General features: G+C 42.1%; 1 protein-coding gene and 1 long non-coding RNA gene across 2 annotated transcripts; one reads left to right on the top strand and one right to left on the bottom strand.

Annotated features, from left to right (window-relative positions):
• Positions 1-47,768: 47,768 nt before the first annotated feature.
• On the bottom strand, positions 47,769-136,291 carry LOC141748718 (uncharacterized). Its single transcript, XR_012589081.1, has 7 exons — positions 136,013-136,291; positions 110,649-110,786; positions 85,454-85,530; positions 83,631-83,716; positions 56,781-56,844; positions 54,224-54,307; positions 47,769-48,879 (listed from the first exon to the last, which is right to left on the bottom strand). It is a non-coding gene; the product is annotated as an uncharacterized LOC141748718 (long non-coding RNA).
• Positions 136,292-136,531: 240 nt separating this feature from the next.
• On the top strand, positions 136,532-140,902 carry POU3F4 (POU class 3 homeobox 4). Its single transcript, XM_074601206.1, has one exon. It carries the CDS (start codon positions 137,312-137,314, stop codon positions 138,419-138,421), a length of 1,110 nt encoding a protein of 369 aa, XP_074457307.1. The 5' UTR covers positions 136,532-137,311; the 3' UTR covers positions 138,422-140,902.
• The last annotated feature ends 3,277 nt before the right edge of the window (positions 140,903-144,179 follow it).

Raw genomic sequence — 144,179 nt, 5'->3', positions numbered from 1 at the left:
AGTATGGCATAATAGCCTTGAAATTAAACATTTTTCTAATAAGTAATCTCAAATGAAATGCTATTAGAAGACAGTGATACCAACTATTTTCAGGCTCTGACACAAGGTCTAAGTAATTAGCTTATGGTAGTGAACTGCCCCATGTGAAAAGGAACTAAAGTTTTAGTTGTTTAAAATACTAACAAATCCCGGGGAGGAACTGTTAGCCTGTTTCCACATTGTTATTATTTTTTCTCAAACTCTCCGCGTTGCATGGTCCCAAGTAAGAAAGACAGGAAAGAGTAACCTGGTGGAATTACAGAACAGGGGAAAACCCCATTGCCTCCAGTTCTTCACCTCCCTCAGATGCCCTACTGGTCAGAAGCCCATATCAAGTTTTTCTGCACTCTCATGTCAAGATGAGGTTGCTACAAATCCTGTTGACTTTTTACTTCTCTGATGACAGGGGGTGCACAGGTCTGTAGAAAAGTCTGAATTTCAGAGCCAACACATGCTTTTCCTACACACATTTGTAGTTCATGAGATAAAAACAAGCCATTGAAGAGAGGTTCCTTCTCAAGCCATACAACTCTGTATAGGGGACCTGGGGAGTTAGAACCCACAACCGGACTTACTTGTAAGACTTCCTTATATATGATTCTCCCCACAAGGTTTGGAGAGAAGGACTGACAAACTTTTGACAAAAAATTAATCACTTCTTTAGATTCCTGTTTTTGTAACTTTTAATCTATTTTTTTAAAATTACTGTTTAATAAGTAACAGAAAACATTCCAGGTGAGCAAAACTGTACCTTCAACCCATCATTTTTAAATGAATCATCCTCTTTCTACATTCCATCTACATGGAATATGAAAAGATTCTCAAGTGTTTGTGGCTGCGGATGAGCTTATTTTTAAGCCGCTCACAAAATGAGAGAACTTCACTAGCCTGTACAATAACTATAACAAGGTGGATTATGCCTAAACAAGATTTCAAAGGTTAGCTTTTACTCTTCACAAGAGTACTTTAAACCTGAAGCTGTTCCTCAGCTACAGCACTGCCCCACATCGGTACTAGCCTAAATAAGAACAAACGTTTCTGGTAGTTTCCCACCCGATATATTTTACCTTTAAAGAAATGGAAATTAAATTCCTAATGACAAATGGGGAGAATATGAGCTTGATAATGATATCCTTCCAAAGAGCAGAGATGAGGGAGAACTTTAAAAGCACCTTACTTCTAGTGGTGGTAGCCTTTAAAGTCTCTCATAAAGATCTGCAATTTAAGAATTACCAGCTACCAACTAGGTTACTCCTCACCAGAAACCTGACGTCATCAGAATTCAGCTGATATTGGGACAAAGACAACTCTCCAACAATTTACTGTACAGCAATAAAATAGTCAACAATGCTGCACTAATCAAACTGCGAAGCAGCTCTCATTAGATGACTATCTCTGCATGAATAATGCACTATCACATGTTTAGGTTTAATTAAATGTAATACATAAAATTTTCTTGTAATGAATATAGGTATCCATATGCCTCTATTATACTTGACTTCAATAATTCATCCATTTTTCTCACATCCACTCATTTGGACAATTTATCATATTGCCAGACTAGTAATGTAAGTCGTTTATGGGAAAAGTTTAGATGGTAATTTCCAGGCGGACTAGGATTATAACGCTGCCACCACAGATATTCAACACTTTTGCAAACTTGTATCAAACGTAGCAATTCTGAATGGATAACTACATTTAGAAGGAAAAACAAATGGCATCCTGACATGATGAAAGGATTTTAGGAGGATTTAGCCTTGGATTCTCTGATTCTCAAATCATTAAGATCGCCCTGCATGACGACAGCTCTACCTCTTTTCTTTCCCCCCTTCCAAAATGGTGGGGTTTTCCTTTTGTTTTTTAATTATTTTTTTTTTCAGTGCATAGACCATGCTGATGGATTTTACACATTTTCAGGCTCTGTGTATTGGGAGATCTGGCTACTCTCAGACTCCTGAATCTGGAAACCTGAGTTTGAACTCTCCAAAAGGGCTCTTTTCCCCTTTAGCCGGAGTCATCTATTACTGCAGAAAAGTTCCGCATTTACTCTTCCAGTCCTTGCAAGAGAATACTATGGAGAGAAACCGGTATAATTCCAAAGAAGAGAAGAGTGTCCTTTACCCACGGCCCTGAACTCATCGCGTTCTGCGAACCGCCCGCCCGCTTTGTGTCAGGAGCCCAGCTGCAGACGTGGGTCTGACCTGCCTCCGCTCCCACCCCTGCCTGATCCCTGCAAAGCAAGGAGAACTGCACTTCTGCACTTCTCCTCCACATGCCAGCATCTGCAGATCTGATTTCGCTCTGTAAATAGATTATATCCAATATTTATAAAAAGATTAAGCTAATCTGACATTTAATTAATGGAAACGGCAATGTTTGACTTTTTATTTTAATAAGCAACACCCTTTGTTCCCACAGAAATCATTACTAGCAGTATGTTAAAAAAAAAAAAAAGCCAGAAAGATTTAACAAAAGGTTCCATTAAATTAGAGAGCAATAAACAAACACAGCCAATTTATGCATCAGAGTCATTAAATGTGTATCCTCTCCAACACTTTCTTCACAGATAGTACTTAGGTCTGCTACAATTGATCCGCAGGGAGCAGTTACCTTAATTATAAAATGAAACACCTCTGCTAATGCAGTTTTGGAGCCTTGTTAGTTTACACCCCAGACATGTGGCTCCGAATGGGCTCCAAATGCTAATGCCAGTGAAGGCAGACATCGTCAGTCTCTGATGTGCCGTGCTTGGCAGTCCGTGACCGCGCTGCCTACCAGGCACCCCTGGTTTTTTTTCTCCCTCTTGCCCTTGGGGTGGAGATAAAATGCAAGAACTCTTTGGTCCAGCCCAGCATGTACTTTTGAATAGTTCATTCATGGGCAGCCATTTGTACGAGAAGGCTTTTTATCTGATTATCCGCGCTCATTGTTAGGGCTTGTGCCTAGATGTGATGAGCCTTGCAGGAAAAATTAAAGAAGATGTAAACAGTAAATGCAGACATTTTGCAACATAGCTAAAAATAAATTGCACTACAGGCAATTATGCAAGTTTTACTGGATACATTAAAAAGACATTAAATGCACAGCTGTTTTAAGTGTCTTTTAAGCTGATAAATTAACTGTCTAATAAATTGTAAGATTTGTCAGCTAATAATGCTATTTTATCTGCTTTAACATATGCCTTCCTAGTTCATGAAGCATTATTGTAAGTGCCAAAAGGAGATAATGTGCATTTTACAGTGTTATGTCTTAAGTGGAATGGATCATTGGCCATGAAGAAGTGTGTTAATAAATCTCCTAGGCTTTGTTAATTGCACTCAATGAAGTGTCACTGTTAAAACACAAAAGATGTGATAGAGAAAGCTGAACATAATGTCTTTCAGTTTTACAATTAACAGTTCACTAGGCAAATCGACCAAAAAGACCATAATTTGTTGAAGCCTTATTAACTTACATTTTCCTAGTCAAGGTCATAATTGTGAATGGCTTAAAGCTATCTTTTAATGCTCATCAAGAAGAGTAACCTTGCTAGAGAGAATGAACTTTTCCGACTCTCAGTAGCACTTATCGCTTGCTTTGCAGGTAGAAGACAAATAAAGCCGAACTTGGTTATACGGCCATCTCTTCTAGTCACTCGCCACCAATAAATGCCACTCTAAAGGTGGGAAACATGACTGTAAACGTCTTTTCTCTACAGCAAATAAAGTGCAAAAAATGGAAATAGGATTTTTGAAGGACTGTATAAGCCTATCAGAGCTAATGTAGTGCAGAGAAGAACTATTCATCAAGATTTGAGGTTTAGGGGTTTTTCACTCTGCCCTGGAAACTGAATTCAGAGCAGTAGAGAAAACAAATAATCCAACACACTTAGCAAACAATTATCAAAATCAAATACAATCATTAAATACCCTTCATGAAGAAGAGCTGTTTCCATAATTCTTATTAAATATTGATTATTGAACGTATTAACACTCCACAACATCTCATCAGATTAGCACTACTGGGCTTTGTTGCAAAATCTTCCCACTTAAGACCATTTTGTGATAATGTAAAGTATTTTCTCCAGCAGGGTAATCAGGGTAAATACCGATAATGTTGAATTGGCACACATGAATACAGATATATGATCGTCATCTCACTAATCCTCATAAAGTAATGAGAACACGTGATAGAAGAATAATGACCAAGTGTTAATTTAAGTCTGTAATTTCTTCCTAAAAACCTCAAATGCAGAATACAATGATTTCATGGAAATCATCATATATTTAAATCTCAGACTACAAATGCTATCCCTTGCCATTAATGCAGCCATTACATTGTGCTGTACTACTTTAAACGCGGTCAGCGCTGGCTGTTTGATTTGCCTGATAACAGTTGTAATACTCTTCCGTGATGCACACAAGATGTTAGAATATATATAAAATACATATTAATAAATCATTCTGCAAGCATTAAAAATAACGAAAGGCACCCAGCTTTGCTGTTACTAGGTTACAGGATGCCACCCCGAACCGCACAGTTGATCAGAGCGCGCTGCTTCAGGTCTGACAGAGCACATTGATTGCCGGCGGCTGGACAAAGAGAGGATGCTCCCAGCACCAGAAGCGGCTATCCTTGGTGCAGGATAGCCCTTGTAGATAGGTGGAGGAAGAAAAAAGAAGCTGGGGGCACAGGATGGTTGATAGCAGCGCCCAGAGCACCAGGATGAGGATGGGCGCCTGGTGGGTCCATGTCCCAGCTCCACCAGCACCTGCAGAGCAGGAGATGCCACAAACCCACTCGCACGGGTGCAGTAGGGAGAGAACGCATCAGTGGTTCAGCGCTGGTTTTCCAGCTCGGGGGGTATGCCACACCTCAGCTTTACACAGTGCTGGACACAGCACCTACTTGTGCTGTGATTCTACTTGCCCATTTCAAAATTAAGTCTGATAATTTTCACTTTTTATGCTGAGACACAATGAGGTAGAATTGGTATCTGCCAGGGACTGCGATTCCTGGGTACCAAGTACTATACAAAACACAAAGCATTACTGCTAATAAACAGCAGCCTTAAATAACACCTCCCAACAACTCAGGAGTATTTATTCTCATTTTTAACAAGTTGCTTCGATTGGCTTAAACTCTTAAATCTTTTTTATGAATGCAGAAGGGTCACAGTTCACAAATCTTGGCCCTGGGCATCGTAGGCAAGTATGTCCAAAAAATGGCAGTTTGGGATTACCCTGAAAGACTGCACATGCACAAATCTTACAGGATAAATTAACCATCAGACAATGAAGACAACTCCTTCCTTTTTGTAAAGCTGCCTTTAGTGACAGGATTGTTTAAACAACCAGCAGTGTATGTGTGTATTGGAGAATACCTACAAAAAAGTTAATATTTTTAAAGAGTACCTGTGAACATATGCCCTAGGAGCCTCTCCAGAGAAATAAATTCAATTGACCACAAAAGGGAAAACGAACACATCATTTGTGTCCCAGCAAAGCAACCTGCGCTTCGAACTCCATAGCAAGAAATGAGGCCAAAAATTATCTGTAAATCTGTGCCATGGATAATTTTGCATAGTGTAGAGTTTTCTAGTAATTTATAAAATCGGTGCAAGAATTGGACTAAAACTTAATTGAAAACGGTATCTGGTATAAATATATATGTGCACGTATGCATGTGTAGAGCAAAATATAAAGATACGCACAAAAATAGATATGTATTTCTGACTCACGGTTACTCCACAGCTGACAAAAGCAATTTCAAGAGATCGTATTGAAACCACTGACACCAAGATAACATGAAATAGCTGAAACGCTGTGTTTTATAAATAAAGAGATTTATGTTTGTACTAGAATAGCTCAGCTACATAAGGAGTAATAGCTGAAGAAAGCTGTCCTGGAAAGCTGGGAAACCTTCAAAAGTTTAAACATCACACCATTACAGTTGGCTCACTTGCTTCTTCATGGGCATATCAGCTAAAGGGCAGGGATAGGACTATATGCAAGAATTCAAACTCTTTCTGCTCCCCCATGGGGATGCACTGCTCTGCTCCCACCAGGATGCATTCCTTCACACGAGACTTGACACTAAGGCGCAATCTTGCCACAAACAGTGCTTGTGCTCAGGCACAATCTTCTATTTGATCCGTTAGGGCCAATCAGCAAAATGGTGTCCCACCAGCTAGGTTCGGATAACTCCCACACCTCTTACAAGTTGCTTTCTCATGATTTTAAAAATCAGAGTTACAAAGCCTGTTATTTGTCTTTGTGTGCTATTTCTAGAAACATGATTAGCAAAAATGCCCTAAAGGTTTACAATCTGATTTCATGTGTAAATCATTCAGGCATACACCTACCATAAAAAGAAAAGTAAACTTTGCTCAGTCTGAGGTTTCATACCCCGTTTTAAGCAATCTAATTGGGTTGTACAGTAAGATTCAGATATCTTTAGAGTGAAATTGAGTCTAGTTTTGAGACAATGAATTTATAGTTTATGATGATTCAATTCGATGAAGAAGAATCTATCACTATTCATAGATTGTTAGTATGAAACCAGATGAAGACAGCTGGTTTTGCCTTGGTAAAATGAGATCGCTTTAAATCTCATATACAAATCGATGCTTTGAGAATCACAATGGGAAGGTCTCAGCCCTCCTGTATTGATCCAAGCCCCCTAAACAGGCTTTCAAAAAACATATGGCACGAGTTTTGCAGAACTCAGCTAACCAATCTCCTGGAAAACGTGTAATAAGTCAGTCCCTTGGCCCCAAAACATTTATCTTGAGTAGTATGATTTCCTGAGATGATAATAAATTACTATTATTTAGGTTAAAAGAGGATTGCATGACTAGACAAATTTCCTGGGCCGATACTACAGCACACTAGAAAAGACCCTGGAAACTACACTTGAGTGGAAAGGTCCCTGTGACCACCTGGGAACAAAGAAACAAAGCTGCCCCCCCGTCTTCAGAGATGCCTCTGCAAGAGCAAACAAGGTGAACTTCAAGGTGTTCTGTTCTGCTTTTTGATTTTTCTTTAAATTGGCTTCAACAGTTCTTAAAGAGTTCTTAAATCACCTTGAATTTAATTTCTCTAAGCCACATTTAAAGAGAAGAATTACCATCTGTCACAGCTGGTTAATCAGGATCAGTCTACTACAACTCATTCACTTTTTATTAAAAAATAGCCCTTCAGTTACTAAATTTTCTGGGATCTTTTCCATGAAGACACAGGCCGTGCGTATCCCATAGGAGCTACTGACACCACCCACAAAAGTTAACTAACCTATAAACAAGTGCATGGATGCTGGCTTATATAATGTTGCCACATCAATTTTATTACCGTATGCCTATACCAGTGGTTTATTTTTTTATTTATTTAGTCTCTTGTGAAGCTCAGAAAACATTAACAGATGATTCAGATAAATGGCCACCCCATAAAGACAGGGGACTTTTAGAAAGTGGAGTTGCCGTAACAATATTAAGATTGTAAAAAGAAATGCTCTGGTGGTGTCATTTTGGGGAACAAAACGCTTGAGAAAAAGGAGTAAAAAGAAAAAAAATCCCTGCACGCTACCAGATTATCGCATGCGAATCCAGAGAAACCTGAGCGTTGACTTAACCAAGCATGGCTAAAGCTGGAACAGTAGCAAGAAAAGAGATTGCAATTTTCTCAAAACTGCGAACAAAGGACCTGAATGCCGGCAAAAAGCAATGAATCCTCTTCATTCACCGAAACCAACTAAGTGGTAACAAATTGTGAGTTTCCAGTTGGAGACAATTGGCCAGGAATAATTATGCGAGATGCTAAAGGCTGATTTAACTCTTTCTTCCACCCGTTTCTGCGAGGCATCAGAAGGGAGAGCTGTAATAAGCGTTGCATGCTGGGACCCACGCCACGTTACAACCAATTTACTTTCTCACAGAGAAGTTCATCCTGCTGAGAGAGCAGGTTTCCATAGATAAAAGATGGGATCTCAAAACAAATTAAGGCGACGTGAAGCATGCCTGCATTTTACTGTAGTAAATTCTGCAGAGCTTGCCTGTTGGCGGGGGTAAGCTGTTACGACTTAAGCAGATACCAATCTGAGATATATTAAATAAATGAAAAAGCTGAAGTTACTTAACCAAGCTTGGTACATTGGAAGGAACAATAGTGGATGTAGCCTTTTCTTCCTTTAACATTTCAATCCTTCATTATTTAATTTAATAACAACTTTGTGGGCAATTTAGTTGGTAGGCAGAAGAATTGATTAAACAAAAAAGAGTAAATACTAGTTTACTTGGAAATGACAAAGGATGTTTTTAAAATCTTTTGTTACATATCACTATACTAGAGCATTTGGGGGTATTCTGTAAGTGTTTTGAGATACTGTTGGATTTCACATTTGAAATGTTACATTATCGGTTTCTAATAAACATTTAACAAGGAGTACAGATAACAAGAAATTTTTAAAGAACTGTATTTTCTGAGTCATTTTGTTTACTGATTGTTTTGCATGCATCTGTTTGAAAGCACATTTTGTTTTGATCCATCCTTCTCAGCCTTGCAGATAGGAAGAAATGCTGAAATTATTTGCAAATGAGCATCATCGTCTGTGGATTCAGAGACTGTAGAGCAGGCAAAACAGAAATTGCTAATCCTAAGAGAAATTGCTCAGCATAGGCATGTAATTAAATTTCCCACTGAAAGAAAAAAAAAAAAACCTTACTATTTGAAACATGAGATACCTGAGCTTAAAATTTTGGCTAAAAGCTACATAAAGTCAGACCTGTAAGTATTTTCTATATCGTGGCATTGGCATGGATTTAGAGCAGCAGTGTTTCTGAAGATCTTGCTTTAGTTCTTTTACTTATTTATTTCTCTTCTGTAAGGGTGGTGACTGCCCTCCAACATAACTCAGGCAACCGCTTCTCTCTCAAACTCCAGTAGACTCATTTGCTCTTTGATTTAGAGGCTATTTTTCAATCCATCATTGGTGCATTATGACACTGGGTATAATAATATAATAACTGCCAGTTAATTATAACACAGTAATAATATTATAACAACAATTATAATATATTTAGACTATATAATTGTGTAATAACATTATAATTGCAAGTTAAAGTGCCTGGACAGAAAAAACCTTGTTACAGCATCACCCTGCCTGCGCAACTAAAAACCCAGTTCTTCCAAACCCCATTTTTCTGGCAGTATTACTTTCTTATCATCCTGTAGTACATAAGCAGGTGTTATTCACACCTTCAGTTCATATAGGTGATTTATTACGAGATATACCGAAATGTACTTGCCAAGGGAGGATGGTGAATTTACTTTTTCCTGATTATGGCCCATTCTTTAACAGCTCAGTAAATATTTTCCTCATCCCTTTAATACACATTTGAAGGATAAACAACCCAAAGGAGGGAAATAAGTCAGATGAAAAAAAGGCCATGCAGGTTTCCATCAGATTAAGTGTGTATTTCGGTAGCAAATAAAACAGAGTGCAAGAATCACCAAAAGAAGAATGCACAAATTCGGAGGAGATTCGGCTATTAGTCTGCTCACAGCACAGGGCAAGCAATCTCTAAGCAGCCTCTTCACTCGACTCCAGGATATATATGTGCACATTCTATATGTGCAGGGTTATAAATAAAAGAAAAGAAGGGATTTGCCATCATTTTAGATAAGATAAAGTGGAATCCACCTTTGGTATATATATGGTCTCATAGTATTTTATCACTTAACATCTTTTCTCAGAGCACCAGTAGGAGCACTGACTGCTCTCGCAGGCACGTGTGCTGGGAAGCGAAGCCCAGCCCAGCTGGCCTGCAGGGACGTGTCCACGAGCATGGATTGGAAAGAGAGAGCTCGAACACCCCACTGAAGGGCCCATAGACCAGCGAAAAACATTTTCTTGCCACATCTTGGGAAACAGCCTCTTGTACCTGTCCTCCTGCTCTTTTTCTCAAGCTGTAGATCTGGCGTTTGCACACACACACATAAAAATTGTAAAAATCACACTTTCTACCCACTACTCATCCTCTTCTCTGTTGTTATCTAACATCTTCTGAAGCCAACAGCATTTTGGCCTAAGACGTAAAATAGATGCAGATATTGGCACCCTCTTTCTTTTTATGCCAATTAAAAATAATAACCAAGTGCTACCTTCCTGTGGACTGTTTAAAAAAATGTGTTGGGGGTTTCATGGAGGATTTTTTGATTCCTTATTCATTTCATCAAAGCCAGATGTTGTCTGCTGCAACATCAGGAGCAACAAGCCACACCAAATCACTTGCTTGGTTGCAACCCCTGTTGGAAGTTTATTTTCTCAGAGCGTAAGAGCATTTTATAACATCACAAAACCTTATATACGGACACTATTAAACATAATCCTGGAAAACTCACATCAAACCTTCTGGCAGCCTCCACAAGTAGTAACGGCATGCTTAAAAGAAGAGCTCAGGTGTAAACAACAGTTCTTGACCCTTGGGTCCAAGCAGATGAGCAACATCAACGTATCAATCACTCAGAAATGTTGTCATCTTCTACTCATATCTTGCCATAAATCCCCACGGAGTTCAATGCGGCCGCGCTGCTAGAAATGTGAATCTGGAGTAACTGCAGTCCCAAACCTGACTCACTCTTCAGCTGCCAGCCTGCTCGCTCAGTCCTTTTGCCCCACTTGCCCACGATAATCTCATTTAAATAGCCCATTGCAGAGAGTTAACATAGCTCTTGTTACCTTCTGTGGGAATTTCAGCCCCAAAGTGTTTATAAGCTTAAAAAACAGAAGGCAAACAAGCCAAACATTCAAAATGGACCTTGTAGCAGACAGCGGGATTTACCATGGGTATTAAGAAGATTGCGATGTGCATATGCTAACACCGTGGCATGCAGCGAGCATGCAGCCCCTCTATTCCCATGGCGGCTCCATCTAACCCTGCAGCATCACAGAGTTGGAAACTGCATCTCCCTTTGGTTTGTTTTGTGTTTTTTTTTTTTAAGTGGCTATCGTGCAAGAATTGCAAGTTACTAAAATATACATACATACATCTCTTCTTTTTCTATATTAGGTTGACATCTTGGTGTCAGAGATAAACCTTCCGCTCCCCAGATGCTACACCCTCTCCCACAGCACACACTGCGGAGGGGGAAGGCGGCAGAGAGCCAGCTGGATCTCTCCTCCTGACAACATATTTTTGCAGATTATGCAAAACCAGCAACATTTAGCTTTAGAGGAACATCACAGCTGTTCCCCTTACCCTGTCAATCCCAGTCTCAAAGTTGCAACAGGTTTCATTTAGGAAGGGCCTAAAGTGCTCCAAAAGTGCTGCTTTCTACACCCACAGCCACGTACAAGCAATGTGAGAAGTTTAACAGCAACCGTTCAAGGACAGCACCAACTCTACCAGCCAACAGAGATATCACAGGCTGCCAGTGAAGCGACCAGCACAGAAAACTGATTTTTGTCATCACATTAGGTGCTTGTGCCAGATTTGCCTCTTGATGAATTACACAAAAAAAATCCAAACAGTATCAGGAAAGCTTCCTTCATTCATACTTGTGCAAAGGGGTTGCTCAAAACCCAGAAGGCTCCTGCTTTGACCCAGAGGCTGAAGTCAAGGGGTCCTTTGACCACAGAGGCACCTCCCTGGCTCTGGCCAAGCCGAGCAAGGCTCCCAAAGAGCATGGGAACTCTCTGGGGAGAGAAACCAGGCTGAAGAGCCTATTAACAGAGGCAGGGAGACTCAATGATGCACGTTTAAGAGGATATTTTAATTTTAAAACAGGGGGGAGCATTGCACCTGATAGTGCCCCAAGTACTATAACGCTCCAGTTATCCATAACCTGTACATTCTCTGGTTCGTGGCTCATTTTGGACCAAGTGCCCTCATGTGGTGCTGAAAACGGATTTTTGCCCATCAGCAGGACGCTAATCTGCTTATTAATGCATTACTCCTAACAGCAGTACATAATGATTTTTCTAACATATTTCTAAAGGCCCATATGGGAAAAATTACTTGTGAAAAAACGAATATTAAGCCCATAAATAAAATTAAACATGACATCTTATTGCACGATAAACCAAATGGAGGTGATGCTGAATGTGTAGGTGTGTTTGAAGGAAACGAGGATGCAGTATAACAAGCAGCACTGGAAGTCTCAACGTATATCCAAACATCCTTGAAAATAAGAAGGGGAAAAAGTTTCTGACCCAGCTGAACCCAGTTCCTACAGAAACTTTCACCCCGTATGAGAGCCTGAAGACCTTCCCAGACAGAAAGAACAGTGATATTCCCTACGCAATAAAAAAAAAAAACCACCAACATGTAAAGAATTGTAGATAAAAGTTAGGTCACAGCCTCAGTTTTCTTAAGTGTAAGCCTGTCATCTTACCTCAGTGTAGCGGCAAGCCATGATTTTATTTACACAAATCTGTGCAGAGAAAAGTGGGGCCAGGTCCTGCTGCGGTCCCTACGCTCAGCTCAGGGTCTCCAGCTGTTCTTGCTGACATGGCTGAGCCTCCGTGCCTCTCATTGGTTATTTTTTTTTATTGTCCATTAACGTCATTTCTAGATTTCTGAAACAAGCTATGATGGGGTCCCAGGTTTATGGCATATTACAACACGCAGTGCTTAGCTTTCATGAGGGACAAGAACATTGGAAGAGAGAGGAGGGTATAGCTAAAACTATTAAACGGCAGCAAACCTTCATTGATCTTTTCTCCTTTTTTCATTATGTTCTACCAAGAGACTGGTGAAAAAATAAGAGATATTGAAAGACTGGAAAAGGCTGAAGGACTTGCAGCTTTGTGGCAGAACCTCTTTCATTGAACTCCAGAACAAGAAGCACAATCACAGCCTCTTGTGCAAGTCTAGAAAAACCTATGGTAACTCCAAGGTATTTGAATCTTTATATCTCTAAGAGGTTTATTCTATGGTTGATTGTAAGTAGCAGCCGGTAGGTAATGGTTGCTCTAGAGTAACTGCTGATAAATCAGAGTAACATCAGAAGAAAGAAGCAGGTGACCATGGATGAGCTCTGCTCACCTGATAACCATGATGCAGGGCAAGTTTGTGCTTACGGGAAACCCCACATCATTCTGTAGGTACCTTTTAATTACTGTTTAGGTTTGATCGTATTACTAATGACATGCCTAGGATTGTTTGGCAGTAAAAGAGACAGAGCTGTATTTGTTCATGCGTTTCAGCTAAACTTTGTTGTTCAACAAAATACATCAAACCCCATTCAGTGGAAGCTGGGTTAGCTTCAAACACCAGAAATGTAATAGTTAAGTAAAACTCCGGCAGTTCTTCAAAGGTATTCGAAAAGAGCAGACGCAGTGGCTGCGAAATGAAGCAATACACGGGGAGGAAGGAGGAGTCTGCACAAAGGGTTGGTTTCACTTGCAAATTTGCAGGATTATTGATGTCCTCGGCTCCTGTGTACTCGAGGCAGAGGGTTGCCAGCAGCGGCGTTTGATGGGCAAGGGGAGTAATGAATTTCTTATCACGGGGAGAACGTTATTTCTCGGATCTAATCTTCACTGATATTGGCAAAGAATTTTCATAGCCTCTTCATCTACTCATATTGAAGTCATAGTTTTAAAATAATACAGAAAGATTTATTTTTATTAGAAGCTGTGAGGCAGGTTGTCTGCTCCAGTTTGCCCAGCAATGGACACCCAGGAAAGATGGAGTTCAGAGCCAAACCTCAGCAAAGGCATCCCATGCCGATGATGTCAAATACCTCCTACAAGGCACAGAAAGGCACGGGGCTAGAAATCTTGTGCTAAATAAACATGTCACCTCAACAACAGCGAGCATGAAACACCAGCCTGACTACTGCACACTTCTAATATATGTCAAGGTGTGTAGGAGGTCTCAGTGCAATAATTTTCAAAGTGCTGTGTAGAGATATCAAGTGAATTTTTCAGGAAAAGAGATCTCTCCCCTTTATTTGTCAAAACACAGCCAAGACTGAAACACCCTGCAACGGGATTTGAAGGGTTAAATACTTGTTTCTGCTCAAATGTGTTGCAAAAGCATTTGAAGCGACTGTTGCATAGGAATGGAGGTGGTCTTTTTTTTTTTTTTTTTTTTTATTGAGAGTTGTTAAAACTAAAAATTCCCATATACTCTCACTTCCCTTTAGAGGTCTACTGGGGTTGGCTTATTCCTCTGCTTTGATATGCAAATGGGCAGCTTGCTTTCCTGCAGGGGACACTGGACGGCGTCCAAGGAACACAGAGGAGATGTCCTGTCAGGAGAGCAGCCCGGCCACCTCGAACGGTCCTTGGGCAGCACCGAAAGCCAAGCTTGTGTTTTGGCTTAAAAATAAAATACCTTTGTTAATAGGTTTTCCTTCCAATATAAATGTTTATACATTTACCCTGCTAGTCATCTCTGCTGGCCAATAGCAAGAAAACAACAGTTTCGCTGTTCCTTTTTGGTCAGCATATTACTAAACTTGTATTCCTCTTTTGAGAATACTATTTATGCTGCCCTTCACTTATGTCATAGAATATAGGTTATTAAAGTAGCATTTAAAGCATTCAGCTGTAATGAACAGCTATATTTTTAGAAAGGTGATAAATTTATTTCTACTGGGCAGTTTTCTCATCACTTTTCTATCTGGCCCAGTTGGTGGGGAAGATGCAAGGGAAAGTACGTTTTATTCTCCATTTCCCGGTCCCTTTAAGTTCCACTCTTTCTCACTTTCTTGTTTTTCTGCCTTTTCTTTTCACTGACATAATGGAGTACCTATAAAAAAAGATTAAATGGGACCATAAAGTTTTATTAATGCCTTACATCATTGATATCTTCTCTGTATTGATAGTTCCACTTCCATTATTGCTACTTAGGCATTTAATTAGTGATTCATACAGTATGTTGTAAACTACAGTATTAGCGTTAACCATCTATATAAAAGCTCCCATTATGTAAAAACTCTTCCCAATATCATAATTGGAGTATAGTTATCCACTTTAACTGACTTGAATTAGATTATTATAGATTAATTTATAAAAAGTTACTTGTAAAGGACATTGAAGATCATGGAATATTAAGAGTGGAACTTCATTACAATAAAATGGACTTCAAGAACAATGGCACTGTCTGAGTTTTATATAAATCCATTACAATCTTCTTGTAATAGGAACAATAACTGTTTTATCTGGCAACTCAGTGATACTTAAGGATGGAAAGACAGACTGTTAAGAAGAAAGAAATGTGCAGAATTAAAGGGAGGATGTGCACTTAAATCCTGGATAAAGCAGTGGAGACAAAATTTGCTCTTTGCAGAGGGAACTTGGGTAAGATCATAACATACAACATAGATGTCTAACGTGGAAAAATTGAGTGGAAAGCCATATTATCCAGAGGATGAAAGATAAATACTACAATCAATTAAAATTAACATGAACTCTGAGAAAACCACTGATCTAAAGGGAGTTTACTTCATATTTATATCACAGTAACCAGAAACAGAGTTTGGGCCATTTCCTCAAAAAAGCTGTTCACATTTTCATCTGCCCTCTCTCTCCTACCAGTATCCACATTATTCTACCCGACTCATGAAATTACAAGGTCTGGAGCCCAATTTTGCTGACCCGGCAAATTTGCATCAAGCAAAAGTGGTACTGAGCTGAGGCCACAACTTGGCCCCAGTGTAAGGGCAGAAGTCGAAGTTCCTGTGAATGGGGTCTTCCCATGCGTGACCTCCACATGCCATTGTGCCACTTCTCATAAGCAGGAGGATGCAGAAGCTCTTTTTATGCCCCAGCTCTGTACTTTGTCCTTTACATCCAAGACACCCACTCTTTGCCAAAGCCAAGAGATCAGGAGGTGAACAGACACTAGTCTGCTCTTTGCTTCTGAGGGATCCCCCTTACGAAGGGGTTTCTCCGAATATCAGTTCTCCTGGCTTTACAGAGGCTTGGCACCATTAGGCCGAATTGAAGGATTTCAACGAGCCATTCTTTTTTTGTGGCTGCATTTAACTGTAATCCATCCAGGCTTCATGACGCGCAGAGTCATTTTTCCTCTATGGTTTTGTCCTTTTCAGAACAATATCACTTTTTTTCTGACAGATAACACATACGATAACATTCACATTTCCCACGTTAATTTTTATGCAGTTGATTTGACTGATTGTTCAACACACCCTAAGTATTTGCTTGCCTTCCAAAGAGAGAAGATCCTCCCCACTTTTAGATTAATAGACAGAACGCACCCGGGGTTAGCAATACCATGCTTGCTACCCATATATCTGCAGGGTCCCTGAATAGCCATGCTGCATTTCATCTGGGAGGCAGGAGCTCCAGAAATCATTTCACAGAGTTAATCAAACAGCCTATCTAGCCTTACTACCACCTGTCGGGTACTATTTCACAGGCAGCGTCACTGGGAATAGTACAATAACAGCGAGGCTAATGATGTTTAGAAATGGCACGGAGCTGGAAAATACCAGAGCTACAGGGTGATGAACCGCTCACCCCAAGGGCAAGCTCAGGAGAACATCCCTTGTCAGCACAGGCAGCACCGACCTACACATCTATATGCAAGGTCTCCAACTCATCTTTGACAGGCGCAATTCCTGTTGTTCATCTGTTGGACATCTCACATCTTTCTAGGACTTTTTTCCACACATACAGATTCTGGTTCCTTCAGGGTTTTTGAACTCAACCACAATTTGCTTCAGACCTTTTAAATTCCCTCTAAAGAGTCCAACTCATCTGACTGTTTGAATTAAATCCTCTGTGTTTTCTACTCTTTACGATTGTCACCCCTCTACTCACCCAGGTTGAAGCTCTTGGTCAGTAGGAAATTTGATTCAGTATGTAACTTGGCCCAAATGGGCCAAGAGAAACCTACCAAGCTTGCCTCAAGTCTCTGCATTGATTTCCCATATAATACACAGTCCGGTCAAGGCCTTGGACTATAGCTCTTATCTGGTTTTGGACCATCACGCACCAAAAAAGGTTTATATGTAAAGGATACCCAATGATGCCTCCTTTCCCTGGCACAATGAGACTTTCTAGGTCTATCTCTTTGGACATAAAACTTCCTTGGGAACGGCTACAGGGTAGTAGGTCACGGATGAAAGCTACAAAAAAGAAAATAAAATACAGAACTCGCCACTTTACGGTCAAAGTACCAGATACATACTTTCTTCAACATCAACCTGTATCACCACGCACAAGGAGAAAAGCCCACCGGGTCAGACCTCTCTCGCCATAGGAGCCACATTAGGAAACAAAGCCTACAGTATGCCGGGTGTTAGTTACAGAGGTTAACGCACAGCTGGAACAGGACCAAACACAGTGCTAACAAGGACAGCAATGAAAAGGGACCGGGATGGAGGAGCAGTAGTCATTTCAAGCTACTCCAGAGTTATAATTAACAATGTAAGGTGTTCTAATTACAATTTCCCTGCCCAACAGCCTCCTCTCTCCTCCTGCCTTTTGTCTGGGGTAACTAAAGGCACTTCCATTGCATCTCACTGTTAAGATCACATTTCTTAAGCCGTTTTAAGCCACATTTTTTTCCATCTCTGAAACATCTCAGAAAACAAAGTTTTGTTTTTAAGAAACTGATCTGAAATTCTTCCCCACTCCCAGGTCCCTCTTTGCTCTGTATTTCCCTTTCCCTTCCTTCAACTATTTTGAAATCATATATTTTAAAAAGTATGAGTGTAGTACAGAGAATACAATCTAGCTCTGACTGCCCATACTGTTTCTGCAGTCTCTCTCTAGCCATAAATTTTGTAGGAGAGAAATAGAATACAAAACACATTAGCAGTAACGCGCCGAAATCCCTGTGCTACAGGGTAAATAGGAAATGCAACAGCACATTTACAATTTTGGCCAGCGAAGTACCAGCACTATTCATTGATCTCATTAAAGACCAATCTACATTCAGGGAAGAATAAGATTGATGAGCTGTTAGACTCTTTAAACACAAAAAAAAGTTACCAAGTACATGCATGTGTAAACAGCCCAGAGAGAGAGGCACGAGGGTCTCTGCTCCCTTAGCCTCCTGGTGATAATCACTCTGTGATGCGAATGCAGCCTCCTGTCATCCCAAAACCTGGATGTGAATCTGCTCTGCCACTTCAGGATAACCAGTGCACAGATACTAGCTACCTATTGAAATTTAATTTACTCTGAAAGTGTAATTCTTCGTGTAATTCTTACTTTACCAGAAAATGAAGAGCAGAGAAAAATACTTTTGTTTAGATTCTCTTTCTCTTCTTTCACCGAGCGTAAGCAGGTCTAAACTGCAGCATCTTCACCCACACAGATTTCAACTCAAACATTATGGATGCCTCTTCCTAGGGACCTGAATCTTTATCCCGCGTCTGCCACAGCCTCCACCCGCTTTGGAAAATGCTTTTTGTCTCTCTGTTCTCAAGTTTCCCCAACTGAAAAATGGGAATGAGAATACTTGCACAGCTTTGGAGACCAGAAATGTAAAGCACTCCATTGGTGCAAGGTATTACTGTGTTGATGATGATGAAATAAGCTTTCATACATTGCTAAATTATTCAAGAACATCTACTACGGTTTCACCCCTGGCAATCCCAGAATGCATCTCAGTGCCATTACTCTGCAGGGAACAGCAGTGTTGAGTAAATGGCTATGAAACTCATATATTAACCTCACTTGGTGGCTGGAATATTCATTTCTTTTTGAGTCATTTTGAGCAAGAAAAGAAAATCTTCACTCTTAGAAATCATCTTTAGCTGACACATTAAGGAGCAGAGCTGAACAAATAATTTCCAATGAATAATGTGATGAATTTATTTTCCTTTTCTCTGTCCCCAAGCAGACTGGGATTTCCTCAAATGTATTTGTTATTCAAATGTATTCAACAACTATCCTTTGCAGTGTTTTTCTTCTGCGTTTATGGTGCCTGAATGTGCATAATATCTTCCTTTCCTTCCATTTTCAGCTGTGGGGTTTGGTTTGGGGTTTTTTGGGGGTAGGTGGTGGGAGGTTGCTTTCGTTAATCATCCAGGTGTATTTAAGGGATGAGAAAACATCAGATTTACAATGTCTTTATAACAGATACGGTTATGATGCCTATGGCAAACGCCCTCCTGCCCAGACCTAGCTAGTGTGTTAACCAGGGTGTTTTTCATGATTTTGCAGTGCCCTCGGTGGCTGGCATATAAAGGAGCAGGTGAGACACGATGTATGTTAAACATGCTGGCCGCGAGCTGTTACTCACATACAATCTAACATGCGGCATTTTGGCGGAGCCCTACAACTTCAACCACCAAAGCACAGACTCTGTGACAGAAGGAGAGGAACTGCTGAGGATTTTTTTCACAGTTTGGACAGCCTCTTAATGTGTTAAGAGAGACGTCTTGTCAAGGATATTTTCAGTTTTGTCGTTTTCTTTATTCCAAGCTACGGGGTTGGCACATTTCGGAGCCATCCTAATGTATTAGCAAAAACGTGGCCTTGGCTGTTATCCTTAACTCTGCTGTAAACCTGGCACAGAACGCTTCCTTTTTCCTGCTGTAAGTTTTCCTCTATAAATGGTGGATTATATCACTTTTTGAGAGATCTTTCAAGAGCCACCCCCCCCCACCCACCCCAACCCAGGTATTACAGTCATTTACAGGTACAGAGTTAGCTAAAGGAAAGAGACTTCCCGGCAATGAGTGCCCAGAGATGTATTTCTCAAGATCAGTGAGTAAATCAAAGCTGTATCTTGTACACTCCTGCTTAAAACAAAGTCTGAGCACATACTGCGCATATTAGCTGACTTTAGTACCCTCTGACATTTCCCATGGCAGTTCCTCTCTGTACCAAGAGATGTCTGAAGTACAGCTTTACGTATATTTTACCATGGCTTAGCTACTGAAAAGACTGGCTATGGAAAGGGAAATAAAATAGGTAGTCAATAAACCAGGATTGTGATATATTAATAGGCAGCCTCAATCATTAGCAGAGAATTACCCATTATCGGATTAATAAGCAAAGAACAACTGGAAAAAATATGTTGCTGTCATTTGTAAGGTGGTTCTTCTTTTCCTACAGCTTCATCCAAAATAAGGCAGCCAAATTTCAACATAAACTTAGAGGTCATTTCTTACAGAAAGCTGCTTCTGCCTTTAATTAAGACAGCAGAGTCTCAATAGCCACCGCTACCAGAACACCTCAGTGGCCAAAATTGTCTCTTTGGCAACTGAAATTGAAATAATTAAATTATTTTACTGAAATAATGGTATTTCAGGTAGTTGCTGGCCCGTGCTCAACGCAGTCTCCCTTCTCCAAATGCTGCAAGACAGGCCAGATACAAAGACTTGCAGCGACTGTGGCGGGTGCCAGAAACAGGCAATTCCTAAATACATGCCAACGTTATATTTCTCTTTCTGCCCCACCTTGCCTTTCCTTCCCTTCCCTTTCTTTAACGTTATGTGCCATCAGTCAAGTTTACCCACATGGGTTCGGCTTTCATCAATGCACTTATAACGGAGAAGCCACCCAGGCATGCTGGGGGAGCTTGGAGCGGGTGCTGTTGCCATGTGCCCCTGAGCATCGGTGCACGTCCTTAACGAGCACCCCATGCCCACGTGAGCAGCCTTATGAAATACAGTTTTTACATCAGTTTTTCAAAAACGTTTTCCTTATCGAAATAAACAGAAGCTTAAAAGTGAATCCTTTCTGCTTTTCCTCCTAGACTCCACACCTCTGAAAGCCCGGGGAGTGGGAAGGAAACGTTTCTTTCAGTGAGATACTTGTGTTTCCCCTCGCCTTTGAATTCTTAAAAGAAGAATACTGTTTCATACTCTTCCAAATCTGCTCCCCTTTCCCCGACTCTCACCTTACCTTCTCTTCCTCTCTTTTCTTGATGACTATTTTCTTTCTTCCTCACTGTTTTTCTTTCTTCTCGTCTTCTCCTAGCTCTGCTCCTCTTGTTTCACCCATCTGGTTCTGTTCTCCTTATCGGTCTCCTTCCCTCTGCCGCAACCCTCATTTTCCCCCACTTACACCTTCCCCGTCTTTGTTTCTCCTCGCATTTCCACTCGCTCCTTTCCTGTCCTATTTCCCCCAAGGTTTTCAAAGTGAAATACAGCTCGGGCCAGTTTTCCCTTCCTGCCTGCTACTAATTGAGCATTTCATGAATTCTCACTTCTGGTGGCTTTGCAACTTTCTACTTCGCTGTTAAACGAGACGGGGACGGCACCGAGACAAACGCTCAACTAAAAGCCAACCAGCCTCAGCCAGAAAATTATCCTAGAGGATGAAAGGCGCAGTTCCCACTGGGGTTTTTTTGTTGTTGTTGTATTTTAGCGCTTGCTTTTTTAAATTTCTTTACCTTTTTCTATACTTCTTGAAAGTGCCAGTGGACTTTAATATACAGTTAAAAAAAAAAAAAAATCTTATCATGAACCTTTGTACATATTCAATGCTGAAGCAACAAGTAACTAAATTGGTAGCCTTTTTGTTTTCTTATCGTGCGAATCTTTTCCTGAATGCTAACAAGCAGGTCTTTATATACTTCGTCCACTTGATAATAGACTAATAATCTTATCATGATGTTTTCTTGAACTTGAACTAGGTGTACAAAGTTAAGGCTGGAAATATGGGAAATTACTAAATTATATAACATTGCAGAGGTATTACAAGGAATTTCTTATATTTCGCAGCGAAATATTGCCAATTATTGTAGCTGTCAATTTAACAATAGGCTTATTCACTATGGTGTTTGATTAATGTGAAATTATTCAGTTGGCTACCTTGTAGTTGGCCTATTTTTGTGTCCAATTAGTATGCTAATAATGGTAATTATGTTCTATACTGCATGTCTCATCACCTAGAGGGTTTTTAAAATGATAAAATAATGAGAATAAACAAGCTGATGCTGACATTCACTGGGCCATTCTAATTACTTACTGAGAGCACACTAGGGAATCAACACTCAACCAAAGAAAATGATTCTTGCTTACTTTGTTAAAACTACTCTTTTCAAAGAGCATTAATAGTTTGCTGCTGTTTTCTTTATTACAAGGGACTGCACTATTTTCCCTTTTATTTGCCCTGCTAATATACAGTACCAGGAAGAGAAAAAGAGAAAAAGATAATCAAATTATGTTTGACTGAAGCGATAACTGTTTGCAGGGGGTGTCAGAAAAAACAAATAACTGTAATTGCTGAATTATACACCTTTGTAATGGCTACCATTTATTTCTTCGCTGCGTGACAAACATACCATCACCTTTCTCACCAAGAGAGCGGGGCATTTTTTCAGCGTGCTGGCACTGCCATGTGATGGAAAACTGCCAGCCCTGTACCCCAGGGTGGGCCTTCCCTCACGGGGACGCGCCGACAGCTTCCCAACCCGCAGCCAGTCTGCGGCGCCGGGTCTGCGTCTCCCCCCTGCCAGCCTCTTCCCTGCTCTTACAGACCCCTCGGGGTTTGGGTTGTGGAGTTTTTTTGGGCGTTGGATGTTTGTAAAGATTACGCCCTACAAAACCTGTTTTCTGATGAAAGCTTCCGTGGTGCGTAAGGGGCATTAGCACAATCAATAAATAATAGCGCATCCACTTGTTTATACTAGCAGCCAGTTTTAAAACAATGCCTGGCATCTGTGTGTAAACAGGCAGACAGCAGAAATAAACACACGGGGTTTGAAGAAACATGTATTCCTTGGTCCTCCCTTATTCAGCAGTAACAGCATGTCTACTCCCTGGCTGCTTCAGAGAGGTTTGCCGAGGACGGGACTCACCAGAGACATCTGTTGCACTAACACCAGAATAAAGAGTTGGGATTTTCCAGTTTCAGCACAAAGAAAAACAGAGTTGGGTACAGAGGGTAAAACTGAGCAGAGCATGTGGGAATTCTGAATCCTTTATATATCAATAAAGGGTTTATGCATAGCTTCAATTTTAATTTTTACTTAAAGAATGAAAAGTTGGGTGATAAATGTTATAATAAAGAAAAAAAAAAGTGTTATTTGAGAAGTTACTATCCCGGGGAAGCTGTATGAAAACTTCGGGTAGTTGGAAGAACGCAAAGAAGTTGCAGACCTGAGGCAGACAGAGACACACCAGTTTGTCAGGTATGCCCTAGCCCTCAAATTAATTGATTGTGCGGAAGACAGATGCTGAAATACCTCCAAGGTTCGAAATCCAGGCTGCCCAGGGAAGCCTATTTAAAACTATGAGCTGTGATTAAAAAGACTGTTTGAATGTAAATCCCCACGAAGACAATATAAAGGAAAAACTAATACAAACAATATTGCGTGGTTATATTGATGCTAATATTTTGCTCCACGTACTTGTAAGCTTTAAGACAATCCATCATAGAGCTGAGCTGGGGTGAGGGTTGTAAGCGCTGTTTGCTGACACGGAGCAGGGGCTGTTTTTAATAAAGGATGTAATACGTGACATGTTAACAGGGAGTCATTTGTGCACCATATATTGGTTACTCCTTTCCTGTCATTTTGAATTACGTCTCAATATATCGTACTTGTTAAAGTAACTAACTACTGGCAAACAGAAAAGTTACTATAATCCGGGAAAAATAACAAAAAGTGATGGAGAGATAAGGTATTCCAAAATGCATTTTTTTTGCGAGATACCAGATACTTGTTCAAGTTAGAAATACAGTTGCAGTGCTAGACAGAAAATCTTTGGATGTGCCTGCTCTCCCTCCCCACCTCCTCCCACCCCTCGCAGGAGAAAAACGTACCCTCGTCTCATTCAATATGAGCTTAATTTTTTTTTGTGTGTGAATAATCTCAAGTGTTTATTTTCCACCCCACCGTCCCGGTGTTTCTGCAGACAGGCTGCATGCAGCCAGAAGTGTGTTTGAAGAGTCACAGGAACATTTTGAATTGCTGTTTGAGTTCTGCAGCGCTCTTACAGATAACGGAAAATCTTCCTGACAGTTGCTAATTATCTTGGACATGATTTTTTATTTCAGAACAGCAAGCTAATGAAGAAAAGGGAAACTCTGCAAATTCATTTGCAATCAGTGGTTATTTGTGCCTTTTGTCCATTAGGGAGATAACCGGCAGTATTTATGCCACAACTGCTAAAGAATTATCACTTTAATCAATTTTTGAGAGACAAATTCAGAGCGACAGCTTCACTCTGAGGTATGTTGAAAGCGTTTAGCGTAGAGCTTAAGAAAGTCACCGATGCCTAAGAAAAACGGGGCTGCCTCTGCAGCAAATATATTCCATAACCTTAAACTGTTTTTAAAAGCAGGAGTGAATGAGCAAGAAGGTAATTTTCAAGTGCAAGCTGGTAGCCCAGGAGCTAATAATTAACTGCTGTACAAAGGTGATCTGGATCAACTCATCTGTAAATCCTGTAACTTTTAGTAAAAGAAGAGTTTTACAAATGACAAATTGTGCCAAGCTGCATATACCTTCTACTTGACGATAACCTCGGCAATTAACATCTCACAGTAAATTCTAGGATGATATCTTTGATTTAGCGTGCAATTTAATGCAATATACATCATTAGCTTTGTGAGCTTTTGCCAAATTAATTAGCGATTAGGAAGTACAAATAAGTACATTCAAGTAATAATAAATATAAATATGTGCATTTGTATATAATGCTTATAGATATAAATTATTTATACAAACGTTCTTACAGTATGTAAATCTTTGAGGAATGGGGGGGTAGGGGGGATCACAAAAAAGGCAAATCCTGCTCCTAACGTTTTAAAATCTCCAGATTTTTACTGAAAAGGTGAACTATTATTGATTCGTAGGTATACTGAATTATATTGTTCAGTATGTCATCCAGAGCCACAACATTAGACAGCTGGTTGCTTTTATAGATACAGCTAGGTTGGAATCAGATAAAAGACTGCAGAAAATGCGAACTTAGTTCTAATACTTCAGATCTCGGCACCTTCAAACCCAAAGATTGATTTGGAAAATCCAGATTGCTATCTTGGCACTGGCTACTGCTGCAAATTAGGGGATTTCTAATACTTGATAGCAAAAGTAGTTGGTATTTCTCACAGCTGCATTACTGATCACTATTTGTTGAATTTTCGTAGAGGGAAAACTACTTGGTTTTTCTTGTACCATGAGAGGCTTAGGAAAAAAAAAAAATTTGTTTTTCTCTTGCTGTTTTCTGAGCACTGCCTGATGAATTATCTAGGAGGCATATTTTCCTTTTGTTACCCAAGGGTGAGCTTTTGGGGTTTTTTTTATTACTTGTTTAAACTTGCAGTGCTATTATCGGTTGAACTTCTGAGTCATTTTACAATTAAGATAAGCACCTGCTAGTTTGCTCCCCATGAACAATTTCCCCAAAGTAAACAACTTAACAGGTTCCAGAAGAAAAAGAAATAAAAGGGGAAAAAAAAGTTCAGAAAACTACAAAAATCCAGGTAGACTTTTCTAGCAAGTCAGTCAACCTCCAGGCTCTTTGTCGCTGATCCAGTGCACACAGCAAAGATTGGGAGAGGCGAGCTCACCTACAGACCAACATTGCTTCCCGACACTGCCCAGCCCTTGCCAAAGCCAATGACTGTATTAAACGATGACATGATTTAACTAATTCTTTCCAGAATAAGGTATCCACAGGTAACCTGAGGGTTAGAGAAACCTGACTTATGCAAACAACCACCTGAGCAATATTGGGCCGTTCCGTCACTTCCTTGGCAAAATCCCACTGTCATGCATCTGGAAGTCAATTTTCTTTAGGAGGGATATTTTGGGTGGAATTAGCCTTTCTTGCTGGTAGTGAACGTCTCTGTAGGAGACATGGGAAAATACCTGGATTTAATACCCTTTCACCTTCCCTAAATTGAACAAAGGTGTTACAACAGAGAAATGAGTTCTACACAGCCAGGAAACAATATTTCCTCTAGGTCTTCTGCTCACTGTCTGCACTTATAGACTATAAATTAAAAGCAGAGAAAAGTCTTTTGTCTTTTTTTTTGTCTTTTGTTGTTTTTTTTTTTTTTAAAAACAGAATTTGGATAGAGCAGGACAATGAAGTACAGAAGAAGTGATGTGACCCTCATCCCCTGCAACCACTATCGCAAAGCGCAAGCAGTCAGTCACCCAGCCATTTATATTCTGTGCCATTTTAAGTCTGGCCTCTCATGTATTTTTGCACTCTAACATCTGATTTCCCAGCACATGACATCAGCAAGAAGTGGAATAGATAAGTATCTTCCACCAAAACATAGTTCAGTGACCTAAATTACATATTCAGCAATGGGAACTTTGTGAATCCTAAATCTCACAGCCATCTCTCTGGGATCAAAGGCTCCTTCTGCTACAGCAGCACTTTTGGGATGAGGAGCGATTTCTTCCTAAACTCAGACTCTCTCCTCTGCTTCCCAAGATCAGCCATAACAGCATAATCAAAAAGGCAGCGCAGAAACAAATAAATTACACAGAAGCTGTTAATTAATGTAAGTTGCAAGCCAACTTTGGATGTTCCCTTGTACAAGAGTAATGCAAATATCAGGGCATTATGCTTCTTCTCTGGGTTGCTGCTTTTAGAACTGTAAATCATAAAATATACTTTTGTATATGTATTAATGTATAAATTCATTCCCAATTTGTCTGCACCTATACCGCTCACTTCAAAATGTGCAGCATATTATTACAGTTAATCACTTCTTTATTAGCTAGCACTGGGTCTTTCTCCTTTCAAGTCTGAAGAGGTAATGCATTAAAAGTAATGTTTTCAATGACGTGAAAGACTTAAGCTCCCAGCCTCCACTGACATCTCTTTGTTATTAAGCGATTGAATTTAACCAACAGGATTTATTTTAAATGGCTTGGACACGATTCTTAGCCACTTTTGCAATGACCCAGGGATCAGGAAGGTTTGGACACATTTTGGGCTGCCACCGACCGAGTCAGCGGGTTTCTCACTGCTGCGCCACACCAGTGGTATAGAAGCAGGCTGAAAGTTATGTTGCTCAATTCCCCCTTCCCTGGTGGTGGGGTTGGTGGAAGCCTCAGGAGACAAGGATTCCAGGCTGCCCAAGTGGCCGTTTTCAAACCCAAATCTATAGTCTCTTTGGGCCACCAGGTCAGTAAAAGAGACCAAGGGACACAGGTCCCTCCGAACCGTAGGTTATAGACTGGTACCCTGTACGCGATGCAGTACCCTGTGTTAAAGTACTAGACACAGCACACACTTTTTTTTCCTTTGGCATAGGCATGACACATACAGTTGCAGACCCATTTCATCCCACCCCAGACAACCTCCCTGCCCTTTGCTTGACCAAACATCTCATGCATAAAGTCACTCCAAAACTGGTATAAGCAGTGATAGAAAGCAGTAGAAAAGCGGAGTCAACACTGCTGAATACTGGGAGATTGCCCACCTAGCAACCAACGCTCTACGCACATGCTCGGGGCAAAAGCCTCAACAAGGAAGCTAGACAGAGGGAAATTTAGATTTTATTTTTGTCTTCTTGAAGATTTGTTTTTGAGATCCTTTTGTTTCCTCGCATGTTTCATTTTGGTTTTATCTTGCGGTGAAATGTTTGCTCGATTAGGAGGTCTCCTGTACTTCTGCTCAGCCGTGAAACTCAAATACATGCCCCGCCCCCCCCACCGCCTTCCCCCAAATCTGCAGTAATTAATTACATAGTTAAAACACAACTGCCATTCCTTTGCTGGAGACAATCAGCTATTTCTACTACCCAGTGCTACTCATATGCATTACTTCAATGCCAAAAGCTCAAACCTATTCTTGGCTGGGAATCGGCTTGCCGGGGGAAGCGCGGGTCCCTGCAGCATACCGTGCCTCCTGCCAAAGTAATTGGGGCCAGGCAGGGACTACCCAGGCTCTCGGAAGCCTGGGTCTGCACATGCCACTGGAAATAGAAAATAAAGTGTTGCAGCCATTAGTGAGTTGTCATTAATTGTTCTCCTGGTGAAAGAATGACTGGATATCTTTGAGGGAAGAATTCCCATCTTCTCCCGGTAATAATTATTTCTGCCTGCCTGACAAGACATCTCGAACCGGGAAATTCACACAGAAGGAAACAAATCCCTGTTTTATTTTGAGTCTTGTTTAGGCTTGTATGGCACTTGAAGTATGTGCCATGGAAGTGGGTTAAATGAGAACTGCCAGCAGTTTTATTCCCCGGCAATTATTTCTAGTGCACAGGCCTTCCAGCACATGATAAGCACTTGGATAAAGCCTTTTCTCCATAACAAGAAAAACATTCACAGCAGTGACAGCCCTCAGACCCCTACAAACACTCCCTGTCCAATCTAAAGCAATCTTAAACTGAAGAAGAGATCATATAGCAACATTTAAAAAAAATCCCATACGTGGCAGTTTAACCATAACAATTTGAATAAACAACCACAATTTCCTTCCATTTTATATGGAAGGTATTTGCAACCCTCAACTTAGAGGCAAGATAAAGACCTTTTTTGCTTTGGGAGAACCCTTCTCCCAGCGATTTGGCATTATTTAATTGTAGTTTATTAAATGGGAAAGTTCAGACTTCTGGTAACTTCCTTGGAAGATGATAATTAACACAACGATACCTGTTGCCCCAGCTGACCTTGCACACTGGTTATCTGTGGGCTGTCTCTAGTAGCAGAGCAAAGAGACCTACACGTAGCACCCTAGCTGGCTTTTTACACCGACAAACAGAAAACACCCACTGCTAATAAATACCAGTAATGTAAAAGCTCCATGAACTGTTGGGGAAAGACCCTCTTCCTCTCCTAAATATTTCACCCTGAAAAAATCAAATAGGAGGCGGAACTTTATGGCTCAGAAATGCCAGGTCTCACCTGTGACCAGCTGCTTTAATAAACCCTGGGCTGGGGCAACCAGGAAGGTGTTGTTATTACTATTGCTGGGCTGCTATAAGCTGGTATTTCGGTGAGTTGCTGGCCAGGCTGCGAGCAACAAAGGACGCCTAGCATATGTCTGAAGGACATATGTTTACAGCTATATTGAATATTGATCTATGCATACTCCACTGACAATAAACTCCATAATACGTAGTTGAAAATTCCAACTCATACATCCTTTCTGTGAAGGCTCAAGGACAGGCGGAGGCCAGATCGCCTCTGTATACATGAAATTTCTTCATGTGCATCTTGAAGAGTTAAACAGAGCGCGATATACAATCTACCCAGAGGACGGGAAAGAAAAAACAATTCTGCAGGTTGTTAAAAGCTATAATAGGAACTATTGTGCATCGTGCTAGGTATCCCCAAAATTTGAAGTAGACGTGCATATACAAATATTTTTAAATAAAACATTTTCAGAGTGATTAAAAAACTACTTAAAGAAAAAGAATTTTGGAAAATGAGAAGCTAATATAAGAAACTACTAAAAGAAAGAAATAGCAAGTGTTTTGACTTACATGTTTATGAAGAGACCACCGCAGTTGTGTATTGATGTACAGGAAGCCTAAAGGAAATCAGAGAGTCTTTTATACCAGTTATGCCACTATAGTTCAGAAGTTACTGTGTAACTAACTCTTCCTAGCTGTCATTTCTTTGCCCTGTGAATCAGTACTAATAAATGACAAGAACAGGATTGACCAACTTCCATCTCTTATCAAGGGGTAATGGATGTGGTGCCTCAGGTGTCACTTTGATGCTATTTTTCATCAAAAATAGTAAATTATGTAAAATCCTGTAAACGTGCTTCTTACTGCAGGGGGTTTTATACCTGAAAAGGTTGAAGATCCTGAAGTCTTGAGAGCCCTTGCAAGTAAATTAAGACATTTATCTCCATACTGACAAACTCCAATCATATTTTACATACTTTTCCAGTAAAAAGAAGAAAAAATAAATCCTTATTTTCTTTCCAGTCCTCACTGCAGCATCCCTTGTACCTTGATAGCAATTGCATATCCACAAAGCAGGACCCCAGGGATGAGACTAGCTAGAAAAAAAAAAAAAATCTTGATATGTCTTGAATTGCTTCTTTTTCTCTGTGGGTCTTGCAGGAAGCAACATAGAACAACATCAAAAATACGCACACAGAAAAGGTACTCCTACTGTCTAGCATTTCAAATTCGTACACTACCGATGTATCCCCATCACCACTGAATTATCATTCAGTTGCCACCAAATCAGTTGAAATTACAATTTCCCAAAACCCCTACCATCCGGCCCCTTTTAGTCAGTATAAGAGACTACACGTCCCTTCCTCACAAAAAAGTTCATATTCCCCCTCAATGATAACTTACACATACGACTATACTGTTCTCTAACTTAAGTCATGCCCAAATACTTCTGTTGTTATACATGAACTCCATTAGCTTTACAATTAATAGCAAAACCACTCAAATCAGACGTGGCTCTCAGAATCCCCTTTTGCTTCCAGCTCCCTGAAGAATCACCATCCACCTGTTCCTTCCCTGTAACTCCACCACAAAGCATCTCCACCCAGGCCAAGGCCCACCATCAGCAGTCCCTTCCCTGGCTCTTGCCATTCAACAGCAGAGGGGGCAAGACCAGCAGAAGAACTTGGACCTTTGCCTCATCTTGCAGCCCTTGCACAGACAGCAACAAGAGATGCAACAGCTTTTCTTGTCTTGACTTGAGTAGATCTGCCTTTTCTCAGCCTTGGAGTACGAGGCTGGCGAGCCAAGGAACTCCTTTTGTGGCTGTACACAAATGGAAACTTTACACAATGTCCACTTTCTCACACCAGTGGAGACTAGCTGGCCACTCCCAAGAAACCACACTTCTGGTCAGAGAGGATTTCCCCAGGAGACCACAAACAGGTGTGGAAAAAACCCAGTGGTCCACGCAGAAAGCTCACAGATGCAGCAAACTTGCCTGGAGAAGACAGCACTGATCCTTCCATCACCTACATATCTTCTAACTGTTCTGTCCCAACTTCAGAGACGACACTGTTTTTCTTTGCTCTCCTCTCCAACAGTGCCGTGTCCCTGTTCTCTTCCAATCCCCTGCTCAGCTCTTACTCCCCTGTGCTACGCCCATTTGCTCTCCCCCAAGTCTAACCGCATAACAACGTCACAGAATCAAGAGCTGAAAGACATTCCCAAGCCAGACAGATTTAGCCCATCAGTGCAAGATGCACAACATCCAAGTCATATTTCCAATATTTCAGGTGAAACACTGACTTTTGAGCAAGAAAGGAAAAGAGGCAGAAGCCAAGATGAATTCTGATACATTCAACCCAGAGTGCAAGTGAAACCTGAAGACTAATTAAATATTTCCTCCAACACCTCCACTAAATGCGGTAGCTAAAACACTGCTGGGAGATTGCTTCATCTTTCTTAATCACCTCCCAGAGCGTTTCCCCTTGACAGGAGTTGGAAACAGGCCCTGCAGCCCCACTGCTCTGAGGAGCGGGACCTAGATGCTCCCAGGATCGCTCGGTGGCTGCAGGATGGGTGCAGCGGGGATGCAGCACGTGGGGTCTGCCTGAGCCCACCCGCACTTTGGCCTGTGGGAGCTGAACAACTAGCACTTAACACAGGATAACATCCCAAATCTACGTGAATGAGTCAAACGTGGACAAAGACAATTAATACTGTGGCAAACTTATTTTAACAATACTGTAGGTTTTATTTTTCCTTCCTAAATTAGACTCCCTAGAGCTGGTCTTGCAAACTGACATGCACTGTCTGGACATGACAGCTGTGCCCCGAGAGTTTATTTACTCTGTTTAAACCTAGGAGCACAGTTCTCCAGAACTGAAAACAAGCAAATGATTACTCTACAAAAATAAAGTTACAGAATTACCACAATAAGTATATAAAATGAAGGGGAAAAAAGCATACCAAAATCAAAACATAACGCTAATACTTAAATAACTTTATAAAATTGACATGGGCAAAATATGCAAAGTCCAATAACCAGCTTTTAATCTCACCGCGTATCTGGAAAATAGAAACAAAATTGCTTCCGTAAGACTTAACATTGCTCTGAAATTATCACCCTAAAATATTCCATCACCATCACTCTGCTTTCCAACACACGACGAACAGACATATTGAAAATACGTATTATGTACATGAACTTAAACATATGAGGAGAAAGAAAGAAAGGAGCAGAAAAAAACCCAAATAAGACAGAAGAGACTCAAACACTTTGATGTTTCGCATTCAGCTGCAGTGAGCGATGGGTGATGGAGCAGGGAACCAGACACCCAGTTCTGTTACATTAATGTTAAAACTTGTTCTACTAGGAAAGACACACAACATGAAAACCCTTCATTTTAATTAGCTTTTATGGCATTACAAAAGGTTTAAACTCCAACACCACCTTGGTTCTTCATTGTTTGTGGTCCGTATCCTGCAAGTCATAGAAATAGTTCAGCAAAGCAGTCGAGGAAGAAGAGCTGGGGATATCCGCATGAACCACACTGGCTGCTATGTTCCATTTACAAACAGCTCTTCGACCAGTTTAACATTCCCTGTCTTCCCAAATTGTTATACTTTCATATTTCTTCACCACTTTTAACACAGTTCACAAAGGGACCTCTTGGTATTTTGGCTTTTGCTCAGTCAGAGGATGAGAGATGCCACGAGCTTGGCACAGCCACAGCAAAGTTTAAAATATTTGAAGCAGAACGTCAAAAATAAGACTTTACAGGGTACAAAACAGGTTCTGGGGAGGCTATAAGCAACTAACCACTGAGTCACACCCTCCTGCATTTTCTGAGAAACTGTGAAAAAAAGAGAAGAAAGCAAATGCTGGGAAACGCGTGCAGAAAAACAGGATGCCTTATTCTTCCCTTAAACCACCGTGTTTAGGTTCAGGTCAGCCTCCAATGGCAGTACACGATGATGGAACAAGTTGACCTTCTCTGGCATAGACATGATTTCTCAAGCAAATTAACCTTTTTCTCACCTACAGACAGAACAACAAAAACAAAACAAACAACCCATAAATCAACCAGTAAACCTGTTATTTCAGAAAAGACAGAGTAGTGAAGTAAATTCTTCCAATGTGCCCTTACATCATTCATACAGACAGAAAAACAATTACAAAGCAAATCAGATCCTTTCTTTAATTGATTGCATTCAGAAGTTCTTTCCTCAAGAAGAAAAGTTGCCCCCCCCCACCCCCCAAAAAAAAAATCAACTAGTATTTCAATTCCAGGCATCAATGAAAACATAACTTCATCTGGATTTTGTTGTTGCTTCCAGCAGCCTCAATGCTACATGAAAGATATTAAAATCATCTTTGTTAATCTCTTCCAAAACGAAGTTTATATACATTGCTTTGGATTATTACACACACAAAAGATCATTAAAAATGCAACCTGTAGTTTGCGGGGGGGGGGCGCGTTGTGGTTTTTTGGGTTTCGGGGTTTTTTTTTTTTATTTTAAAAGCGTTCTTTTTTTAACAGAAAGACAAGAAGTGCAACATGCAATATGCCTCTCCATGCCAATAAACAAATCTAGAGCAGCATCAGAGCTCAAGAGTACAGGTAGGAAATCCCCTGTGGGCTTTGGAAAGAAGAGTTAGAGGAAAGGCAGAAAGTTAAAAATGAAAACCCTTGTGTCACTCCCATGAGTGACCTTGGCCATGCCCTAGTAAGTGACACTGAGCTTCAGCAGGAGCTAGAGAGGAGATCCTACTCCATAGTGATGATACCTCTGAAACCCAGGTGGATACAGACTAATTGAAGCAAAACCCAATTAAAACCATCAGAAGCTGGGTTTTTCAACATTTAGCACAAAAAGCAAAGTCAACCCACGCTGCTGATGAGTGTTGCACTTGTTCAGTTTTGAACAATACATTAATTCAAAGTTTTTGCCCTTAGGCTCTAGTTTGGTGAGTTCAGGTCCAGCTTTCAGCAAAGTCTTCCTCACTGAAGGCTGTCGGTCACTGTCCCAGCCTCTCACTCCAAACACCACTGAAAATATTCTCAGCCACACTGACAAAAGAGACATTGATACACACTTGAACCTACACAGCACTCCCCTCAGCTCCTTCCTGCAGGTAACCCTTGCCCCTTAACACAAACTCAACCTGCCTCACGACCTACGCTCCCACGTGCTGGAACAGCTTTAAGATCAATTGCCCTGGTTTCATGGCAGTGCCACCATTGCCACCCCGCAGCACCGCTGCAGCTCAGCAAGCATAAGGGTATTGGAAAGGAGGAAAATGGGTTGAAGTCCAATTTCTTCATCATTTGGTACTATGAGTGTAAGAAGAAGTTACAGCAAAATTGTATCCCTAATTAAGAGTGCTTCCTTGGGAAAAGGCTGGCGCTCCCATCCCTCTGTGCTTCAGAGGCTGGGGAGGTGTGGCTCTAGTCCCCAGAAAAGCCGCTGCTGAGAAAAATCAGCTCTTTCCCCATGGCCTTTCACTACAATTCAAAATAAAATTTCTTATCATGATCTGTCAGACTCTTCCCAAAATTTACTCAAGAACTTGTTCTCATTTACTATTTAATCTTTTTTCTCCGGGTATACCTTCTTTCCCCTAGTCTTGCCCACAGGGATAGAGTGCCTCTCCAGTTCTCTCAGGCTCTGCCTTGAATTGCTTGTTCTTATCTTCTAATTAAAAAGATGCAGTGATCTGGGTTGAAATCCTATTGCATTACCTGACACAAGTGGTCTAATGGAAAGTGCAGCCAAACCCAGAGATATTTTTTACTGTGTCAAATACCTGATTTCAGATCACAGCGTACTTTAGCTAAGTTGGCCGCTGCACTAATGACTAAACAAATATCTAGGCAAAAGACAACAGAAAGTGCTAATCCTTCTGCTGGAGAAAGTTTATCATCCTGAGGTTAGGTTACAGCCATGGCAGAGATACCGTATACATTTCTTTAAATTATATTCCACTAAATGATTATCCATTAAGTGAAAGAGGTATCTTTTGCACTAAAAGCTTAAGTACTCAATATAACTAATGATAAATTAAAGCTGGTCATGTAAATAAGCGAGATGTGGGTTGATTCGATTCTGCACTTTACTGAAAAAAGTGGCAGATTAATCAATTCAAATACACTACAGAAATATTTATTGTGAGGACCAACATTTACAGTCAGAGCTTTCTCTCCCCCCGCAAACAAATACTTAGTTGTGAAGAATACTTTTTCGATTTGAACTGAAAGCATGCGTTCTGATTGCAAATTTTCACTTGGAATTAAATGCCAAAGGAAAAAAAAAAAAAGATGTTTAAGTTGTTTTCATTTAACACAAGAAATCTTCATTCTCCTTTTTGTCTGCTACCTTTCTGGGAAAAAAGGCAGTAGGTAGAAGACAGAAAAGAAAAAGCGATGAAGGTAAAGACATGTTTTCGTGTTGCACTTTATAAAAAATTAAATACACTCGGATACATCATTTACTGTGCTTGAAAGTGTTTCTTGAAAGCGCTTGGCATTTCAATTTTATTTTCCAAAATATATGTACTCCAAAATTATGACAAACAGATGAATGTAATCATTCAGTAGAGAGGAAAAGGAACATTACGTGAAAAAAACAAAACTTAATAAGCCATGACATTGATGAGGTCGCTTAAAGTCAATATTTTATTAGATGTGTTAATTACATATGATAACACAAGGACAAATACACTCAGAAAGTTTCAACCAAATAATATGAAATAACATCAGTGTTACAAAGAAGTACACTTATGGAGATAGCCATTGGGAGTTTTCAGGAAACAGTTTTGCATGTCTAGAAAAGTCCAGGGCTCGCCTGGAGTCTGTTTTAAGTTGTTTGTGTTGACTAACTCATAGACTGTACGCTTACCAATCTAAGTTGGCTCTTTTTCAAACAGAATTTATGGAAGTGTCACGACTGCAGTTGACACACCGGTATTTGTGGTGAGACCCACGTCCCAGTGCCTCTGGGAGGTGTTAGCTTTCCCCCGCCATGGTGCTCCTCTGGGACACCTGCCATGGGTTCCTGCTGTGCTGCTGCTCACCGGCTCCAGAGTCAGCACCACAGACATGGCTGACCAGCAGTGACTAACCTTCCACAAGCCACTGTCCTCCTCTCCTGCCAGCCCGTGGAAGGCTGGTAGGAAAGCCAGTTCTCAGGGAAAACGTGATCTTTATGGTCATTATTGCTGCTGGGCAAGAGTTGTGTTCACATTCCACCTGAAGGCACCTCATCCATGGCTTCATTAAAGGCTCAGAAGTGGAGTGCTTGGCCACCCACTGAAAGACTTTGTGTCCAAGGAAGTCATGCAGCAGCCAGACTCCCTTCCTTCACCAGCTGCTGTCCCTGCTCACAGCACATGCTACTGCCTTTCTTTCAGGTACAGCTACATCTTATGGACACAAAGTCCTCTTCATTCCTTGCACTACCAACCATCCCTAGGCAGTTTGTTTCTACTGCTGGTGGGACTTTCTCTGTGTGGTCCCTCTCACGGATCCAGATGCCACATTTTCCATCATTCTTTGCCTGCTGCAGCCCTGAGCAACCTCAGCACAATCCAATGTAGGCACATTTCACTACAGACTTGTTACAGACACTGCCATGGCCAGGCTGGCTCTCCTCACTGCTCAAAGGTATCTCTTAGACTACAGCTATCTGCTCAAATCATTCTGCAGAAGGATGCCCTACCGGTAAATCTGAAGTCATCAGCAAAAGGCTGTTTTCTCAGGTGTGTAGTGTATGTATCTTTTCCCCTCTCTGCATTGAAGAAAAGCTGGACACTACACACATTCTGTAGAGCATCACCCACTGATCACCCTCACCAGCAACTGAGCGCCCCTTCTCTTTAGCACAAGTCTCACTGCACCCCTCACATTGCCACTGCGTTTGCTGAGCCACACGTTGCCTGACAGACGAGGAGTCCCTGTTGGTAAGATGAAAGTGACTCTTTATTGTTAATTTATCTGTTAAAGTGCTTCCTGTGCAACTCACATACTACTGCGAAGTCAAATCCTGGTACAGTGGGTTCCCAAAGCAATGAGTTAGGTGGGCTGATGCAATTACTTTTTTTTTTAAAAAAATTCCACTCTAGCATGATCTAACCAAATGCTCCACTCATTCCTTTCCAAGGAAAACAGCCCACAATCATGCCTGCTCCAGGGCATAAGCTGCAAAAACCTTTCACAGGAAGCACTGTGCCCCAGGGCTGGTGACAGTGGTGGGCACCTCCCCATTGCTCCTGCTGCATGGCTCCTCCACGCCCGGCAAGAGAGCACCAGTGCTGCACCAGCCCTACTCTCACCCTCCTCATTTTTCCATTGAATTCATCCACTTAGGTCTGGACACCAGCTTAGAGAAAGTACATCTGTAGCCAAAAGGGCAAGAGCAACTCTCCTAATAGAAGGAAAATAGTTGTACTTGTGACAAATTGCTCAGTTGCTCAAAATTAGGCAGGCAATGCTTAAATGTTCAGCTGAGGCAACATCAAAGTGAAAGGCTAAAATTTGGAGAGGGGAAGAAGTTTGAGCAACACTTGTGGATGCCATGAAAGAAATTATTTCCTTACTGTGCACAGTCCTACAGCAGGTCCTGGCTGCAGGTGTTTTCATCATCTGAAGTATGGAAAGATGATGGCTTTTTGTAAAGAGTAATTTTTGAGCAAGGCTTCTGTAACAGCAATTATGACTGGTGATGCAGGTGTGGTGGAGAATCAGGACTGTAGTCTTTAAGGATTTCACTAGGATTAATGTTCAACTAAAACTTAGAAAACAAGTAGATTAGATTTTAGCAGAGCAAAGTTGTGAGACTAAGTGCAGGGTGAAATTCAACATGATACAGCTGGGGAGAGAAAGGACACGGAGGAAATAGAAAGTGTTCAAAGATAAATTAATGTATGCCCAAGGGTTACTCATACCACCTTGCAGTAATTGCACAGGGAATGTTCGAGTTGTTTTTTCTATTTTATTTTTAAAGCCAGTGTGAAGGAACAGAGAAATGTAAAAAGTAATCAACAGTGGAAAAAAAGGCAGACACGAGCTATAAAACATCAAATACAGAGCAGGATTGGAACAATTGCATAATGAAGCTGAGAGCATAAGAAGTGATAAGAAAAGCAATGGCAGTGAATGAAAGGAAACCTTACAGGGAGGTAAAATAAAATTAGAACAGTTTTCAGGTACAGTGCAGAAACAAGAGGCTGAAAAAGCAGTCCGGGTATCTGCCAGAGCAAGGGTAAGATATTATCCGAAGAAGTGACCATGTTAAAAGACTGAGTTATTGCTTTATTATTTGGAAAGTAACTAAGATTTAAACCTTCTCACAGAAGACAACAGCATGGAAGAAATAATTCCCGATGTGTTTTCTGTTAATTAATGTCCTAAGGAACCTTCTAGGCATCATGATGGCTGCTGGGCAAACATCTGCAAGAAGCTGACCTGGTCCTGAGGACAAGGTGACAGGCAAACGTGACCCTTGCCAAGAGGTCTCCTAACCTCACCGAGCCGTGGCAGCCACAAGCACCCGGCAGGCGCACACAGGCCTGCCAGGACCAAGAGCTCCTATGGTAAGTCCATTCCTCAGGAAGTCCTGACATGAAACAGGCTCCACAGCAACAGCCTTTAGAAAAGGCAAAAGAGATATTGATCACTTTCACAAAAGGAAGCTGCAGTTAGACCCTCTTGCTGATTCACAGCCCCACCTGGAAGGAACAGCGTTTGCATTTCACTCTGAAGTCGCTAAGTTTCTCCCTGATGGAAGACTGCTAATTCATGGACTAATGCACGTGACCTTACAGGTCAGGTAGATGTTTCCTGTGTTCCAGGGGACACCATGCATGTAATAAGGTGCATTGCAGACACTGGCCATATTTTCCTCCTTGGGCCTTTCCGAGATAGTTTTTCACTCCCAGAGCCCAGATGGAGCTTACCAAGAAGGCAGGCAAGCTTGCACACATGCTACCCCCAACCCGACATGGAGCACCTCTCCTACTGCCCCACATCAGACAAAGGGAACCTCCACCAGCTGGTGTGTATCATCAGCTGCACCCCAGCCACACGGGGATTGGAGGGGTCTTATGTTTTCTTTTGAAAACAGCTCACACCACTGTTGAACAGCATTTTCAGCACTATAGAGCTTGAAGGACACATTCTCCCTGAATTTAAGATGCTGTTTCAATCTTTCCTTTCATTCACACAATCTCTTCTATTAAACTAACACTTTACTGAGACAGAGTCACGAGCAGCAGTGACTGAGTCATGGGGACTAAAACACTGACAACAGAGATGCAGAAGCCAATTGGGGATCAAGCGTTTCAGCCAGCCTCCCTCCCTCCACAGATCAACCTCTCTGCTCAAGTCTAAAACAAGTGTTATGGGTTTATGCTCTTCTCAAGTACTAAAGGCATCAACAGGACATGGAAATCAGAAATAGTGCAGAAGTGGTAGATTTGGTTCACTGTTCTCACTATTTGACTCATAGGTGGTGGTCAGGCTCTTTTTCCTACAGATACAATATGTTTTTCCCTTTCCTGTAAAGGCACAAGGGGTAATTTAGTCACTGAGAACACATGGGTTTACATTTTTCATCTCAAACTAGCACGGTAGCCTCAAATACGATTCAAACACTCACCAAGGCAACTGAAGATCAGCCATCCCTCCCTCTCTGCAGGCTGCCCGGTGCTAGGTGCTATTTGCAGAGACAGCTGCTGAGCAAGCTTGGGCAGTTACTCCCAACTACAGTGTGTGTCCCATGACTCTACCAACAGGACAGAGTAGGACACCAGAAGCACTAACATTTGTGATTATCAAGTTGCCTCTGTTGTACTTTGAGTCTCAAGGTCAATTTAAAAATTAGAGAGACACCCTTGATTTTATAAGTATTTCAATGACTAAGTTGCATATATTTTGTGCCATATGAATCTTTCTTTGAAGTTGTAAACAAACAGCAGCTCTTTTCCCTCATATGTTTTTCTAAAACAAGTGAAGCTACCTGGTCTGAGAGCTCTGTATCTTCCTTTCTGCTGCCACTAGAGGGAGAAACCTATTCCTAGGATCTCAGGGCTTCTAAGCTATTTTTGGAATAGAATCAGAAATATTTGTTAAATGGAAAAGCACTTGTCCATTTGCAATAGGCATGGATAACGCAAATGGAGAGCCTCTAAAACATTGTAGGATAAACATTTATCCCCCCCCCCTCAAATAAACTCCAATTACAATCTCAAACCTTGTGAATTTAAACACTGCTGCAATTGTTCTTCTTTGCTGGTAATACAAATCCTTCTACTGTGTTTGCTCCCATTGCATCCAGGGCAGGGGAGGCCAAACAGGAAGAAAGGAGAATACTGGGTTTCTATCAATATAGGAACAAAGGATGTTTTCTAGTGGCTTAAAGTAATCCTGATTGAAAAAAGCATGAAATTTTCTATTAGCTGTAAGGAACGCTAGAAATTCATTCTGGACTGAAAAAAATACTAAAGCAGCATTAAAATTAAAAAACTCGAGAATTCTAGATTTGAAACCCTCCCTTCCTTTTCTTATTCTAATTCAACTGAAAGACTCATATTGATGAATACTTCTTCAGTCACTCAATTTTTAACACTTGAACCAACAATGATTGCTTTTGAGAAGTATTTATAGCAGCGGCAAAGTCATTCCTCTGGTACGGAAAATGTCTTTGCAAAATGTTTTCAAACATGGGTGCAAAAAAACTTTACCCAATGAAGTCCACCCTCCCTGAGTACAAAATGTCTCAGCCTGAGGAATGCTGAGTAACCACTGAAACGTGCCTTCAAATATGGGCTGCTGGTGGCCAGCAATGAGCAACCAGACCTGGCTTCAGGACACAAAACATGACAGTTTTAGAGGAAAAGAGGCCATTTTCCCAGACAATGGGGTAGTTTGCAGATTCAAGCCTTGACCACATTCTTTCCGAGATACTCATTGTCCTTTTTCTCTACAAAAAGGAGCAGCAACATTCACCTTTAAGGTCACAAAGAATGAATCTTTGCAAATCTTAGACTTAATTGAACTGCGGGTGCAAATAATAACACAATCCTAGAGAAAAACTTACCCCAAAATCATTCCTTCCTATCCTTTAAAGGCAGTTGCAAACAGGCTTTGTTAGCTAATCACAGAATAATTTCGTTTGGAAGAGGTTTCTGAAGGCTCTTTGGCTGGACCCCTTGTTGAAAACAGGGCCAACTTCAAAGGCAGAGCTTCTTCCGTTTAAGCTTTGAGTATTTACTCCTTCACTGCAAGGACATACTGGTGACTCAGGTTCAGCTTTTCCACCAGAAGCCCCAGGTCTTTGCCTGCAAAGCTGCTCATCAGCCAGTCTCCAGCCTGTACAGTCACGTGGAGTCACTCTGAACCAGGTACAGGCCTTTGCATTGTCTATGATGGCCTTCGTGAGGCTTGTCCGCTCATTTCTCTGGCCTGCCAAGACTGTGTCAGGGGGCAGTCCAGTCCTTCGACTCATTGACTGCCTTTTCCAGTTTGGTGTCATCCCCACAACCATCTCAAATCTGCAGAGCCATAGATCCTTTAGGCACAGTGCCAGGGCCAGAAGATTGGCTAAACCCACACAAACAGAAAAAGCTTTTCCTGGCTTATCTGCCCCATCCTCCTACTGCAGTGGCCAAGGTTAGCAACTAATCCCTCCTATGTCCACCGAGTTTCAGCCTAAAGAAGTGTAAGTATCTTGCCTACACAGTTTTTACTTGAAGGCTACCACTCACTATTTGCTCTTTTGTCAGACTGTCTTATAGTTCAAGCGTTGTTAAGCATTGTTATTTTTCTCCATCATCACACTCAGCGTAAGCTCCACCTCTCCTCACCACGCACTAACCTAGGGAAACCTTATTATTCTAATTCTCATACAGATAATTAAAAAAACACCTTACATGAGCAAACCAGAAGACTTCCACCTGCAGAGGCGGGCACTGGGGCATGGAGAGGAGAAGCACATCCTCCCCCATCAGCCACACACCTGCAGTACCAAAGCATCAAGTAAAACAAGCTTTTCTTTTCCTGGTGCTTTATTTGATGCTTTTTCAGACCAACTGCAATGCCTCCCTCACTGAATGTGAGGTCACTTTAGCACTGTTTCTGTAAAAAAAGTCTGGAAACTAAAATTGGTGTTAAAAGTTATAACTCATCACCCATCATGTTTACAGTATTTTGTAGTTGTCATAATAGTGAGGATGATGGGATTTGGGACTTAAAAACTGCAGCTATATTTGTTTCATCCAAGTGATTTTCTTCTTCTGTGGCGATTTCATATCAGGAAGCTTAAGACAACTTTACAGATTTTTTTCCCCCTTTTGCGTGCATGTGTCTATATACATGCACACATACATAAAAAATAGAAAATATTCCACAGGAAATTTTCCTTTCTGAAGAGATTTCCACCACCCTTAGACTAACAGTATATGTAGTCAGTATGCAAAATTTGTGTCAAAATCTGTTCTGAATCAACTCTACGATGTGTACTTCATATAACCCCGAATTACAGGTTAGGCTACATTTTAAGTATGAAATATTAAGTGAGATCATAATAGTTAAATCACTCCATTGTCATTCCAACACTAACTCAGGTTGGCAGAGCTCATGCTCAATGATGTCACCGTTTATACCTTGCTGCGGCTGCGAGCAGAGCCCAGTCCGCATAAATTAGCTTTGATCAATGAAAAGTATTAACATTTTTTATTTTTACCTTGGAGCGCACTTTGAATTATCAGTTGCTTTTTAGTGTTTTAAAAATGCATATGGGTGAGTTAAGTGGCAGCCTAAAATATACTGCAGCGACAAACTGCAGAAGCGTGGTCAGTGCGCTGGAAGCCGAAGGGACTGGAGACAAGAAACAGCCCCTCGCAATCAGCTGCACTTTGACAGGGTCTAAGAAGCGCCGTCCAATTTGAAGGTTGGAAAGGCTATCAAAGCCCAGACCTGAAATAGCAAGGACAGCTGTAGGATGGATTTCACCATCCTTCCACACATTAAACACCGTCCCACTTTGCATCAGCTCCCACTGAAATAAATAACTCAAGAACTACGCAACATAAATAACAGCAGAATGGTTCGGAAAAAAATCATCTCTCCATCTTCTAAAAATAGCTTCCTTTTGGCTATGTTGTTCCTTTATGACTTTCCTTGAGAAAATGGTGATGAACGGAATACTGATGGGGAATGACTAGCAGAGGCTGCCTCAGGAGCATCATTAAGAGGCACGTTTCTCCCACAACCTCCTGTTTCTCAGATGGAGGAGAGGGTATTTTCCATCTCCTGTTTTTCAAGGTTGGAGCAGAGACTGGCTGCTCCCTGCTTCTCTTCACCCATTCAGCACTCAAAGTTTTCTCTATTCAAGACATGCCTCTGCTCACACATAAAGCTCTTCTCGGTGCTTCTCAGGCTGTGAGGCTGGCCGAGCTTGAGCCTCCATGGGAAATTCGGCACAGCCCCAAGATTGGGAACTGCCAATAGGACCTACAGACACACATGGGAAGGAAGCTGCATCTAAACAGTCTTCAACTGTCCTTCACTGGGTCATCTCTTAACTCCATGCTGTTAATTCTTATGTTCACAAATGCAATGGTTACATCCTGACCAGGGTTAAGCTGAGGATACCCCATCCTCACTCTGCTCCACAACAAATCTTCATAGATCAAGTGAAGCTCTCCTCGCATCAGCACATTTCAACTCAGACACAGCCACACTGAGTTCATGCAATTAAGCTTTACTCCGTGGCTTTGAGAGCTTTCCATGGTTTGCTCCTAAAACAGAAGAGACTTTAAAGGCAGCTTACATCCTAAAAAATACAAAAATGAAAATTTATTTCAAAGGCATTTGGAGAGGAACTTCGCCATCCTCTCCTCACGTGGGCTGAAGCCACTGAGATTTGCAATGCACCCAGAGGCTGCGAGGAGATGGGAGGTTTGCTTTTCCATACAACATCCTGAGCTCCTCTGGGGGAAGAGCTTGGGCAACAAAAACACCTTCTTGTCCCACTTCCCACATGGCAGTGTTTTATAAATTCCCTGAAACATACCGAAATGGAGGAAAAATGTTCGCGCTGGTGGTGCTTGAGCTATATAGGCTGTTAGGGAAGGGAGTGACAGGAGTCAAATGCTGCGCTAAGCATACGCTTATAGCCAAATAAATGGACAAAAGGTCAAATCAAAGACTACCCACATTCGAGGTTTATTTCAGGACCCCTTCTTCTATCACTACTAGGGGAGCCACAGCCCTTTCAGAAACAAGCTGTTCCTGCTATTGCTGGCTTTGGACAAAAAGCATACTGCTGCTAACCTCTTACATAAAGTGAGCAGACAAACAGCTGAATTGCTGACCCCTAATGGCCTTTTCCCTAGGATTTGTGGGTTTGCACAAAGAAGCCAACATTTTACATGCAGCCCTTGATGGAGTTTGGAATTGTGCAGAAACACTGTTTGGAGTGCACACTCTTAACCCAATTGTTTGTGTACAATGTTCCTCCTGTCTGATGCCAAACACTGTAGGTCTCCGGGTTATTTTGTTATTATTTTTTTTAAGCTGCTTGGCCATACACAACTTTGAAACTCTGTATATACCTCCATTGCCATTAACATTGCGATGTAATTACAAGCCTGCAGTCAGGGATTTTCCTCTTTGTTTCAGTCCATCCTCTTTTTTTTTAGTTGAGCACTCATAGCTCAGTAGATATAAGCTCCAGAATTTTTACAATTTTTACAATTTGTAGCCACTTCTTGGCTACAAATGTACAAGTTTTCTGTGACAGAATGTGAGGAGCAGGCGGCAATTACGCATCAGGTTTATTTTATGAGTGGGAGATATTTAGCAAGAGCAGTTGACTCAGCCTGAGTTTTGAATAAACAATTCCCTTCATCCTTGCAAACTGACTTAACAGAATTTTTTTTACAGACTTCTGCTGATTGGCAACAGATATAAAACATCCCTAAGGAAGTACCATTTCCCTTTGAATGGAGAACCACACGCAAACGTCAGGCACAGGGTGCCAACTCGCAGTAAAGCGGCACCTTTCCATTACACCACCGGCGACGCTGACTTGCCCTGCCCAGCAAACCCCAGTGCCTCCAGCAGCCTGCCCCCATTAGATCCATTCAAACTGCTAAAACATGACGGTAAAAGCATGCACTGCAGCAGAGTATTTCAAGGACCACACGCTACCTGTTACCAACGCACTGGGTATTTTCAAGCATCCCCAAGTAATCAAGCCTTGCACCTCAGAGGATGAGAAAGTGCAAGCGATCCAACAGCCCGACCGATATATTTACACAAGCTAAGGATGAAAGCACAGAACACCACAATACTCGAATTCAACAATAACAAAACAGCATTCAGGCATAACATCCAGCACAAAAATCACCATTGTATGTTTGGTCTCCAATTATTCAAGCCCTGAGCTACCAAAACCTACAGCATATACTATTCTGTACTCTTCAGCTACACTAAATCCTACCTTCACATTTTTGTTTTAATTCAAAGACATACTAATTGTTGTGAACACACAAAGTATTACCTGGAATAACACTTCAAACGCAAATTAAGGGCTCTGTAAAATTATTGTAACGCGAGAGTACCATGGTTTATTAACAGCAGATTTGCAAGGTTAATTTTCAATTATGTATTTCTTATTAGTTTCCTAGCTGTCTTGCTATTATTAAATTTAAAGAGGAAGATACTTTCAATGTGTCCAGCTTCTGTGGCATTATTACTGATAATTATTCCTATTTTCCAATTTGTGTTACTCTCGTGTCTTGCAAAATTTGTAATTAATGAGCAAATAATTATAGCAGCACTTACTAGAGCTGCTTTAGTTAAAGCTGCGTCAGCTTCTGCATTAGGATTCCCATTTTTCAAGGGTTTATAACTCAAGCATAAAAATTCACTCTGGGCAGAGCCTTGTCATAAGAGCTCTCTGCTAAGCATGATTTTTTTGTTTTTAAATGTTTCTAAGCAGCATTCTTCAGTTCCTTTTTTAAGTTATGGACATTTTAAAAAATCTTGAACTTCCAAGGACATTAAGTTCACAGCTCTCCATTTTTCTACGCTCCAACATCTTTGGAATAAAGGCATTTTATTTTAAGGTGAAGGCATTCCCCTTTAAAAATATGAAATGAGATGCCTCAGCATCTCCAAAAACCAGAACCAGGTTTTTAATGCCTGGTGGTCATTAGCTTTACAAAATAGACACAGAAGAGAGCTTGACATTCAGGGATGTTTATGCTGATCCCGACCCGTTAAGCATTCATGCACATACTCAATTAAGGCACATGAGTGGTCCTTAGGAGTCAACAGGCCTGTCCACGCTCTCCGAGATGCACATGCATTCACTGCCCTGATTCAGCAAGACAAAGCGTTTCTTTTGATGCAAGTTTTAGGCTGTCCCTATTCACAGCAAACTGTTGTCCACACGCTTCAGAAAACTGAGCATCACAGGGTTCACTTCTTCAGGGTGCTGAGGACCCAGCGGCACATAAACAGGGCTTAAAAGGCTCAGCTCCTTCTTGACAAGGTGCTCAGCATCACACAGCATCCTGTCTGGTGCCAGCATAAGACTTATCACAAAACAGTTGCTTCTCTTTTATCTGGAAGAGGAAATCCAAAGGGGAAATGCAGCAGATCCCAAAACACAAGGTTTGCTATACACCCCACAAGCTTTACCACTAAAGAAAATTTGATAACAACAGCTCTAGAGCAAAGAGATTCTGCAAAGTTTAGTCACTACAGGACAGCCCATCACAGCTGCTTCCTCTAAAGGTCCTTTGTGCTTGGTCATCCAGAAAACACTGGATGCACCCCTTCATCACTGCCTCCTCCTGCAGAGAGCCTCAGAGCAGTCACCCAGCTCCTGGAAAGCCACACTTGGAGCTGTTTGACCTCAATACCAAATTTAGTTAGAGCAAGACCACTGTAATTCAGCAAACCGGGAATAGCAACAAGACAGCAGTGCTTTGGATATCACCTTTAGTTCATTGTATATAAGCTTTAAAGAGTAGGATGGACTAAAACACTTCCAGCAGCAAACAAATAACAAAAGCACGCACCAAAAAAACAAGTACTACTAGGAAACATAGTCAGAGATGAGACAAAACCAGAGAATTATGAGACCTACCTGCAACAGTCACAGCAAGTCATGGAAAACAAGGTTTGTCCTCTTGAAAATCCAGGCACCTTATCTCTTCAGCTTCCTCCTCAGGAAAAGGGCATGGGAGCTCAGTGCACCTTTTATTTACTTTCCTTTGATTACCATCAGCTGAAGCTCTTCACACCCTCATTTGGTGCAATTATCTCCTCCTGTTTGAGTTAATTTCTAATGAGGGGAACCCATTTCTTAAGATATTAGTTGGTCAGAGCCATGGCACCAGAGCCTTTTACCACAATGACTAAGGAGGTGCAAATATACTTTCTCACTGGTGCCATCCTCATGACCAAGCCATATTTTATAAAGCCCATACTATCATTAGCAAACACACTAATAGCTTGCAAACCTCGCCATGTTACAGGAATGCTGATATCTTTATTTCTGCAAAGCGCATATGCAGAGCCGTACTATATAGAGCCAACTACAGCTGATATTTTTAATCTATAGTAAAGCCTTGCTATATAAACCAACTGTTCCTCCTCATTTTAGGTGCCTGTCTGTCTTTCAGGTAAATATTTTCTCTTGCTGACCTAGTGTCATGAGCTTCCCCCGTTAAGATTAGTTTGCTAAATCTAGTCAGAGGAATCTATATGTGCTGATATTCCCTAGTTGCTGATGGCCTCACATTTTGACTGTAACCATGGTGCTGCTGGATTTATCATGGCTGCATGGCACAATGTGTACCTCATTATTCTTTCCTGGCAGCTTTGTATAGCTTTTATTTAGCTGTAAAAATAATTTACATTTCTTGAGCATCTGAATTAAAGATAAAATAGAACTATGACATCGAGAGCTGGAGATTTTATGCAAATTTATTTATAAAGATAAATCACATTTAGAATGCAAAATTACACAAATGTCTTCCACAAATCGCCCATCTCTTAAAGAAATTAATTCTTTACTTTTTTAAGAATAATTCCTTAACATATTATCTACGTAGTTGCAACGTGAACAGAAACAGTATAAAATCCGAAGTGAAATTTGGGTACGCTGTGTTGCCGATGAGATCCGTTATGTGACAAGGAATTTTTTCACTTCTACGTCACTGACTTGAAATTGCTTCAGGTCACCAGCCCGTGGCACTCTGCATCAGCTGCTCCCGGCCTGGGATGAAATTCTGGCTGCACTGAAGGCACTGGCAAACTCTTGGTTGGCTTTACTGGGGCCACGGTGCCCCACTGTGCTAAGTGATGTACAGGAAACGCAACGACAGCACGACTCCACCCCATAATGCTCACATACCCACGTCACACACACACAACCCAAGCACCTGGTCCAAAAGATGAGTTGTTCAAATATTCTAGAATAACATTTCTGGGAAAGCCCAGCTACTTGCATCTAATTCCAATACACCCAACACCATAAATCCAGGTGATTTTTATTGTCTTTTGGGATTTCAGAATGGTATAGAGTATATTTTTGAAAGTGGGATATAAGTGATGGGGGAGTTTCTGACTATAAAGTTACTTTGAACAAATAATCTAACAGTAGTTATTTTGCTTTCAAAATTATCATAGATTTTGAATACAAATAGGGCTTCATAAAATTTCTTTTAAAACTTTATAGAGTTTCTCTCTGCTCTAACCTCAGGCTTTTCCTTCTAGCCCCTTCTGGTGCTTGGTTATTTTAACATCGGCTCCTCTTATGCAAGATCTCTGCTTTATATTTGTGGGGGGAAAAATCAGTGGTTGTTTTCTTGACTTTCTAATAAAATAATCCATATGAGGTCTCAGTTTTGCTGAACATTTTTAGTATAACACCCCTTCTACTTGGTGGAAGCAACGTTCAAAGAATCTCAGAAATCTCCATGCTTCCCATCCTTCTGCCACACTGAGTTCTCCACTGTGCAGCCCTGTTCCCATTGCACTTTGTCCAAAGAGAAGGGTGGAGAATTGTTTCCTAAGGAAAAAAAAAAGCACAGAAATATTGACTGCCAATGCCATGCTCTTCCATTATCTCTGCTTCCATGTTGAGTCCAAATACAGCTCTTGAATCAAAAGTAACACAGCAAACGACTTCTCCTTTAGCCACGTATTTGCTATGCGGAACCTGGGCGATCCACACCACCCAAATTTCTGAGCCTCTGCTCGTTATATTACACATAAAAGCATCCAGCTGCATTTTGCAGTGTCTTGCAGATCACTTGTAGACAAAGTCAGCTATCGTCTCAGACATATTAAAATGGTTATTTAAGCATTTCATACTAACCGATGTGCAATTTAACTTTGCCTCTTGCCTGCCACGCAGCGCTGCCTGCCTTTCTGTGCGTACAGCTGGGGTGAACCACAGGACAAAACCCTTCCCGATTGCATTTCTCCTGCCTGCAGCTTGCCTGCCAGCTTGGGGGGAGCCCAGGCACCTCAGGAGCCCTTCGAGTTTCAAAGACGATTTTTAATTATGGATCTGGGCATCCAGCAGCCAACAGGCTGATCCGGACACCCACATCTCTAAGGACTTGGTGAGACCGAAAAATACAAGTCCCCCCATGACTGTTGTCACATGTGCTGCTGCTTTAGGGGCTTCCCTATTTGCCGGTAAAAATGGTACCTCAATACCACGGTCGGTGTTAGAGTTGGGAGCACAAGGAACACAGGCTCAGGTAAATTTTGTAATAAATAACATGTTTTAAATTTAGTTTGTTCAATTCCACCTTCTGAGAAACTGCACAGGGAAGAAACTCCAGGATAACAATAAAAAATATTCATAAAATGAACCTCTGGAATTTACCAGGTTAGAAATTTTATGCCTGTGTTTTTAACCATCCCACAAAATTCCTTAAAAGAAACAAAATTTTTGGTTAAGTCTCATGGAACAACCTAAACCACAAGTAAAATGGATATTCTGGTGGACTAACACTGAGGACGTGTTTCTAATTTCTATACATTTAGTTTATCAGAAGTACACCACCTTTTCCAGCCAATTATTGCTTCATCAGCATTCTCAGAAGGTGCCACGGTGTTGTGGGCAGAATACAATCGTATTCCCCAACACCACGTTAATCTCGATATTTGCAGGATATTTGCACACCTACTGTGAAGAGCAGGAGAGCGATGGCTATGGATGCTCAGCTCTCCCTCCTGGCTGGTACTGGACCAAACACACCCATCAGGGCATCCAAACGATGGAGAAGAAAGGAAGAAATGAAAAACAAAACAGAAAAACAAAAACAAAAAAAGAAGAAAAAGAAAAGGAAAAAGAAAAAGAAAGAGAAAGAGAAAGAGAAAGAGAAAAAGAAAAAGAAAAAGAAAAAGAAAAAGAAAAAGAAAAAGAGAAAGAAAAAGAAAAAAAAAGAAAAAGAAAAAGAAAAAGAAAAAGAAAAAGAAAAAGAAAGAGAAAAAGAAAAAGAAAAAGAAAGAGAAAAAGAAAGAGAAAAAGAAAAAGAAAAAGAAAGAGAAAAAGAAAAAGAAAAAGAAAGAGAAAAAGAAAAAGAAAAAGAAAGAGAAAAAGAAAGAGAAAAAGAAAAAGAAAAAGAAAAAGAAAAAGAAAAAGAAAAAGAATGAAAAAAAGAAAAAGAAAAAAAGAGTTACGTGAATAAGAAAAGTCGTAATTAAGAAGATCCAAGTTAACTGGAGACCAATTTAACGAATATAGAATAGTTTTACATCTCAGGAGGGAGTAATACTCTTACAACCTCAGACAGGGCCCGAGGCCCCAGTCACGAGGAGTTCACGTGCCCCAGTCCCATCGCAGACAATTGGATTTAAGCACACATTTAAGTACGTGGCAGAGCAGGGATGGTTTGTGAGATCCCTATAAAAGCACAACCTTCCATTCTCCCAAACCATATGGATTTGACTTCCCATATGGAGTGACAAAATAAAAATATATTCTAAAAATAGCTCTCAAAAAATGCACTGGCTGAAGGCTGCTTCCTGTGCTACAATTTGATTAGCCTTGTGTTTTATTTCTTCAGCAGTGATTTTAATTTATCTCTGATTTGGAGCATGAAAAGCTGCTTTTCTAGTTGTTAGCAGAGGAGAAAAAGGCATCCGGGAAGCAAATATAGAGAGCTCTTCTGGCTTTATAGGAGCTGCAGGAACAAGTAAAATGATTTTAGAGCAGCAGAAAACAAAGTGATGCTGGGAGATGATCTATCTTTGCAATCTGTATTTAAGTTCCCTGTCAGCCCCTCCGCGGGTGCAGAACATTACATATTCCGTGCAGCTCTAAAGTAACCTAAAGGAGCCAAAAATTGTCAGCGCAGAAATCCCCTCTGCGGGAGGGATCTCTGCCAGCACGGCTCCCGCCCGGCTCGGTGCGGCGGCCACACGTGGCTCCCTGACAGCTCCTTCTGTCCACCGCCACGCGAGGAGCCAGGGCAGCCGCTCCCTCCGTGTCGCGGCGTTGATGGATGGATGGTATCGAACGCAAACATTCCTGTTTGGGCTCTGCTGTAAGGCGCCTTCTTAGAAATCATAAACTTTTTTTTTTAAAGAAGAAAAAAACAATCTGGAAATTTTAAATTCCTTTGCACTTCAGATGGGTCAGGGAGCAAACCATCAGCCAAGTGCCTGGGGAGCTGCTGGTGGCATCTAAGACATGAAACCGCTGGCTTTGGAAGAGGGGAAGGAGAGAAGATCAGTTTTGGTGGGAGCCTCGACCATCAAGTTCTCACTTGAAGACTCAAGTAGTAAGTCTCACCACTGTGCTCAGCAGGAATTACCTTCCCCCCCTTGGCGTTGGAGGACAGCTGGGGACCAGCACCACAGCACAAACACATCAGCATCCCTCAACAGCAGCTGGATCTTGACTAGACAAAGGGCTGATGAGCCCTACACTGGCCATGGGGTTTTTGTGTGCCTGGTTTGAGACTGACACAGCAAGGTGTCTCAACAAGGATCTTTCCTTTGGGATCTTCTATGAAGCTCCTGCAACTCCAGAAGTCGCCCACGGATGCCTGGGCTGTGCTGCTCCCTGGTTTAGGTTGCTGCCTTAGGCTGAAGACCGGGATTTAATACCCACCCCTGCTCCAGTGGCAATACAAGCACAGGAAGCTGTCATTTATTTTTCTGAAAGGACGTTGTAGAGAGATGGGGGTCGATCTCTTCTCCCAAGTAACAGGCGATAGGACAAGAGGAAACGGCCTCAAGTTGTGCCAGGGGAGGTTTAGATTGGATATTAAGAAAAATTTTTACACTGAAAGGGTTATTAAGCATTGGAACAGGCTGCCCAGGGAAGGGGTTGAGGCACCATCCCTGGCGGTATTTAAAAGATGGGTAGACATAGTGCTTAGAGATATGGTTTAGTGATGTTTTTTGTCAGAGCTAGGTGGGTGGTTGGACTGGATGATCTGAAAGGTCTCTTCCAACCTAGGCAATTCTATGATTCTATGTATGCCCAAACCATCCCCATCCTTGTCACTTCCGAGAACACACAGCAAAGTAACTGCTCTGGTTAGACATACATTTCTCATTATTTGTGTCTTTTGCCAAAATAAGTAAGCAAATAGATAGATAGCAGATAGACAGATGAGTAAAAACATTCCCGTTCAACTTCCCAGAGTGATGAAGTACATCACTTCTTGCTTTTCCAGCATTTCAGTTTTCCCACATCCGTGAGTTTGCTTGTATTTATGCAAATAATAAGCATGGATTTCCTGCAGGCCTCTGACGCTGCTTTAATAAAGCACACTCTGGGAAAGCTTTCTGTCCTGTTTCTGGGTTAATATTTGTTGCTGAATCTGCAGAAGTGAAATAAACCCTAGAAAAATTTTCATTGCAGGAAAACGGTTCCCCTCTCCTCAGCGCTGGAGGGGACAGCAAGCACTGGTGCGTTGGGATGGAGGGGGCAGAGCAGCTCCCAGCTCCTCTCCAGCCCAGAAGACATGAGCAAAAAACGAAGGGTCAACCCTTTCTGCCAGCTGTTTGCACTCGTTGGGTGCCTGGAGCAAGAAAAAATGGCAAGACCGATGGCCAGGACCCCTGTTCTGGGCATCAGCGTCACGGTTTGGGCTCTCAGACGCTCATCTCCAAGCCCCAGCCCCAGCAACTGTGGCAGTGCGAAATAAAGTTCATTTGGGTTTTTTTCCTCTCTCTCTCTCCAATTTATTAAAGCTTTAGGAATGATTTTCCCAATCTGAGCAAAAGGTCTACATTTACCCTTAAAAGAGACTTTTATAATATCTAAGAAATATTAAAACCTGAAAAAGGGAAATAAAAGACATGTAGAGAGGGAAGAAGCTGAGCTGTAAAAGCTTTGGAAGAGAAAGGATTAGAGGCAAGCTTTTCTCTAAAGAATTTATAGAGAAAAAAGCCAACACTTTGGAAACAGTTATTTACAAAGTTCAAAGTACTTGGCACCCTTTGCTTCGGTAAGATAAGGGGCAACAAATAACATCCATAGTCACAAGGAGTTAGCACAATTACTTCTGTCAGCAAAACTAATTTTACAAAAAACATATTTATTCTAGGAAGAATACTTTTCTTGCTTCAGATTCATTTTTACATTGCTAATAAGTCTCTTAGCAGTAGATTATAAGTGCCTCTTAAGCCAGGAACATGTGGATCGCCCTAAGCGCAGCCAGCGGTCTCTTCTCCGGAAAAACCGTGATTGAAGCCGAGGAGAATTTCACCTGAGGAGGTTCACTGCAGGTGTTTGGTCCCGTGTCTGTAACCTGCACTGTTACAGAAATTTTTAATAATTATTATACACCACCAATCTTCAGAAACAAGATCTAGGACTATTCTGACCTTTTTACCTTGCCTTACATGTAGACACGAGTGGCCAATTTAGGGCGACATGCCCAGAGAGTGGAAAAGAGTCCACCTGCCTGACAACCTGTATGAGGCCCGTGAACCTTAAAAATTTGTCCAAAATTATCCAAAAACTGTCTGAAAAACATCCTAGACCTGATACCTGCTAAGCCAGGTAAACCCTTTAAGGGAATGTAAGTTCAGAAGAATCTAATTTCAGTAAAAAAGCGATGGATGAGAGACAAAGACAGCCCTCTCCGGCCGGCACCGATGGGTCCCACTTTCCTGAGCTCTGCAGATGTGGCAGTTTTCCAGAGGAGACGCCGAAAAACACCTGGCTGTGCTCTCCGGAGGTGAACAAAAGCAGGAGCTGGACTGAGGCAGGAAGACGAGTGGTGGATACGGGAGACAAACAGAGAAATAAAACTTTTTGACACATCACTAGAAGAATCTGAAAAAAAAAACCCTTACTGCCTCTTTGTGGATAAATACAATTCTATCAACTCTACGTGAAGGCGGTGAGAAGCCCCAGGCTGCCCTTGGCACCTCACCTGCACCGTGCAGAAGCCGTTGTCCTCCCCGGCTGCGAATTCACCACTCCAACACCAAGGGGTCCATCAGTGCCCTCTCCTGTGCTGGGAGGAGCAGAAAGAATAAAAAATGATTTTAGACCTAATAAGAATTACAGTTGGTAACGTCATAAGCGGTTTTCAGGGATATTATTCCAAGTATTGCCTGCTCTGCAGCGCTTTGCATGGAAAAGCAGCAGAAACAACACGCCCCAGGAAGCTGCCCGGAAAATAAATGCAGGAGCTTAATTCACACGCAGAAATGCTCACTCGTGCAAAGAAAATATTTAGATGATGATGAAAGAGGACCGGCTTCCAGTTTTGGATACTCCGGGCGATTCTCTGATTGATTTGTGCGTAGGCACTTCACTGAAGAACAGAGATTAGAGGTGCCTGTGGCCAGTCCGGACATTATAAGAAAGCATCTGACAAAGTTACAAATCTAAATCCCGCACCCAGAAAAGTAGCTAAATGCTCTAAATCAAGTTATTCCATTTCAATTCCTCGCTTTCCTCAATTTTTTGTTCCAAAGGCTTTGTGACAATTCATGTCAAAGAGCTAAGTAAATATTTTCTTGCACTGTGTGGAAGATGATGTCAGGCGGCGATGGAAGTGAAATACTGACTTTGTATAACTGTTTGTACCTCAGATAGAATTGACTCATTTTGTGAGATTATAGAAAATGCATTCGGTGATTATATATGCCCCTAGAGGCCACGTGGAGGTGAGATTATGCATCTCACAATGTTATTTTACCAGGAAAAAAATGGACTAAGTAAATAGAAAATCTGCAGGATGTGACTTCATCGTGCACCGTTGACATCTGCTCATATGATTTAAAGGATGTTACTATGAATATCATAGTTGCTAATGTAAATGATGAAGAAATCATAGGTCAATCATATAATAATAAATATTAGCATAGGTTTCCCAAGGCCAGAAATGGCTGAAATAGTAATTGGAATTATGATTTTACTCTTGAATTATGTGATACTGAAAACAATTTGGTCGCTGCTGCTTTCCTGGAACTGCTCCATTAGAGCCAAGCAGATACACTCTCCAATCTTTCTTATTCCAAGAAATAATGTCACCTTTTCGTAAGGATTATTTTTCTTTCAGGTAGGCATGCCCCTCACCCCGCACGCTGCATTCAGTTGCCACGTTAGAGGGACACATTGAGCAGCGTGTCCCTATCTGAGTCCACGGTCCCTATCGCTCTGGGCACTGGCCTGAGGATGCAGCACCCCACCCCTGTCATTCGGGTTAGATACCTCGGGGTAAGGTAGAAAAACAGGAAAAAAATCCTCATAAGTGTAGTGCAGACACAAAGCAAGCATCTAACCTCCTCCTCAACCACAAGGCACTTCCCTCTTAAACACCAGAATAAAGTGCTCTCAAAACACATTAATGCAATAGCTGATACATTAAATTTGATGAAAGACTGGTCCAAACAATATGGTTTAAATTGACAAAATACCTGAAACTCACGGCACTATTTATGACAGCTCTGAATCACCCTGGACACACAGAAGGCACACAAAAAAAGTGGCTGCAGCTGTAACGTAATTCATTTAGGAGTTCTCTGGCAACACCTTGTGCAGCAAAAAAACCACCCAGCCAGCCTGGTGTGGCAGAGCAAACGCGTTCTTCCAGGGGGCGAGGGGGCTGATAGTCACTTTAAAGCATTAAGTGGCACCTTCACCTCCTTTCCCCAGCTCCCTACACCCCTCCCTGCGATGAAGCCTGCATGAATTCGTCCCAGCGTGGTCTGAAATCCAGAAGCTGCCACACGAAAATATTTTAAGTAATAGGAGTTGCTGGGTGATTACTGTATTACCTGGGGATTCCTGCCAACCGCTGCACACAACGGGCTTTGGAAATGCTGCTAAATCCTATCTTTACAGGAGAAAAAAAAAAACCACAATCTAATCCTGAAATGCTATCTGAATATTGTTGGGCTGTTTTCGTTTAATGCTTGTAAGTCCTTACTGATGGGAAGCTCATAGCAGAGCAGTCATGTTCTGTCTGGTCCCTAATGCTGAAATACTCCGTGCAAAAAAATCCAGATACGCCGCAAGTATTTTAGCACAGTTACACAAAAGTCTAAAATTAGGTCATAAATTATATAATCTTGCAAGGAAACAACAAATTTAATGACTATGCCAAACCAGAGATAAAAGCTGAGGAAGGAAATAGCATCTTTCTCATTAAATATTAAGGATCAGATCCTTCAAACATTTCCCAGTGATGAACTCTGTGGGAGTTTGGCATCTGTATTTGTGTGTATTCTATAGAATGTGCTTATACATCATATACAAGTGCTGCATGTGATTTATGGAGCATGCACACACACACACGGTAAGTATATTTATAATGCATAAATATATTCCATCAAGAGCAGAGAAGGTGATTAGTGACAGTTTCCTAAGAGGTTTAATCAGATATCGTGATGGCTTATTTCCAATGTTGCTCCAAAAGGGTTTTTCATTACAGGGCACTCAGAAGGAGCAGGTAGAGGCATTGCTTTTTTCACACTTACTGTGGCAGCAGATATCACAGACGTAGAGACCAGCTCTGTGCATCCTCGCTGGGATTCAAGAACCCTGTAAAAGAAGAAAGATTACCAGGTTATAAGAATGGATTTGAAAATTCCCTGCAACCTTTCAATCTCTCCCCTAACGCTACTCTGCCCTAGCCTTTCTTCTAGCCTCACACAAGACGAATCTGATCTGATCTATTTAAAATAATGCAGGGGTGGGGTTTCGTGCATATTCCCTTAAAAGTTGTAAGTGATTCTGCTGAGACCGATGGCCACTGCTGATGTCCTGAGTATGTTAATGAGAGGGAATGAGAATCTCTGATGGAATAAGCCAGATAGCGCTCCCGTCCTTGCTGTCGTCAAAGCCTCTCTGATAACTATGTCCTACTATGTCCTTTTTTTTTTTTTTCAAAGATTTGAGTCATTTGTGGATCAACTATATAATCCTTGTGCTGAAGCCTGGGAAAACCGCTGTTGATGCCCTTGGCAAATTCTTATCCTAAAAAAGCATGAAAAAGAGTAGCAAGTAATTTCAATTCCATAAAATATATTAAATGCAGCACACAGGTATGTAAATGGGAAACTCCATAACTGTAATTTGCCCATTTAGAGCCTGATCTAAAGGCTGTAAAAGTTAATTTGAAATCTTTTCATTGATTTTAATGGCCTTTAGATCGGGCCCATACTATTCGCTGCATATCATGTTTGTTTCAGTGCAACAGTACATTTATCTAAAACACGAATTTTGTGGATTACAACACACACAGATCCACTGCTTACTGTCCAAAGGCAAAGCTTGTGAAATGTATTGACTTTAGTAACACACATAAAATGTAAAAACCAAAAGAAAGTCTCAAATAACGATTACACTTTATAAAAGTGAGATAAAAAATTAGAAGGCCTTCTTTTCATTATATACTAATACAATCTAAATGTATTTTAAGCATCATGAAATCCAAATGGAATTTGTCACAATTCCTCATTTCCGAATGCAGCGGTTCCACAAAAAATTACATGTAAATGATTCAAAACCTCTTGAAGAAACAGCATTTTTTTCTAATTTGAGGAGAAGAAAAAAAATGTTTCAACCCAAGCTCAGCAAGGGATAACAGTATTACAGTCTCTGCGCAGAGAATTTAGCCACTCATAATGCTAAATCCTTCTCAAATGCTTTATTGCTATAAGGTGGCTAATACCAGCCTCCACACAACAGGACTCCCATAGCATTAACCATGAGAGATAGGCTTCCAGAAAGAAACTATAGCAAAGTAATTGTAAATCTCTAATGATGCATAAAACCAAGCTGAATTGGTCCTGAATTCTCAGCATAAAAGAAATGAACCATCAGAAGAACCAATTCTGGTGGCAGTATAACATACCCCAGTGTGGAAACTGTTTATGGTGTTTGCTGCAGTGGAAATATTCCTACTAATATGCAAGCTATACGAATTCATTAAAAATGCCCGAATGCTGCAACTCCTCATGATACCATGTGTGACATTAAAAACAAATCATTAGCCAAAAGAAAACTTCATCTGTACCAAAACAATTCACCATCTTCTTTCTCAGTCATACCCAGTTGTCCATACAGTGAAATCAGTCACTTCTGCGTTCTTTTAAACCCGTTTTGCAAGACCTTCAGGATGATGCTGTGCCCCAGGCAGGTACTGCCCCACCAGGCTGGGCTGGGTTGGAGCTCTGCCCCACCAAGACCGCAAGTCCCAGGTGCTCAGCTGAACCCAGATGACCACATGGGCAGGAGACCAGCCTGAAGCCTTATCCCCCACCCCAGCTTTGCTCAAGAGGAGACCGGTGCTGGACCTCCAGCAGTGGCCTTCAAGGGTACAGAGCCATGGCCACATACCAGTGGGACAGGGCTGTCCCTGATGGTGTGCCAGCACAAACCCCAAACCTCCCATTTTCTTAGAAGATTTAGGCAATTCCTGCTGGGTAAGCATCCAACAAAATATTTTAATCCATAATTAATGATACCATTTAATTAATTAATGATGTAATCCACAGCCTCTAACAATGAACCCAGCTCATTTCAGAAACCTCAATGCACTAACCGGGACCTTCACCCATTAATCCATCACTGTCCAGAGGCAACTTGCTCCAGAAGCAGATCAGATTGATTATCTAAGAGACCAGAAATCACTTACTTGTGCACACACGAGGCACAGCAGGCGCAGAGGTTGTGCATCTTTCCCCATGCAGCCTTGCCCAGGAGCTTCAGTGTGGCCATAAACAAAATTTCTTTTGAGAAGAGAAGCCAGTCTTACTTTTGTGTCTAGAAGATCTCTGGCTTTTTTTAGATGCTGCCAAGAGGTATTGCATAGGATGATGCTTTTCTAGCGCCGGGGCATCTGTCCACTGAGAAATAGATTGACAAGGCTGGAACTGTTGGGTTTGTTTGCTTTATCATTTCACAACTCTAAGAGCCAGACATCTGAAAGCTCAGATACATCATTGCACAGTGTCAAAATCGGCGAAGGCACAGATTTGAAATCTGCATACGTGGACAAAAATAGGGTGTATCTGAAATTAATTAAAATTTCTATGCACTACCTAGAGAATGATATTTACCCATAATAAGCATGCATCAATGTATATCACATTTAGTGCATGGTTTTTAGTGAAGTTGCAGTTTTCAAGTCTTGCGCGTAGGACTCTAAGGCTTAGCAATGACTTTTCATGTTAAAAAAGCATTTTAAAGAATTCTTTTCTAAAAAAAAAGAAGCAAATGCCACTCATTTAAAGTCAAACTAAAATGAAACGAAATGCAAGTGACCCACTGAGGCTTTCTATGCTTGCAGTTGCAACTAGCTGCATCACATACTGCATGCGCAGTATAAAACATAACACAACCGTATAGCTGTTACAGCCTTATCTACAATCCCCGTGGAAATAATGGGAAGAAAAGGTAAACAATTTTGCAAGGGATTTAAAAAAAAAAGGGAAAAAAAAAAAAAGGAAAGCATTGATCTGACTCTGTCCCTACTGCAGTTAATGAAATTTTTAACGCTGACAGCAGTACAAAAAGTTAGGATAAGGATAAAAGGTGAAGAAATTAAGTTCCCCTATTAAATATCCTCCCTGTACATATATATAACAATAAAGGAATGGAGAAACTGATGAAAGAGGGGAAAACCGCTGCAGGAGTAAGACAGAAATGAACTAATTCACACTGTTACAAACTTCATTCACGTTGGCGAGGTGCTGGCACCACGAGCATCTTTTTTATTTACTTATGGGTGAGGGGTCTTTCCCTGTAAACAATTTTTTTATAGCTGTTCATTTTGGGAAAAAGTCCAAACTACTTGACCTATTGCCCCAAGGATCTCACAGCAGTAAGTGCTATCCAGGATACTCCATCTGACACCTCTATATTCAAAGGTACCTCCATTTTTTCCAATCAAATCAGAACAACTCTAATTAAATTTAAACAAGAAGCTAAAGTGAGATGAATGGTTTATAGGTGCTTCATGCTTCCCTACATTGATTAATAGATAAAGAATTCTTACCTCCACCAAATTAGTTGACAAACCCTGCTGTAATTTATTCCTTGTACATGATGATCTGTAAGCACAGTGCACTCTGGTAGGGACTGAGCTCCAGCTCCCTCTAAATATATTCCGTGCTGGTTGGCTGCACCCACCAGGTATTTACATTCCACAGATCTTGTCCTAGTATTCCCCTTTTAAATTAAAGTAGCAGCGGTTATTCTTGCACAGAAAGCCATTATTTGTGAATCGGGTTTGCAATGCGGGCAGTTGCATTGGGCCGTGCCATTTCTTGGTGCCCAAAGAACTGCTCTGCTGAGTTTTATTTTTCCTTTTGTTTTCCCTGGTGTTGTCCTGCGTATTACCCTGCTCTGTAAGTGCGCAGCAAACGCAATTTTCTTACACATACGGATGGAATTTTGCCAGAGCAGTGCATTTGTCACTTCAAAATCAGGCTCTTTAACCCCAAAGCTGATCCAGAACATGCCTGACCACTTCTAAAGGAGAGCACAGGAAGAAGAAGGAGGTCAGGGGCTGTGCCAGGGATTGCCTGTCTGCCCCGGCCAGCAGCGAGCCCCGGCCACCAAGGCCCAGGCTGGAGCCATCCAGAGGTGGGCTCCAACTTTTGGAGATGGCACTGACTGAGACCATTTTAAAGGCGTTTACTTTTAAGAAGAGTGCAGTTCAGGTTAGGGTATGAACCAGCAGTTGGCCAGAGATGTATATGGGGTTTAACCTGATTCACTGATTACTTTGCAGTTCAAATTTTGCAAGGGGCATCCAGCCCTCGAGACAGATATCGCTGCGCTGGACAAATGGCAATCAATAGATCTATTCAGAAAAACATAATTTCATTTTGCTTCTTAACCAGAAATTGATACACGCACATTTCTTCCTTCCCAGTCCTCCCTGACTTAAATATATCCTGTGTTATACAAGTAATTGTTTTGAACCCACTCTAGGACACAGTCAGAGACATGACTCCAATAACACATTATCAGTAAAACAAAGCAAAACAGTTTCATGTCCCTGCTGGGTTTGTATATACACTCTTAAATGAGCAGATTCTCTCATTATTCACCCTGATCTGGTCATTGTATGCTTAGTCACAGCTGTCACAACAGGTGCCCGAACATCCTCCCCCTTCACGGCACTGCGTTTTTTCTCTAGAGTTTGCTGTCAAATTCCTCTGCTGCCTTTCTCTGGTGGCTTTGCTGTTCCCTCTCCAGCTCTTCCCAGGTTCAACTTCATAATTACTTCTCAAATCATCCAGGGCTGGCTGACTCTGGATGCGATAACCCTTCATCTTAAGCATCATTTCTTCTTTACCAGTTGATGTTCTTCATCCCGTCACATGAAGCCATTTTATCTATCAACTTTGGCCATGCTTTTGTTGCTTGAACCTTTCTCCATCTTTCTTGATACCTCCAGTGGCCATACACTTAGGGACTATGCAGCAGCTAGATGCTGATTCCTCCACTAGACCAGATTATCTCCCCCTATGCCAAACAACAGCAAGAATCTCCAGTGACTTGAGGATTTCCAGGTGGGGTCTTGCACAACACAACATTTAACATGAAAATTCTTTGGAATTAATATTTATGCCCCAAAATACCATCTCTTCACTTCTGTTTCTCTCCAGCATCCTTCAACAGTGGTTTGGGGTTCCCAAAATTGAGTGCAGAACTGCTCCTTCCCTGTCCCATTCCTGTCGCTGCAGATTTATGTACTGCATTTTCCCACTGAGCTTAGCACTCATTGAGGATCTTTTACTGCTGAAAATCCTGTGAGTGCTTAAATTATCAGCACTGTGCTACTGTGCGCTAACAAAGTTTATCTGATACAACATCATATCAAGCATTTCCAGTTCTGTAACAAATGTTTTCTTAGCTGGAAGCAAGTTTCCTCTGATATTAGAGTACCGAGAAATAAAGAGACAATTTTATATGATTTTTTCTTGCTATTGTCTTCAAGGAATATAGTGTGGGTTGAGGGCAAAATATACACAATGCAGCCTCTTTTATGTTTTATAGACATCAGAATTTAAGGCCTGATTTCAGGAGTGCTATAATCCATCAGTCCCACAGAACTGCAAAGGCTGGTGAGGGAGAAACTAGACTGAAAGCCAGCTATGTAACCTGTATCAATCCCCTGAAGCACTGAGAAGATTGGGCCAAAGCATTAAGGCAAAAGCTTTCTATAACTTTATTTCAATAAAATTACAAAAGAGCAAGGAAAATACCCAGCTTTTGAGTCACAGAAAAAAAATACATTTGGTACAGTACTAATACCATTTAGTTTGTTTTCTCTCTAAAAACTCACAGTTAGGGGTTAAAACATGCATGTACATCTCAAGTTTCATCCATTTGGGATTGAATTATTTTTCTTTCCTAGCTCACTCTTACAGTACTGCCTTCCCTGTCCTGCAGCACGGTTTGACATCCCTGCAGCAATTACAACTGCTTGCAGTTGAGAACAAAATATTACAAAAATCTTTAATGCATTGACCATTCTTAACGGAATTTATCAGCTGGCAACCAAAAGTAGAGGCGGTGTCATATATTCATACGGATTTCTGTTGGTCACCTACAATTTAAAGAATTCATCCTCCATATTATTACACTTTACGGCTCTCAGGACATATTAATTAACATGCTAAATTATCTTAAATTCTTGCTGCCTTAAAATTGAATAGAGAATTCATTCCTCTCGTTCTTATTCTCCCTCTTTTCCCAGATTACTTTAAAAGTAAAGTAATTATTGCTGGTGTGCGTGGCTTGACCCTTCCCAGGGTGGGAAATCTCCCAGGCTTGCATTTCATCACTTGCTAACCTAGAATAGGAGCAGCTCATCTGCTCTGCTGTGGCGCAACTCTGCCTGAATGCAGGTACACATGGATCTTAAAGAAAACATAAATCTACAACAGATATGAGGGAATTAATAGAGGTGAACAGTGATTTGGAGGGGAATAAACCAGAGCTGAAAGCCAGTGTACTGCAATACCAGTGGTGCAAAGAATGTCAAGGAAATGAGCTTAGCCATAGCTTTTTTTCTTTTTTTTTTCTTTTTCTTTTTTTTTTTTACCTTGTTCTAATTGCTTTGATTTATGGCTTTGCTTAACTTACTTTCACCAAAAATCATCAGGCAGAATAAAAGAAACCTCGATCGCTGCCTGCCGAGCTGCAGCTGACTGGCAAGTATCGCTTCTCCGAAGGTAACCGGATGCAATCACTCCCATGGGGCAGAAAGCAGGAGTTTGGAAACGACTCTCCATTTTACACGGCGTTTCTATAGCTGTAAAAGCTCCATGTTCCATATTATTAACCTCTTTCTATTCAAGGTTCCAGAAAAGGTGGCGGTGTCAGCTACCCAACCTGAAGTTCGAGACCTTTATGGGTAAGGCAACATTTTAGAGCATAATAACTACACAAAATCCTTATCAAAGATTGTCAGAGAGTTGGAATTACCAGCGGTTATCAGTCAATAATTGTTAGAGTAACTGATGGGTAAGCGGTAACCCTTCACATGCAATTCTTCTGTGGGAATGAGAAAAGCAGCTGGAAGGAATTCATAACAAGAACCTCGCAGAGCTCAGAGAAATGTGATGTATAAACAGATTATTATTTCCTGTGGATATTGATGATAAATGAACTGGATTTGGTATGTCTAGGAAATATCACCGCGCTCTAAGCCATCTGAACTCCCTGTGGCTCAAGGTAAAAACCTCTCCTCTAACATATGAGAACCCAGCACAAAGAAAGCACTAAATATCTGGGTCACTCAAAATACAAAAGTTGAACATTCCTCTTGCATACTTTTCATTTAATTAATCTTTCCTGCGGGTTTTCAGTGTAATGAGTCATTGATTGTCGCACGGAGTGCTTTATAGGGTAAATTAATTCACATAAGAGAAACAATAAGAAGTGCTAGGTAGCGAGATAAATAAATAAAACGTGAAGTGTGTTGGTCATCTGGTTGCAAGTCAGCCCCAGGGGACCACCCGTATCTGTAAATCAGCTGCTCAGTGAGCACTACCAACACCTGCACTCCTCTTTCCTCATCTCTACCTATACCTACAGCTTTATATAATATGAAAAATCCCCATAGAAAAAGCAAAAATAATCAAAGCTCTATCCCTCAGTTGGAAATTAGATAACCTATAACAAGATGATATCTAATTACATGAGAAAACATATGCAAAAAATGGCTTTTCCATTTAGTTTAGAGGAAACTTCTGTTCAGTGCATGGTCACTCAGTTCAGTGTAATAAACAGCATTTCCAAAAAGGAAACAAGGCAGGAAGAGTAGAATACCTACGTTTATGGTTAAAAAGAGAAAAGGCTGATATTTGGAGAAACTGGTTGTACCCATAAAATTAATCTTAAAATACTTTTATGGGCATGGGCCAGGTCTAAAGATATTACCTCGCTTTTCACAGTGCTTCCAAAAAGACTAAATTCTCCTGAAAAAAGACGTTGACACGAGAAAAGTGCTCAATGCAAAGATGAAAAAGGTGCCACCTTCCTCCTTGGCACACGTCTGGTTCTTCCTTAGCTTAAGTCATATCAGGTATATGTCAGTATATTTACATGGAGAACATGGATTACCAAGCCAGTCAGCAAAGAGTAAATTTGCAGCTGGACTTCAAGGATTACACACAAGGAAAAAACTACACCAAAGCAACAATATAATTCCCCATGACCTTACCTTGAGACTAGTCACCTTGCAAACTTGCTTGGATCACAAAATATTTTGTACCACTAAAAATATTTAGGAGATGGCAGGGTTATAGTTTATGAAGATCCCAAGCTCCCTGCAGTGTTAAACTGTATAAATCCAGACTAAATGTTGCCTCGTATTTTGACCGTACATGGAGCTACAGCATACGTGCATATGTTAGCTCCTTTGATGGTTTTCAACATTGAGAAGGGTTCCTATCATGCTGTGAGGGTATTTATTTGCATTGGTCTCATTTTATCTCTGCGAGACATGTCCTTTGCTGTCCACAGCCTTGGAAACTGAATTTTAGATGTTTGCCAGAAACATGCCATGAACATCCAAGCAAGCAAAGGTAACAACCGTGCCACAGAGAAAAAAAAAAAAAAAAAAGAAAAAAAAGAATACCTTTATGCAGGAAAATATTCATAGAAATCCCAGTCTAAGCAGGGAGAAATGCTAAATTCAAGAAATAAATTAGTCATCTATAATATGCACTCAGACCTAGCCTGAAATGTGCTATTAACTCATTTTATACTGCAAAACTCTAGGGGCAAGAGCCACATCTTCCACTACAGGATTTGTACAGTCAAATTAAAGGACATTAATGGCACTCACCAAGCACTAGCACTATGAGGTGGCCTTACTGAGCAAACTCTGAGCCCGTGGCACTGATGGTCTTGAATAACTTCCATTTGTGTGAGATCCTTCTTACAGTAATGAACCGTTATCAGGCTACGTAAAAGCTGAATTAGGAACCCCCAATTTGAAATACAGTATTTAAAACATAGCAAGGAGTCCTTTCCCTCCCTGGAGATCACTGGTGTCCCAAACAAATGGAAGGATTATAACAAGCCATTGTGCATTATTTTCTGTTTCTCAATGACCTCGTTCCCATGCTCTCTGCAATTCTGAGATGGGAAACTAAAGCTCGAGGGTAGATCTTCAGCTGGAGTAATTCAGCCCTGCTCGCCGTGTCGGTACACAGCAGGGAGAGAGCATCTCCTAGTCAACACATGAAACTCGGAAACTTTAATTTCTTGGCCTGAATAAAATGCGGAAGATGCCTTTTCAACATCAACAAACAGGTGAGTAGGAACATATTTACAAACATGAATTTTGGGGTGACTTCAATGACAGAAATTTTGCTTTTTGACAACTCACAAAGTTGGGGTGCATTTCTCAGAAGAATTGCATAGGTTTTAATTTTTGGCCTGGGACAGGTTACATGATGCAGTTCAAATGACTGTTGACATAGGGCTTTTTTTTTCCAGGTTTGTTTGATTATTACCATTAATATAGGCATGTGGTGAGAACATTCAGAGAAAGAGCTGCATTCTGCCTTATTATTATCTTGGTAAAATATTTTTTATTTTCTTAAAATTGTGTATGTTGCACACTGATGATCCTTGCAATGCCTTACAAATAATGCATTTATACATCATTTAAATCACACGTTATAATTTATAGGTTAGTTATTTTATTTTGGTGCCAATCAAAATGGGAAGCTGTATGAAAAAGCTTAGATTAGGAGAAAGAGATTTTTCATGGTAAGCTTTGATAAACTAATGATGATATTATAAGAGCTACCACAGAAAAACCTGCCAACTAATAATTAGCTTGTTCCTGTTTATTTAAATGTTCCACCTTGTGCTGTTTTGTAAAAAGTTAATAATTACAGCATAGTTATGTAAATAGGTGAGTCTGCACTAGCTAAAACCTGCAACGCTGAACTGCAGTTCTACCTCATCTGTGAAGAGTGGATATTGAGACTTCAGCCCTTTTTTATTGCAGCATACAACACCCTTCTGAAGAGGTGTTTGATGTTTTGTCCCAGTAACTCCCGTCAGATTGGCAGGGTGAAGACGACCACCCAAGCCCCGTCCCAGCACAGACACAGGGATGGTTTTGAACCAGTGCTGCCTTTGCAGAGACTTCAGTGCTGATGTTGCTGGGTCAGCACAGACAGGGGCACACACGGCAGCTGAGCAGGCACGCAGAAAATCACTGTAAAGTAATTTCCTCCTCAGTCTGCCTTGCCCTCACCCCACCAGGCTGGAAGATCCAGTGGCTTCCAGTGGTTCCCAGAGCACACACATGAGATGGTGGTGGTTCTGCTAGGCAGCCACCTGCTCTCTTGTCATCCACAAGCTAAAATACATTCAAAAAAATCTTAATTAAACATTTTCATTTACATATCCTTTTCTGTATTTGTCCCCGAGATCTTATCAAACACCCATAGGATGAGAAATGAGCTGCTGTCAATCAGCTACATTGTCCCCATAATAAAAGATATTCTTGAGGAACCAACTCTCCCAACATCATGAACCCCAAAACGTACCCATGTGCTCAGACCCCAGGGGAGCACAGGCATCCTGGCTGCTCCTAAAAAGCCTCCTAGCAGAGACCTGGACAAAGCACACGTCTCTGACTCCTGGAGACTGCCCAAACACAGCTGCTACTCTCTGCTCGCTGCCCATGCCACGGTGGTTAAATGCTGACACTGCTCACTGCCTCCCTCGTATATGGCAGACCTCTGGCAGCTGTTGATGAATGTGGTTTCAGGATGAGCTGTGTTAGTTCACATGTATTTGTACTTGTAAAGCCACCTCCTGCTGTGACCCAGCCAACCACGGCCATATGGACCAGTGGGAGCCCCGCTGGCTACGTGTGCAGATAGCCCTTTGGTCAGATTTGGCAGCAGGACTATCCAGCGGCCCTCCACACTATGCAGAGTCACCTCCATAAATCATGGACTACCACGCATCTCTTCAGCAATCTAGAGGCCGTCCATCTGGACCATGGGCACAGACCTCCACCTCTTGGCATCAAGGTGGTGGGCAATGGTAGCAAGGCAGCTTGGGCAGCCCAGGATGCTAAATGCTCTCCGTGGTAAAGGGATGCTCTCAGAGCAATGCAAGGCACCAGCTCAAATCACCTCAAGCCCTAGACGAGCCCTAGTCTTCCCATCACCCTTGAAAGAACCGTTGGGGAGCAAGTCCACCTCAGCTGACATCATCCTTTCTGCATAGAGAAACTCAAGTGCTTGGAAAACAAACTTTCCTCTTACAAAGAAGAAAACACCTCTCACACTTGCCCCTTCCAACCTTTTTGCTGCCTAGAACAAATTGTTGCTGCTGATGTTGTTGCATTCCTGCAGAAAGGAGCAGATTAGCCTATAAGGTTTAGAAATATCATTTGCCTTCTTCCCCACAGATGGCAAACTCTTTGGTTTCTGCCACCAGTAAACATAAAAATAAATCATCAAGATATGATCTGCTAACATATTCAAAATGATGTTTGGCCTGAATATTTTTTTTTTTAGCTTCAAACATCAATTTCATTTTGTAATGAATACATGCTTCGTCTCATAACATTTCATTTTTCATACATTTAGCAAAATTGCTTAACTGATACATTTTTTCCAAAACTGCTTTATTTCTACCCTAAAAACACACAAATCAAAGACTCACACACTTATATAATGTACAGAATTCCCTACTGTTGGTTCCATTGCTACGTTATAAAATATTCATAATATATTTTTTTTTTCCCCCCCACAAAATGAATTTGGTATCCTGACTTCTTTACATAAATCACACTAAGACACACGGACAAAACTTTACAGGTGTCTCCGTGCAGCTATTTCCAGTTTTACTTGCTCCCCTCTCCGAAGCAGAACCTCCCCCAGCACCGACCCGGGCGCTCTGGTGCCATATCGGAAACACCAGCAAGGCACATCCAGCCCTCACTTCCCAAGCTTAACGTCCTTTGCAATTCTTGTCTGAGCAGTTGTTCGCTGAAGACAAGAAGACTTATTTCTATTCATTCCCTGCATAATCCACCTCATGAATTTACACCTCACCTACCCGCACATTCAAGGATCCAGAAATACAAAATATTTCCCACTGTGTTTTAAACCCACATCCTCCTGGATACAAGATAAGAGCTTAATAGCTTTGACACTGCACTGTTTTCATATTCATGCATAAGTTATGGATACAGCAACAGATCAGCACTCCTTTGTGCCTCTCATTGGCTCTGGTTCGCTGCCTTAAACTGTCTGAGTCAAGGCCACGTTTTAATGCCATAGACGCTCTATTCAAATACCAGTATGACCACATTTTAAAAGCCACCCTGTACCACTTCATTGCCGCAGATGTCCTTTACATCTGGCAAGGGCCGTTTCTCTGCATGTCAACAGTAATTCAGTTTAACAGCTGTCTCTTTTGACAAGCTTAGTGTCAGACTCTAAAATGACAGGGTGACAGTTTTCCTTTTCTTTAACAGAACATAGTGCAAATTAACCATTTGAATGCAGGAGCACTGAACGCCTCCCGAATACAGTTTTCAGAGTCAACTGAATAGGATTTAGGAATTGTTGGTATTAACAACCAAAGCTGAAAACCTGTAGGGTCTGGCAAATCAGGGCACTTTTCCTGTAATTGAGATTCGTACCTGAAATCTAAATGTTTGACGCCCACAAAACTTTAAATTGAGATGAAATATATCAGAGGTAAACACTGGGAATTTGCAAACAGGTATGATTGGTACTTTTCCTGCATTGCATAAATACAAGGGAGAACTTTCTGTATATTTAGTTAAAATACTGGTTAATACAGTAGCTAGAGGTACCGTGTGTATCAGCTTTCAAATGGCACACTGTGCACACACATATTTTCCACAAATGCCAGATGTACAAAAGCACCTCAGCATAATTTCTCCAGAACTAAAACTATGCCTGAGATAATACTGTACATCTTAATGATTGAAACCTTTAGCACAAAAACCAGCTTGTGGACAGTAACAAAGTGCCACCGTGATGTATGAATCTCCAGTAAATGCTACAAAAACACCGCTTTAATCTGGTGCAAGAGTGAGCTTTATGACGCTGGCTGTGTATTAGGCTCACATAAAAGTGAATTAAAAAAAAATATAAACATTACACTACACGTATTTAATCCGCATACTGATGTAAGTTGTACGGTGAGCCACTTCATCGCGCTAATGTTATACCATGGCTGCCACAACGAGGAGGAGCGAGGCTTCCCTGATTTGGTTCTTGTTCTATCAAAACCAATGGCAAACCTCAAAGCAACTGCAGTGGGACTGAACTCCAGCTCACACAATTTATGTGATTTTAAAGAACTATGAAAGCCTTTCTGCTGCTTGCTGCTGGGTAAGCAGTTACATCAAAAGCACTACCAAAAAAAAACGGGTTGAAAGGATGACACAGAGAGCATAACATTTAAATGCCTTTAGTAATTGCTTTTGTTTGCTTATTTATATGTTGCCTTAAGTATTTGTATTTGTTACCCATTGCCATAGCATCTGGGCATCTGATAATATTTGGAAAGATTCACCATCAAATGCCTATTACTATCTCTAAAAGGCGTGTTTGTTTCCATGAGATTTCTCATGAACTCTTCAGTCTCATAATACAGCCAAGTTCTTCCTCTTTTATTCATCTCTCTCTAACACATAACTGGTCATGACCTGCAGAAGAATTCATTTATGCCCAACCACTCCATAGCCAGGTCTCTCATACAGTAAAACTCGCGTGTCCCTGCTCTGCTGGGACAGAGATGCTGACGGTGCTAGCTCCCTACTGGCTCCTCTCTTACCCAACGTGCCCTGTCTTTTCCATAGCCCGGGAATTCATACTTTCATAGCCAGAGGTGAGCCTGTGCGAAGGGAACATATCGCTAACATTTTATTAATATATCATGAAGCTAAGTCAGCTGCAAACACGTATTTTTAGCACAACATCAGCCCCATGGGAGTGTGCAGGTTGCTGGGTTTGGAGAGGTAGGTTGTTATTAGTGCTGCACACTTTGAGCTTGGCTACACCATAGCATATATAATCATTTAAAATATTTAACTTCCCTAAAATCTATCAGACGCCTGAAACACTAATAATTCTATAACTTAAGCTAAACAGAGTACTATTCAGCTGTAAATTTTATGGCTACTATCTCCACCTCTTATGAAGTGTGAAAAGAGGCTTCATATCTGTCAGTCTTTTCTCAGAAATGACTTTCGCTGATTACTTAAACTTTCGTTAAATAAGCTTTCCACAAGCTGTAAAAACAGAACACAGTAGGGAAAAAATTGGCTCTCTTTTAAAAGTGCTGTAAAGTCTCTTTTTGAATGAGTAATTAGAAATGTGTAAACTCTTTTATGGATATGTGAGAAGCGCACACAAAAAAATTTGACATTCCATGCAAGTATTTCTGTGTGCTATCAGATTTCATTGTATTTCGCAGAGACCAAAACTATACAGACCCAAAATACACATACATTAGTGGACATGGGTTATTTGCCAAGAAGGAATTTACATACAGTACAAGGAAAACATCCTAATTTAAATCTACGACAATGGATACTCACATTCTTAAAGAGAAATCAGAGTTGTTTGTCTTTCTGCTCATATTTATACAGATTGCAAAGCTGTTGACAGAGCACGATTCGAGCTGGGCCTTTCCAACTGCTTACTGTTATTTTTATTGCCATTGTCAGCTATCTTTTCCGTATCGAGAATCGAGCTCAGATGAAGACGTTCTGATTTCCCAAACCCCTACATGAACACAAAGAGATGCCGTATGACCTGGCGGTCAGGCAGGGAGCAGGCAGCAAGGAAACCCGAGTCCCACTGCTGACCCTCATCCCCTTGAAAACTCCCAAAAATCCTTACCTAAACCAATGCACTTTTCCATCTTCATTTCTACACACACACACACACAAGTCGTCCGTCCCCAAATGAGAGTCTGCAGATGCTCCGTGACCCCCTTGTACCATCATCGCTTTCAATTCCTCTCCCTCCCCTTAAAACTCACATTATTTGTGCTGAAAACTTGCTTTGACTTTAAACCTCATGATCAGCTGCATGGCAGGGGGGCAAGTATCTTCATCGAAAAATAAGCGAAAGAAACCTATAGACAAGGGAAGATGGGTGCTACCCCTGTGTGATTTCCCACCTCCCCAGGAGAGGGGACAGGGCATCTCGGGGACACCGAGATGGAAAGCCTCCCCCCTCCAAAGTGGTAGGATGTTTGCTCGAAAAGCCGGTGGATGTCACGCTGTGTACACGTACTGTGCACTATAAATAGTAATGTCTTCTACGCTCCTCTCCATGGAAAAACCTGCAGGAGGGCAAATAGTCTCAAATCTGTGTAGTTTTCCAGCCAAAGAGAGCCAGCCTCATTCCCTCCTCGGTGGGGAAGCCGTAGGTAGGGGGTATGCCCCTCCAACCCCGTGGAGTCGGAGGAGCCAGAGGAAAAAGCAGGTCCCAGGTAATGACTCTGAGGGTGAAGAGCTGCCCCCCGCCCGCTCCCCAGCCTCCCCTTCCCCAGCGGGTCCGGCGGCCGTTTGCCTTTCCCCTGCCATGAGCAAACTCGGCCCCTCTTCGAGAAGGTGCATCATTACGCAGGCAGCATGAGCGGCCTCGCAGCTCCTCGCTCCCTGAAGCATCCCTGTTCGAGGGGAGCGTGCCCTGAGGAGGAGCTGCTGCCAGCTGCTGCTCCCCCTCCGACCCCCACAGATTTCCAGCACGGAAATGGTGCTGAGGACTCCCAGGGAGAGCAAAGCACCGCAGCGCGCTCTCGCTTCTCCCAGTAAAGACCTTAGTGCCATTATTATTTATTTTTTTTCAGTCCCCAAGAGAGTGACTCAGACCCCACCTGCACAGTTCAATAGTCCTGTTGCTGGCAGAGCAATGCCACCGCTCCTGCTCCCCACGACGCCGCTCCGAGCAAGTTCTCTGGCAGAGCATTCCCAGGCACAATTCAGTGCCAAGTCGGTTATAAAACCAACCACAGCGCGAATGTTTTCGAGTAGAAGAACAAAAGTACGAGAAAGGGAAAAGCTTCACACATCTTTAGTGTGGAGAATGTATTTAGTGCTCCCAGAAGCTATTAGATGGGGTGATGCAGGCAATTTATTGTTTTGTCAATACCTTTTATTTTGATTTAATAACTTACAAAACCTATGGTCTATCTGTAGCACAGCCTCAACTTTCTTTACACAACCCCACTTAACTTTCAAACGCTTTAACTTTCAGGTCAAATCTCTGTCATATTGATAAATGGGTCTATTTAAATTTTTATCACTGAAGAATTCTCTCTGGTGTATTTTTCACTATCAGATTTCACGCACAAAATAACAGGATACTTATTATTTTTTGTTATCCACCACACACACACAAAAACAAGAGTCACTACAAAAAGCACAGATTCATGGGGAAGCATCTGTAATTTGTCTGTAATAGTATCATTCCTACAGACATTTCATACGGAGAGAGGTAGGATACATTCAGCAATAAAGTGTAAAAACACAGGGCAGAAAGACCTACTATAGGCTATATACACGAACTGCAAATTATCTGCATGCTAACAAGTAAACGAGTCAAAGTATTTTACCCCCACCCTCCCGAGGCATTACGATGCATGAAGTTTAATCTTATTTTGGCTATCTGACTATTGCTTCATTAAGCAAACTAAGAAAAACTGCTGCAAAGTCAACAAATTTTTAGATACTACTGTAAATAATCACCTGGCTTTCCTGCCAATAATCGGGACCAAATATACAATCCTTATAGCCCTAAGTATGCTATATATGTTTAACCTTTACTTTAAAATGCTATTAAATGCTGAACGCTGTGGCTACTGTAAAGATAGTAAAAACAGATACTGCAGGAATATAACAGTGTTTAATGACAAGTTACAAAGAGTTCTACTGAAAGAAAAGCAAGAGCAGGAAAGGTTAAATAAACAGAAACCACAGTACTTCCCATCTTTCTTACATTAACTTTCAATAACTATAAAGTAAAATTTCTGCTATATATGAGTTGATTTCCCAGATCTGTGCATTAAATATTTACTTCTAACTATAAAGTTATGTGAGACCCAAACAAAAACTAATTTGCATTATTAATGATGCAAGAAATGTGATGTTCAGTCCCTTAAGATTCATAATAAAGAAGAAAATGTTGGAGATTTACTTTCTTTCTTCATTTTAAAAGGCAAGTTAAAACGATAAAACTTATTTAATTAACAGAGACTCTATTTATGAATTAGTTGTTTCTGCCAGCAAGAATGTTTTTAAAAAAAAACTGTCTGAAATGAGACTGAGACTACAAAGAGTCCATTTTCAGCTTGGGAGTCTCAAGGGAAAAATCAAAGGGTTTCTTTCTTTCAACAGTTTGGGTGAGATGATATTTTGAGATGTTGACAGCTGCCAAACTGCAGAACCAGTGAAGACCTACCAAACTGAAATCATTTTTATCCTTTTGAATTTTTCTCAATATCCAGCTCAACTTCCTTTTACAGCTCACAACCAAAATTTCTACTCAGTTAAAAGGTTTTTCCTTTCCTTCAATGCTCATGTCTACTGCTTTGGGACAAAAATGAACTCTCTCTCTTATAAAATTAACCGTAAATAATAGAGAACCATTATTACTACCTATTAGTAGTGTTTCTATTATAGTAATGTATTAATTGCATTCCTTTTCTTCCTTCTTATGTGCTCAGTGTGGAACCAAATTTCAACAGTTAATCATCTTAATCATCTCTATCACACTGGATGTTCTCACTCTGTTTACTTACAAGATATTAGTAAAACAGAACTAACCATCTTTGCTCTAATAAACAAAGTAGAAGTAAAAGCCAACATTTAAAACTTGTTTTCTATTTTTCTGACAGAAGCTGTTTATTAGATTCAAAATAAGCCAGCCTTCAGTAAATAATAATAACAACACCAACGCTTCATATTCCATTTGCTTGCTAAATCCTGGTTTCCACTGCTAAAGCCATCCCTCCTTTTCTAGCTCCTTCATCTCAACTGGCCCCATGACCAGCCTTGTGGTAGCTTCTCACCTGCTTCAGAGATCTGCCCCATGCTTCCTCTTAAAGCCTCTTCCCCCGCAGACAACCAGCCTGTGTTTTTCCTTCTTCGTCACATATTCATTAACCAAATCAAAGTCGAACAAGCCCTTTCCTCTCATTGTTCAAGCTGTCAGCGTCGGCAACAGCCTCTGCTTCGGCTTCTTCCACCTGCTTCTACCTTCTTCCCAGCCTTCCCCCATGTGCTCCCCTCTTGCTGTCACACCTGTCTTGAAGAAGACCTCTTTAATCCTCCTACAAGCAACAATTTCTTTCTAAACTTGTCCTTTAAGAGTCCGTCCCAGGCATCCTTCTGCCCTGTTCCCCTCTTAACCCTATGCACACTCCCTTCCTGTACGCTGGTAGGACCTGTCTCCATTTGGTTCACTCCCACCAAAACCAGCTCACACAACACCAGGCTGAAGAAAGCCAAGAGTCATCCTCCAGAAGGGGAAGGGCAGAGCCCTGCTGGGGGTGAGCCTCCAGCGCTGCTTCAGCAGATCCAGTTTCTGATGTTCTTTGCTGTTACAGCACTGACCACGAAGGAGTATCTTCTGCGCTTGTGACCCTCACCACTGTGATACAGAGGACCTTCTGGATTCCTGTAACAAGGCATTTCTGTGCTCAGCTTTGTGAGATAGGATGCAAATATTATTTGAAAATAAGATGACTGACTTCTGCTGGCACAAACTCCTCAGAATTTGGATTAACTGCACTTTGGGGCACTTTTTTATTAAAAAAAAACCCTTTATGTTTAATTAAAAAATAATTCAAGAACAGAGGTTCAAATATTGGCCACTGCAGATATTCACTATTTGAAAAGATTTTCAAAATACATTTTCTTGTGAATTATCAGGAGAGCTTAACGCACAGCAAAGATGGTGATGTGAGAGAGAGGATAATATCCCCAGCTATACTCACCGACCTCTTCCGATCAGCGATCCAAGGACTAACTCAGAGTCACATGATGAATTAGGATGGATCTATATCAAATTTGCCAGCAGCAGGGCAGATCATGGCCATCAGGTCCCAGCAATGCTGCTCCCTCAGGACAAACACACAACAGGCATCAAACAAGAGTTGCGTTTGCCTCCCCTTACTCCCCTGCGCTAGCTCTAGACATTTACATTTGAAAATAGTATCTGCCACTCCCACAAACCAGGTATTTTTCTTTTCTGTCTGAACCCGAATTAAAAAAAAATCCAAATCTACGGGTGTTTGACCTGAAAGCGTGGTAGAAGGAAGCTGTTGGGATAATGTTCTGGCATCAACGTGGCACGAGAAAGGAAGAGAAAATGGGCGGTGAGAAAGCAAATCCTGTTGAAATATGATTAAGTGACACTGAAGATAAGGAAAACCATGAAAACTAAAGGGCAGGCAAAGGGGATTTTAAGTGCAATATAAAAGGGGATTTGCGGGACATGTAATTGCTCCTTTAAATGTTGATTAAACATAGATTGGTTTTTTGCCTCTCATTTACAGTCACAGATCATTTTGTTTCTGTCTGTGCCCTCTGCAGGCACCAATGGAAGCTGAAGGTGCTTGGCACTTTTGTATCTACTGCATGTTTATGTTCTATTCTCGCTCCCTAAGCACATTTACAAGTAAAGATGAAAACAGGAGGCATAAAGAGAAGAATGTGCCATGAAGTATCTCCAGCATTCTGAGAAAAAAAGGCTCATGATTTTCTGTAAGATGATGGTTAAATTGCAACCACACTCCAAATCAAGCTTTATCAATTGCCATTTCTGACTAGGCAAGCCTGGCTTCTGGTTGTGTTTTTCCTTACATGCCATTTGCTGAAGTAGAAAGTCTGCTGGAAATATTAAGGGATGGAGGAACTTGTTTTAATTATTTTTTTTTGTTAAATTCTTTGTGCTGATGCAACCCGCTACGTATTTCAATGAATTACTAATTGTGAGTGAATCATCATTCTTAGCATTGAGAGAAACTGTCTTTATTCTCCCCTTTCCGTACCTGCCCACCTCCACCAAACCCAGCCCTCGCTGTGCCATTTTTCTTTGAAGGCCATTCACAGACCTAAGCGGACTAGGGCAAACAGCCCTCCTGTTCCCAGGTGGGACAACCTGCTCAAGAGGCGGCCTTCCAAAGTGTTTAATCTCATCATTTCTATTATTTTCTCTTCTCCTCCAGATAAGAACATTTCATTCAATCTTTAAATTCAACAGGATCCCTGGTGGAGGGGAAAGACATGGAGGGAGGGAGGAATGGATGGAGGGAGGGAGGGAGGAAGGGAGGAAATACCTCATGTCTCTTTTGGGGACAGTCCCATGCATTTTACTGAATTTTTCTGCCATCTTAACTCCAAGGGGTTCCTCAAACCCCTCTTCATGCTGTGTTGCTCACTCTGCTCCAACACAAACTCAGGATGGAGGAAAGGCGGGTGCGTGCAGACAGGGCTAGTTGCCCCAGCGCTCCAGAAGAGGAGACCTCCCTACCAACCCTGCAAAACTAACATTATACCGAGATAAATATGTAGCTTTCTCTGAGTATCAAATCTGCATTTTATTTTTTTTACTTGGTATGGGAAATCCTGACTCACGCCTGTGGCTGGGATTGGGCATGTGTGATACGTGCTCATCTAGTATTGCTTGTGGCCAGTTAGAAAAATCTTATAATCCACCACAGGTTTAAAACATAATTTAAACCTGCCAAGTCTCATAACTTCCAAGAAGGCAAATTTACCATAAAGAGAATGGTTTCCACGTTCTAGATTTTATATTCAGATCTCTGGCACACAGGCTTGCCACCAAAGAAATCTTTTATGCACGCACATAATCAACGGAAGCCTTCATTTTCGCTGCGGTTAGATTTAACGTGATAATGAATATTCCAGTGTCAGCTCTGGGTAAACGGATGGGGTTTCACCTCAGATTCCCTCCTTTAAATATCTCACGCAGGCACACGCTTGCTGAGTGGTAAATAATTTAGCAGCACCAGCAGAAGGACACCTGAGATGTGTTCAGCACGCAGGCGTACCTGCCTCGCTCCTCTACTGCCCCGTGTTCCTGCTCGTGTAAACAGCACCAGCAGCGCAGCAAAGAGTGTAAAGGCTTGATTACCTATTTATACCTGCCCCTTGCAATGGAGGGCACACAGAAAAAAACACACGGCTTCAGCAAGCTGCCTGCGGAAAAACTCCCCCCAGTGCACCACGGTCACCCATGAAGGTCCCATTGGGCTCAGCGCTGCTCAGCCGGTTCCAGAGGGACACAGAAGGTCTGGGCAGGGAAGCTCGGTGGTGTTGTCCCAGACTAATGCCAGAGCCATGAGGAACACACGTTCCCTAATTAGCTACATTTATTTTTATTATAATTTGCAGAACTGCAGATGATACTTCGCATTCATTTGGGAGTCCCTCTGTAGTTTGCAAACATTTACCCACCCCATATGAGGTAAATTCCTTCACGCTAATTTTGTGGACGTGGAATGCAGCTGAATTAATATTACTGTGGAAATCTTTGCTGCCAGATTTCCCTGCCTGTGTCACCATATTTTGCCCTCGTTACCTTACTAGGGCTACCTGGGGCAGCGGCTTTCCAACATAACTGCTAGGTATCTGCTGCTTCTTTGGGCTTTTCACCTATTTTGCAATTATTGGCTGTTTTTTTCCTCTCCTTCTTTTTGCCAGTTTCAAGTTTCCACTCCGACACCAAATGCTTTCCTCTTTTTCTACCGCTGTTAACACTAGGCAGATCAAACAAACACAAAAGTGTTTTCTCAAAAAATAATCATTAAGCATATCGTGTAGTTTAGTTCAAGTGACAGCTGAATATTTGTTTCATTAATAAGTAATTTGCAATTAATTCATGGAATCATTTCTAAAAGAACATTGTGATGTTTCCATGGTTTTAAAGTGGCAAAACACTAGTCATTTTTTTGACAAAATTTCTGTACAAATTGCTCCTATGCATCCACTGGGAAAATCCAAACAAGGAGTGTCCCCATGATGTGGGAAGGCGGCTCCCATGGCAAGGCACCTACATACAATATGCGAATAACTGCAGTATTTAGGATTTGAATTTCAGGTGTATGGATGCTCACGCTGCTCCATTCAAATTATTAGTAATGAAATTACTAAAGGTACCATTTTTTCCATTTAAGGCTCGTAAACAACTCCTCTCCATGCTGAAAAAAATAACAAAATCTCCAATACAAATTGTTCATTGGATCTCCTTTCAATCAAAATCATTGGACAAATGAATGATTGTTATCCTGCCATCTGAAACCAAAGATGCTCCACACCTCGCAAAGGCTTCTGAGGCTCTAAAATCACACCAGGAGTTATGGGCCACCTCTCCACCAGCTAAGCATGTCTCCCTTGGAGGTCCATCCTCAAGCCTATGAAGGTCATCTTCTGCCTGGTATGGAATAGGCACCATTTTTGCCCAGAGAAGTTGTGGATGCCCCATCCCTGGAGTTGTTCAAGGTCAGGCTGGATGGGGCTTTGAGCAATCTGGTCTAGTGGGAGGTGTCCCTGCCCAGGGCAGGGGGGTGGAACAAGATGATCTTTAAGGTCCTTTCCAACCCAAACCACTCTATGATTCTATTTTATTGACATTTTATTAAGAATTAAAAAGCAGTTTACCATCTTTCACAGTGTTCTTTGTAACCTTATGAACTGAAGTGATTTGGGAATAAACAACACAGGAAGGTGTCTTTAATCCTGGACACCAGAACCGCTTCCACTCCAAACACCAGGACCTGATACCTGCCCAGCAAAGACTAGGACATTTCTAAGCCACAGAAACAATTACAATCGTTGCCATATCACCTTCTCAATAACCTTCCCCCAAAATTATAGGTTAGAGAGTTGTCTGTAATCATTAACTGCCTCAAGGAGAGAGACGCATTACCAAAGCAACAAACCTCTAATCAACAGAGTGGGAGCAGTGCAGAAGAGAAAAATAACTCCTTAACAAGCAAGTTGCAATAGTCTAAAAAAAAAAAAAAAAAAAAAAAATCTGATTTGGCACATGTAGTTAGCACCCCACAGCTGCAAAATTAAAATGTTGGAAAAAGTGAACATCATAAATTTGTGCCTACTTGGGAATGCAATTTGCTAGAATTACACTTTCAGATGGAAGTGCTTACAGGTTTTCATATTCAGCAGCAAGAGGACCAATTATATTAACGAACAGCTCTGAAGTGACACAACAGAGAGCTGGTGAAAAAAATTATCAGATACTTGTTTTTCAATTAAAAATGAAAAAAATACTTTTTTTTAAACTGAAAAAATGCCCAATTTCAAGCTATCCTAATTGAGATTAATAGATAGCTAACCTGGTGTCTGGAAAGCAAAGTTCTAGACCCTTTTATAAAAGTGTTTAACTGGAAGGGTGCTTTAATTTGTCAGGAAGATCAGGTTAAAATTAATATTTTAAAAATTGTTGCAATGCCATAACTTATGAGCTAAAAATTAATAAATTTGGATAAGAGAATCTATAAATTGTCTGTCAAGAAAACCTGGAAACAACCAGCTATTTTGTGTCTTCCGTCAATAACACTGTGCTTCGCTACACAACGATTTCCATGATAAGATGTGACTTTCCCTTGAATGCAATTTGCAACCTATTAGCTGGATCCAGTTTCCACTGAAGTAAATGAAAAGACTACCATTGACTTCAATGAGAGCTGGATTAGGCTCTGTTCACATTCACAGTGGAAAAAAAAAATCTTAATGATTATTTATGCCAGAAATTCCAGTGTAAAAAGCAAAATTGGTGCAAATGTGTTGAAGAATTTGAAGAGAAAAATGAGTACAGTGGATATAAAATATGATTCCACTAAAAATTATAACTTACTAATTACTCTGAATAAGCTTATAGAAATGCTATAGATGTAATTAAATGGCACAAATATACTTCCAAATCCAATTATAGCAATGGAGCTATGATTATACAGTTGCATTAAGAGTTAAAATAAAATATGATGCCAGATAAATGGTTATATTAGAAAGGTATTATTAGATTCTCTTGCATTTATTCACCATTGAGCGCCACCAACCCTTGAAGGGACAAATAGAAGAAAAGAGACAGAGGAGAAAGGCTGTTCGCTTGCTAAATATAGACAGTAACAACTGAGCTATTTCTACTAGAAAAGATAAAAGGAGAGGTACCAGCTACCAATACATGACTTGCACAACAAATCAAAACACTGACTCTTATTCACAGTCCTACAGCTCCACCAGAATTAACAACTTTTGTAAATACCAGAGCATAAAAGAAGTAAAACTTGAAAAGGATTTACTGCAGAAAGTTGAAAAATCGCAGAGAAAACACAATATACCAATAAAGAGCCAATTATTGCAACCATCAATATTCAGCAGTGGACCATCAGAGGAAAAGATATGCAGATTCAATTAGGAAAAAATACAGTCATGCCTATCATTTGGCAGAAGAGCATTACTTACACATACGAAAAGGGACACTCGCTTTATTTAGATGTTTAAATAATAATTTGATACTTTACCCATTATTGTCAAGAACTTAACAATTGGAGGAAACAAATACATGCACTGTCTTGAGTCCCTTTCTGATTTAACACTAAAATAAGTCACCCTTTGCTTCAGTCTCTCTTGTCCTTGAAATTCGTATTGACTTTATATATATATATGTTTATATATATATATATATATACACACACACACATTTATGTATGTAGTGTATCAGGTTTGCCAACTTTTGAAACCCAAGAGAAATATTCACCAATTGCCAGAAACTGTTAGGTCATGCTTAAATGACTTACAACTTTACCTGTTTTTAAAATTCAAACATAAACCAGGCACGACATGCATGGGGGTTTTTTGTGAGAATTCCTCTCAGTGGATTCGTAAATGCTTGTTTAGAGGTTTCCCATTAATAAATACCTGCAGTTTATCCCTGTTTTCCAGTCACAAGGAGAGGGGTGGTTTATAATGGCACACAGACTGTACCTACACTCCCCAGGTACATGTTGGGCCAGTAGCATAATAAAAAGACGGGGGGGAAAGAAGAAAAAAAAAAACCTAAAAATAGTCTTTTATTCTGCTTTTGCTGTTATATTATAAAGACAAACAGAAACCTCCACATGCTCAGCTATGCCTTGGCTAAGCAAATCTCATAAATGTCTGAATTTCCCATTATGGCCATGATTTCTAGAGGGAGATGAAATCTTTACCTCTCTCTAAATTGATGGGAGTCTCCCTCCTCCCTTCAGATGCCAGAATATGGAAGTAGAAGACTACCCCTCTGAAGGCTGTATTTTATAATACTCTGATGAGATGCCTTTTGATTTAGGGTTTGCATGAAGGAAGAAAAAAAAAAAAATCCATGTAGTCTGCCAGCTCATCTAACCCAACTTTAATCACTTACTGTGTAGACAGCTATATCTGAGCTAGTCATCTAAAATCCCTTTAAAGTCAATGGCGAGAAATAGATGTTTTTAGGATGCAATTAATTGATTGGAAGGAAGAAAGATCTATCATCTATGGAAAAGAATTGTGGCCCAGAGGATTCTGCTTTTCTCCATTTACTTTACAGGGAGTTCACACATTTGCATTGTAGTTGTCATCTAAAAGGGGTGAGAAGAATATCACCATTTTCTATTAACCAATCTCTCCTTTAAAAAAAAAAAAAATAATATCTCTTTTAACGTTCCCCTTCCCTTCTGTTTCTACACCTAGTCTATCCTGGGACATCAGTTCAATTTTTTACACTGTAAGCCCAGTAAGCCTTCAAGGAAATGTATTCATTCATCAGGTGGCAATGAAAACTTCTGGATCATACATGACCACTCACCTGGGCCAGCAGAGCTGACCCATCATGTTTAAAAAACACGTTAACGGAGAGTTTCATGACAATTATCACAGAAATATTCAGAACTGTGCAGATAAAGGAAAACTGCCTTCCATTTTACCACTCTCCCAAGGACCCATCGGCCCAGGACTCTAGGTCATGTCCAAAATGTACCAGAAAATTATGATGATTACATATAGCCTAATGAGCTGGGCTGTGGTGATTTTCATGGAGACAGAGAAAAATATTCCCCCTCAAGAGGTCATGGCACATCTGTCAACTTGAAAACATAGCAAACTTCAGGAGGAGGAAAAATTAATAATAATAAATTTGTCTTCATCAAGTAAGATCCAATGAAGTCAACCTGAAATAAGTTTTGCCAGACTTAAATATTGTGGAGACCCCCAACTGCCTTTCTTTCGCCTAATCTACCACCCAATGGATAGCCCTGTGCAATTTTGTTCTGCTTTTACAAGCTGGTGAACCAGCCTATTTCCTCTCACCCACCAAAGAGCAACCATTGTACTGAAGATCTTTGAGAAATCTGCCGCACACTCTGACATAAGGGAGTAAGTTTTGTTTCATGTTCTCCTTACGCTGGGGCATTCATCTTCAAAGTGCCTTGCACGCAACCGCGGAGCCTTAGAAGCGTATCAGGGGCAATTCAAAGAGCTTTGCACGGAGCAGGAGGGGGTTCCTGTTCAAAGCTGCAGCCTTGCATCTGCCAGAGAAGAGCAGATTCAAAACCGAAGAGGTCACTTCACCTACCTGTAGTGGGATCTCATATTCAGAAGACTCCAACTAAAAATAAGGGATATTTAGACAGTGTGATAACTGAAACCCTCTAGGCAATGCTCTTTCTCTCTCTCCCTCACACACAGACACATACAGAGCCATGTCTCCTTTAGAAAAAAACCCCAAAACTGTAGGAGACATAATGGCCTCCAGAAAACTTACAGATTAGCTCCATCTATAGCATCCTCCTGGTTTGAACACAAAAGTTTCCAATGAGCTGGACCAGCACAGACCTCTCTTCAAAACACCTGAAACAAAGAAACTGGAATAAGCAGTTGTTTAGTATATGATAGAGTGGTAAAAACACGGATTTCTTTCAATTATCCAATTTAATGCTATATTTAATGCCATGGAGGAACTATCCCGCTTGGTTCAGAAATTACAATTACCTCTTCTGCCATCAGACCTGGAAGCCCGTAGATAACATACGGGCTGTGCTAGGGTGGGCCCTATCTAAACACAGAGCAAGAGAGCTGCTTTCCCCAGAATTTGTCATTTACATGGGAAACACAGAAAAGTACGGAAGCAAGTATTGTTCTCCTCATTTTATACAGGGAGAACTGAGACAAGGAGAGATGCGAGTTCATGTACAAGTAGATCAACAGATGTTTAATGCCATTGACAACGTTAAGGAAATCAGAAGTGGATTGCTAAGTGAAGCAGAAGTATAATAGTCTTGCAGATTATCTGTGGCAGCTTTGTATCAGGCACTTGACTTTTTTTAAAAAAAAAAACAATTTAGATTAAATCTTTGTAACGCCTGCTTTTTGATAAGATGTAAGTAGCTCTGCATCTGCAAGGAAGTCTCATGTTTGCTACTGAGAGAGGACAGTGGCATCTATGGGACTTAATCCCACTGCCCTGAGTTGGCAGGCTCTAACCCTGATCCCCGTCCCATCACACATGTGGCACTAGCCACCTCCTTCCTCCTTCAAACATTGACTGCCTCAGGTACAGACCTCATCTCTGTATACCGTTCCTAACAACTGTAATAGTTCCTCAGTATCTAATGTCTTCGAGGACTTATTTTTTCTTTTTTTTTAAATAGTAGGTTAAAATGCACACCATCCTACAATCTATCCTCTATCCTCCTTTCTCAAACTCCTCTGACTTATGTTATGGTCTCATTAAAATCCGTAAAGCCTTTGGGACAGTCTTTGTCTGAATGGCGCTTCATATATACAGTCACATTACTACCGGTATGGTATATTTTTGTATTAGAAGTACCTGGCTTTGTTTTTCTTTTAAACTGATTTTTAACATGGCCTCCATTGCCACGTGCTTCATTTTGCTGCAGTGCTGACTGCGGTATTTCAGATTCAGCGTGCTTACTCCAAGTTCAGTTTATAACAGCAGGCCAAGATGCATCATAAACTTTATCTCTGATTCCCCTTCTTATGTAACATTTGTGTTTTCTCAAATTTTCCTACTTAGCACTGCAAATGATTACTTTAAAGCATCTGATCAAATATATTGGGATCTGGGAGATAATTCCAAGATTTTAATTTAATTGTAGAATTATGCATGTACTGCATATAATCTGTCACCATGTATAGCTTCGTTTGCTACAAGGCATCTCTCAAGAAGAGCTAACCATTTTGAGACCCTTTCATGCCATAAGGCTGCTAGAACACACACTATGCTGTACAACCTGCTTTCAGACTGTTTCAAAGCCTGTGTTTGCAATGTGTTTCCTTTTTTCCATATTTTGTTCTCATTTTTGTTGCTCTTGCAGTGACCTCACCTGGAGCAACGAGGCTGCAAGCCCCCCATAGGTCTTCACAGGAAGAGCAATTGGTGTATGCCCCATATGTTTCCCGGGTTGTAAAACAGCATAAAAGCATAAATGAAGAGCCTCGTACTATCTTTCTTCCTGCTGTGTGTAATCAAGCCAAAAAGTATCCCTTACTAAGAAGGAACCCGCAAATTACCTTGGCGTACCTGACCCACCAGCAGTAATACAACATTATTTTCCCCCCACTCACATCATCGGTGTGGAGCTGGATCTCCTGCTGAGCTCCTCCAGCAGGTCCGCAGTGCTGCTGGTCTGCATAATGCCTGGCTTGGATTTAAAAAAAAAAAAAAACAAAAAAAAAAAACAAACAAAAAAAAAAACCACAACAAACTGAATTTGAATGAGATACAAACCTTTGCCACCAAAATATGTGAAATATTTTTTAAGAACTTTACATCATTTTACATATTGCAGAATTGACCCCATATATCCGGGAAGTCTGAAACTGAAATAAGATTTAATGCGGCTAAGAAATAATCACAGGAAAGCATTTTGGATTCAGACAAGTATGAAGTAAGGCAGTCTATTTTATTCAAAGAAAGCTAAGGGTACCTTTCATTACATTCAACTACATCAATTACACAGTGCTTTAATGGAAAAGGATTAAAATGTACAAAGGTAAAACAAACAGCATTACTGCAATGTCCAGTAGGAAACAACTTCCTTACGTGGCAGATAAGATTACAGAATTACTGAAAAAAGGAAGGAAGGAAGGAAGGATTTCATGTACCTTGACCAGATTCACTGCAATGTGACGTAAACCCAGGACACTGCAGCACATACATTTTGGAAATTAGCCCCGGCATCACCATGCTGAACCTCATTGCCAGAGCTCAGATCTGAACTCTCTATTTCTGTATTTCCTATTTACTTCTAGCCAGAGAAGTATTATTTCATAAATGCTAAGTTTTAGATAATGTTCTGTTTCTTTAAGTCTCTTCAAATTGTGTCTGTACTGTCCCAGATCATTGCAAACTATTTACTTCACTTCTATCCACATTTTCACTTGCAGGATGTGTGCTATTCAGCCCTATATTCCTTAAAAGTTTGATAACAAGTTCTTCATTTGCCTAATTTGGGCTTAATTCAAGGCTGGGGTAAATCGTTACAACTCAGAGGAAGTCAATAGGAGCACAGCGACTTACATCAGCTTTGTGTCGGTAAATACTGACAAGATTGATCTCAAATTTTTTCAGAACAAAAGATTTTTGAAGATGGATTAAACAACATAAATGCTGAGCTGTTTTGGTAGACTGCAAATGGCATAACACATGCATTGTGTGACATCTCTGAATTATCCCTTCGTGGTAATGTTGACATTACATGGTATTGACTCATGGAAGAAGCTTAAATACCCTTTTAAGTTTTCAAGACTCTTTGACAAAGCACTATTTCATTAACAAAATGTTAATGGAATCTAGGAAGCTTGAATATACAGTATAGCCTGCTGGTTTCAAGAAGTTCTGTTCACTCACCAAGAGACGTGACTGCAACAGAGGAACGTAATTCTTATTTTTAGGCCAACAGAAAAGGGAGCATCTCAAGCAGGACACTCATTGGTTGAAAAAGGAGGACCCAAAGCTACTTCCACAGAGCTCCACTAAAGGGCTACCACACCTTCTGCTGGAGAAGGTCAAAATAGCACAAACAAGAGAAAATACATCAATACAAGGTAAGCTAGGAGAGATAGCAGGGTTGACATTGCCTTGGAGCTAAGGCTTCTTGCTTGTGAAAAGGAGGAAGACCGAGAGAGCATCAGTATGAAGAATACACGCTCTGGGGTTGTGTTTGGGAAAAGGTTAATTATGTGCCTACATCTAAAATTGTTGGCTGTCAGTATCCTGCTAATGACACAAATGGCTCTCAAATAAGTACAGGCTTTTATATTTGATGGGCTTACTGATAGGAACAGACCTTGGTTTTCAGGTCTTGATCCGACCCAGAGCAGGGACTTGATGGTGAGAGAGGGGCAGTGCAGGCAGAGGAGATGGCCTTGCCGGATGTCCTGTGTCACTCGCCAGGATGACAGGGGGGAAGCCCTGTCATGGTAAGGCAGGGGTACGCGAGGGATTGGTTTTCACTCCAGCCAGAACCTTTCACCTGTGAAGAGCAGAGAGCAGGTTCCCCTCCCGATGACGGGTGCTCACTGTCTGCTAGGAGTGATTTTCATCACAGCCAGCAGCTGAGTGGGGAAGACCCAGTCACTGCTGAGCAGCGTCCTGCCACCACAGATGAAAGGTAGCTTTGAACACTGGAAAAACAGACACCTTTTTTTTTTTTTTTAAATTGCCTTTTCTGATGTCCATAGAGCAATAGATTGTTTATGAACAACCACCCACAAATCTTTTTATCAGTAACCTTATAACTATTTACAATGCACGCTGCTCATGACTGTGAGATACTCCCAACACCTTTTCAACATTGAACTCCATATAGATACCATTTATAAGTCAAATCTTTGCGTGAAAGGTGACAGACCTTTTGAAGGGCAAATTTTATTCACACATTGGATAGTCAAATTTCTAAATTTAAGCTTTTCTGCTGTTTTCTAGATCTGCAATTGCTTTAAGAAATCAGGAAAGTCATTATTAACAGAAGAGATTGGAAGGGATGGGCAGGGAAATAGTAAACCTCTGCCCATTTGCTTGCTTCCTGAATTTGACAGCATTTTGTGTACCAACAGCTTCCACATTTCCTTCTCAACAGTCCATTTCATCTTTTATATGGACTCACATAAAGTAACAAGTGGAAGAAAATCATGGAAAAAAGAAATGAAAAATTCAGTGCATAAACACAAAACTCGAATGAGGCATTCAAGGGCCACCTTGCTGCCTGGAACTGCTTCTTTTCATTTTTAATTGTTTAGATTTCAAGTTGATAAAATCCACAGTAGTAAAGGTAACTTTCCCTGACTGCCCAGTAGAAGGCACAATGAGAAGTTCTCTGTGAAGGAGAGAAGGTCTCCGGTACGCATTTGTATGCATCTGTGCAATATATTAAAATAAGTAAATACATAAATAAATAAAGGCAGTGGTACAGCTACATATACAAATAACAGAATCAATCAAACATAGCAAAGCTGCAAAACACATCTGTGCTTGGGTACCAATGACTGGATTAAAGGGTGAAGTAATCCAGGTGTTAATGAGACGGGAGTCAGGGACCCTCGGGACTGCTCTCCACGCCTGCCATCACTAACGCCATCAGCAGTTTTGCCTCCAGCCTTGATGGGATCGGGACCATGGATTATAAAGGAAGAGGGAAGATCCTCAGCTGACATGACTGACTGATAGACAAAGGGCTTGTTCGCTAGCTGAAAACAGGCATTTTTGGTGCAATAGCAAAGCTTTGTACACACCTACCCAATTCCTACATAACTAATTGCAAAACGATGCTGATGGTCACTACTGTTGTTCTCCTTAACAGCACCTTACCCTCTTGGTTTTGTTATTTTTTTTTGTTTTGTTAATCAAGCCAAATTACCTTTACCTCAAGAGGTGTACAACTACAGTATTAATGGCAGTCTGATGCCCCAAAGAGAAGAAAAATACTCCCGTAGAAAGGGATGAAAGATTTTGTGCCAGGCTGAATGCAAAGCACAGACAATTCATCTTCCCAAACACATTGCTTGCTCTCAGAAGGAGCAGAGGAAAGGTGCACCGCCTGAAGAGTGCTTGGCTGCACTGCATCAATGCAAGGGAGCCCTGCAAATCCTCTGCTCAGGGGATTCCTTCCAGCACAAGGCAATTCCACCTTTCAAAAACCAAAACACAAGAGAAAAGTGCCCAGAGCACATCCTCGGTGGGCAAAGCAGCCCCCGGGTCTGTCCTCCAGATGTGGCTGTCAGCCACCTCTTCAGCTAAGAGAGTTTCCTCAAAATTGTGATGTAACTAAATTAAAAATAAAAGATTGAGGCTCTTCAAGAATAAGCAAATAAAGTGCTGAATGGCCATACCAGAATCAGCGGAGTTTAACCTGTTCACACAACGAACACAGCCTACAAGCAGAGGATCCAGGTGAGCCCTCAGGGCTCGATATTCCTACTCCTATGGAAATGCAATAACCTGATAAAAGAGAAAGAAAGAACACATGGAACATTCCTCAAAGGTTTCATGGAGAATATTGTAGGTTTTGGTATAAAACAATTTAAAGAAACTACAGAACAATCAAAATTCAAGGAACTTATAGGAATAAAGACATTTCAATCTGGACTGCAAAGTATTGTGCTCAGTCAAGGACACTGAACTTTGTGATCCTGCTGGGGTCATGAATTTTCCACATGAATTAACAGATGCCCATTGAGCTGCAGCGTCCAAGCAGGATTTTTATCCTGGCTGAAAATTTGCCCCACGATGTTCACATCCCATTGCCAGGAAAGCATCTCCCACCCTCCAGATAGCATTGGTCAAAGCCCTCTGTGAATAACCACTTTATAATGTGAGACACTCACTATGCAGTGGGTCACTGGTAGCAGGGTTGAAAAAGGGACATTCAGATCTAAAATCACAAGCCTCTATAGTCTATGCTGAAAAAATTAGCGCTGCCTCAAAGGCTCTTACAGACCTAGGAGGATCAACACGTTCAAGGAACAGATTGCTGCAGTATGCTAGCAAAGGTTAGGGAAAGCTGGAAACCTTAAGGTCTTGCAAATTAATCTGTGTATTGCACAAGTTTTTCCTCTTCCGAACCTGCGACAAATGCAGATTGTATTCATCATACTTTTATAAAAACCTTTAATCAAAATCTCTCACTCTCTTTTGAGCAAGACTGCAACACTCCAGAGATACAAAGAGAACTGGAAGGCAGGAGTTCTGCAGAAGGGCCATTTTACTTCTAAAACTCCGCTTCGGCCCCCTTGCGATTACACAGATTTCCAGCACCCTGACAAGTCAGTGTACTCACACCCATATTTTTCTTCAGCTGCCACATTTAGCCACAAGGACTGTGACTGTAAATTAAAAACAAAAAACAAAAAAAAAACCAAAAAAACCCACCACCACACTCTTTAAAAAAATTCAAAAATTAAAAAAACTACATCTGCAACTGCATTAACATAAAAGTCATTAGCCGCAACTGGCACCACATGGTGGGGTTTTTCTTTCCCATTCATGGGAGCGAGCTGAGCCGAGCCAATCTGAGCCGTAGCCCACCATCCTGCTGCCACTCAGGCACCTCTCGCCAGCTGTTCCTCAAGGAGGACATTCATTACTCCAGAAGAAAAACACCTGTGTAGCATCAGACAGCTGATTTTCTTGAAGTAAGAGGGAATTTACTATCTTGGTAGTACAACTATAAGAATCAGCCTTTTTTTTTTTTTTTCTTATCTCTGGATGAGTCTTTAAGTCAAAAGATTAAAGAACTGAGAAAAGGTATACAAAAACTGATAATCCCAACACAGAAACCTTCCAATCATAACCACTTGTCATTCTTAGCATAATCTGCAACTTTCAATACACTGTTCTGTTTCAGGCACATTTAAGTACCCTATAGAACTTACTTTATGCTGCTATTATTCCTAAAGAACTTCAGCTGAGTTTGGATCCACCATCATTCATCATGTCAAACACTCTACGGGTAGTTACACACACTTTGCTCCGTTTTATAAAACAGCTAGCCTTAGGTTTTATTAATTTTCATTGGCTGCAGAAATTACAGAGACCTTATGCTTATTTATAAATTTTATCCTAACTTATATCCACTTTCTGTGAAAACCAAGCAGTGCTTTAGAGATACATTAGGTCTTCTGGTGCCGTTCCTTCCATAAGAAGGGTATCCCAAATCTTGCCTTGTTGCTTGCAGCTTATATTTCTCTGTTGTTTCTATTTCCTGGGATTTAAAGTTAAAGAGAAGCATTTTTTTGTTGTTGCTGATAACTGCATTCCCAAGGGCAAACAGTTGATTTGTATGGTGATTCTCTCTCTTTTTGGATGTTCCACAGCCCACGTTGACTTCAAACCTCTTGCTCTTCAAACTATTTTACGTCTGTGTGATTAGTAAGCATCCCTAAGTAATCAAAGATAGAGAAAATCTGAACTTCCCTTGTCACGAGAGAGGAGGAGAGAAAACCAGTGGCCAGCGTGTTGCTATCACCATCCAGTGTGGGGTTTTTCTCCCTTTTCCATAAATGACAAAATTTTAGGAAGAGCTGACAGAAGGGGCTGTTACAGAAAGCAACACGCTGCAGCAAATCCACTCAGCAGCAGACTATCCAAACCCAAGCTGTAGGGTTGCTGGTGAACAGAAGATACAATGTTCAGAGGAATTTCATTCCAAAACTTTTCCTGAAGCAAGGTAGAGAAAATTAAAGTATTTTAAGAAGGTAATGCAGCAGCTCAACAAAGCTTTAACTATTACCACGGACTGGATAGCTTTGTGCAGACAAACTGGTATTTGGTGGGAAGAGCAGCAAGGTCTCAGCAGACAAGTCAGAGCTCACACACAGGAGGCTTCTGAGAGCAACAGGCTAAAATTTTAGAGGGAGGACAGAGCCATGGGATGTTTGATGTCAGTAAAAGAGTTCCTGGCAGCATCCAGCAAGCATGTTCCAGCATGTGTATGTGCATGAGGTGTAGCTACAAAAGCCCCCCTGCCACACGGCCACCCTTGGCCCACCTCGGGTGTCCCTGGAGCTGGAGCTCCCCACCGCCCTGGCAGTTTCATGGGTACAGGGAGTCCTGGAAGTCGTTCCCATCTTTAAACACTTTCCTTTGGAGCACTTCAGCCACCTGTTCAGTGTAGTAAAATATCCGATCCGTTTAATGAGGCTTCCAGTAAAATAACTCCTTTGAAGTCCCTCAGACCATGACAGCAATTAACTCAAGACCTGTCTTCACTTTTGTTGTTTTACCTACTCTCATTCGAGATCAACAACATCACTGATGGTGCAAATTATTTCCCTGCATAAGCAGCAAGGGAACGTGTCTCACATCCAGCGGTTACAGTCAGCTGGCAAAGTGGCCTGATTGCAATTGCAGCCTCAATGAGTAGCTTCTTCAACATGCCTGGGCTCATCCTGATTTTTTTAATAGCCTCCATTTTGCAGACGTAAGACCATCAGGTAATTCATTGCGTTTATACTGGCAGCATTTAGATATGTAACCTACTGCAGCTGTAGATGAGGCAGGTAAGGATGGCATCACAGGAGAACGTAGACACAAATGGGATCGTGGACCATGTCTCCTCTTAATAAAACTGTTTCCAAGCACATCCCACTTCAGTATTACACATAGATGCATATATTCAATAACTTTTCCCCAAATGTACACAATATACATTATTTGCATCACAAATTGTTTGGAATAATGCAAGTTAAAAAGCAAATATGACAACAAGTGGAGTACAAATTAATATACTTCTTTAAAAGCTAAAAAATCTAGCTGAAATATGAGTTTCTCCACATTAGAAAATGAGAGAAATAAGAAATGGGGAAGATAACGAGCAACAGATACACAACCAGAGATCGTTAGTCTAAAAATGCCCTTGGAAGAAACTTTTTCAAGGTTTTCTGTTTGTTTTATTTCTGTTTCTGTTTTTTTGTTTGTTTTGGGCTTTGTTTTTAAAGTGAGCAAGAATAAGGATAAAAGGAAACCAATTCCCCGCGAAAGGGCCTCCTACGGACCAAGCGGGATGGCCTGCTGACTCCAGCCACAGCACTGTAACCTCTGCGAGGGGAAGGCATGTGAGCGCACACATCCCCCGGAACGAGGTTCAAGACAACGATTCCCACCGATGGCAGTACAGATGTCACAGGGAAAACAAAAGAACATCCGAAACCTTCTCCTTGTGTACCTCTGAGATGTCACCTGCATCCTATACACTAATCTGTTGGCCAGGATTGCATCTCCAGACCCCGGAGGGCACAAGAACACACCACTCCAAAGTAAAAGAGACAGGAGAAATAGTCGCAACCTGGAATTTCTATTCTGTGAGAAATTCCAATATTTTCACAGGTGCAGAAGGGAAGTGAAATCTTAAAAGATTCCTGCAAAACTGAAGTTATGAAAACCTTTTATGGAAATGTTACATCTTAATAATATGCAGCGGTACTCTGAAAATGTTAAAATTACCCTAATGTAACAAAATATAAGATAAAGCATATACTAAACATGAAAACTACACTAGAAATAAAAAAAAGAAAAAAAAAGAAACACATCCAAAAAACAGAAACCTGGACAAATTAAAACATTTCAGCATCATCAAAATGAAACACTTCAACATTATACCAACAGAGATTAAAGTCAAATGATGCACTGGGACATGTTTTCTCTCAAAACTGATTATAATCAACAAAATTTCTACAGAAATTTTCATTTTTATTCAAACTGCATTTAGGATTCAGAGCTGTTTGAACACGTTTTGACTACCTATAGCCAAGAAAATTGCTGCCATCCCGACCTCCTATGCGAAGGTGATGGAGGCAAATGGAAGAGTGTTACTCATTCTTACCGAAGGAAAGCCTAAGACCCATGTTTCCTATAAAATTGGGGGTCTTGGCTTATTTCTCAGCAAAAATTCTGTAAGGAGAGGTAAAGCAAAGCTATTGTTACTAAGACTTTCTTACTGTAAGAAACCATACTACAGTGCATTTACTGGTATGCTATGAAATACCATAAATCATTCTGACAACATGATACTTGTCAAAATAAAGGCATAAAATACATCTTGGAATAAAATATCCTCAATCTTATTTATTTGTTTGCTCACTCATGCCATTTGGCTTTTCTCAGTGGGTTTCCCAGTCGTTAGGGTGAATTAGTGAGATTCTGCTGTAAAAACATAACCATGTGCATATTCACAGGCTTATACGCACTGAATATCTGCATATAGCACTGTACAGTAATTCAAGAGAACTAAAAATACAGCTTTCAAAGCACACTTCAGGTCTCCTGCAATATTTTTTCTCTTTTCCAGCATTTTTCCCTCTCCCCCCCGCCGCCCCCCCCAAATAGTTCACTAATGCTCAACAGTGGCATGGTTTAAGGGAGTCCTGCATGGAAAGCTCCTTCAGCTGCTTAGCCCAACAGCATAAATTTGATCTCGTAATTAGTATTCAGCTCAGCATCTTGGATAGAAACCAATGTTACAGCCAAGAGGTGGTTTAAATCACATAAATCATAGATCAATGACAGAACTCTAAGCACTGGATAGATTACAAAAGTAAGCTTTAGTTAAAAATAGATTAACCATTTCCCTGCAGGAATTCCTTCAAAAAAGCCCTGAATATAAAACAAATAAAATTAAATCTGATAATTTTTTTTTCTAATGTATGCATATACTAGATGAATTGTTCTTTCCCTTGACAGTTACACACTGATTAAAGAAATGTGTTAACATGCTATTTCAATGGAAAATATTGTAAGTTGTGGAGACTTTAATTTTTTTAATGAGCCTTTAATAGCCAGAAAGAACGTACCAGCAACGTTGTGTACAGCTAGGTTTATAGCAAATGTCACAGCAACTAACAGATATTTCTTCAGTTACTGTTTTTACAAAAAGCGTAAAAATCCTTCCCAAGCCAAGAAAAATGTTTTTGAGAAGTGTTTTTAAAGTATTTTATGTTTTAACTTTTAGCTAATGAAGACCCAGTTCTAAGAAGCATCACAAGCCATCTGCTATCCTGATTTAAGCGCCCATGGGAGCACCCAGAATCTTGAAGGATTGTGCCCAAGACCACCAAATTGTTAAAAGTTCAGTGGAAGAGGAAATACGGGGCTGAACCTCTTCCCCTTGACTAAGGAAGCAAGGAGGGTTTGGCTTCTGCAATCAAATTCTCCGGCGGTGTAAACCAGCATTACACCAAATGGGGGTGTACTGACGGATGCAGATCATGTCAACCAGGAACCCACCCTGCAAACTGAGAACTGCAGAATACAAATTAAAAGTATGTGCTTGCTGCTGTATATTTTACTGCGTTTTCCTCCCTTGAGGTCAGACATTATTAAAAAAAAACAAAAACAACAACAACAAAACACGAAACACAAAAAAACCCGCCAAATCACTTCTCAGCATCTGACGGAAAATCTGCATGTCTATTTTCTTATTTGCAGAATTGAAAGAGAGAAATGCCTTAGCAGCACCTCTGCCACTCCTCAGGCTGGAGAATCGCAGAGTTCCAAGCCATCATGGCTGGAATAATGCTCTCAAATTCCTCCCGTTGAGTGGCAGGCGCGCAGGAGGAAGAGAGCCTTTTAAACACACGCAGTCCGAGGCAGTTCAAGCAACATCAAACAGATGAAAAGCATCAGGCACCCACTCCTGCCACCTCATACGCCCTTTTACACTCTTTAAATGCAGCTTAAGATTGGTTAGAAAAGGATCAAACAAACCAGGAGAAACTCAAAATTTCCTATCCCTAGACTAACAAATTTTGATCAAATGGAGAACTGAAAATACTGGAGTTCACCCCAATAAAAAGTTGCACAATTCTTGAACTGATAAATAACTGCTATAACCAAACTTCCTGAACACCAGTATCTGGTTATATATTTAACTTTCCACTGATCCCAAAAATGGGAATACAATTGTTGTTGCCATATCTAGAATTTTAAAAATAAATAATACCTCTTTTATAGCCATTTACATTTGTTTTCAAATACTGTAGGTCCATCAAGAAGAACATTTTTAAACTTTTAGTGCTTTGTGCTTTCGATTTCCGAGGACTCGTTTCACCACAAGAAGAAATAAAAAAGCAAGCTGCTCGATGGCTATTTGAAGAACAACATTCAGATTTCAAAACTGGCACCCGGTGTGATAGAAGACTGCAATATATGCAATCAAGAGATAGATTCAAACAATAATAACTAGCACAGGCTCCAGGGCATAGCAGAACGTGTCATTTACTTCAGACCCGATCCTTTAAACATCAGTCCTACCAGTAGTTTTGCAGAAAATAGATGGGACTGCTCTTGTAAGTATAGACTACTCGTACAAGCAAGTTTTCAAAGGCTCTACATTTTCTAAGGTGCTGAAAAATGCGTATCAAGTTTAGTAAAACTAAAAAAAAAAAAAAAAAAAAGAGGAAAAAAAAAGAATCTCTTGTAATAAGCCAAATTGTTGAAGAGATGCCAGGGTTAATTTTTAAAGGCACATTTCCCTCCAGCAACAATTCTCTTTAATTATTTCAATGTGAAACACATTATCAGACATGTTCGTTCCCTGTTCTCAGCTCGCAGTGGCTGACACAAGATAGGTACAAGATGTTAAGACTTCTCCACTGATGCTCACACACAGCGGTGCTGGGCCCCTGGTCCCTGCTGGCTCCGGTGGGATAAGAGGGTGGGCAGCACCTGCTCCACCCACAGCTTCCAGCTCCTTCTACCAAAATTTTGGGGCCACCACCTTGTAGTCACGACACCAAAATGGGTGAGGGTATGGTTGAGAAAAAGCTGCAGGATTTCAGAGTATGGCCCTTGACACATAAACAGGCACCGAGTGCGGCACGGAGCCCGCAGGCACGCCGGTTTAAGGGTTATCAGGTAACCATAACACTCGTGACAGCCTTCCAGCGTATTTGCACAGGAATTTCCCTAAATATTTTTATTTTTTTTTACTTTGAGGTTTAATAGTCAGGTGGAACAGACAGGACGAATCGGGCAAAGTCCAGTGAGAAGGCTGCTGGTACATTGCAGCATGCTGAGCTGCTGTAGCATAAAGTCGTGTAGGATGCTTCTCCAGCAGTTCATGAGAAACACTTTATGTTCCTCCCAAGGAGTAAGGGACACTGTTCAGAGACCCAAAATAAAATATCAGCTCAAAAATATGAGTGACAGTGGTTTCAAATTTAGATATGTAGAGGAAACCTTGATATAACAAATCGGTTCAGTGTCGTAAAGCAGCACGTTTGATCAAGTATTTCAGATGATGAAGGTGGGTTTTCTATTTTCTAACATTATTTCAAACATGAGAGACATGTACTTAAAGTTCTTAAATATGCCAGAAGCCACATTGATCTATTCCACCCTCATTTTGGTGTGAGGAAAGTCTAATCCTTTGCTTGAGAAGAAAGGCTGGAAGGGAAGAGTCTTTGGACCAACTCTACCAGATCGGCTGTAATCTAATGGTCTTTTTTATACCACCTACAGTAAAACTCACTATATAGCTAGTCGTAAGATTAAAAGCTTTTCAAGTTGCTATCTTGGGAAATTTCTTTCAAGGAAATTACTACAAAGCCTTGTTTTAGTGTGTTCCCCTACTGTGCGTCCTACTGTGTTTTTTTAATAAGGAAAGCTATCCATCCATAGAGGTGTATCCTGTTCTCCATGCTTGAGTGTCTAACAGCAGGCACATACAGTAGACACTCTGATGTTTTGCCTCTTTAATTTTCACTCCATAATGTTGGTGCCTGGTTTTCCTGACTGCACCTTCAGAGTCGTTTAATTATGGGTGTGCATGGAATTTTGAAGGCATCTTCAGCAACAAAATTCAGATGTTAGGAACAAGTTTAATACATAAAGATATTGCGAATTTTTTATCATAAAATAAAATCCTGCTATGCGGTTATCACAGCATGGAAAGTGCGATAAAATTACCAAGAGAAAAAATACAAATACTTCATGAATAAAACAGAATAGGGTATAGAGATGCTTCATTTAGTCTTTAAAATATGCTTCGCATAGATATAGAGATGCTTCACGCAGATATAGAGACGCTTCGGTTTAGTCTTTAAAAAAACAACCATATGCTAAATACAAAAGTATGGCAGGTAGACCACCATGCTTTCAAGCAAATAGGACAGAGTCAGAGGTTTCTACACTCAAACTCCCAACTGAATGAAAATAGCTCATGACACTGAATTTATTAGCCCAGGGATTTTACTGCTGATTTTGATGAAATTTTTTAAATCAAGCCAAGCAGGTCCCCGATAAAAGGTTACCATACCACTCAAATATCAGACTTGAAACATTTTTTTTTTTTATAATAACGGGCCAGGTACCAGGTTATAAATGAGCACTGCTCCATTGACTTCAGACAGGGTATGAAAATTGATTCAATGGAGCACCATCAGTTCTCACCAGCTGAGTATCTGTCCCTCTAATCACAACTAAAAAGATTTTCGTAGTCAATTAAAGGCTTGAAGCCTTTACTCACTCACACAAAATCCCTGTTGAAGTCGGTGCTAACAATGCATTCATTTAAATCTTAACAAACTGCAGTACACGCACTGCCTGGTGGCACAGTTAGTGCTATATATTGAAATACGCGCTCCCGCCATCCTAAGGCATTGACGGAGCAATACGTACCGTTCCATACTGTCTCACGTGGCCCAGAATAATACCTGACTACCCTCCGATTCTGACACGTTTCTTTAGTAACTGACAAAAAAATTAGCACATTCATTATTTTTGCTAACAGGAGTATGAGCTATATGAAGAAAACATGTACCTATGCTGACAGAATGGGAGTACTTTAATTTCCAAATTACATACATAAATAAATCAAGCCATATAACCTGATAAATGAAAGATTATGAAAATAGTAATATCCTGCAAAATCTTGAAAGGCATCATAATTCCTCAAACAATTATCTTCTGTCATATTTGTGAGTAGCCCATGTAGTTCAAGACCAGAAAATACAAATGTGCTCCTTTAAAATTCATGAAACCACTCATTCTGTCATAAAAGCAGGCATCTTTCATGGCTACTTATTTCACACAGTCTCATAACTAATACTGACAGATACTTGGAATGCAAAAAAAACGAGCACCGGACAAAGAGCACGAGCTGCTCAATTCTTACATTTCAATGTTTAAAACAGAACATAAAAATCATATATTATATACGCTTACAGAATTTCTGGTATAATTAAATTAAAATTTGTAGATAAAAATGAGATTGTACAAAGACCGGTGGTACACTGCTACCAGGATTGGGCTGTGCTGCATCCATGACAACAGGATGGAAGGTTGCTTTTAATACTATTATCTTACATACCCACAGCTGAATGCTAATGCAGCTATACTGAGGAAATCAAGTTTCAGATCTGTATCCACTGAACTTACATCCACTAGGCAGGGAGTTTAAAAGCCAGGCTAGCATACAAAGGCTAATATTATAGCTCTGTCAACTCCCCAAAGGTCAGATATTTCAAAAGGTATACACAAATATTAATTGTCAGGTAGTTCTGTACTGAAGACCAAAACCGAGGCAAAAATCAGGTTTTGTGACCATAATTTTCTTCCAATTTTATTTTATAAAATGGAGGTGCAGAAGAAAACAAAGATTAACTCAGGTCAGTTTATGTTCTGAACACTGACACATGATGATGCTGTTTCTTACGAACGTTGCCTCAGAAAGGATTTTACCTACTTTCCTCCACAAAGGAGATAGAAAATGTGTGGGAAAGCAGCTGGGCAGCCTTATTTTCCAGCGGGTACCAATAGTGCCGTCGACCTGTCGTTATCCCCTCTGAGGTAGGCAGCTCCCGACCCCACTCTGCCCCGTGCCTGCACAAGGAGCCTCTGCTCTACCCAAAGGAATAGCAAGGTCTCCAATGGGCACCCTCATACCTGCCCAGCCCCTTCTACGGACCTTGGCTACAACGTCTCAATTCACCTTGCTCTGGATTTCAAAACACAGTTTGGGATAAAATAATTTAAAAAAAAAAAAGAAAGTTACTATTTTGTCAGCAACTGGTATTTCCCAAGTAAAAGAATGCTGAGCTGTCTTGTAAAATCAATGCACCTCTTCCTCATTGGTGCCAACAAAATCAAAACAGTTCAGTCAGTCCCCAGGCGGAGAAGCCCTCTAAAGCCTTGTTCTACCAGAAGTGATATCTTGTGACTGGCAACACATCCATCTTCCAGAAGGTGAAGACAGCCTCACAAACACTTTACACTCTCCTTAGTGTACAGGTAATTTTCAGGCATCTTATGCTATCTATTTTTCCTTCTCCAACCCACTACAGCTCTGGACGGAGAACTCCAAATTATTGGAGCTACTGCAAATTATTTGAGATACCGACCGCTTTCCTACAATAGGCTGTAACCCATTGTTACCCAGATCCAACTTATTTATAAAACATTGGCTCATATGCTGTCATACCCTGTACAATTTGTTTTTATGTTCAGTACAAGGCTGGTGCAGCAAACGCTCTGTCGCACTCTTGCTCTATCTCCTGTCATAGTCAAGTGTGTGAACATTCTGGCGGGTAAAAATGCCCCCCTTTTTTGTGTGAATGCATTCGTAGAGTTACTATAGATGAGATAAATATAATAAAATAAATAATGTAAAAAAAAAGATAACAAAATAAATATAATAAGATAATCTTAACCAACTGAACTAAAATAATGAGAAGAGGCACTTCTGGTGAAGGCTTCTCAAGTCCATAAGGTGGACTTGGAGGAGACCAATGGAAGGAGACCATGGAAATGAGGGTTCACTAACAAACCACTGCAGAAGTAGAGTTCCCAAGGGGATTGTTTCCCTCAGTATCCACAGCACTCTGCAGAGTACCCTTTCTCTTCAACAGCATGGCTTCAGTGGGGCAGCAAAAAGATGCTTCATTTTAGGAAAAGTAAAAGGTGGCAACAATGGTCACAGTGATGAAAGGGTTGGCCTCTAAGTGGCAGAATGACAAAAAGTTGTAGAGTTTTATGATATTGTAATTGAAAAAAAAGTATTAAGTTGTTAGTGGAAGTGTATTTAAGAAAAGCCCCACACGTGGATGTAATAGAAAATTAATCCTCAGAGCGCGGAAAGTCCCTGAGGATGTAGAATCCATCATGAAGTTACCTCCTGTCCTAGATTTTCTTGTTGCTTGCCTCTGCTGACAACAGTTGTCTTTTCATTAGAGTATTTGATATCAATTTACTCAGACACCAGGGGCAAAAAAGGATTTCACTTTCTTCATCTGAAAGACACTGATCCACAGAATTAGTACTTTGAACAGATGCCAGGGTAAAATAGTGACACATTTTCTAAACCAATAACCACAGGTGGCCACAGCAAATTGTCCAAAGCCTCTCAGGGCTGCCCAGGCAGCCACGACTCTCCTGAATTTCTGATGATTCTGGTACAGACAATATGCCTTAATGCAAAGGTATCTCCTTCCAGCCAGCTCTTGCTATGCTTCATATTTCTAACGTAACCCCATAAAGAAACATCCCCATCTTTAATGCCCTCTTCCAGATAATGCCCATCCTTCTGCAGCAGAATGAAAGACAGTAACTGTTCTAAGTGCATTTTCAGATTAAAATCTCCCAAAAGAGGTTGGCCTCCATTTTGGTATGTATTAAGCATTAAATTAACTTCATGTGACACAACAAATAACCTCAGGAAGTGTGTCTACCTCACCTAATTTGACAAGAGTTGGTTACTTTCTGCTTCTGACTGTTTCTAGTATTGCAAGGACCAATGGTGCAAAGCGCCTGCAGAAGCCTCCATCCAACAGCAATGACCCAGTTGGCAGGTTATCACACAGCTCACTCCCAACTGACTTCGCATCTGGTGAAACCTGCAGTTCACCCCAAAGACAGCACGAAACTTTGCCTACTTAGCAGTGTTTTCAGGGAGTTTGGCTCATTTCTTTTCCAAACCTTTTTTGAGAATGTTGATTACACGAAGGATTCATCACAGAAACCCTTACCAAAAAAAATGACCCACCCTGGAGTGACTGGACCTGCACCCACAGGAGATGTGATTTAGGAGCCCAGTCGCCCGGTGGGAGCCCTGGCAGGGGAAGAGCTTTGGTTGAGACGTTGCAGGGCTGCGCTCCTCACCAAGCCTTCTGTGCCCCCAGAGTCAGGCTTACGCAAGAAGCTGCCTCTGCAGCTGAAGAAACACTTCTGGACTCACAGCAAGCAGAGCTTGTGCTTCGCTACAGCCAGAAGCAACCTAAATTGGATGTCTAAAATTAGACAGCAAGAATTTCCTCCTAAGCATCACTGCGTCTTGGTGGAAAAGTAGAAAATTAAGGTGGAAACTTGAGAGCACCAGAAACAAACCCCTCTGTTTATCAGCAGGACACCTACACCACGGGCACGGGAGCCTCTGTACTCAGTACATCACTGACCTACGATGATCCCTCACATGCAGCAAAGATCTGTCAGGGTTTGGACTCAACAAGGCTACTAATAAGGTACAAAAAAAAAAAAGTTATTTTTATCAGAAGACTAGGGGATCAAACTCAGGCAACCAATTTATTCCAGCAGAAACCAACACATCACCTGAGAATACTTGCATAGAAGGTTTCTCTCCAAAAACAGAGGCCGAAAGGAAATGCTAAAGCATCGGTTATTGCAGTTCTTCCAGCATTTTTTATCATATTACTTTGATTCTCAAATGAGCTTTCTCACTCCAAACGCCCCCTTCTCAGGGCAGGTGCACTGTTAAGCCGGTACAAGATGCAAAAACCAGCCTGCAAAACCGTGAGACACCGAGCAGAGCTTCCCCTCCGGTCTTCAGCTACTTCATTGCCTTCACCACAGCTTCAACAAAGACCAAACGCAAAACCCCATTTTCTGCCCACAGGGGAAACTGTAAACACTCATATTTTATCCTGTGGGCATTTTGCAACACGGACAACCCCCAAAACATAAATCCAGCTTAATTCAGATGAAAAGCTCTTGTCCTCACAAGCAACCCTGATCTCAGATGGGATCCATGGGCGGAAGAAGGAATGAGGATCCCAGTGGTCTTCCCACCCCACAGGCATGGGATGCTCCCTGGGATGCTCAGACAGATACTGGACTGAATCTATTCCCAGCCCCTGTCATTTTGACTGCCAGCCCAGGCAGGAAAAATGCACAGCAATGAAATATGTTCAGACACCACATTTGGGGGATTTCATTTCAGCCTCAGTTTCTTCCACTGTACTTTCGACTGGGTACTTTTGCCAGTCCATTCTGCTTTTTTTGAAAAATGAAAGACTAAAGAAATTCAGCCGCTTTTAAAAATAAACCTTGAAAGAAAGTTGCTAATTACGTTTGAATGGTTGGAAGAAAAATGCTCAAACCAACCTAATACTTCCTGTATTTGAATAATTTGGGTATGCAGGTGTATAATAGTATATAATAATTTAAATATTTTTTATCGGATGCTTTAAAATAGATATACGATTTGGCTATGATTCTTTAGTATTTACTTCAGAAAAATTCTGAGGTCATATTGTTTTTTATGAAAAAATAAATATCATATTCTCTCAGCCCAATAATTTTCCAGTTGTCAGCAGTTAATGCTGTCTTGCACTCAGATACTCAGTTTTCATTTAAAATGATCTCTCTCATATTTTACTCTTCTTTTCCTTAAACAGCTATTCCTCTTTTGCCAACAACACACCAAAAATTATTTCTATTTCCACTACTAATACAGAAGTTTTACAAGCCAGGGAAGTTATGGGTGAGATAGGCAGCTGCTCGGGCTGATGCTGAGTACCTTTGAAAAATTCCCCCCATAAACATAACATTGACATCATTACAGCATCATAAAATCACAGAGTCAAATCCTGTAAATATGAAAATACTCCAGTTACTCGTCTATCCATGTCCAGAGTCAGTCACTTGTTGCTGTGCGGTTCTACATTCCGATTACTGGAGCTCAGCCTTCCCAGCCGTGTTTCTCTCCCCTTCCCTGCAGAGTGGAAGAGTCTCGGGTTTTGAGAGGCAAACTCAACTCACCCTTCACCCAGTGACTTCACATACATACATTTTTTCCATATTTGACCAATTCCCTATTTCTCAATAACTGCCTGGCAGGCTTTTGCTCGGCGGCACTTGCGGGGCGGAGCAGGGCTTTCCCTGCTCCTCGGGCTCCCTGGCGAACAGCCCATCTGGCATCCATGTGACAGTATTTGCTATGTGGGATCTGGCAGGAAAGTGCCACATTACCAGTAGCAATCACGGCCATAAAGAGCACAACGACAGACAAAGAAATGACTTCCAGATTATTTTCTTTCTTTTTCCCTGAGGTGTGGAGAAAGTATATGTATAAAACATAACTTTGTTTTATTGCAACTCACAGCGGTGACAATAGAGCATGGGTCTGCAGAAATATGTTTTCTTTAAGCCACCCGTTCCTCTCCAAAGACTTAACACCGCAAGGTCTCACCTAACCTCGGCACCCAGCTGCATCAATGAAGGTACTCGATGCATAACCCTTCGTAGCATATGATCTAAAGAGCAGGCAGAATACATTTGCTATAGCCAAGTTACCCCAGCTGAGAGCTGCTTGGGTTTAATATATACCCTTTAGGATTCTCTGCATTATGGGGGGAAGGGAGCTATATAAACAGACTTGAAAAAAAAAAAAAAAAATTAAAAAAAAATGCATTGCTCACATTTTTTAAAAGTTGCCTCAGGCAGTTATAAGTTACATAAAGTTGCTCCTGTTCCTGTTGTAGTTACACCAAAGTTATCTAAGGTGACTAGCATAAAGCAACAACTCCAAACTTGGAAAATAAAGGTCCCTCAATGGGGCCTTTTCACATACACAAAATCAGATTGTAACTGACAGCCTGCAAACTAAGACATGACTTCAAAATTTCATTGTGATCATGAAGATCATTGTAAGATTTTTTTTTAAAAAATACACAAAACATCTATACTTAAAATCAGACTAATTACTTGTAGATTAGCAGAGTCTGAAAGAAACTATTCTTGTTTCCAGTAGCTGCATTCATGGACTTCGTTTAGCCTGACACTTGTGTAATAATTTCTGAGTATTTATTCCCTACACTCATGACTTCTAGAAATCCTTCAAAATCTATCACATTAGAAGAAGATAAAATGAGAGGTATTCTGGGGAAAATTACTCCCTTTTCTTAGCATTCTTCTTCCCCCCACACACACATTCTCAATTTCCCACACACATTTTTAAGGCACCGCAATGCAAGTTTTCAGGAGCTAAATCTATGAGAGAAATCTAAAAGAAAGGATATTTTAAAATAATCAAGGCAAAAATAAAAACCACCCCTAACTAAATACAACAGTTAAAAGTTGTACATCTTTTGTGTCTTTTATGAGAGAGAGGGGAATGATTAAAAATATATCAAGAGCCACGAATGCCATTTTACTGTCATTTCCTTTGATTAACCTTCACCTGACCTCAATCCCTAAGGCAATTTCAGTTTCTTTTTGTTCTTCCATTTAAATTCTTCAGTACACCAGGTGAGCACCTCTCCGTCAGTACAGAACATTCATGGGGAGCAGATTGGTTTTGGGGAGGATTTGACAGAAAATGTTTGCTGTGGAGAATCATTTGCGAAAAAAAAAAACCTTAACAGGGACAGCAACAGGTCACATTTACTCCAATACTGGGATTTTTACAATTTTTTCTAGGTATTTTTCTAGGTATTAGCTAAAAGACAATTGAGCAAACCACACCAGTTCACCCAGACCAGGATGTCAGTGCTGCTGGCTGGTGCAGATTTACCAACGCCATCATCGTGGCAGTTCTCACCAACACCTCTGCTGTGCGTCTGAAACCATGTTGGCTTCCACATCAGTTACAAATGCAACTTGTCCACCGGAATGGGAAAAAAGCCAGCATGAATAAAAGCTTAACAAATAGGTTATAAACTCTTTGCAGAAGAAATGGATCCAGCGTTCAGCGTCTGCAGAGAAATCTTATAGCACAGTTCGTTCTTCTTTTAAAACTTACTGTTTTTCTAGGAGTCTTAGAGTCTTGGGGGTTGAGTAGAAGTCATGAAGTGCTGCATACTCTGACTGTTCTTTAAACTTTAAACTGTATAATGAAATAAGGAAAAGTTGGGAAAGGGCAAAAAGTATCTACAAAAATCATATAAGATATGTAAAATATGCCTGATGATGAAATGTTAAGGAAATCTGACCTATTTAGTCCATCAGAGACTGACTTAAGGGATGAGTTAATCTTCGTCCATAAGAATTGATATGATGCGGATCCTTCTGGTAGCACATTTTTAATCTACCAGGAAAAGATATGCGATTCAACAGTCAAATTAAGCCTATAATCAAGATGCATAGTTTTAGCTCTTAGGAACCACCATGAGCCACTGTACGAGCTTACTTTGGGGTGAAGAGATACTTCATCACACATGGCCCTTATTGTCATACAAAAAAATATTCTATTACAGAAGCAGAAGCTATGGATTCAATGTAGGCTTTGCTTTTCATTGCTGTCAGTCAAATGTGTGATCTGATTGGATTCATACTATCTCAGTTTCTTATTATTCACCCTAGATGAATTTTCAGGATTTAAAAAAAAAAAAAAAAAAAAAAAGAGTTAAAAAATTGTCCCAAGCTGTGACATAAAGCATCAATATTTCTTGCAAACTGTCATCCAAAAAAGTTCAGTTTGGATCGACTGAAATTGATAGGCATGAATCATTTTGAAATGTTTTATTTCTTCTGGCCTTTTTAATTTTCATTTTCTTGCTATCTGTAGATTAAAAAAAAAATTGAGAATAAACACAAGCCTGTTGGGTTTCTAGATGCTAAAATCAACTACTGTGGCAATTTCCAAACTCTACCATTGTAAAAGAGGTCGGTGATTCAATAACTCCGATCCTCTCCTGTTAGCAATTTTATTCTCCCCAAACTGGCACTTCCTGACAACATGAAGAAGCTGCAACAGAAAAGTCCCGTTGATCTCAGTCATGATCCTTTTTTGATCTTCAATATTTAATAGTATTCACAAAACAATTAATATACACTCTTAAAATTCAGCTACCTTCAATTGCGTCTATGCAAGCTCCTCTTCCTTTTCATTTCTAAAGGACACATCCAGCGAGTGGTGCCAGCTCTGCACGTTCAATTGGGTTGTTTAATCTGTGACAGATTCTGCACAGAGTTTTCCATTACAACATCTCCACCGAGTTCCCTAGTAAAATGGCCAGCTCTTGAATGACAGATGTACTCACCTGATAGAGTGCAATACTTAAATGGAGGAACAAAAGGATCTGAAACTGCCTTAGGGAGGGAGGTCAGGTGAAGGTTAATCAAAGGAAATGACAGTTCGATGGTATGCACGGCCCTTGAGATTGCATATGTGTATTTTGTTGGGAAATATTTAACTGTTTTACCTCTATTTAGGAAGAAACCAAAATAAAGTGCACACGTGAAAAAAATGAAGCAGCAGCCATAGATGCCTCTTAGCCCAGTAGATCTCGCGTTGGCGGGATGTAACCTTGCCAGCTGAGAGGCAACGAAAACCAGAAAATGACAACTTTTCATGTGGTTTTACTATTACAAAACCTTTCAGTATGGTAAAATACAATAGAGTAGCTGGGGAGCCAGGGAAATTCAATAAAGCTCTCATTTACCTTGCTCCCGTATTTATTCCCAATATTTAGTGGTCTTCTCTCAAAATGGGTGCGGAAATAAAAGAGGGAAAACTATAGCTGGAAAATACTGTAGAAGTCTACAGAAACTCTTTTGTGTCTTGTAGCATACTTGGTTTCAACATGTTCCTGCCTCATTTGCATTTTCTTTCCAACAGTTTTCACGCACTTGGATTTTTACTTTCAACAGCACTTTCAAAAACTGATTTTTAGCTTGCATGCATGTAGAAAGGGATTTTTAAACATACTCTCCTCAAACATTTAATCATAAAATTTATTCTAGTAGTTGTCCTCAATTAACTGGGGAATTAAACCTATACCACATGACTTATCAATCACAAATAAGTAACACACCCTGAATTCTGATTTCTAATTTTGATTAAAAAAAAAAAAAGAACAACTAGTCAATAGAGCTCATGAAAAATTTTGACAACCATTTTTTTTATTCTTCCCACAGAATAAAAGGCAAAATTCTCTGAATGAATTATTAATTATGAGTTATTCATCCAGCTCTAGTAAAAACTAATCTGTTTCTTTTTTTAAGCATCAAAAAGGTCTTTCAAATATAAGTTGCAATAATGAAATATGGCAGCAGATCTTGAAATGTGCCCTTACCCAGTCGGCAGATACGTAAAAGGTTACAGTACCAGAGTTATTAATCCCCCATCACTCTGACAATTGATTTTGAACACAGTCTGTTGCAGTCTTTATAATGCAAGATCATAAATGTTCAAAACTAATTTATTGCTCTTTGTTCCACCTGGCAAAAATATACTGTCAAATTGAGTTGTGTTGATGCAAAGATGCAGATGAGTATTTAAGTCTTATTTTTATCCACATTTGTAGATTTGTTTGCAATACCCGTGTGTGGTTAGAAGCATTCACAAAGGAGCAAAGAAAGAGGAAGAGATTGTGCTGCCTTTAATCAGCGGGAAACACTTGCACAAATAGCAACAGGTATTTATTTTAAAATTAATGGGGAAGAGTCATTATTTTAATTTGTCAGTACTGGTATTTTTGGTTTGCGCTCTGTTCCCTGGTATCTGTCAGATTTTGAAATATACACATGTACTTGCTCTATATGCACATTGACACGCACACCAGTCAAGGATTCCCCACAAACCAATGAGGGATACGCAAAACCTTTCATCCTACATGGTTGGTTTCTTAATTAGTAATTTCGAAGCCCAAACCAATTCCGATCATACTGAAAATTCCTGAACTTGCCTTTTCTGCGTGTGGCAGCTGCCACCACTCCTGCCCACGCCAGGGAAGTACCAACCTCCAACGAGGGACAAACCAGCGAAGGAGGGGAGGAGGGCAAAAAGGGAGAAAAGGATCCGCTTTACACTGACGTAACACATTCAGTTGTAAAGATGAAGTGCTTTTTTGATGATCAGAAAGAATATATTACAAGGAAGTTTATTTTAAGAATAAAATCCTGTCCCATAGACCAGGCGTTCTATAATGAATGAATTAGAAGTTTTCTAAAGCCAACTACTGAAGCGGGGAACTGAAACACAAAAAATGGAGACAGGGAAGAAAAACAGAAGAGCGTTTCAACCTCAAAATATGCCTATCCAGAAGTCTCTGTTTTTCATATCTCTAAAGGATTTGTTCTCAGTAGAAAGGGGAACCTGTAAAATTACTTTTCTTTTCAAAATAATCACATAATACTTCTTTAATAACACTTTTCAATCTTACATATTTTACCGCCCAATAATATAAACTTCATCATTCCATTATCTAGGGGCAGAATCATTTAATTGTCCGGGCAAGTTTACTCCTTTTGAATTATTATTTTTACCACGATTATGAAGTAGGAGAGCTATCTGACTGCATGCCAGAACTGCTGCATTCATGACTTGTAGACATCTGTACGATATTGAAATTAATTTCCAGTATAAAACAGTTAACAGAATAACCCTAGATAAAGGCAAGTATAATATTAATTTCATTCTTTTTGTTGGCGATGTCGTAAAGTCCATTGCTCAAGTAAAGAGCACTTTTTCGAGCCAGATACAAATTAATTTTACCATTCTTCTTCAAATACGAATTTTAAAAGTCAACTAAAGGCTACAACAGCTTTGAAACATTTCAGTGATTGTTTTAATTACCTATCATACAGCTGTGAGAGACTGCAAAAGGGAGGGGTGGAGAGAGCAGGGAGAACAACACCTGGTGTATTAGCAATTGATTTTCTGATATAAAGAAGAAAAAAATAGCTTCCAAGCACTTGAACCAACAAAAAGCTCAGCAAAGTCAACACAGGGGGTTTTTTTTGTCAGTGCATTAATTTGGTATTTTTATTCTGGACTATGTGTTTTTATTCTGTCAGTAAGTACTTTCACTGTTAAATAAAACCACCGAATCTCCAAACATTAAATATATGAATTCTGACAGCTTTTAAACCTTGCCTTTCCACCCAAAGTTGATGCACACACTACAATAAGTTGCTAAAGGCACACATGGGGCACCTTTCTGGGGTCTCATTCTCTAGCAAAAAAGCTTGCTGCACTTTTACACGCAACTACACAAAAAGGCATATTTTTTGTCATTCCAGCCCTTAATAGAATTGGGATCGAGAGGCTATTAGGACTTCTGATGGCCTTTGACACCCTGGCTTCCAGCACCTCAGCAATCAGTCAGTGCTGGGGTAACAAAAGACCACTCAAATGTACGGTTGTCATCCCCACGCTACATCTGTTGGCCATGCTGTTAGGAAGTGTTGACCCCATCATTTCACCGTAAACACTGCCGAAATCAACAACAACAAAAACAGAAATGAAAAAGGAAACTGGATGTCAAAAGTCAGGTCAGCACATTTTATTTGCACATGTGTCAGTAAAGATAGAAGGAATCACTGAATTAAATTAAATCAAAGCAAACCTGCTAATTAAAACAGCTAAAATTATGTTTGTGAAGATGTGTGACTGGTTTCCTGCTTATCTGCAAATAAGCCTCCCCATAATATAAACATGTTTCTATCTCCACTTCATTTATAACAAGTCTTTAGGCAGATTGTAATTAGTATTTTGAGTTTCTAATAGAAGATCTATTGTGTTACTGGAGAAACATTTTTCCTGACCACCAGAATACTTATTATTGCAGCTTCACTCTCAAGGGTTCTCACCTGTTCTTCTCATGCTGGTCAAAGTCTTGCATCCAATTTGTCTGAATCCAATTGTTTGGGTATGTGTCTGAATACCATCATCTTCATAATGTTTTGCTTGCAGTTAACCACAAATGCGGGCATTGTATTCAGCTCCACCTACAAGCCAAACCAGAAATTATTACCAGTTTTACTTGGGTTTATTCTGTAGTTTGCTTTTTGTTCAACATTGAAAGAATGATCAAAATTATCATGCTAGGGAGTAGAAGAATGGGGTCAATAAAAAAAGTTTTGCACAAAAATAATACTATTTTTAAAAAATGAACTTTTTGTTTCTGTTTTACTTATTCCCAAGTTCACAATGCATAATTTTATACAAACCCAATTACATAGCTCACTGATTTACTGGCAAAGCCGGCCAGAAGAACTTATCTGGCTTTAGCTAATGTGTATGCCTATTTACAATCAAAACAAATCCATAGAAAACTGCAAAATGGCCACAAAGAAAAAAAAATCAAGTCAGAAATGCATCAGAAGTGATACAGTACGCAAGCTGAAAAAAATTCACCTTATATTCTGCTTTCACTGGATAACGGATAAACTGTGGTTACGAGTACGGATTCAGTCTTTCAGATCATGCACTATTTGTTTATTCCAGTATTTAACTTCAAGCACGTATGGAGTTTCATTGGCTTGGAAAGCATGCTGTTTTCTTTTTGCCCTTTTCATAATTTTTTTAAGGATTAGTTTGCAGAGTTAACGGATGCATGGACTGACTTCAACAGGATTACTCAGATGTTTGCAGTTACCCATGGGTTTGAGCAGGTTTTTTAGATTCAGGGCTCTCAGGCATCAGGCCACAGAGCTGCATGTGCATCACATTAACGAATGGCTACGCAAATGGAGTGTGATCTGATACTGCTATCTCGAACACGAAAATTGTAACCAGTAACACTGCAATAATATCTGTGTATTACTTATGCTGAAAAATATATTTTTTGTTGTTGTTGAAACATTTCTGAAACATTAAAGAATGCCTTGAGAGAAGCACAGGCGTATATAGTTTTACATAGTTTGTATAAAGTGAAATTTCTAAGCCAAAAATATAAATGAAACATTTGTGATATTTTTAATTGCACAACAATAATTTCAGATTATTGTTTTTTTTTTTTCCCCTGAAATGACCACTGGGCACAACTCTCAGTCAGAGACTTTGTTGGACATGGCCCAGAGTTCATTTACTCACTTACCTCAAAGCGAATGCCTCCTAAGAATACATCAAATTGCAAATACGCTAAACCCCAAATTTTGCTGTAATTGCATGTGCCAGCATTAAGTCCTACATCAATAAGAAACCCCACTGATGTCAGCATGACTTGTGACAACACAAGGTTTCCCTCCCCCTCAGTACAGCTATAAAACTGGATCCTTAGTGAGTATATTTGAATTATGTGGATTATATATGATTAAACAGATTTGGATTAAATCACAGCAATGGGCTGTCTTATCAAGAACATACTGTCGGGACCACGTTGATGTACAGTAATCAAGGTGACCTTATAGACTTATTACAACTCTGATCAACTTCAGCAGATGAGGATTTTTTTTTTACTCTGCAAAGATCAGTCTGCGAGATGTAAGGAGTTAAAATGCTGCTTTCCTGATGAATAGTTTTCATGCCTTAAAATTATGATTCAGGCAACAAAGAGCAATTTTTCTTGCAGGGGAAGCCAATCTCAGCTAAACTCCTCGAGCTCTGTTTCATTCATCAGGATGGAAAATATGGCTGGCTGTGCCTTGTCCTAGCACGCAAGAAAATCCAAATCAAGGAGAACAACTTCTGAATAAAGAAATGCACCAAAATCCCACCCAATCCAAGTTTGCCTTTCATTATATCACTGCATTATCTTGCCTAATTTTTTAAATATGCTCTGAATATTGCTGTGAAACCTTACTTTTTTACTACTGTGGTTAGTCTCCATTTAACCAACAAATTCTTACATAAAAGTACAGTAGGGTTAACCATAAATGACCGGAAAAAAAATTTCTTCCTGGTCGGAGTAGCGAGGATACAGCTGAGAAAAGAATTTGGTGACACAATTCTACAATGACCTCCAGCTAACCAGAGCTAAACTGTTAACTCCAAAAGCTTCAGACAGTTCACAGGCTGCTGCTCCAGTAGAAAAGGGCTTTAACAGCTCGGGAGCGTGTGCCTTGTGGATGCTGATACACATCCTCATATTTAATACCGGTAACATTTGGCAACCATCGCCGCAGAGGTCATCCTGAGGGTAGGGAGGAAAAAGACCTAATGGAGAGAAAAAGGCAAAAAGAGACCCAGGCTGCCAAAGTCTGGGGGTTTGGCAAAGTAACAGAGATAAACTAATCAGCAGCACAGCTTTCCTGCACCGAGGCGTTCAGATTTCCACACAGAACCCTGTGCCTCTTGCCTTTGGATTAAGTAACCCAGAGGTTCCTGGATCCATATATAACGTGGAAGAGAAAGAGGGAGGAAAAAGGGAAAGTGATGGTAACAGGAATACTTTCCTCAAGTTTACTGCAAGTTATACATCAGCTCAAAAAGATTTTTTAGCCCAAGATACCACATAAAATTTTCAAAAGGCTTGCTGGGGGTGGGAAGCTGTTACATAATCTATTAACGCTTCCAACAGTTTGTGCTGCATTATGTCTCGCAGGGACACATGTAGTAAACAAACAGCGTGCTCTGAACCTCTGGATTCACATCTGCACTGAAGGACCTGTGTTACGCAGCCAAGTTGTGGTGAAGCCACAGGTCTGGAAACTTCCTCCCCTTTAACATCCATCCTCTAAACCAGTCCCCCACCCCGTCCTCTCCTCCACGAAGGACATTTTTAGTAAGATTGCTGTGCAGCTAATTACATTACCATGGCATCCAAGTACCACACAGTCACGAGACCTACTTTTAACAGCCCTTGGGTTTGTAGAGAGGAGTTAACAGGGAAACATCCTTATGTTTGGAGAGCTGAGGCACAAGGTCAAGTCGTTTGCCCAACATCACTGCAGAAGATGCCCTGGGCAGGAAATTGCTCGGTGTGGAGCAGCTGCCAGAATGGACTAGGTGCCAAAGCAGCTGCATGGCCACCTACTTAACCAACCACTTTGCCTCAGAGCTGCTCGCAGGAGACAGTGCTGGGACTCCAAGAGGAAACCTTGAACAAATAGAGCGCAATACCTGCTCGCCACCTGCACCCTGCAGCCTCCAGCTACGCCATCAGCCCTCGCGGTAGCATCAGGCTGAACTAATGGCCCCAGGGCCTTGCCAGCTTCCCAGAGTCCATCCTTGTGGAATCATAGTGCCTTCTTCTGCAAAGGCAAATGGGATGTTTGGGCAGCCCACCCCCAGGCAGATCTCACCCTGCAGATGGCAGCCATGCAGACGCCCATGTCGAGCATCACAGACCGCGTGTCCATTCGCTCTACATCAAACCAGTTTCTGTGTCAAACATCAGGGAACCCGAGTTTTTGACAGGGCCAGCTTCACCACTTCTCTTGTCCAGTCTCGGGGCTGGAGTTGCACTGTATGTTATTCAGATGATATTCCTTGACTATGAGATTCCTACACACGATGGCCTGAAATGAGCTGCCACTTGCATGGATTTCCCATGTGTCCTAACTCATGTGACCTTGCCTGAAACTTGCCTTGTCTGAGACAGCTACTCTGATCCCTTTCAGCTCTCCAAGAGCAGAGCTCAAACTTGAAGAGCTATTTTCTCCTTGTTATTCCTCCACGCAGAACAGAATTACTATTTCTAATTCCCCTCACTGAGTTCTCCCATCTATTTCCATTTGCTTTCTCAAACAGACTTTTTAGTCACATCTGTGCTATTGGAAGAGTTTGGCCATGACTTACTGCAGCCTGTTGTTTATTTGCCTATTTACTGCCGTTAGGTCAGTTTAAACCTTGAAGAGTTGCGTGTTATCTTTGGTGTTGCCATCTCTCACTGCTCTGATGCTAAAATGTTTCTTCTTATATACTTACACAGCATTTTAAACAGATAATTATTAAAAAGTAACAACAAAACTTGGAGTGGAGGTGCTTAAACCCCACTTGTGGAAAGCACACCCTGCCCGGTCCCACCTCCAGTCCCACCTCCAGCCCAACAAGCTTCATGATGGAAACGGGCTCAACCACAGCAGTTTGACAGGCTCTTAATTTATGCAATTAACATAAACTCACAGTACTGCTTTCTGAACCTGTCAGCCAGCTGAACTAAACCAACCAGCTGAATACTAAGATATATTCTGACACCGAACTATCTTACTGTATAAAGCTGAGGTCTGTTAAAATTGAGAGTGGACTTTAAATACCTAGGAGTGAAGGACTCTGGCCAAAGCTGTAACCCAGCAGAGACCTCACTTCTATGATAAAACTTGTTCAAATCTTTGCAAAAAAACCACGGACATCATGTTGTTCATCTGCTCTAGGTTACTTGACATGCCATATTTGCAGTAGCAGACAGATTAATTAATATAGATAACAGAATCAGTGGCATACAATCATAAAAGAGAGCTGAAACCAGAAAGGACTATGGGTTACCTATGGCACAGCGGTATTTTTTAAGCGTGCAGTTTCAAGAGTATTTTTAGAGAAATAGCAATCAGACAGATAGAGCCATGGATAGTCAGTGGCGGAGACAGAGAGAGAGAGAGAAAGAAAACCTTACTCCTGACAATCAGCATCTACACTTCAAGATGCAGAAAAAACAGCTGCCTAGCTGTTCGTTAGAGATGGGATTTGCCAAACACACTCCCTGATGCTCTGTTATCCAAGGTAGTACTATGTATTCACTCCTTCCACAGAGATGTAGTCGAAAAGCATTCATATTTAGTTCTCCCATCCCCCTAAATCTTCTCCACAAAGGACACCGCCACCACCAAAGCTCTGCAACAAGGATCGTTTATATATCTGACAACCTTTAAACCCCCAAAGAAAGGGAAAGGGAAGCGGTAAAGCTCTCTGAAGAGCTCTTTGGTGGAACAAGCAGAATTATGAGCAGCAGGAGAAATATGAGTAATTAAGACAACAGTATATCTATATCTTACAGCTGACAGAGTGAAGCTGCAAGTTCGCTCTAGGCAAGGTGTTAGCAGAGGAAAGAACTGAGCAGACTGTTTCTAATGTTCTTGTTGAAAAGCCAGCCCAGCAAAAAGGCTAAAGGGACAATTTCATTAAAAAAGAAGGAAGTAGGTTGGCTTAAGAAAGCAGTTAGATACAGACTTCTAACATTAAAGGAACAGGTCAACAGCTATCTGTAACAAGACAAGCAATCGTTTGGGGAGTCAGCCAACTCCCGCTGTTCTTAAAAGAAAGCGGTCTTAAATTATCTATCGGTGGGTTATACAGAAAATTAAAGCTGCAGAACCACACCACAGCACAAAACAAAGCGCTAGGGTGGATCGAGGCTGTAAGAGAGCAAAGGAGAGCAAGCCATGACTTCTTCCAATGGGCAGCCCAAAAGGGCGGCTGGTTTTGGGCAGCCAAGGTTCACCCAGAGCCAGTGGTGGCCAGGAGACGGCGTTCACTCCTGCCCATGATCCAACCAGCAGGTTCCCGCACCAGCTGCGGTGCCAGGACCCGAGCTGAGAGGGCTGTGCCACGGTAAAAGGCTGCACGGAGGGGCCGGATCTGCTGCCGCGCCGCAGCTCCTCCGACAAGTGCATAAACTGGATGTCAGTCCTTCCCCCGGCCCCGGCGCTCGGCATGCTCCAGCGACTCCCCAGCTGGCAGGACGGCCCTTTGCTGCTGCAGCACCGGCATGGTTTATAGCAGCCCCGAGGCTGTGTTTTCCATCCAGTGTATATAAGTGAATTAGTGGAAAATTTGAGCTTACACAAATCACGGAGCCAGCACGCAGTTTGTCATGGCCAGGGCAGCCTTTTCTCGGGGCTGGAGCCACAGTAAGGAGGTGCAGTGAAGAAACTGCAGGCTGCCTCCATGGTTGCTGCTTTACAGCTGGGTGCAGAGCTGGGAAGGGAAGTGCTGTTAGGTGAGAGGCGAAAAAAAAAAAGACCAGCAGCAGCTCCCATACCTACATAGATCGAATGTATGGCCGGCACAGTCACCTGGGGCTTGCAGCCAGAAAGATGGATGCATGGATATTCGGAAGGAGCAGCCTTCCTCCCTCGCCTCCCAGGCTCCATCTGTGTGCAGGAGTAGACGGGAATTACACAGAGTGCAATATTTGCGCTGGAGAAATGGCAGAGGGGTTGCTCCAAATTTACATTACTGTAAACAAGAGCAGCATTTGTCCAAATGATAAGAGCTCTAGCAAAGGCAGAGACAGAGGGCACCGAATGAGGGTCACCAGCTGCAACCGCCGTTGCCACCCAAGAAGAGGAGCTACATGTCTGCAGCAGGGGTGGAAGGATGGGGCACAGGGGAGGTGGGGAGATGCCAAAATCTCTCACTATACTTTTCAAGTGATTGCCTCCGTATGCCTCTCACAACATCTCGTACAGCAGAGTTTCTAGGCGCGCTCTGGCCAAGTGTCCCAGCAGCTACCCGTTCCTGCTATGCTTTTCTTTATTTGCACCTACAATTCCCAGCCCTTCTCAAGCATTTGTGTGGCCCTATCAACAACAGCAGCACTAATTTACCTGAAATACATGCTTTACATTGAAGAACAACACAGATATTTCCTATCTCTTTTTCCTTTCCTACTTTCTCAGCCAGGGCCACAGTGAGTGATGGATCATGCCATTCCTGACCACTCCATCACCTATTTGATGCAGAAAGTCTGAAGCAAAGGGTTTTCTTGCTACAGACTATTCCCTGCCATTTTCTCTACTATAAAGAAATACATGTGCCTGCGTGAGGCGCCTGCATCGCCCTTTCCTACACAAGGCTGAGGGGAAGCCCGCTTTCTGCATATTTCAAATCACAAACTCTAATGGTTCCTTGAAATACACACTTATATTCAGCCCATAAATCAAAATAGGTAGTCAAACCCTGCTTATAGGTCTAAATCCTTCTTACACTCTTGTATAGCTCCATTATGTGCCTAAGGTGTCACACTGCCTAGATATTTCTGACTCCAGCTTCAGCCACATCCTAGCACTGATTGAGAGCACCAGAGTGTATAGCCCTTAAAAACTCAAAAATTTCTCACTTTCCTGAGCACTAAAATGCATCTAAAATTAGGAAAAATGGCCTCCTGTCAGTTTGTTGACTCACCAATGAGTTTATTTACTTGCTCATCCCGCAGAGCAATTGTTTCATGGAAATGCAAAAAATGTTTAATATTCCACTGCGACGCCAGGCAGAGCTACCTGAGCCTCACCCCTGTGCCCAGCAAAGACAATCACAAGGCTGAAACCGCTCAGCAGCTGCTTTTCGTATAAAGGTGAGCATCTTTACAATTCTTTGGGATATATATTGTTAGAAAGTGAGCTCAGAATTTCATATTATTATCATATTATAGACGGCATTCCTTTGATAAAGGGTCAAAGATCAGGAAGACAAGAAAAAATAAGGAAATAAAACCCAGCAATGGTCAGATCTTTAGCTGGCATAATTGGACACCGAAGTCCACGGAATTGTGTCCATTAGCAGGAGTGGGTGATCTGACCCATATGCTTACCACTTTCAAGTATAAAGATTAAAACAACACGCCTAACAGCAGAAATGGGTTATATTACATTTCAGAGAGGCTTGGGTTGCCTAAAGTTCTAGAGAAATTTGCAGCCTGCCATCATAAAGACTTCAAGGCTGTTTACCCAAACTTCTCAAAAGCTCCTTCTAAAAAAGGATGATGAACAACCATGTTCAGCAACACAGATTTTTAATGTAATCTGTTTATAATTTTAGAACAATTTCCAGAATAGAACATTTTTTAAATGTCCTGAGCCTTTACCATTCTCACTTTGATCATCTCCGATCACGTTATGGTTCAGAACAGAACATGATGGAGCCAGGCTAACGAATCTGCCAGAAATGACATCAGAAAGCCAAGCGACCTGAAAAAAAATAGTGCTCTATTTGAGCACCACACTCTTCTTCAACATTTTCCTTTTTATTTTTTTATACATTTTAATTAATGTTTCACTTTCACTGGATTTATTTTGCTTGCATGAAATCTCAGAGCTTGTTCTCCCAAAAAACACTCCAATTGAAAATAAAAGGAGCCTTATTTGACCACAGAAAGACTGTAGGAGGTCCTCAGATATCAATAGCTAACAATTCTTTTGGGGGTTGCACAGTTTAAATAACTAACACTTTCTTAGGAGGTTAACTTTAAATAATAATTGTGGATCTTGTAGTCGGTGGAAGGGAGAGATTGGTCTTTGACAGAGTTTATATTACTAACCTGATGTGAGCAGACAGCTGCAAAAATGAAGTGATATCAGTGATAAAAATATACTTTCCACGTTTAGGCAGGAGGAATTGCATAGTGGCGCAGGGCAAATCCTGCTGGCCTCCAAGCAGTCCTTGCACACGAAGACAGGGACTGACTGACATGGCATCACTGATCGGTGGACATACCGACGTAGTATGGATTTCCTTTAAATACTTTTTTAACACTTCGTATTAAATTTCACATATATAGCTTGCATTCCTTTTTAAAACTTTATCTACGCAATAGCATTTATTGCCTTTTTAATTCAAGCCATGTTAGAGCGAGCAAATAACTTGGTTAAAAAAAAGAAATGTTGTAATGATAGCCCCCCCTCCCCCTCTATCTGATGTAGAAATAGATAATTTCTGGTACTAAAAAGTGATTAAATTTGGTGCATTTCCAACTTGTATTTTAACAATGCATTACCTCCTGAATTGCTGCATAAATATTAATAGACAGCCTGATATGGAACTTTCGCCCGTAATGCCCTTGGAGAACCATAATCACGGCGAGTGGAGCAAAAGAGATGAGAGCGCGTACTGAAGATGGTGGCTCTATCCCCCAGCTTCACAGAGCTACCCTAGGTCAGGCATTTTCCATGCAGTAGCACAGATGAGCAATATCTCAAAGCCTAGACTTTGTCTAGTAGGAGATAAAAATCCTGTAGACATTAATCTGCCTGATACTCGTCTGAAATACAATGAAAAAATTTCCATTGATACCAAGAAGAGCCACACTGATTTTTCTCCAAATTAGCCAGACTTAATTTTTGACATGGTGCACTTTTAAATTTCAACTGCAGGTGTTTGTTGTTCTAATCACCTTCAAAGTTATTATATGGCATTTATCTACCTGAATTTCATGCCTCTGATACAATCCCATGAAAAGTCATGATCACTCTGGCTACTATTTAAAACAAGCCAAGTGCCTACAGACCCCTGAGGACATGCTCAGCCTTCTTGAAAACTGGCCACATATTATATCCCTAAATATGGGCTTTGGGGGCTGAAACTCAGGATACGCTTTTGGAAAACCTTTTTGGACAGCTTTCTGGTCCACCATAAACCACGTTTCTGCTTTCCGAGAAGAAAACACTATTGATTTTTGTCACTCTAATGCAAGAACCTTGCTTGAAACCTCAAAATACTGGCTGTAAAAAGTGCAAGGAGAAAAGACTTCTGTTTGACAACACCTATTGCCCAGCTGCGTTTTGGACACCGGTGGACAATGCTAAGGGTTAAGTTAATTTAACTTTCGCCAAGTTAGAAAGCTATGAAAGTTTAATCACAAATGAACTCCAGTGGGCAGTTTGGTAGCTCACAGACAAATGTTCTCATTTTTATTCTTTATAGGCAGTGCTCAAATCATCATAAACCATATTTAAGGAGGGAGAAATTTCATGAGGGGAGGGAGCTGTTTTATATGATAGAATAAGAGAAAAAAAAGCAACTTACTATTTTAAAATTTAAATCCAACAAAATTACCAGAAATGCTGCTGGAAAGAGAGCGCTGAGAATTCATTATTTTGTTTCAAAGTTAGTTTATCATAAATCTGCCCTCTGACACGTAATAACTAGTAACGTTTCGAAGGTTATTTGATAGTAAGTTCAACAGTGTAGGTGACTGAACATGTGAGCTGCATGATAATGAGTCCCAGGGGAAATCAGGCTTTAGGATGCAGGGTGAAGCATCCCTAGGCTTGTATTCAAATGGAAAAAACATATTCAAAAGTTTATTGTTTATCTCCTAAGAACATCAAATAATACACAGTCCTTCAAATCAAATGTGTAAAGCATGCTAGAGAACTATTTGCTGGGGGAAAAATGCCTGATTTGATCCAAATTAAAAAAAACCTAATAGCTTGTACGCTGAAATGCATAGAGTGATTTTGATATAAAAAGTGGAGGGGAGTATTTCGGTGTGTTCTTTTGCAGAGCTAAAAGGCACAGCAAGTCAATTTGCTCTTGCATCAGACTCTAGAAAGAGGAGCTAGAGAGCATTAAAACTAGTTGTTTTCAAATCCCCTGCATTTCAGTACAATGGAGTTCTTTAAGTGTGACAAATACAAATTGCGCTACTCATCCTGAATTTCATTTCCAAAGTACGTTGGCTGTAATTGATTAATTTGTAGTGTACAAACTAATTTAAAGCCAATAATGAGAGCAAAAGATTTTATTTTTCAGCAAGGAGGTGTGGTACATACACCCCACTCCAGCAGTATAATAGAGCCCCACCTCTCAGCTCGTTAAGCTCTTAAATAGCGAGTCTGATGCTGCCTTTACCCAAGTCAATGGTAGTTTTGTCATTAGCTGTGCCGGAAAAGCATGTAAGACAGAACTCTTTTTTTATATAAAGTCTCTGTATCACAAATGAGGAGGGCAGTGGCATTCCAAGCCCGTAACGACTTGGACACTGGCATCCTGCCACCCCAGGGTGGGGTGGAGATGGAGGGGATGGTTGGATGGGATGCGATGGGATGGGATGGGATGGGAGCAGGCACAATGTGCCCCCCGCCCCAGCTCGCTCACCTGCCCCTGCCCTCCCCAGGCACCGGCCACCCGCAAGCGTGGGGCTGCTGCTCATCGCCAGCCTGGGCACGCTTCTGTACCTGGAGGGGGTTGCGGAGGAGGCATTGTGATTCAGGAGTGTTGTTGAGTTTGGACAGGTCATGGAGAACGCCACTGCCAAATTTCCATCTTAAGAGAAACACCTCAGCTACTGAAAGTGAGCAAACTGCTGGTTTCGGGGTACGACCGTACCTGTCAAGTACACCAGTTCCCTTCCTTTAGCATAGTTACATAGTCCTCTCTGTATCGAGAGGCTGTTATTTCATAATGCACTTTGGACATCGAGAACAAAATTAGACTTTACTTTCAAGGTATCTTTCAATAACCAAAATCCATTTTCTGTATGTATTTTTAAATTGTCCTCCTTTTTTAATTCATTACTTAAATGGTTACGTACCCTACACTTAAGCGGTGGAAAGTTATGTAGCATGTATCTTACTTAACATCACTCTATCAATACTAACTCTTAATATTATGATGGCTCTTTTCAGAAGTGTAACTGGCAGAGCTTTACTGACATACCACAAATCCTAATTATCGTCAAAACTCTGAATTCTATACTGACAAAACCAGAGACTGAAATGCTCTTTTCTAGACAAGCTCTAAAATATCCAATGAACGTTTGTTTATTCACCTACTATATTAGTATATATTTCCAACAAAGCCATTTTCCATACCTTAACTTTGGGAAAACAACAGCATTTAAATATGCACCAAAGGCAAAGATAAATAAAAACAAGCAAACAGGCAATAATACTGTCTAAAATGCTTTTTACTATTCTTAACGAGGAATTACTACATAGCAGACAACTAAACCCAAAAACCAGCACAATCTCGAAGAAAATATACTTAAACGAGATCGCAAACTTTCCAGATTCATTCCTTGCAATATTATATTACCCACTGTTCAACTTTTTCTAATATTTACACGTATAAATATCCAAAGAAAATTAAAATATGAAAGACATGAAAAATGGCCACAGAGCTATTAATACAAATATATTAAATAAGAATGTTCTAAACCAGACCGGTCTTGAACTTTTATCATTATTCCAGAAAAGAGTTAAAAATGTACGTTACTAGACGAAGTTAGTTCTGCCCAGTGCCGCGATATTAAAGCATGCATAAATCAGTGCGTTCATTTTCCTATCAAGCATAAAGCTCCCGGCTGCCGGTTATCGGAGGTATCCGCAGATCCACACCGAGCGACTCTACTCGGGGTCCTTCCTCTGTGTGGTCTTTCAGAACTGTCGTTATCAGCTTTCTGTTTATTATTGTGCTCAGTTTAAAGGGAATTTGCCAAGTGATCCCTGGACTCCAATCTTTAGGCCTGTTGTCAGGACAAATTAATTTCTGTGGAAACCCACTGTGCCTCAGATACCATCTAGGAAATGTAGGATTAATGGAGTCCCTGTACAACAAGCTTTGTAGTGCGGCTGCTGGGGGAGGGGAGCGACTCCTGGAAGGGAGAAATAACAAAAATAAAGCCCCTGCACTTCGGCTTAGTTTGGGGGGGACATTACTTTTCTTTTTTTTTTTTAATTACATCAACTCCCATCGATACTATTTAAAATATAGTGTAGTAACTGAATACGAATAGGCAACTTTTTAACAAAAAAAAGGTGCAGTGAATGGAAACTCCATATTACCAAAGATCAGGGACCTAAGGTCTAATTATCAATATTTTATATTTTATATGCTCAACACAATCTCTTCAGTAAGTAAAAACAGGATATTAAAAGAAAGAGTCTCCTGTGAATCTCTAGTAGGAAATAATGAAACTCAATACATGATCTTTTGGAAAAGGGGTATTAAGCTGGATTTCCTACAGGGCCAGGTCATTACTATGTTAGCTAACATTTGAGGCTCTTTTTTCAAAATTTATATTATTTCATTGTTAAAAATGTTCAACTGCCACTGTTCTTGCAATAAGTATACTTAAAAAAATACTTCCCTGCCTAGAAAAAAAAAGTAGCAATTATTTTTCTTAGTGATGATAAATAAGGTCTAAATTTAGAGCTGAAAAAGGAAAAGCAATGTTTTCCCCTCATGTTTTTCCTTTGTCCACAGTATAGGAGGAGAGGAGAGGAGAGGAGAGGAGAGGAGAGGAGAGGAGAGGAGAGGAGAGGAGAGGAGAGGAGAGGAGAGGAGAGGAGAGGAGAGGAGAGGAGAGGAGAGGAGAGGAGAGGAGAGGAGAGGAGAGGAGACTCCAATAAGTTTTTATTGATCCTTTCTCATTTTCAGGAGGATGACTCTGCCCGTGGTTAGATATACAGGTTTAATATCTTACAAATTGGGAATTCTTAGCCCCATTCTTTTCTCTCTAAAACTAAATCAGCTGATAAAATACAGGACAAAGATAGTAGACACCCACATCCACGTTCTGTATTATATTACAGCTTGTGACTCCCCCGTGGATTCGGTGAGGTGTAAGTCAGCCCTGAAGTTAGCCTAAAGTGGCACCAAGACACCTAACGGATCACAAAAGCAAAAAAAAAAAAAAAAACCACAACTTTAAGATCAAACACTATAAGCAAAATTTGACTTTTTAACATGGTGTTGTTATGATATTAAACTGTTAATAGCAGTTCTAATTTTGCCACAGTGCATTTCTAATACCTTAAAAGCTTGGCAGATGCAGATGCTGAGCCTGCAGCCGAAGCCTCCTTTAACATCTCTCCCCAGTTTGCAAATGCTTCAGTGCAAGCTCCTTTTCCTTCAGAGTTAAAAACAGGAGCATTGCAAGAATTCATGGGTTTTGCATGGTACCACATTTTGTTTAGAACACAATTTATGGAGTAGATTAATTTTGGGAGATTTCTTTATTAATCCTAAACTCACCTGCATATGAGAACTACTTTCTTTTTATTAAATATTCCAAATGTGTGTCGTCTTCCCTGACTAAAATATTTATTCTTGAGAGACTTTTTATATGCCAGTTTTTACTATTACAGAAATTCAATTAACTCCATAATTATGAACACAATTAGCATTGAGTGTTACATATGATTTGGTGGTAGCAGCTACATGGCACATGCATACACTCTGGTTTACAATTTAAAACTTACAGTAGTAATAATAAAAATGGGCAAAAATTCCCAAAGATCATCCTTATTCTTTGGATTGCATGCACTATTTTATGTATACAAACAATTTTTCAATATGCTGTTCACATTTTGGCAATGAAGTGTTTAATTGCAGTCAGCACGTCACATCCAACCAGTGGGCTGGGTTCCCAGCTGATAGCAACTCACCCAAACTGTGACAATTTACCTTAACTATCAACCTGGCCCCATTAATTCATTCCTTGACTAACTCAGGCACACAGCAAAGGCAGTAAATGAAGCCTCGGTGATTTATGCAAGGAGTGGGAAAAATAATATTTTAAAAGGGGGAAAAAAAAAAGAAAAAAGGGAAAAAAGGAGAAAAGCAGGGGGAAAAAGGAGAAAAGAGAGAAACACAGAAAAGAGAGAAAATAAACAGAAAAGAGGAAAAAAGAGAAGAGACAAGAGAAAAAAGAGAATAGAGAAAAAATATTTTGAAAGGGCAGGGGAAAAAAAGAAAAAAGAGAAAAAATAAAAAGAAGGAAATATATATGGTGGAGGAAGTGAAACTCTATAAAGTCTTTTAAAAGTTTCCATGCAGGCGGTGCCAAGAGAAGGCCTCCGGGCAGGGAAAGACTGGGGAGGACAGCCATGGGGCTGCCCTGGAAGCCCCCTGCACCAGGCAGGGTGACGGGGAGGAGCTGGTGGGTGGAGAGGCAGCATCCCTCCATCCCTCCATACCGGGCGCTGCCTGGCAGGAGTCATCACGTGGCCCCAGCCACAGGTTGCTCGCAGGGCATGCAGGGGGGCTGCCGGGTGGCCCGCTGCCAGGCTTAGCCCCAGAGCACTTCAACACTCCTTTAGAAACAGCTACAGCGCACTGGGTTTTACGGCACGCCATGAAGCACCAGGCTGGGGTGAGCAAGGGGACTCGGGACGCTACATCTGGTGTTTTTAAGACCGTGATGGCTAAAAGCAAAGTTTAGGAGTACAGTCATGATACAGTCTTACAGAGAGTTCAAGGTGAAAATCATCACCCTTGGTACACACACAGCACTTGCAGAAATACCTCAGGTAATGGTCGCCATGCAAAAGTCACCATTCACTCACTGTGGTCACACAGTCTCCATATCTGTCACATCTATGTCACATCTCCTATGTCACAGGCATTTGTTGACTCCTCACTGAAGACCTCAGTTGGTGCCCTCATCACATTCGGTGTGCTACAGCCTCTGCACATCGGAGGTTGCATCATTACACTACACCACAAAAGAGCAAACTATCTTCTATGGGCTTAGATTATTTCAGACATGATGCAAAATAATGCATCACTCGGTCAATCTTTTGCTTAGACTAAGCAACTCCCCAGTTCATGTAACTCAGCCTAGCTCCCCAAATGTCAATGCTACCACACCAATTTATGTCAGCTGAAGGTCTGTCCCCACGTGCTCTTCTTAATCTAGTACGGATCGTTTCTGCTGACACAGCAATTTCTACAGGGATCTCCACCTTCACCTACTCTTTGTACAAGATTTTTCCACCTACAAGGGCACAGGTGGGCAAGGCGCCTTCCGCGCAGCAACCAGGGCTTTATCCAGAGAAGTCTGTGGACTTTAAAATGTGCAAAACCCAACAGTGTTTTACTATAATCACTCTGCCAGTAATTTAACATCAGAATTACCCATGTGGCTTCTCTAAATAAAAAGTGATCTGCAACCTGCAGATCTGAATTCAGAACATGTTCATGTGAAACACTCAAAATACAAAATGCAGTTACGGCTCAGACCTTGGTGGATGCTCAGTCTCTACTGATACAGTCACTACCGTAAAATTATCACGTGCATTATTTTAAAAGAAAAAAAAAAAAAAAAAGAAGGATACAATAAGAACAGGGGTCGAAGCACTTCCAGACTTGCTAAGGGTTAGGTCTTACCAACGGAGTAAAATATTTAAGCTTTAATGGAAAACTATAAATGCAAATATATATAAAATGAACCATAAAATAGACTTCTTATGGAAATTCATGTCTCATAACAAGAACGGTAGAAATATTTCATAACATGTCAAACCCACCGTATATGTACATTCATGCTTTCCTCACTCCTGGCACTATAACCACAAAAAAGGTAACTTAATAGCACGGGCAGCGGGAGTTTTCTATTCTTGGGCTACGGAATCTATACCTCAAGAACCTGGTGAAGCCTGCAATCCCAGTCCACAAATGAAAACGAGAGGAAAGTCAGGAAGACGGCATCCGAGGGCTCAAAACAGCAACATCCCAACCCAGCAGCCCTTAGTCTTAGCCATCCTTTTGAAAACACACCAGCTACTTCACTGCAAATCAAGCCGCCATGCGATTTGTTTTCTAAAACAACATCTCACCCTGCTCTGCTGTGGAAGAAATTTAGTCCTTATTCCTCTTTAATATTCATAAGGTACAGAGCTACATTAACAGCTAAGTTTTAATTTCAGAAACATTCTGACATTTACAAAGAACCGATTCCAGCCCTGGTTTCACACTAGGTTTTTTTTCCATTATCACTGTTATTACTGGTATTAGTATCGCTGTAGAAGTGATTAAAAGGTCCTGGACATCTTATTAAAACAGTCTAGATCTACTCCCCTCTTCAGCATCAAGTTACATTCTGTTATTTTATAAACAGCAATAATCTTCCTGGAAATGAAATTTGAAGTATTGCCTATTCCTCTCTTCCTTCTGAAATAGAGGTACTTTTGCTGTTAAAGTTGTATGTTAAAATTATTCTGAATATTTGCAGCAGAGGCAAAAATATGTGCTGTTTAATGCTGAACGCTCCCCAGGTCTGCTCATAAAACGTGAAAATAATAAAAGGGCAGTAACGAGCCAAATCTTCAAAATTCTCAGGGAAGTCAAGGAGAGAGATCCCTCGTGGAAGTCAACAGCATTAGTCCCTACATCTATTTCCAGGTGATGATTTGCTGAAGAGCAGGCACACAAGGCTTATGATTTTACAGAAAGGGCTGCTTAGCTGCAATTTTGGAAAATGCGTTTTTGTTTACTGAGATAGCCAAGCAGTTTAACTACGTATGTTTGTGCATCAGAGCTCTTTTCCACATTCTTCACTAAATAGAAATTCAAAAGAGTCTTAGGCATAGTTTAAATGCTTTCAAAAATCAGTTCTAGGCTGGCATAGAAGTTAACCAGTCTGACCTCGTGATTACAGACTAAACGCTTCCTTAGAAAACAAAGTGGAGGAATATGTTATGATTCAATGATTGTTTGAGATAGTACCACCGCATATAAAAATGAGAAACCATGGCAAGATTTAAGGAAGTTTATCTATGGATAACAGCACGAGGCATTAAAATAGGACTCATTCAGGGGTTTGGGGTATTGTGGTATTAAAATACATGAACAAAAGGCAGTACCCAGTATACAACTCATCCAAACTGTAACAACCACTTTGAATTTCATGTAGCAGTGTGAAAAAGAGAATCATATAACCTAGTTCCTACCTGGTTACTCCGATTTTTTTACCTCTGGAACTTTAGTATCAAGATACACGACGGCCAAGAAAGCAGTAGTAAGATTCGTACTTGTTCTAATAGCTAAAGAGCACCTTCCAAACTACCTCGGGAATGATACAGAACAGTTACCAAATATACTTCTTCAGTGCATATTTAATGCCCAAGTACTAATGCGCCTCGCAACAGCATTTTTTTTCGTTCTTACTAGTGTCAATAGCAGTGTAACCCCAGAGCTTTCAAATAAACGTTTGCATTAGTTTGATCATATAAATGTGCTACCCGGTAATTAAATCCAGTTTGTATTTTTAAAGTGCACACTGAGAGATATTCCACACAGAGCCAAACCGCATTGTATTTGTATCCACCATCTCTCAGTTCTGGGAAATCCATAAATTCATTTGTCAAAGGTAAAAATACTTACGCAAAATTCCTTCTAAATCTTTTGAAATGGTTTGTTCAAACTCTTGACATAGCATTCTGCTCTAAACAAATTTCTAGACAACCCTGTGATTTTCCATCTCTGAAAATATACTGTTTCCCCTCCATGAAACTAGAACAGAGGGTCTGAGAGAAAGGAAATTATTAAGCATTCTAGTGGGTTTTTTCCAACAAAAACTAAGATAGAGGTCAATGAATAAGTATGTGCAGGCTGGAACTTAAATCCTCTGGGGTGACTGTAGGCTAATTAATAATTAATGCCAGAGACATGGTGTTTGAAATGCAGATGTGATAACTGGAGGCCTGGCAAAGCTGTTCAGAGGAAGCAGATTTGGATGCTATAGGGAATAGGCACTCCCTTGCCGGCTGGCTCTGAAAGCAGACCTGGGTGCAAAGCAGGGCCTATGGTTTAGATTATATTCCCCTCAGCTGTTAATTACCTGAACCTACTTTGAAGTTTTTCTCTTTTTATCCTCTGCATGAAAAGAGATTGGTTCAGCCAAGGGACTTGAAAAAATGATCAAATACATGGAGTAGAGGAGGGGAATAGAACTTCAGATATAAAAAAGATAAGGAAGAAAAACACTCAGGGAAACATACAGAAACATATTAGGAAGTGCCGGAGTGTGGCTCCATGTTTCAAGCGAGTTGTGCCGCTCTAAGTTATTTCAGCCATTAAGTAAACCCCCGCGCGCTTTATGAATAGATTTGTTAAAAGGAATCTCTCACTATATGTATATAGTTTACATTAATTATTTGATGAAAGTACCATAGGTGATTTCCTATGCTATTTTTAATTCAATAAAGTCATTTAAACCTCCTTATGTTTGGGGCTATTTAATGAGGTGTGCAACATTAACAGAATCACCAATGAGCTGTTGCTATGAGTATTAAGATTTTTGCGAAAATCACTCGTTTTTGCGAAGGAGGGAGACGGGCACAGCTTGGGTCCCCCACCGCCACGGAAAGGAGAGGGGGGGAAGGTAGGTCGCTTCCAGCATCTCACCTTCTTTAGCCTCCGGGGGGGAACCCCAGGGCGAACGCACCGTTTTCACACCAAGGGGGGGGAACAGGGTGACACGCCGGCCCCGGTGCAGACATGGATGGGAAGGGCTCCCCAGGGATGAGGAGGGTTCCTCGGGGCTGAGGAGGGCTCCCCAGGGATGAGGAGGGCTCCCCGGGGACGACCAGCGGCAGCCGGCCCCGCTCGCCCGGGTCCCCGCGGCAGGAGGGGGCTCCGAAATCGCCTCACCCGTTGTCGCTTTGCGGTGACAGATCGTTCCCTTTTCAAAGCGTCTCCAGCGTCTCTTTTTTTGACGCTCTTCCCCTCTCGTTAGAGCCTGTCCGTTCAAAGGCTTCCCCGGCTTAAACTTCCCAGCAACTTCACTAAAACCCTTTGAAACACGGGGAAGGGGGGATATTTTTTTTTTGGCTCTTCCTTTTTGTCTCTCTTTTTTTTTTTTCTCCTAGAGTACAGTAGGGTGAAGCAATCTCTCATGAACTCAGGGCCGGCTGTGTTTAAAAATTAATTTGAAAATGCCTGTCTTCAAGGCGCAGGCGTCTCGCATTAAAGCCCATCACCCTGGCATCTCGGCACGGCTTCTCCTCCTGCTGCTGCGGAGATCCCCTGCAAAACCAAATACTTTTACCCAATTTCTCTTTTCCAAGCACCATCTCTCCCCGTGACGTAAGGGAAGCAGGCGGCTGTACGCTGGCCTCATGCATAGGTATACACCTGCATGATGTTCTCGCCTCTTTCTGGGGGTAATTCGCAATGTCGCCGGGTTATTCTGTCCCGTGTCTTTCACCTACAGCTAAACAAAGCTTCGAGGTGAAGATGGTGACTCTGTCCCGGGGCGGGGACCGCCTTGATCTTCCCCAAAACGGGCGTGGGAAGCGCATCGGTGTTGGCGTCAGGGGCGTGGGGTGGCCCAGGGAGAGCCACGCCTGGGAGGGAGAGGGGCTTTTAATGAAATCATAACATTCAAACGGTTTTCTATTAAATCCTGCTAATTTTCTAGGTGAAGGCTGTGAAGTGAATGTGAGGAAGCATTAAAAGGGAATTGAATTTGCATTCCTTATGCTACAGGCACATGTTTACATGACCTTTAAAACAGAATTAAAGCTGTATCATCAGCAGCTGTAGGCAATTCACATTACTAAGGCAATCAAATCAGAAGGCTAAACTAACTATAAAACATAAATTAAACTGATAGAGAATCATCCTAATTCACTAGGTTTACTTGCAATTTACTTATCCGCTACTAGTAATTTCTAAACAGTTTGGAGAAGCAGGAAATAGGAAATACTTGAATGTGGCACTTCAAAAATATGTTGTCCGAGGGGGAGAGCCGGCTTTCCGGGGACTCTTCATTAGGGAGCGCGGCAATAACGGCCCGGGCACGGTCCCCCCGCGGCTGCCCCGGCGAGGGGACGTTCCCAGAGGTCCACGAAGGGCCTACAAACTGGTACCTGCAACTCCTGCCTCGCTAAACCCCCAACTTCACTGGGTTGGCTCAAGCCTCCCGAAGTCCCCTTGTTCTCTGGAGGACCCTCACGCACGCCGTTTATTTTCTAAAATACGAAATAACTCCGCGCCCAATAGCGTTCGCGTTGCACCGCTCCCTTCTGCCCTCCTCTCCCATCCCAAAGAGGGACACTTTCCAATGGCTGAAGCTCGATTAAAAAAAATAATAATAATAAATAATTTTTTAAAAAATCGATACCGCCGGTGATTTCATTAAAAGTTTGCAGAGTGCACTTCCCGGGCGGAGCGGGGGCGGCAGCCGGCACTGAGCATCCCCTGCCCCGACAAGGCCCGGCCGCAGCCCCCTCCCTCCTCCGAGCACCCCGACTTTGATTTATTCCTATTTATTTCTTGCAGGCGGCGCAGCCGAGGGGCGGCCTCTCCCCCTTTGACGGCGACTCTCCTGTGGGCGCTTCCGTTTGTCCGGGGGACCGCACCGATGTGTTGCCCGCCCGCCTCTGCCACGAGCATCACCCCCCTCCCCGCTCCCCACGCGGCCCCCGCCGTGCCCGGGGCTCCCCGCCGCTCCTCCGCCCCGGGGGAAGGAGACACGGTGCGCCGGGGCCGGGCAGGGGGATGCTGGGTCTTCCCAGGGAGGGTCCGATCTCACGCGTGGGCAAAGCCTTTGTCTGCTGCGCGGGGAGTTCCGCCACTCGCGTTCCCCTCGGCGAGCGAAGGGGGCTGTGGCAAAGCATCCACCTGCACAGGGCTCGGCACCTGAACTGCATCCCGTCCCTCCGCATCGCCCAAGCGCCATTGGCGAAGGAAACAGCTTTTAGCAGCGCAGCCTGGCCTGAAAGTTCCGGTTTTAGAACAGCTTTTGGTTGGCGCGACCTCAATGAAACGGGGAGTAAACTTTCCACCGAGCCGTAAACATTTCCTCTGTGAGAAAACACAGAATTAGCAGGACCAGCTACGTATTTATACATGTAAATCGAGGAGTGATGAGGCGCTTCGAAGTGCAAGAGAGGTTTAGATCCTCCTGCAGAATCAGGAGCTGGATGAATGCTAAAGCCAGAAAAACATATAGTTTTAAAAAAAAAACCAAACACAACCAAACAAAACAAAACATAACCCCCCCCAAAAAACCGCATGGAAATTGTTCAGTAAGCTAGCAAACAACAATGCAGGTATTTGTCATCCAAGGAATAGAGCTATTTGTCTTCAATATCTCATTAGTCAACAGAGGTTAAATAGCATGCCATTTAGTGCGTTTTCAAATCCAACCCACTTTCCTGTAAATATGTCTGAGCAGAAATCTGTCCGCTCAGGAATTGTATTTGAATTATTGCCGGAATATAGGCAGGGTGGCCTCTGGTTTGGAAAGGGAGCTGGATTCATGTGTCCCCCTTCACACACAGGGGCTGCTACCCATGCCCAGCCGCCTCGCCCCTCTTTGCTGGGAGCGAACACGCTTCGGAAAAAAAAAAATAAAAAAAAATAAAAAAAACCCACGGGATTTCGGTCCGGGGTGAAACAAGCGCATTCTTCTCATCACGCCTGTTTGAATGGCACGGTGAGGAAAGTGCCTACGTAAAAGGGAAGTGATCCGCATTGTTGTGCAGATCTATTAACTCCTAACGTGACCTTAAAAGCTGGCACTTCCAGCACCGCCCGGGAACGGGACCGGCCGCCGGCGACGAGCCTGTGCCGGAGCCCCTCGCCCCGGCTCCCCCTCGCCATCCATATTTCTCGATTAAGCACCAGAAAAACCGACGTTTCAATACGTGGATTTAATAAATGGCAAGACCGGTCCCACGGTAAAAATGTGCACTTCGGAGAGACTTCCCGGAATATTTTTTTTTTTTCTCTCGACTGCAAATCAAGAAAATGTTCGAGACAATACCTGCTACAAACCAACCCAGCGAAAAAATAACAGTGACCTGAACATGACGTGGTAGTGCACAAATGAACGACATTTTTTTTCCCCCCAGCAAGTACATTTTTCAAACGCTAACAACGTGGAAAAAAAATATTAATAATAATAATAATAGGCGATTCGAGCAGAGGAGCGAGGATTCGCCCAAAACGCTTTGGAAACCGCAGCAGTTAGAATACAGATGCTATTTACCTTGTGATTTTCTCTGCCCGGGACTGGCTTTATTGTCCCTGCCTAGCCTTTCTCCGGGCGCAGGACCAGCCCAGCCGCAGCAACGCTCCCTCCGTGCCGGGCTTATTACTAACGGGCTGGTGCTCGGAGAGATTTGGGGGGGGGAGGTGGAGGGGGGGGGCTACATTCATTCTTACATTAGGACTATTTTAATTTGCAATCTGTCAGTCCATCTCCTGGCTGTGGCTCTGAGATGGCAGTGTGTGGCTGTGGTGGCTCTCCCTCCTCTCTCCCTGCACAGCATTTACTCACGTTCAAGAGCAGCCAACAGAGACCAAAAAAAAAAAAAAAAAAAAAAAAAAAAGAGAGAACTGATTGACCTTGTGTCGGTATTGGCTAATTTCTTCTAATATTCTGTAAATTCCTCTTTTCCTCCTAACCTTCCCCCGCGCAGGTTAGGTTTCCACAAAGCATCTCCGGAGACCCAGGAGCCGGTTTCTCAGCCCTGCTGGCTGAGCTGATGGGTGGCTGGGCTTCAACGTTAGCACCAGCGCCTGGATGTACACAATGCAAACCTTAACTCCTGGCTCCAGAAACGGTTAAATTGCCCTTTCCCAACCCCCCACCCCCCGTTATGATTGACTCTGTTTTTAAATTTGCACTTGTTCCCACCAAGCGCAATCTAACTCGTCCTGTCTCTAAAGTGAACTTGTGTTGAAGGTGAAGTTTTCAATATAGAGGTCATGACACCGAGCCACAGCTTACCGCTCCGAGCTTCATGCTGTATTAAACACAATCAAAACGAACCCCTTTTAGACCTTTTTTTTTTTTTGGTGGTGTTTTTTTTTTTTCTCTTCCTTCCCCTCCCGCAGATGAACAATGAGGAAAAAAAATGTCTCTAAAATATAATAATATCAGCTCTGCCACGATAATAAACCCGTTCCTCCCGCTCTGGGCTCGCTCTCGCTGAGGTCCCTACCTATAGAGAGGCGCCTATAGAGCCGGTTAGAAACACACACACACACACACACACACACAGACACACGCACGCAGAGACGCACCCCGCGTTTTAGTTATAGCTCTTAAAGGGGACTCTGTGGGTTTGGTGGCGGGGAGAGCCACCGTCCCTGCCCCGCCGGAGATGCCACCGCCCCGCCGGCTCCGCGCCCGGGTGCCGCCGCCGCTCCCGCCGCCCACGGAGGGGAAGGGACGTCCGAGCCACGCACACGGGTGACCCCCCGAAACTCTGGGTCCCGCCTGTGCGAGGGGAGGGTGGGGGCGTGGGGGGGGGGACGACGGGACTCGACACAATTACAGCTCCTCCACTTCAAAGCGGGGGGTTTCTCTATAGCGACTTCTAGCTGCCCCAAGACGGTAGGCTGCCTTCAGCTATTGTGCGATCTTTTTTCATGCCAAAGATTTAGCAGGGGGAGAAGAAGAAGAAGAAAAAAAAGAAAAAAAAAAGATATTAAAGCGAATTATTTGTTGGGGAAACGCGGGTCCCTCCAGTGCGGAGGCACCCAGAGACAGAGGGCTGCAGCGCAGGGTCCAAACCCAGAAACTTTTTTTAAAACTTTAATGGGTTTCAGTCTATGAAAAATAAGTTACAAATTCTTGCAACAGTAGCTTTGCATGTACTTATTTTTCTCCCATGTCCAGACGGGGTCGTCTATTGAATAAGGCTCTTTTATTCTGCATGGGGCAGGGGATTTGTGGCCATGGTCCCCCTTTTATTCCTCTCTCTATGGAAACCCAGATCATGGGGAGAAATATGCGAGGCTGAATAAAGAAAAGCAGCAGAAAGGACCGCTTGAGAGCGGCATCTGTTACACTTGGGAAGTTAGACTGACAGGAAAGAGCTAAAGAAACCCTCTCCAGCAGATTAGTTAGAACAGCAAGAAGATTTAACTATATGCAGATAAAAACACTTTAAAATACACCATACTCTCCTATAGGCGAGATGAGAGTCTCCTCCGTCAGGAGCGCAGTGCCGCGGAGCCGGGCTCTGCCTTAGATACATTTGCAACAAATATTAAAATGGGACGTTCGGGGTTTTATTTCCCTGCTAGAGACTCTGCCTTAATTAAACGGCGGATCTGAACATCTATTTTCACGGGCAATGGGATTTGAAAAATTGTTTCGGAAGTTAAAGTGCAAATTAATTTTAAATAATTTAGTTACGTTTTTATACAGTGCGGATTTCTTTTTTTCTTTTTTTCTTTTTTTTTTTTCTTCCGCGGGCTCCGGTGATATTTATTTCGAGAAGCTTGTGAAGGTGGAGAGAGGGGGGAGGAAAGGGAAAAAAAAAAAAAAAGGAAAGAAAGGGGAAAAAAAAAAAAAGAGAGGGCTGCTCTGCTAATATAACTCTTTTTCTGCCCTCCCCGCCTTCCCCCGCGCTCGGCCGCCGTGCTGAGCGCCGCCGCTCCGCTGGCAGAGCTCGCCGGCACCAACGGAGCTCTCCCGGAGACATTTTTCACCCCCTGACCTCCCCACGGACCCCCCCGCTCCCCACCGCCGCTCCCACACACCCCGCTCCCCCGCTACCGGCAAACTTTACTTCGTTTTGGTTTTGGTGGTGGTGGTTTTTTTTTTTTTTAATTATTTATTTTCCAAGTTTGCCCCCCGGGGCTGCGGCGGGCGCGGAGCGGGCGCGGGTGCGCAGCGCAGCGGCCGCCCGCCGGGGATGCGCCCGAGGACCCGCATCCTCCCCGATATATCGCGATACGCCTCCAGCAACGCACCCCGCTCTGCCTTCGCCCCCTCTCGCAGGCTGCGCCCTGCCCGAGACCTGGCGAGAAATTATTGTGATTATTATTATTATAATGAGGAAAGCGATGCTACCCGGCTTTAAAGGAATCAGAGGAGCGCTCTCACCTTATTTATATCTATTTTCTCATTTTCTTGAATTTTCTTCAGATCTGTCTTCTCAGAGAAACTAATGCCTTAATGACTTTCTGGTAGCTGCAAGCCTTCTTTTATTTCTGCTAAATATATGAAAATGTATGCAAATTTAAATCAAGCTTAACCTAGGAGCTCTTGCAATATATTTAATGGAATTTCAAACCAATAAGGGAACTCTGATGCAGTCTTCTGGAAGTGCAAATATAATTACGCAGCTAGGTTACCTCCAAAATTATGCAGGGAAAGGTCATTTTTTAACTCGGGAGCGGGTCGGAGGTACCAGGGCTTTTGGCTCTCCCCGCCGCCGCTCCGCACCCGCGCACCCGGGGCCCCGGCGGAGCAGCGCGGGTGCGGAGCGGCGGCGGCGGGGCTCTGCCCGCCGGGCCCGAGCAAACCGGGGGGGGGGGGACGGGACACAGCGCTCTTCCCCCCCCTCAACCCGGACCCCCCTCCCGGGGGGGGGGCTGGGGACGGCGCGCGCCTTTTCCCCTTCGATTTTCCCTTTTTCCCCTGTTTTTTTGTTTTCCCTGCAGACCTGCGCAGCGCCGGCGCCCCGTGTGTTTCCCATTGCAAACTTTGAGGAGGCACCACCGGGATTTATCGGCGGGGAGGCCGAAAAGCGCCTTTTGGGGCTTTTTTATCATTATTTTTAGGGGGTTTGGTTTGTTGTTTCCTTCGCATCGCGGGGGCGCACGGCCCGCGGCGGGCGGGAGACGCAGGGCTCGGGGCAGCGGGGCCTCCGCTGCCGGCGGGGCAGCGGAGCGGAGCGGGCACCGCGCAGCCGGACCGGCGGCCCGGGAGCGGCGGGGGCCGTGCCGGGCTGCGCCGGGGTGGTCCCGCCGGGCTGCCGCCGTTTAACCTCTGCCGTGCGCTCCCCCGGCGCTAATCGCTCCCCATTTAAGCCGTGCCCCGCGTCCCCCCCCGTCCCCGTCCCTCCCTCCCCGCCCGGCGCGGAGCGGAGCGCAGCGCGGCGCGGAAGGAGTTAAGCGACGGGGGGCCGCCTCGCGCCCGGCCCCCGGTGCCGGCGGAGTGATTCACTTCCTGCCTCGGGCCCGCGCGGAGCCCTCGCCCCGCCCCCCCCGCCGCCGCGCCCGGCCCTCTCGCCCCCTCCCATTGGCCCGCGCGGCGCGGCCCCGCCGGCGGCGCGCCCCCATTGGGTGGCGCGGCTGCCAGTCGGCGGTCGGCCGCTGCCCGGGCCGCCGTGCCGGTGGATGTCAAAGGCTGAAGCGGCGGCGCCGCCACAGTATAACTCGTGGGGGCTGCGCGGCGGCCATGGCCACAGCCGCCTCCAACCCCTACAGCCTGCTCGGCTCCGGCTCGCTCGCCCATGCGGACGGCGCGGGCATGCAGCAGGGGAGCCCGTTCCGCAACCCGCAGAAGCTGCTGCAGAGCGAGTACCTGCAGGGCGTCCCCGGCAATGGGCACCCGCTGGGCCACCACTGGGTGACCAGCCTGAGCGACGGCGGGCCCTGGCCCTCGGCGCTGGCCGGTGGCCCGCTGGAGCAGCCCGACGTCAAGCCGGGCCGGGAGGACCTGCAGCTGGGCGCCATCATCCACCACCGCTCGCCCCACGTCTCCCACCACTCGCCCCACGCCAACCACCCCAGCGCCTGGGGGGCCAGCCCGGCCCACAGCGCCTCGCTGGCCGGCCCCCCCGCCGCCGCCGCCGGGCAGCCCCTCAACGTCTACTCGCAGGCGGGTTTCGCGGTGGGCGGCATGCTGGAGCACGGCGGGCTCACCCCGCCGCCCGCCGCCGCCGCCGCCGCGCAGGGCTTGCACCCGGGGCTGCGGGGCGAGGGCGGCGGGGAGCACGGCGAGCTGGGCGGGCACCACTGCCAGGACCACTCGGACGAGGAGACGCCGACCTCGGACGAGCTGGAGCAGTTCGCCAAGCAGTTCAAGCAGCGGCGCATCAAGCTGGGCTTCACCCAGGCCGACGTGGGCTTGGCCCTGGGGACCCTCTACGGCAACGTCTTCTCGCAGACCACCATCTGCCGCTTCGAGGCCCTGCAGCTCAGCTTCAAGAACATGTGCAAGCTGAAGCCGCTGCTGAACAAGTGGCTGGAGGAGGCCGACTCCTCCACCGGCAGCCCCACCAGCATCGACAAGATCGCGGCGCAGGGGAGGAAGAGGAAGAAGCGGACCTCCATCGAGGTGAGTGTCAAGGGCGTGCTGGAAACGCACTTTCTCAAGTGTCCCAAGCCGGCCGCCCAGGAGATCTCCTCGCTGGCGGACAGCCTGCAGCTGGAGAAGGAGGTGGTGCGGGTCTGGTTCTGCAACCGGCGGCAGAAGGAGAAGCGCATGACCCCGCCGGGGGAGCAGCCGCAGCACGAAGTCTACTCCCACGGCGTGAAAACGGACACGGCCTGCCACGACCTCTGACCGGGGGCCGGGGGGGCAGGCAGGACTGCGGGCAGCGCGGATTTTTCCGCCGGGGCTTTAACTTATGGTTTCCGAGAGGCGGGAGAGCGCGGAGCGGAGCGGGGGGCTCGCCGCTCGCCGCCTGGGCAATATATTTTTATTATTTTATTTTTTTTTCCTCTCTCTTTCTCTCTCCGACCTTTCCGCTGATCAGTACACGGTGTTTACTCGCAGACAAGGTTTGTTTTCGGTCTCCACTAGGACGAAGGAAAAAAAAAAAGGAACAAAAAAAAAAAAAAGAAAACCCACGGGAAAAAGAAAAAAAAAAAAGAAAAAAAAAACCGACAGAAAAGGAAAGACAGATGTGTGCCTATGAATAACCTTCCAGCGCCTTGGTTATATCAGCTGTATTTCAGGTGAATCTGTTTTACAATAGACTAGTTTTGCATTTTTAAAGACTTATATAGCGTTTTTAAATGTCTGAGGTGTTTTACTACAAACTGTACACAATATTTGTGACCTAATTTGTATCGAATTGATCAGTCAAAACGTTTCTCCCTTCCCCACGCACCGGCAATGTCACCCAGCGGGGACGGGGCAGGGCGGCCGCGGCCCTTCCTCACTCCCCCCCACCCCACCCCGAGGAGATGGGGTTCCCCTCCGCGCCCGCGGAGCCCCGCGCACCCGACTGCCGCACGCACGGTTGTGAAGAACGGGCTTATTTGTTGCAGCTTTTCTCTGCCTTTTCAAGAACTTCCCGACACCGTAAAACGGTCGGGTTACAATCCTGACCTCCCCCCTCTTCTCCCAAGGAAAAAAATAAAAATAATAATTATTTCTAAGAGATTTATCCGAAATTGAGCATCACAAACAAAACCGTGGCATGGGCCAGACCTTTTCTTTCCGAAGATGAGTTGGGCTTTTTGATCAGCGCCAGACTGAGAGGTCTGTAGTAAAACACCTTTATACTTCTGCGCTTTGGCTTCGGAAATCAGTTTCTCTGTATTTTGTTTCGATAGTGAAGAGGAATGAGGTGTCTCATGAATTTCGGGGGGGGAGGGAGGGGGACAGAAAACGTCCGCATTTGGTTCACGCTGAGCTTATTTCCGCGTCACAGGGAGATGCTGGATTTGTTGAAAAGCTTTTATATAAAAAAAAACAACATAAAAACAAAACGAACAGGGAGGAAAAAAAACAAAACAAACAAAGAAAAAGTCACTAAAATGCTAAAACCATAACCATTTTTTCGGCACAGGGCAGTGCTGAGCTGTAACGCGCCCCCCCGCCCCCGTCCGTGGATGTGTTGTACACAAGGACGGCGGGGGGGGGGGGGGCGGTGTGCAACGCCCACGCACCCACTCACGAAGGGGAATCGCTGCCTCTGTGTGTGTGTGTCCGCGTGTGCGTGGCCAAGTTCACTCGCTGCACCCGCATCCTCGGGGCCGCCGGGCAGGACCAGGCCGGGCCGGGCTCCCCCCGCACCCCGGGACGCCCCCACATCCCCTCCCCGGGCCCAGTGCGGCCCCGCTCCGCGGCTGCACCCCGCTCCGCGGCTCCCCGCACAGCCCCTCTCCCTCCCCGGCGTTCAAGATTTTTTCCTTTCGACATTTATATTTTTCAAGTATTTTTCAGTAAGCGCTAAAAAAAAAAAAAAAAATTAAACTCAACACTGAGGACCTGCCTATTTCTGCCAACTTTATAACTGTACAGTTTTGTATATTAAACGTTTTTTGGAAGTTATTAATTTAAAGAAAGATCATTTAGTTTATTCATTTAGTAACTGATGTATAATAAACGCTATTTTCATTAAAGGTTGCTTTTTTCAACTATTTTATCCAAAATTGCCTATTGCAGTTGCCAACAATTATTTATTTTCAATAAATTCCGCATTATGTTTAAAAAAAAAAAGAAAAAAAAAACGTTTCAGAAAGAAAAAAAAAAGCCTAAATGGGTGTCGGAAAAAAAATAATAACGAAACACACGAGTCGCTGTAACGTTTGGTTGTCGACCAGTTTTAGTCAAGGGGTTTATATTGACGCAATATTTTATTGTTGTAAAAGGAAAAAAAATTAAAAAAAAAAGGTTTAAATAAACATTTTTACAAAAAAAAAAAAAAAAGGATTATAAATTAAGTTGCGTTGTTTGTGCGCTGGCCGAGCCGGGGGTGCGGGCAGCGGGGGCTCCTCGACGAGGGGGCGGCGGGGACCCCCCAGCCTCACCCCCCCCCGCCCCCAGCCGCACCGGGCTCCCCCTGCCCGGGAAGGGCCGGTACCCTCCCGGGGAAGGGGGCTCGGGGGGGGCCGAGCCCGGCAGCGCCCTGGGGGCCGGGTTACACCTGCCGCCGCGCCCGCGGGAAACCCGCTTTTGGGGAGGAAAAGGGTCTCTGCGGCTTTTTCGGGGGTGGCGGGGCCGTGGGAGGGGGCAGCGCTGGGCAGGATGCGCCGCTCGGATGTGTACTGTATAGATGAGTATTTGTGTGTGTGTACATATATGTATATATAGATAATGTATATCAGTGCACGGTGCAGGCGGCAGCAGCGCTGCCTCCTCGCCCCACCGCCAGCGCACCGCGGCTCTGCGCGCCCGCGCTGCAGCCGCCTCCCCCCCTCCCGAAGTCCCCGCAGACGATGGGGAGCCGGCTGGGGTGTTCCCCCCCCTCCTCCATCGCCCCCAACAGCAGGAATCGGGGCCCGAAGGAAGTTTCTTTTGTTCCGTCCTTCCCTCCCCCCGCCTCCCCGGGCCGCCGCCACCGGGAGCGGAGAGGCCGTGGGGGCCGCCCCGGCCTTCCCCCCCCACCCCCTGGCCGCCCCCGCTCCCCCTGGGCGGGAAGTGGCGTGTTCGGGAGGAACAATAACAGTTAATCACATCTAATGGGGTGAAACGGGGAAGCTCCATCCCCGGCAGCCGGGCCGGGCAAAGGGAGGAGGGTGGGTGCTGGCGGGGGGAGGCAGGAAAGCAGCAAACTTCGCAGCATCACCAGCCAAATGGCCTTTTTTTTTTTTTTCTTTCACCCCCCTTCTGAAGCTGAACCTTGAAGAAAACAATAACCACCCCTTCTGTGAACAGTTTAAGGGAGGGGAAAATTACCTTTAGGAGTCCTGAGAAGGACCCGAGCGAGAAGCGAGCTCTCTTGTCTTTATAATAACCCAGCAGCAGCACGAGCACGAGTGGACAGGCACCTTCCCACGCCGGTTACAGCAAACATACAATCCTGTACCTGTTCACAAGAGGGATTGGGGACGTAAACAGCGGGCGATGCTTTGTTTCTTAACCCTAAAACTGATTTATTTTGTTGTAAGTCTTTGGAAGCTGCAGCAGAGCACAGACCCGGCGGTGTTGGGGGTGACAGGCCCATGCCTGCCCCTGCGCTGGGGCAGCAAAGCCCAGCTGCCTCCGCAGCGCGATGCCGACCTGCGACTGTTTTCAGAAAGGATTACAGCAGAAGGAGAATCATACCCCGCAAAATCACCTTTCTCAATCTACTCCATAAACAAAATAACCGTGCACCAAGTAGCGTGGGTACCAAACCAGGAGTCAATGGCCGCAGCTTGTAAACAGCCCCAGCTAAGGACGCGGAGGACAAGCTTCACGTTAAAACATCCCCTGTGTGGTCACGCTGGCTCTTAGCATTCAGGGACCCGAGAGGTGAAGCTCTTACAACCAGCATTGGTTTGGAGGAAAGAGAGAAAGCATTTCACTGAAATTAGCCCGTTTTAGAGCCCTTTGGCTGCTCTGTAAATACAACTACAGCGAGGGCAGGGTTATGTGCTTTTTTAAAACAAATTATGTTGAGAGACCAAAGAAATGCAATGAAAGACGAAATCAAGTAAGTTGCTGAACTGGAGTACTTCAAAGACTACTTGAAAGCTGGAAAAAATAGGGAAGGAGAATTTCATTTAAAGAAAAGAAAAATCTCTGCTCGTTATTGCCCGTGTATTTCAGTATTCCTGCGAGCAAAAGGAAACTCTTTTGTGCCACCTAATGTTAAGTACAGATCACTGTTGTCTTCTTTGCTGCCCATCATACTCGGTGTGCGTGGGGAGGCCTTGGGGTGCTGAGCGCGGCTAGGGATGCTCAGCATCCAAAGTCCCACCAAACCAAGGGTGGGAAGAGAAACTTCAGCGTCACAGTCACAGATTAGGTTATCTTCTGAATTTAGGAAATTATTAAAAAAAAAACAAAACACAGAACTCAAAAGGGGGTGGAAAGAAGCACGGGGTATAATCATGAGAACGAGAGACTCCAAATTTGGTTTTCGTTAGAATAAAGAAAATCCAGAACGAGCACATCCAGGCTTTATATAAGCTGCCCACCACTCAGCATCTCTCCCAGCAACCTCTGCAGTCCCCTGGGCTCACAGCAGCTCCCCCTCAGCTCTCCTCCGAGGATCGACGTGGCCTTGCCTTTGCATCCTTTGCACACACGTGTCTCCCAGAACGAAGAATTTATGGTGTGTACTTAGCAGCCATTCACACTAATGGAAGATACTAATTTAGTACGGAAATATCTCACGCAATCCCTTTAAAGAAGAAAGGGCTGAAAGAAAGCATTTCTCTGATGATAACAATGAATTACACCGCTTTTGTGATCTTAATGGAGAGTGTTAAACGTCTTTAACAATTTTTGAGGCTGAATCTCCTTTGCTTTTTATGTTATATGAGAAGAAGAGAACCTGAGGCTTCCTTCGAGTTTAAATTTCAAATATTCCCAAACTGTGCTCTCCTCCCCGCTAAAGAAGGGCGAGGACCAGAGGAGGGGGGTCACTTGAAAACAAATATTACTAAAAGTAAGCAGAGATGCTATCTCACTTTATAGTGGTCTTCATAGATCATTCAGAATATGGCCCATTCAATCCATACCTAGGCTACACTTGACCAAGATGCTTTTAAAATACCTCAAAATTAAGTATTTTGAGTTTTTCTTTCTTTGTTTTTAAGTAGCAATTCCATAGGTTCAGGCAGAGCAGACCAGAGCACCTGGTCCTATTGGTCCTGCATCCATGTACCAAAACCACCACTGATTTCTAGGGCAGATCCACACACGGATGGAGGTATGTTTAAAATGTAAGTCCTTTCCCCAGGAGCCGGGAATCATGCAGGGCTGGGGGGGGATGCCCTTCGGCCAAGGGTTCGATCCCAAAACCCAGACACCATTCGTCACTTTACTCACCAGAGCAGCTGCCATGTAATCCAGTGAGCTCCTCCGTGCAAATGAAATTTTTCATTCGTGCCTTTGCACAATCTAATTCTAAGACTCCATTCTAGAAAAAAAACATATATACAAGATTTTAGGCAGGTGAGCAGTCCCGCTGAGTAACCCCAAAAATACTCCCAGACATCAGGCCTACTTTTGTACTCGCTTTCCCCTTTTTCTAGCGTTCTGTAACCAATAGACTGGAAAGGCTCCCCAGCAATTACATATTTAGGATACGTGATAGCTGCAGTTAAGACCTTTACGACTGATTGCGGGATAAAATTTACTTCAAATGTGCAAGAGCCCATTTTTAAACCCCAGTCTTTCAGCTGCTTTCCATTATATATATTCTGAAGAATCAAAAGCAATTAGAGCGCATGAAGTCTAAATGGTAAATAATTTCCAAATCAAAACCTTTATTAAAGCAATAAGCATCTATTTTTGTTAACACTGTACGATACAGAAAGGGCCAAACTAAATAACTTTTGTTTTAAGGTAATGAAAAGAAAGCCAGACTTCTGTGCTGAGGACCGGTATGGATTTTTGATTGAGTTTTTAAGATTTGGGAAAGCAAGGTAAGGAAGAG

The sequence above is a fragment of the Larus michahellis genome, chromosome 9, assembly GCF_964199755.1.
Source record: "Larus michahellis chromosome 9, bLarMic1.1, whole genome shotgun sequence".
In the NCBI taxonomy this organism is placed as follows: domain Eukaryota; kingdom Metazoa; phylum Chordata; class Aves; order Charadriiformes; family Laridae; genus Larus; species Larus michahellis.
This window is presented reverse-complemented; position numbering and strand designations above follow the sequence as displayed.

Excerpts from the sequence above, each read along its gene's own strand:
- POU3F4 (XM_074601206.1), top strand. The coding sequence starts at position 137,312 with ATGGCCACAGCCGCCTCCAACCCCTACAGCCTGCTCGGCTCCGGCTCG.